Genomic DNA, 144,179 nt, shown 5'->3' on the forward strand with positions numbered 1-144,179 from the left:
TTACAATGTGCTTAAACACCTTGACAGAATTCATTCTTTTCCATTTGAATTTATTTGACTTAAACTTCCTGATATCCAATTCTAATTATGCTTTAGTGCACTGGATTGAATGCCCCTTAATGTCATTTCCCTGGTTAAGATTGTTACACAAACCACCACACGCCAGACACCTGGGACTGAAATGGGCAATTTTAGTGCTAAAATCTTCCATGTCAACAGTCTGAGATAGTTCAAAGGTGCTGCTCCATGGCAGAATAAGCTAAATTGGGACTGCCACAAACAGACACCCTGCCCCACTTGCACCAGCCCTCGTGTTCCTGAGCTCGCTGAGTAAATCATAGAATTATAGAATGCTTTGGGATGGAAGGGACCTTTAAAGGTCATCTAGTCCAACCCCCCTGCAATCGGCAGGGACATCTACAACTAGATCAGGTTGCTCAGAGCCCCATCTAGCCTGGCCTTGAATGTTTCCAAGGATGGGGCATCTACCACCTCTCTCGGCAACCCGTTCCAGTGTTTCACCACCCTCATCGTGAAAAATTTCTTCCTTATATCTAGTCTGAATCTACCCTCTTTTAGTTTATAGCCATTACCCCTTGTCCTGTCGCAGCAGGCTCTGCTAAAAAGTCTGTCCCCATCTTTCTTATAAGCCCCCTTTAAGTATGGAAAAGCCACAATAAGGTCTCCCCGCAGCCTTCTCTTCTCCAGGCTGAACAACCCCAGCTCTTTCAGCCTTTCCTCATAGGAGAGGTGTTCCATCCCTCTGATCATTTTTGTGGCCCTCTTCTGGACCTGCTCCAACAGGTCCATGTCCTTCCTGTGCTGAGGACTCCAGAGCTGGATGCAGTACTCCAGGTGGGGTCTCACCAGAGCAGAGTAGAGGGGCAGAATCACCTCCCTCGACCTGCTGGCCATACTTCTTTTGATGCAGCCCAGGATACAGTTGGCTTTCTGGGCTGTGAGAGCACATTGCTGGTTCATGTCCAGCTTTTCATCTATCAGTACCCCCAAGTCCTTCTCCTCAGGGCTGCTCTCAATCCCTTCATCCCCCAGCCTGTATTGATACCGGGGATTGCCCCAACCCAGGTGCAGGACCTTGCATCAGTTCAGTGAGTTCAGCCCTAAGAAATTCAATACTATAAAAGCAATGGATCGGGTTTTTGTTGGCTTGCTCCCTGAACTGGGTAGTCACATGACTGACTTACCCAGCACTGGGACAGGGAAAGGTAGCTCTGACAGACTGAGTTAGGCTGTGATGAACTCGCACTTTGGGAGAACCACAGTAGATTTGCACCATCTGTGGAGCAGGGTCACACAACACACAGTGATCGGTAGGTTACAGCTGATCTCAAGGAGATCTGAAGATGCAATCCTGAACTTAATGCAAGGCTTCAAAAAATCAACCCAACTCAACCCTCATTGCTCCAACTGGTGATTCCTAAATTAATCTCCAGTACATTCACCACCATGTGCAGGACTTCTGGTGCCATCAGAGTATGGGAGGAGTGGCACTTTATAGATGGAGTCTGAAAACCAAGATGGAAGATCAGACCCAGAATCCATCTTGCAGACAGTATATCCTGAACAACCACCAAAAAGGGCTCCTGTGTCCAAAGTGAACTAATGCAAGACTGATCTGAATAAAGGTGACCCATTTTTTATATTCTTTTAAAATATTATCTTTTCCCCCTTCCTAAATAAAAGGCTGGAATGGTAAATCAGCTAAAAGTGCATCACTTTTTGATAAAAACTATGCAAATCTTTATATATATAAAGGCACCATCTGTAACACTGACAGTTCAGATAAAGACTTTAGTTTTATTTTAAAATATAAGTTCCCAGTATGGAATGTAAATGCAAACATTTGCTTTATTTTTTTTTGTAAGTACTTTGTACTCTGACAGTTAGTTACAAATTGCATGGATAATTTATTGAACTTTTCCCTCCCCACAAATCCAGTCCCCCCTTCTTGAAAAGACCCCTAATATTATATGAGCCTGGCAAGAAATACATGACTTGAGGGGCAGCGGGAAGGAAGATAAAAAACACAGAGAAATGACACAGATTAAAGTAAAATAAATAGCAGGCAGCAGTTCAAATTACAAAAAGTGCTGGGGGTATTAAAAAGGAATCCATCATATGTGCCAGGAAAATGCATGCACTATAGCATTCCTGTGCTGGTCCTTCCCTTCTACCTTGGGGTCACAGTCCATCTTTTTTCCCTTTCAAAGGGAACTGGCTATTACTGATGCGACTAACTCAAACCCTTGCCTATCAAGAAAGCAAAGAGCACAGCAAGCAAGGTGAAACTACACACACTTCAGTTTCTTTCTCTAAAGACTTGCCCATTGCCCCTTCTCTTCCCTTCCCAGCCGTTCAATCCTGCCCCTCTGCTGTACTAGCACAACAGAGTCTACGGTGATGCTGGGCAAGGTAAAAATGTACAAAAATGATAAAATAAATCAGAGAACAAGGTTGTGTTGTTTGTTTTAACCCAGATAATTTCAGAGACCTGGTTTAAACTGCAACCCTGCACATAGTTGTATCAACACAGCTGAAGGGACAGCAGGGAACTTCGCATGCTGCAGAAAAAATGTAGCATATAACTACTCCCAGTGGAGCCATTCAGTCAAATGGTTTGCTGTGCCCATTCTGCCTGGAGAGAACAAACTTTAGGACAGATTCAGTTCAATGTGATTGCATGGCAGTTAGGACCTTGCTCAATGCCAAAGCGTTGTGTGGTGGTTTTTTTTTTCCCTGAGTTAATGTACATAAATGATCTTTTATAACTAGCATATCTAATCTAATTTTGACTTTACAGAACCTAAATGAGGATAAGAGGAAATTATACAGGAAAAATGGAAATCCAAGGAGTCACCTAAAGATCTGAGACACTGTGTCATGAAAATTACTGTGAATTAGATTTATTACATGCTCAATTTATTACATGCTGGAAACAGCAGAAATAATTTTGTGTCTCCCTGAACATCAAAGCGGTTTAGAAATCCTACCCTCTAAAGACCATTTGTGTATAAAACAGCACAAAACTCACCTTTGCCAGGGTCTTCTGTAAACTAAAAATACCGAGCCCAGAGTACTTCACAGGTCTGCAGTCATTCCAGCACTATCAGATGCCTACAACGAATGAGAAGTCCAATGTATATAGGCATCAGAAATCACTTAAAGGTCCAATTCAAAAAGAGGGTGTCATCATACCCTCTACAGACCCTTTTTTTTTTAAAGAAACCACTATTCAGAGAAATAAAGCACTCCTCCCCCTGCCTTTTGGATTTTTTTGAATCTTCTTTGAAGAAGATAAAGAGCCATACAAGAGCCAGCACATAGAGGTCTCAAACACGTCATTAGCTTTTGGTAGGGCATTACAGAATAGTTATTACTTGATTACTTTAGGGCTTACTCTCTGCATCTAAGATATGGCTAGGATTCAACACACGTTTTCATCAGTTTGGCTGGAAAAAGCTAAACACCAGAGAGGTGGCTTGACAAAACTATCAATCAGTCTTTATCTCACAGCCTACAGTTTTGAAAGTCAGTAATACAGATAGATGGTGGCAAAACAAGCCAAATTCCATGGGAAACTCAGACCTGACACAATTTTCACATCATTGTTATGTTACGTCAGTAAGAACAAGCAGTAAAATAGCTTAATATGCACAAAATGAACACTCAGGCTGCAAACAGCTGAAAATTATTGTGGGTAACCCCATGGACTGCAAATAAGTTCTCCAGGCAGATGTTACAACATCCTACATCAATGGTACCCCGATGCAGCAAAACTTTCAGGTTGCTAAACTTATCTGATTAGAAACAGATGCCACCCCTGGGTCAGGATGTATCTCACTTTAAGATGGCAAGTCTAAAATTGAGACATCTTATCTACATTAGGGGTTTTGGTCCCCCTTTGTAATCAAGGGAGAAAGAAAGAGAGCCACAGACTGCTACTCCACATGTCTCAAGTTGGCACCAGAGGTAGAAAGAGCCCAGCCTTTGGTGTGCCCAGCTCTCCACATCCCCCATGGACAAAGGTCTTTTTACTCCAGCAGCACCTCAGAGCAGCCTTCAGACTGGCTTATACATGGAGGAAAGTAACCTCAAAATGGGGGTGTAAGGAACATTTTAGAAACCTGACTCTATCAGAAAGGCAGGACTGCTATTGCTGTCTGTCTTCTCATGAAAGATTTCAGCTGGGGGTGATAGAGATTGTAGAGCACACATCCTCGGGCCTCCCCAGTCCTTCCTGCCCCTCCCAGACTGCATGCCCAGGCTCTGCTGGAAGGAAGTCACTTGCAAATGCTGCCACCAAGAACCTGCCGTAGCAGCATCAACAGCATCAGGGAACCTCAGTGAGGAACAGCCCTCCCTGCATGTCATCGCAGGATTTTCATCAAATCCTACTGACTGCCCCAAATCCCTGCATTGAGCTACACGCTGTGTGCTTTTTTCAGCACTATCCCTCCTCTTTGCTGTACCAAACTCCTTAATTTAATTATTCCTTTCTTTTGCCTTTTCTCCCTCCCAAGCCTCCTGCCTCCCCTGTCAAAGCCTCATCTTGCCTTTGCTTCCTGATCTAATTAGTTCCCAATGAACACCTGGGTTCTGCGTGCCAGACTGACATCTTTTGCAATGCACCAATCTTTTGCTTGCTTGCCTCAATTAGCTTCCATTGTACACCTGGGTACAGCATTAATGTGACATCTGTACAGTTCAGGGAACGTCTGCTCCATTATGGAGCTTTTCCATCATTTCTCGGAGAAAAAGAGATTATTGTGCCCTTAACTGTATCCCTGCCTTAGCTGGAGGGATCGTTCTCTGCCTCCTTGTCTCACATACAGCCACTCAGCCTCTCTGCAGATGTGGAAGCTTGGAAAAAATGGGTCCTCTGTGAGAGACGTGAAATCACAAACCATCAAGGCTTTGGAAATAGTAATTTATTGGAATGCTTGGAGCCAGAATTGCAAAGCTGGGTAGAGCTGTTATAACTGTTGCACCTTGATTGAACTCTGCTGTAATCCCAGCAAAGCATAGCTCTTTGCCCTGTTTGGGCTGGCTATAAAGTTGAGGGGCTCCTCAAGCTGCATAGCAGGACTTTAAAACCTTCATTCGGTTCAGACTGCTCAAGTTGCTTGCAATAAATTGCAGACCAGGATGTTCAGGGGATGGGTCCAGACTTTATCACAGATATTTTACATTTGCATCCATGGAACTGCTGGCCAAATTTGCCCCATGCTCTTCAAAAGGACATTGAAGGACAATGGAAAGGGCATCCTCAGAAGGTGAAACTGCAGACAATGTTGATTATTTTAAATTTAACATTAACAATAATCAAAGGTGTAACAAAATAGTTTGTTCAGTGCAGGTGAGGAGAAGTGAGGGCTAATGCTTCCTAGAACGGATGAAGGCTTTCTCAGCATTTTTCAACAAGTCACTATGTTAGGTTCATAAATTAAATTTTTATAAAATCCAAACTCCTAATAGGCTTTATTTTGGGGATTGGTAGGGAAGAAATTAGCTAGTATAATTCTATTTGACAGACATCAAAGCTACGAACAACATTATTTTTAGTGATGTTATGCTGAAACTGGAAGGTTTATGTTATCACTTTTCATCCATCTGTCCATTCTTCGCAGTATAACTGCTGAAGCTGTTGGCCAGTTTCAACTATATGTGGTGTACCAGGGAGGTCTCTAAGAAATTATATGAATGTATGTTTCATAGAAATGAATCTTTAATCAAGAAGGGAGAACTTAGTAATTTCTATGCTGATTAAAACAGCTGTAGTGTGAGAGCAAGAATCATTAAACAGAGAAGCTGCACCAGAATTTTTTCCCCAAAACCAAAACAAACACTGTCACTATTTGCACTTTAGCAAGCACAAGCAAATTCAGCTGAGCAACTACTCCATTACAGACCAGTCTCTTCATTTCTTCAACACTTCCACTGGTAAAGAACAAGTTGTTCCAGTGCATTATTTTGGGTGTCCAAGAGATGCCCCCTTGGATTCGGTTTGCACTTAGTAGAAAGCAAAGTTAACACTGTAAGAAAGCAAAGGAGTGATGGGTGATCACTGTGTTGCATTAAACACATTTGTCCCAGTCTATCCATCTACCCAGTCTATGATGAGACATCATAGAAATTGCCATGAATTGTGTGTCTCAGGACCTCAGCAACAGATTCACCAAGAATCAGCATTATACACGCTGTCACCGAGTTTCTAAATGGTGACCCCTTTTAGATGTAGCCAAACTTTGAGGTCACGTGAAGTGTCCTAGGCATATTTTCTCCTATTCTTAGGAGAAAAAGATGATTATGCTAAAATAAGACTTCAGGTTTACTGTTGTTGATTAATTTTTCTTGTTGTTGCCATTTTCTTCTATCATCGTGGCTGTTTTATTGCCTCTAATTCACAAAAAACACATCAAGTTTCTTCTTCCACAAAACAGAAATTGAGTGAGTTGCTTATGCAAAACAGGCCTCTTGAGGCCAGAATTTAACCCAAGAGCTCTCTTTGGGTTCTTTGGGTTGCTCTTTTTCTGTCCTTTTTTCTCCATTTGTGACTGATTCTGTGGTATTTTGCTTACCTTTCTTCACATGTGCATGTATCCTAGAAAACAGCTTTAGTTCACCAAATTCAAACTCCAGAGCAGTCTCCTATAACTTTGCTGGCATGCCTGAGGCAAACAGAGAAGCCTAATGGCTTTTAACAGCTATTAAATCCCTTGTTTCCAAGAAGTTTAATCCATCTCATTAAAGGCCTCTGAGTTGTCCCACTGGATTATTTGATTATTAAAATTAAATGACTAAGTGTCAAGCTGAATGGGAGCCAATCTTCTAAACTATCTTCAGCCCACGATGAAATTTCTGCAAAGCATTTCAGCCACTGCCAGGAAGCCCTTAGAAGGCAGAAGGATAATGGAGAAAAAGGACTGGACCTGTTTGGAAAGGGAGAACTCAGCTGTCTTCAGAGGAGGGAAGCACCACATTGCTGCATTCAATTATGTTTGCACTAACAGGGAGAACTCAAGCAATAGTGCTCTTCGGGGACCAGGCACAACAGACAGCAGATGCTTGCAGGCTGCTGTATGGCAAGAGCAGACGCATCCTTATTATTGCTAAGAAGCAATGTGTGACCAGGAATAGCTACATGCTTCCAAAGTGGAGAGACATTCCCCAAGGGCTGGGGAAGGAGGAGCTCTGGGGTCTCCCTTTCCTCCCATAGTACTGCTTAGTGGGTACCTGCATGCCTTGTCACACAGGGAGCCTTCTCCACTTGTATCACAGCTTTTTTGGGGCTCTAAGCAGTGCACAGGAATTGATTTATGTGTATTTAAATGCTAACAAGGCATATCTTCCTTTCGACTATAAGTACTTTAACTATGTTCCTCACCTCTCCGAGTTAAATTCTTCTCTCATCCCATTTCTTTATCAATTCTCCTGTCACCATTTCTTCATTTGGAAGACTCCTGGATTTTTTATTGTGCTTTGTGTTAATTCGGATGATTTCATCACACACAGTCTAACAGTGGCTCAGCTGAAGAGGCAGCACAGTATCACACACAGGCAAGAATGAGCCCTTGGGACAATGGAAAGAGAAGGCTAAACTGGTTTTGTTGCTAGAGAAAACATCACGTGGAAAGTCATTATGAGTAAGAAAGATTTGAAATAGGTATTCTGAGCCACAACACAGGTGTCCTCTCCTCATCCTTTAGGAAGAAACAGAAATAAATAAGCCCTTTTTCTTTGTCCCCTGTGCTGAGCCAGTAAATCATTCCCCCTGGAAATGCATCATTTTTCATGTCTCTTGGACCATGTGACCTGCAGACAGTAATTTCCTTTTGACAGGGGTCTCTTTTACATACTGAGAGACCACACTACATGATTATAGCAGAATCCCAGAACGAGCTCTACTGCCTTCAGGGGGAAACTATTCCTTCCAGAGCAGCCTTTCACGTACAGCATGCTGTGTCACTGGTTTTTTTCCTGCAGCATATATTACTTCCACATACTATAGTTAGTTAATCTGCTGAACAGGACAGCTCCACCAGTTGAAAACATTATTCAGTTGAAAACAAACCTGAACTAAAGTGAGCAGCTCCAGAGCCGGCATGATCGGCAGCAGAGCGCTCTAGCACGGTGCACAGGAGGGTTTCCCGAACCTGGAGAGCCTCAAGGGGAGCTGAGAGATCTGCCAGGAGCCTGCAGCTCATGCGACAGCCACTGATGAGACCTGGGCAGGGCCAGGAGTAACAGCAGCCAAGCCCCACGCACATATAAAGAAAGCCCTTAGGGAGTGACCGGGAGCACCGCGAACAGGGCATGGTGCGGCAGTTTGCGTGGAAGAGTGTGCAGGAAAGGCGCTGAAGCTCTGCCAGATCGACCAGGGAGCAATGGTCTCCACCCGGCAGAAAGCCATGGCCTCGCTAAGCTCTGTACCCACCACGACTGATGCAGCTGCCCAGACAGAGCTCCAGTGGGAACATGCTGCCACCCAAGTGCCAGGCTGCAGGGTGTGCCCTGCTCTTATGCAAGTATTGGATGGCAGCAGTGAGCACACCTGTGGGAGGTGTGCCCAGGTAGAGGAACTCCTCCGCTTAGTGACAGAGCTCCGGGAGGAGGCGAGTAGGCTGAGGAGTATAAGGGAGTGCGAGAGAGAGACAGATTACTGGAATCATACCCTACCTTCCCTCAGACAGGCCCAACAGGCAGACAGGACCCATGACACAGAAGATTCCCTATCCTCTCTCCGCCTGGCTGAACACAGTGACTTAAGGGGTAGGGGGCAATGGCGACAAGTTCCTGCCTGGCACAGCAGGTGCGTCTCCTCCATGACTACCCCACCTTCCAAGGTGCCCTTGCATAACAGGTATGAAGCTCTGCAAGTGGAACCAAACCATGATGGGAACGATGGTACATCTAGCTTGGAGGTGTCACCGAGGTTAAGTCGGCCTACGCCCTGCATCAAAACCACCTCCACAAATAAAAAAAGACGGGTCATTGTCATACGAGACTCTCTCCTGAGGGGAACAGAAGGCCCAATATGCAGACTGGACCCACTTCTTAGGGAAAGCTGCTGCCTCCCTGGGGCCCAGGTTAAAGATGTGAAGAGAAAACTTCCTACCCTGGTATGGCCTTCAGATTATTATCCATTATTGATTTTTCATGTACGCAGTGATGAAGCTGCAACAAGAAGTCCGAGGGCAATCAAGAGAGACTTCAGGGCCTTGGGACGACAGGTTAAGGGATCAGGAGGACAAGTAGCGTTCTCCTCTATCCTTCCAGTTGCAGGGAATGATGAGGGAAGAAACAGGAAGAGTCAACAGATCAATACCTGGCTCCGAGCCTGGTGTCACCAGCAGAATTTCGGGTTTTTTGATCATGGGTCGGTCTATGCAATACCAGGCCTGCTGGCGACAGATGGGGTAACCTGTCTCAAAGGAAGAAAAGGATCCTAGCACAGGAGTTAGCAGAGCTCATTGAAAGAGCTTTAAACTAGATTGGAAGGGGGGAAGGGATAAAACCAAGCTCACTAGAGATCAGCCTGGGGGCGGCACGCCAATGTTTGAGGGACAGTGTGCTAGCGAGGTCCTTCGGTCTGCCGTCTCAGTGGAGGCAGGGGATGGAGACCCATGCAGCAGCAAAGACGCAAGGGTTATGGATGTGTTAGAAACCATGGAAGCACCTGAGAATGGTCATGTAGGAATTAGGGCTTCTCCCCCAACAAGGTGGCGGGATCAATAGCCCAGCTGAAGTGCATCTACACCAATGCACACAGCAGGGGCAACAAACAGGAGGAGTTGGAAGCCATTGTGCAGCAGGAAAACTATGACATAGTTGCCATCACAGAAACATGGTGGGATGACTCCCACAACTGGAGTGCTGCAATGGACGGCTATAAACTCTTCAGAAGGGATAGGCAAGGAAGGAGAGGCGGTGGGGTAGCCTTGTACGTTAGGGAATCTTTTGATTGTCTAGAGCTTAACAATGGTGATGATAGGGTTGAGTGTTTATGGGTAATAATCAGGGGGAAGGCCAACAAGGCAGATATCATGGTGGGAGTCTGTTACAGACCACCCAACCAGGATGAAGAGGCAGACGAAGTATTCTATAAGCAGCTGGGAGAAGTCTCACAATCTCTAGCCCTTGTTCTCGTGGGGGGACTTCAACTTACCAGATGCCTGCTGGAAATACGATACAGCAGAGAGGAAATAGTCTCGGAGGTTCCTGGAGTGTGTGGAAGATAACTTCATGACACAGCTGGTAAGCGAGCCAACGAGGGAAGGCGCGCCACTGGACCTCTTGTTTGTGAACAGAGAAGGCCTGGTGGGTGATGTGACAGCTGGAGGCCATCTTGGGCATAGTGATCATGAAATGATAGAGTTTTTGATTCTTGGAGAAGTAAGGAGGGGGGTCAGCAGAACTGCTACCTTGGACTTCTGGAGGGGAGACTTTGGCCTGTTCAGGAGCCTGGTTGACAGAGTCCCTTGGGAGGCAGTCCTGAAGGGCAAAGGAGTCCAGGAAGGCTGGACATTCTTCAAGAAGGAATTCTTAAAGGCACAGGAGCAGGCCATCCCCATGTGCTGAAAGACGAGCTGGCAGGGAAGAAGACTGTCCTGGCTGAACAGAGAGCTTTGGCTGGAACTCAGGAATAAAAGGAGAGTTTACGATCTTTGGAAGAAGGGGCAGGTAACTCAGGAGGACTACAAGGATGTCGTGAGGTTATGCAGGGAGAAGATTAGAAGGGCCAAAGCCCAAATAGAACTTAATCTGGCTACTGCTGTAAAAGACAACAAAAAAAGTTTCTACAACTATAATTAGCAACAAAAGGAGGGCTAAGGAGAATCTCCATCCTTTAATGGATACGGGGGGAAACATAGTGACAGAGGACAAGGAAAAGCCTGAGGTACTTCATGCCTTCTTTGCCTCAGTCTTTAATATTCAGACTAGTCATCCTCGGGGTACCCAGCCCCCTGAGCGGGAAGACAGGGACGGGGAGCAGAATGAAGTCTCCATAATCCAAGGGGAAATGGTTAGCGACCTGCTATACCACTTAGACACACACAAGTCTATGGGGCCGGATGGGATCCACCCAAGGATACTGAGGGAGCTGGCAGAGGAGCTCACCAAGACACTCTCCATCATTTACCAGCAGTCCTGGTCAACCGGGGAGGTCCCAGATGACTGGAAGTTAGCAAACGTGACGCCCATCTACAAGAAGGGTCGGAAGGAGGATCCGGGGAACTACAGGCCTGTCAGCCTGACCTCGGTGCCAGGGAAGGTCATGGAGCAGATCATCTTGAACTGCCATTATGCAGCAAGTGTGGGACAACCAGGGGATCAGGCCCAGCCAGCATGGGTTTATGAAAGGGAGATCCTGTTTCACTAACCTGGTCTCCTTCTATGACAAGGTGACCTGCTTGGTGGATGAGGGGAAGGCTGTGGATGTTGTCTACCTGGACTTTAGTAAGGCCTTTGACACTGTCTCCCACAGCATTCTCCTGGAGAAGCTGGCTGCTCACGGCTTGGATAAGTGCACTCTCCGCTGGGTTAAAAACTGGCTGAATGGCCGAGCCCAGAGAGTGGTGGTGAATGGAGTCAAATCCAGTTGGCGGCCGGTCACGAGTGGTGTTCCCCAGGGCTCAGTACTGGGGCCGGTCCTGTTCAATATCTTTATCAATGATCAGGATGAGGGGATCGAGTGCACCCTCAGGAAGTTTGCAGACAACACCAAGTTGGGTGGAAGTGTCGATCTGCTGGAGGGTAGGAAGGCCCTACAGAGGGATCTGGACAGGCTGGATCGATGGGCCGAGGCTAACTGTATGAGGTTCAACAAGGCTAAGTGCTGGGTCCTGCCCTTGGGTCACAACAGCCCCATGCAATGCTACAGGCTTGGGGAAGAGTGGCTGGAGAGCTGCCTGGTGGAAAAGGACCTAGGGGTATTGGTCAACAGCTGCCTGAATATGAGCCAGCAGTGTGCCCAGGTGGCCAAGAGGGCCAATGGCATCCTGGCTTGTATCAGGAATAGTGTGGCCAGCAGGACTAGGGAAGTGATGTAATTGGCACTGGTGAGGACGCACCTTGAGTACTGTGTTCAGTTTTGGGCCCCTCACTACAAGAAGGACATGGAGGTGCTGGAGAATGTCCAAGGGCAATGAAGCTGGTGAAGGGTCTAGAGCACAAGTCTTATGAGAAGAGATTGAGGGAGCTGGGGTTGTTTAGCCTGGAGAAGAGGAGGCTGAGGGGAGACCTTATTGCTCTCTACAACTACCTGAAAGGAGGTTGTAGCGAGGTGGGCATCGGTCTCTTCTCCCTAGTAACAAGCGATAGGACAAGAGGAAATGGCCTCAAGCTGTGCCAGGGGAGCTTTAGATTGGATATTAGGAAAAATTTCTTCACCAAAAGGTTTGTCAGGCACTGGAACAGTCTGCCCAGGGAAGTGGTTGAGTCCCCATCCCTGGAGGTATTTAAAAGACGGGTAGATGTGGTGCTTAGGAACATGGTTTAGTGGTGGACTTGGCAGTGCTAGGTTAATGGTTGGACTCGATGATCTTAAGGGTCTTTTCCAACCCAAACGATTCTATGATTCTATTCTATGATTCTAAATATACATGTACAAATATATCTATAGTTTTTACTTCTTTTGGGAAAGGGAGAAAACCCTAACACCCTTAGTTCCATTTGTCAGCATGGCCAGGGTTTGCTTTCATAGCATGTCCCTCCATGGAAGAATGATTAATGAGAACAAAATCACTGTATGCTGAGTTTTAGAAAAGTCTGTCCAAACTGTATGAAAAGCAATTGACTCACTGGAGTGTAGGCTTGACTTGACTGTTATGGACTAAAAGTGTTTTTTCGAAGCTCTTTGTGTTATGCTATCTATTAAATCTTTCATGGTGCCTTTTCTGCAATGTACGATAATGTGAGCTCACACACAGTGAATAATTAGCATCCAATGAACTAAGAATAATGGATACGGAAGCAGTTTCCAAGAGGGGATTTCTCCTCTTTTCTCTCTCAACTTTTCAAGCGAGTATTTGAATAGTTAGAGACAGGAAGGATTACATCCTAAAGGAAATTGATATCAGTCAGTCATCAAAACTAGCTGCTTTTGTGAGCTCTAATCACCGAGGAGTCCAACAGCTTGGTGGATCACGCCACACGGGGAGTTCTGGCCATCTCCTTGCTCTAGCCCCTAGAGTAATGGTGGACTTCCACTTAGTCATCCTGTAGAGAGTTCTCTGAGGGAAATCAAAACAGCCTATGGAAACATGCAGTGCTTGGGGAAAGGACTTCAGCCCCTGGTTTGCAGCCTGGAACCCAGGAAGGACACAGCCTTTGGCTCTCCTTGTCCTTGGAAAAGTTTTATCAGTAGTAGACAACTGCTGTGATGTGGCTGGTGTGACTCTGCGTGATGTCCGAGTTTCCCAAAGGGCACATTTTGTATTTCCTCAGAGTAAATCCATCAGATTGAGCCAGTCACAAACTGAAAGGGTCACCTGCTCTCAGAGTCCTGATTTAAGTTTTGGTGTTGTTTAAACCTAGAAAAACAGGCATAATATTGTGCTCATCCTGAGGCAAGAGAGCAACTGAGACATTTGTCAAAGTCCTGCCTGACTCAGTGAGTGGTGTCAGCACCACAGACACTCAAATTCTGCATAAAAGCCATTTTAAGTACTCAGATTCCTCCTCTTAAAAGCCTTTTAAGCACTCAGTTCCCCCTAACTAAGATCTCACTATTGAAATGAAAGCATTTTTTTTCCTGCATCCAGCACTGCTCCTTCATGTTTCTTTTGTGTCCAATGCTTTAAATGTTCTTTAATTGTCATCACACATGACAGAAGAATATTATCAAAGCAATCAAACTATAGACAAAGGTACTTAGAACATTTACAGCTGCATTCAGCTCTCCAGATGAAGCTCATGACAGCTTGAAGGCACAGCAAGCACCAGGCTCAGATGCCGGCCACAGCAGTTCACTACTCATCCAGGGCAGATGTGGAAAAAAAAAGAAAAAAGGCAAAAAAAAAAAGCTGGACTGTCCTAAATGAACTTAGAGGAAGAAATAGACGCCACATTCTATGGGGCATTTCCTACCCAAACAAAACTAACAGCCTTTCCAGGTTACTAACCTGGAGTTCCTCCTTTTTACTGTCTCATACCAAAGGCTTGCAATGCAGGCAACAGCAGGAAAAAAGCAGTCTTACACCAATACTGACATATAATTGATCTGGGTTCCTAATCACCACTCCACAGGGACCGGCAGTGCTTTAACAGCAAGATGTATTTAATCACAGCATAACACTGACATCAGTTCAAAGGCAGCTTCAGCTGCTCTCATCTTGAAGAGAAAACTTTCTTCCCCAGACTTCAATTAATCCCCACACTGTCTAATTTTTCCACATTTTCAACCTTGTACAGATTCTTTGCACAAAATCCTGTCACTTCCACTTGTTCTTTCTTCTCAGTTTGAATATACAGGTCTTCAGCCAAAAAGGAAATAAGAAAACTCTTATCCAGACTTTTCCTTCCCTGCACTGCAAGTCAAGACCATAGCTGCTTTTTGATTTGCTTTATTTGTCATAATCAACACCAAAAATAACCCCCAGGGCTCGGTCTCCTCAATTTTAGTCCATTACAGAGATTGTCAGTTTTCTGGCTTGTGCAAATCAAGTTCTTCACTATTTTACCTAAGAATTAATTATGATGAACAATTTCTTCAGAATATGCTCCAGGTTTTCCTAAAACTGCATGATTTGCTTTTTAAATATGGGAAACTCTTCAGTCTCCTAATATACAGCTATACTCCTGTATTTTGCAAAAGGAACAGATTTCCTAATTCCCATTTGACTCTAAGTCATTTAAGTAATTTTAGTTATACTTAAATACCTCAGAATTACATGAAGCCTCTGAAAAGCATATTAATTTTTCACTTGTGCTTGAATAGCTTTCAGTATTATATATTGATTAAAAAAAGTCTTAAAATACAGTATTCATCAAAAGCAGACATCATGAGAAAGGAACTTTCTTGCTCATCAAATCTGCCCTCTATGCAAATAATTTCTCTGTTCAAGGAATATTTTCTTTTTCTAAGAAAGATAGTCACCCATTTCTCTCATGATCTTTTCACAGAGCATTTGCAATGAAATGGATCACAAAGTGCACATGCATTATTCTTCTAAACATACGACCAACTATGCAAGGACAGCTGTATTATGTCATGTCTTCGACTGTGACCAGTAACAATCATCAAAAGAAGAATGGGGAGAAGGGTAAGAATATTAATATTTCTCTGTTGTACTCTCTCAGTTTCCAATGACTTGTAGGTTGAGGAAATTCAAGAACTGTGGGTAATACTGTGTTTAACTGACCTTGATGAATGTTTCTTCCATGCATTTATCTAATTGCTATTTAGCATCTACAAAACACTATGATAAGGAGTTCCATAGTTCAATTATGCACTGTGTAAAAAGCACTTCCTTTTATTTGTTTCAAACCTTTCTCTTGCTAATTTCCTTTTGGTACCATCTGTTCGTTAAGAAAGAGAAAAAACAATCCTTTCTTGTTCACTTTTTTCCATATTACTCAGGATTTTCCACAGAATAGCTTAGGATAGAAGGGGCCTCTTGAGACTACCTAGTCCAACCCTCCTGCTCAAGCAGGGTCACCTAGAGCAGGTGTTGTCCAGTTGGGATTTGTACATCTCCACAGATGGAGGCTTCAAAGCTTCTCTGGGCAACCTGTCTCCAAATTTGACCAACCTCACAGTAAAAAAAAAAAAAAAAAAAAAAAGAAAAAAAAAGAAAAAAAAGAAATATTTTCTTGTGTTCAGACTGAATTTCCTGTGTTTCAGTTTGTGCCCACTGCCTCTTGTCCTGTCACTGGGCACTACTGAGAAGAGTCTGACACCACCTTCTTCATTCCCCACCCCCAGGTATTTATACACATCGATAAATTCCCCCCGAGCCTTCTCTTCTCCAGGCTGAACAGTCCCAGCTCTCTCAGCCTCTCCTCATAGGAAAGATGGACAAGTCACTTAATCATCTTTGTGGCCCTTTGTGGACTTGCTTCAATAAGTCTGTATCTTTCTTGTACTGGGGAGCCCAGAACTGGACACAGTACTGCACATTTTAAAGACCTCCGTCACATCCTTCTTCAGCCATCTCTTTTCTAGACTGAAGCTTCCTGGTCCAGCTATTGATCCTGTGTTGGGAGTCATTTTGATCCCTTGCTTACCCTTTTTACTCATCTTCATATTCTCCAGATCCAATATATCCATTTTGGGATGGGACAAACATATCTTCCATAGAATCATAGAATCATAGAATACCAGGTTGGAAGGGACCTCAAGGATCATCTGGTCCAACTTTTCTAGGCAAGAATTTGCACAGTCTAGATGAGATGGCCCAGCACCATGTCCAGCTGAGTCTTAAACGTGTTCAGCGTAGCAGAGTCAACCACTTCCCTGGGGAGATTATTCCAATGATTGACTGTTCTCATTGTGAAAAATTTTCCTCTCGTGTCCAATTGGAATCTCCCTGGGAGTAACTTGTACCCGTTACCCCTTGTCCTCACCATGTGACTCCTTGTAAAAAGGGAGTCTCCATCTTCTTCGTAGCTCCCCTTTAAGTACTGGTACATGGTGATGAGATCACCTCTAAGCCTCCTTTTCTCAGGGCTGAACAAGCCCAGCTCTCTCAGCCTATCCTCATATGGCAGGCTTCCCAGACCCTTGATCATCTTGGTGGCCCTTCTCTGGACCCCCTCCAGCCTGTCCACATCTTTTTTGTATAATGGGGACCAGAACTGTACACAGTATTCCAGGTGTGGCCTGACAAGCGCCGAGTAGAGTGGGATAATGACTTCTTTATCTCTGCTGGTGATGCCCTTGTTGATGCAACCCAGCATCCTATTGGCCTTCTTGGCCGCAGCAGCACACTGTTCACTCATATGGAGCTTCCTGTCCACCAGGACCCCCAGGTCCCTCTCCACAGAGCTGCTCTCCAGCCAGGTGGATCCCAGTCTGGGCTGCACTCCTGGATTATGTTTTCCCAGGTGCAAGACCCTACACTTGTCTTTTTGTTAAACTTCATAAGGTTCCTGTTAGCCCACTCTTCCAGCCTATCCAGATCTTCCTGCAGGGTGGCTCTCCCTTCCAGAGTGTCTACTTCCCCACTCAGTTTGGTGTCATCTGCAAACTTCATCAGGCTACACTTGATCCCGTTATCCAGATCACTTATGAAGATACTGAATAGCGTTGGGCCCAATATCAATCCCTGGGGGACCCCACTTGTGATGGGTTGCCAGTTTGAAAAAGAGCTATTTACCACCACCCTTTGGGTACGGCCCGTCAGCCAATTCCTCACCCACCGCACAGACCACTTGTCTAGGCCATAACACATCAATTTCTCCAGGAGGAGGCCGTGGGGAACCGTATCAAAATCCTTGGAGAAGTCCAGGTAGACAACGTCCACCGCTCGCCCCATGTCAACCGAGCAGGTCACTTTTTATCATAGAAGGCCACCAGATTTGTCAGGCACGATCTGCCCTTGGTGAAGCCGTGTTGGCTTTTCCCAATCAATCATGTGCTTCATTTGACTCGTGATGGCCCACTGGAGGATCTGTTCCATAACTTTCCCAGGGACTGAAGTAAGACTGAGGGGCCTATAATTACCCGGATCCTCCCTTGAGCCCTTCTTGCAGATAGGGATAACATTTGCCTTCCTCCAGTCCTCTGGGACATCCCCCGATCTCCACAACTTCTCGAAGATTATGGAGAGTGTCCCTGCAATGACATCAGCCAGCTCTCTCAACACCCTCGGGTGGATGGCATCAGGGCCCATCGATTTGTAGGGGTCAAGGTCCTGTAATAATTCACATCCTAACTCCTCCTTCACTGATGGTGGGTCTATGTTTGGATCCTCCTGGATTTTCATTCCCAACGCCTGGGACCCAACAGTGTTGGTAAAGACAGAGGTGAAGAAAGTGTTGAGAACCTCTGCCTTTTCAGCATTGTTGGTGACTGATTCACCTCTACTGTTTAACAGTGGGCCTATGTTTTCCTTCTGTTTCTGCTTGCAACTTACATACCTGAAAAACCCTTTCTTGTTATTTTTGACATCTCTGGCCAGTTCCAATTCAAGCTGAGCTTTTGCTTTTCTAACTGCATCTCTGCACACTCTGGCAATGCCCTTGTAGTTCTCAATGGATAATCTTCCACTTCTCCATCTCTGGTACACATCTCTCTTGGTTTTAAGCAGACCCAGGAGCTCGTGGTTGAGCCAAGGGGACCTCTTGCTCTGCTTCCTTCCCTTTCTTTTATAGGGGATAAACTGGTTTTGTGCTTCCAAGAAAGCATTCTTGAAGAACTCCCAGCACTCGCTAGAGCTCCTTTATCCTCCATGGAAGCTTCCCACGGAATCCCTCCCAACTGAGCTCTGAGCGAGCTGAAGTTTGCTCTTCTAAAATCTAGAACCCTTGTCTTGGTGCTAACCTTCAGCATGCTCAGCCGGATCCCGAACTCCACAATATTGTGATCACTGCAGCCAAGGTTGTTACTGACCAAGATGTTACACAGCAGGTTTTTTTGGTTTGTGAATAGCAGGTCCAGCAGTGCCTCCTTCCTGGTTGGCACATCTAACATTTGTAAGAGGAAACAGTCCCCTACGCATTCCAGGAACTTGATGGATGACATGCGAGCTGCTGTATTGTTCTTCCAGCAAATGTCTGGGTAGTTGAAGTCACCCATGAGAACCAGGTTCTGTTGACCAGAAGCTTGCCTTTTAGTGTCCCAAATATTGCTTCATCGGCTTTATCGTCGTGGTTTGGAGGTCGGTAGCAGATGCCCACTGTAAGGTCCTGCTTGGAAACGACCCCTCTGATTTTAACCCAGAGGCATTCAATAGAGCACTCATCACAATCACCGTAGTTGACTTCGATACCTTCGAGGTTTTCCTTAATATAGAGTGCGACTCCTCCACCTCTTTTTCCCTGCCTGTCTTTGCGAAACAGCCTATAACCGTCCATCGCGATTCCCCAGTCATGTGAGTTATCCCACCATGTCTCAGCTACTCCTATGATATCATAACCTTCTGACTGGGCATGGAGCTCCAGGTCCTCCTGTTTGTTTCCCAGACTGTGTGCATTTGTATACATACACTCGAGGTGGTTGCTCCTCTGGTACACATCTTAGGAGACAGCTAAGGAACACCCGTCGCTGCTCTGGTTGGCCTGACTTACTCCCCAGTTGGATGTGGTGGCATGAGCATTTCTGTTTTGGACCTCACTCCAAGCTTTGCTTGCATTCAGTGTGTGGATGGCATGAGGATGTTTTCTGTACATTCTCTGTTCCTTTTCTAACAACTCCTAATGTTCAATTGCTCTTTGACTGCTACTGAGCATGAAAAGATGTTTTCCTAAAACTACATATTAGAACTCCAAGACCTCTTTCCTGAATAAGCTTTTTAACAGATGGGGTTGTATAATGCCAGTTTTTCCTTATGGTATTTATTATTATTATTGCAATCAATTTCAAATGCTTCCCCCATTCATTCTTCCTTCAGTTTTTGCTTTGCTTTCTTAAACAAAAACTGAAAAAAGAATTTACCTTGCAGTAGCATTTTTGCCCCCTTTCAATTATTTTTCCTATGGCAAAACAGAAAAGTGAATGAAGGGGGGGGGGGAAGAGAAGGATAAAAAGGGTAGAAATGTATGTGTAAAGATGGAATATTCAAGTAATGTATTGATCCTACAAGTGATTTTCTTTGTGAGATGGTTACAGCATAGCTTATGGGAATGCCTTCTACACTCACATGCTGGTCTGTGCAATGGCAGAAGAATTCAGACACCTCTATCAACATTGTGTGCACAATTTTAGACATATCTAAAGTAAGCAGTCCAAGGGCTGAAGACTTCTGGCTTGTGAAACAGAGAAGGAAGCAGAACAGCCATGCTTTCACTACCTACTTCTGCTATGTAACTTGCTTTTAAAAGCCATATTGGCTACCATGACCTATGACTAGATGCTTGAAGGGATCTGAAGTAGTTGGATCTCCTTGTACAAGACAGACATGCATAGAGACTGCTTTATTGTAAATATTTGCATCGTTTTCTTTCTTTTCAAATTTCCAGTAAAGTCTTGTTTAACTTCTGACATGCAGATTAGTAGATGCAAAACCCCATGGGATTTGATCAGAAACATCTGTTTGTTCAGGGGTAGAAGAGGTATGTCACACTATGAACGACACAGGACTTGGAGTATTTTAGGATTTCATTCCAAAAGGATGAGAAGCACTCAAAATACACTCGGGGCCAAAGACACAACTATTTTGCGATCAGAAGGATGGAACACCTCTCCTATGAAGAAAGGCTGAGAGAGTTGGGGTTATTCAGCCTGGAGAAGAGAAGGCTGCAGAGAGACCTTATTGCAGCCTTTCAATACTTAAAGGGGGCTTATAAGAAAGATGGAGAGAGACTTTTTAGCAGGGCCAATAGTGATAGGACAAGGGGTAATGGTTTTAAACTAAAAGAGGGTAGATTTGGACTAGATATAAGGAAGAAATTTTTTACAATGAGGGTAGTGAAACACTGGAACAGGTTTCCCAGAGAGGTGGTAGATGCCCCATCCTTGGAAACATTCAAGGCCAGGCTGGATGGGGCTCTGAGCAACCTGATCTAGTTGAAGATGTCTGTACTCATTGCAGGGGAGTTGGACTAGATGACCTTTAAAGGTCCCTTCCAACCCAAAGCATTCTATGATTCTATGATTTGGTTACAGACAAAGCTTGGCTGTCTGTTTTTGCAATCCAACGCACGGCTTCATGGTGTGAAGTCAGAAATTCACAGGGATGCATTACTGCTACCTTAACATTTTTCTGACTGAAGTTTTAGACAAGACATTTCCTTCCAGCTCTATCCTACATAATGGTAAACTATCTGAATATATTAACTGTTTTGTTCTCCACCAGAAGTTATTTGGCGCAGTCTAGCAGGCTGACTTGAAGGATTTCACTGGATGCTTATACAGTTTGGTTTAACAATAGTTAACAGTTCTTCTCACTTTGATTTAGAAAACAAAACCCTCATTTTTTTCTGATATTTTCAGGTTGACCAAAGTTAAAATGCGTGAGTTGAATTATTTCTAGCAGAAGGTATACATTTTCTTCAGAGGGCTTCTCCTGTCTTCTATGCAGCTGTCTAGTGTCCCTTCTCATTTTACAGTTAATTTAACTATCAAGATCCAGCTATGTTATTTACATGTGCCTTTTCATTTGGGCTTGGATTGCTGGTTTCTTCCATAATTATTTGTATTCTAGGAATGCTCAGAGATTCTAGACCTATGGTGAGAATCACTGTGCAAACACAATGATATGATCCTTGCTCAGAAGAGCTTACAAATTTAAAAGGTCAAGAGAAGACAACACAGATGGATGCAACAGATGAAATCAGAACGACTTGGATCCCTGATGCCAGATGTATATAGGATTTAAAGGAGAATGGATAAACTGTTCATACATATGAAATGGCAAACAGCTGGCATGGTATCTATGGAGCACTGGGATCAAGTCTGTCCTTTATTGTGCCAGCAGAAATTCACTGTAACGATTTCAAATTCAAGCAAAGCTCCTTTCTTAAATTATTTAGATTGAAAATAAATAAATAAATAAAAGAAAATGAAAGTAGCCTCCTTCCCACCCTCAATCATGATGGATTTTATGGAATTAAACAAAATAGGAGGGGAATAGTCAATAAAATCCTCAAGAGACATTTGAAAACTGCAGTATCAGTACAAATTCATGTTTAACTTCAGATAATTCATGCAAATGTCTACCTTACAAAAGTTAATAATTTATGCCTCACCTGGCATCTTTCCACTACCAGGACCTGAACACATTTGTTACTTTAAGCTTCACAAAACACCTGAAAGCAGGTAAAGAATAGAAATCACAGCAAGCACATCTGAAGCCTAGCTACCATGGCAATTGGATGCTACATGAAGATTTAGAGCCCAAAGCTGGGCATAATAGAACAGCTAGTTGATTTCCTAGGGCAATGTAATTATCTGCTCTGTGATTTAAGCTTGGTTGATGTGCCTAGTTGTGTGAAATACATTTGACTCTGCTCCAGCTTCTGAGAAGATGGCATTTCCAGAAAGCTGGTACTCTCTGCTGCAACATCATCCACTAATAAATTTAGGTAAAAGCAATCTGTCTTCTTGGGACACCACCATCTCCTATGCTTCTGGGGGGAGACCTCTCATTCTAGTTAAGTTTACGGGCATTTGAATGTGGGAAAAGTATCTCAGTGTTCAGTGATGGGGCTGTACTCCTAATACTTTACTATATGTGAAGCTCTGAACTTCTGCAGAAGTTGGGCTCATGGAAACAACGATCTTTTCAAGGTAACCAGCTGGATGTAAACATGATGGGATTAGCCCTTTCTCTGAACATTCCTGTACCTATGACTCCTCTCAGAAAACAAGTGTGTGACCATACAGTCAAACAAAGCCTAAATGTGATTTGGATGCACACTTAGTCCACATTTCACAGTGAATTCCACTGCTCAGAGAGTAACATAATGTCTGCATGCCAATGACTGGGACCTCCTCTTAGAGAAGGAGATGGCCTAGTGCCTTGAACCTCTCCCCTGCCATCTAGTAGGACCTCAGACTCCCTAAAAATTATCCAAACTTCCCATGACTGGGAGATCCAGTTAGGGATGCCCTCTGTTTGGTCCTTGCAAGGAACATGCCAGTCCTGGAAAACAGAACTGCCATGTGTGTATTTCAGCTTCATATAAATACCTGCATCTAAGTTCCCAGCATGGTCCGTGGAAATCTACTCAGTACAGTCAGTGAAATCTAATAATTTCAGAGTCAGCTCATCCTAAAGTAGGCACATAAAAAAACAATCCAGTATTTACTGGAAGAGCAAAAAAAGCTCTGTCCCTGTCCTGGGGACACAGTGCCCCTGTCACAGGGTACTACACCACCAGCTAGGCAAGATAAGTAGGCACCTCTCTGTACCTGCATGCAGACATGGAGCTTGTTATTCCACTTAAAGTTCAAAGGGAAGTAGTTTGTGAATGGTTTGTTAAAAGCAGAGACTTTCCCCAATTACTTCCCATCTTCTCAGCTAGAAAACTGTTTATATATGACTGTGCCAGAAGAGAAACCTATTAAAAAAAGAAGCCATTTTTCTTTCACAATATGGGTTCTTCAGTCTCTAATCAGCAAGAGATGTTATATTGAACAGACATGGGAGAGAAAAGCCTTTGGTTACAGTTAACTTCACAATCTGATTCCCAGTGAAAGAAGACACACTGAAGAAAGGACTGCACAAAAAGTCTTCCTATTTTATAGATCAAGGACAGATGAAGCAGTTTGTTCGACACTGTGGAACGTGTATCCATATGATTTACCCATTACATATTCCAATTACTGTCTAAGCACCTAGCGAGATAGGGAAAGTGCCATTATCCGACTGTCACTGTGAGTACTACAGGCTGGAGCAAACTGAATGGCTCACCCATGGAAGAACTGATCCCAGAGCTCCCCAGAATCCCCACATTGGCTCAGCCCTCCCTTCACACAGCTTTACTTTCTGTGCACTGTAGTTTATGAATTGAACATCCTCCTCAGAGCAAGTCTGTAAAATCACCATCTTCTGATCCCTCACCATTGATGAGGGGGATGGGGGAAAAATTAGGACAAACACGTTTCTGTCAAGGGAAGGAATTCAAAATGGCTGTTAAATTTTGCACAACATCTAATTGTGGAAAGGTTTTACTCAGAATTTAAGTACCTCCACGTGGTATAGCTTAATCCACTTTGGAAAGGACCATCCCACAAACAGCTTAACTGATTAATGCCTGTGTGTAGATGAGCTATGAATTCCTCTCCAAGCAATGTTCCTGCTGTTTCAGCTTTGAACCCATGCAGGTGAACTGCTTCCCTGCTCAATACTCGAGAAGCAACTGGGGTTAGGTATTTGACCCTCTAAAGTGAAATTTCTTCCCCCCGGCAGAGTCCCTTCTAAATCACGGATGCTTGGAAGGACAGGAGGACACCAATACTGCACTTCAAGTAGCTTCACTATTAACAAAGAATCATCACATCAGCTGAAGAGGTTACAAAAATCTATTTTAACACAATCCACCTGCAATCTGTTTTCAATGACTCCCTTAAGACTCCTTAAATGTACACACTTCAGACACTTCATAATAACCATGGTATTTTACCATCCACTGATGATACTGGGTCTTGTAAGTAAAACCTTTGCTGACTACAAAAGGAAGGCCATTTAGCCATACTATCTCTCTTTGCTGCTACCCCACTCTGCGAGGTGTTAAGATTCCCATTCTCTGTTCCTCCTTCCCTTTTCCAAAGCCATTATTCCCCCAAAGCCTTGCAAAAGTGCTTTTTATTTTAGATTGCACACAAGAAGAACAAAGCCAGGTAAATGTCTATAAGAACAGGAACATTTCTTGCCAAAAGGATATATGCCTTTTATATTAAAGCAAAGAGCCCATCCCTCTCTATCCCACCCCACTTCACCCCACCCCCAATACTATTTTGGCAATTACTGCTTCTTGCCCAAATAAGAAAAAAAAAGATGACTCTGCCACTTTCTGCTCCTGAAGTACTGGCAGTTGAAAACAACCAATGACAGTGTATAGGTAAGAGAGGAAAAAAAAGATGGAACAATTTCTTTCGCTTCCCTCACCCTCAATCCCAACAGAAAGATCACCAGAGATTCCAGAAGAAAATAAAATCAGGATGAAACCAAGATGGATGTTGAAAGGCAAATAAAGCAACCGCAAGCTGGCTTTATAGTACTTCTTATCTCTAGTTATACAAAATACAACTACTAGGTAAAACAAGCCCATGGCAAAATTATTTTCTGACTGTTCTGTTTCTTTTTCTCTGCAATGCTTCCTGGAGAGACTTAACAGGATGACTTTTGACAAGTTATTCTGTGACACAACTGGTACAGCTTGGTCTCTGACCAACTACTGCATCATGCTTTGATACACATGATGGAGCTCACAGCCTCACTCTATGTAGAATTTTGCGTGTGTATGCACTCCCCTCATATGCATACACACAAATACATGTGCAGGGTGAAACTGCTGTCTGACATTCCCTAGGGACCTTCCTCTGACTAGGGATCTACCTTTGTGAAACATGTAGGAATTTCACCTTTAAGATTTGTACCCCTCAAATCAAAATTGGTAGTACTTATTCAAGGGATTCAGAAGTTCTTAGAGACAGACACATAATATACTCACAGTATCGATTACATAGATAGAGCTGTGACAGATAACCTATTAAATTAAATATTCTTATTCCAGTTAGTCAAAGCTTTAGACTAACATATCAAAAAAGAAAACCCTTAATTAAAAACAAAATAGCTTATTCCTCCAGTTTTGTTTTTTTGTTGTTTTACTTTAAATAGATGCTGCTGCACAAAGTGCTAAGAGCCATTAGATTTTACAAAATAAAGTCAGAACTTATTTTGTATATCAGGATTTAAAAAAAAATGTATTGATATGTGGACTTCTAAGAACCATTTTCAACAATATTTGTTATTTAGAAGACAAGACTTAAAGTAATGAATTTACTTACATCTAGTACGTTGTAGCAGTCCTGGTGCTGTCCTGTTCTTCATGCTGTAAGGGTTCATAGGAGCTGGGAACAGAATATGCAGATCATCCCAAAAAACAGTCACTAGTTCAATCAGAAACATATCCAGACAGTTTATCAGCACTCAGCTGGTACGTGTTCTACAAAATTCTTTGGAAAATACACTGAAAAAATATGCAAGGTCACTCAACGAGCAGAAACACAGATGAACTCACTGGTTAGATTATGTTCCACTGACTCAGGCAAGCTTTTCCTTTTCTGTGCCTGAGGTTCTCCATTTATAAAGTGGTCAGTGATTTACAGTGAAGTCAGGGTCTTCCTAAGCCTTATGTATCACACTCAGATTCCATTTGGGTTCACATGCTAACATTTATAACTGACTTAGTGTATAGTTTTAATAGGCTGTTGCATATTCCAGCATATGAACAGGTTATTATATTCATTTTAAACCACAAGACATAGTGAACAACTATGCATTCATTCATAATGTGCTTATAAAAGTTACATTTAACACTTTATAAACCTCTCTGCAAAGTGGAATGTGCTGTAGGATCAGGTTGATGATGTCTTTTGGGTTTTAACAAGGAGTCATCCTTGGCTTGTCTGGTCAACTGGTGCAGAGCGGCTCATGCCCATACTCTTCATAATTAGTCTTGGGCAAGGGGAAGAGGAAGTTTTCTTCAAAAGAACTGGAGGGAAAGTCCTAAAATATATACAGTGGAAAGGACTGGGGATCAGGACTCAAGAAGTCAGCCAAATGAAGTGTGGCTACATCATACAAATCAACAAGTTGTGTGAGTACATAGGATGCCCCTTCAAAACAAATTAAAAAAGACAATTTTTTTGTAGAATTTTCTTTGAATATCTGAAAATTCCATGCTCTCAAAAATATCCTTGTAAGATAACACAAAGTACTGTATGGAGAATGAGTTCACGGGAAATGGAAGCAGTAGAGAAATACGTATTTTTGCCAGATGAAGCAAGACCAAAAAAAACCCACAGGAAAATAATAATGACTACTTCTCCAAAGAAGAGTCAACTAAATATAAGAGGTACTATTGTAGCTCCTCTGTGGCATTGTGTTTTGCTAGCTAACACAAGCACTAAGTAACTAGGGTAATACAGTTCCTCTAAATCACACATACAGGGGAAAAAGAGGGGCTGAACCAATGTTGTGCTTAACTAGCAAATCTGGGTAATATGCTGAAATAACTAAGGGCCCATCACAGCCCTAGTGGATTTTCCTCCATCAAAGCTCTTCTGGTGTTTGCTAGCAAAAGAAGCACAAAGCAAGACTGACTCACAAATATCAGTCAGATTCAGATTCAAATCAGTCCTTCTTATCTTTATAATTGGGAGGGATTTCTTCCTGACTTAAATCATTATTAAAAAAATACAGTAGTATAAGAGCACCCTTTGAAGAGATCCACACATTTATGAAGAGCTAATTACATTGTTGATCATTCAAAACAGATTCATTATGAACTCAACATGTGGCACAAAAGTCATTTTATGAGTGGCCTCATTCCTGCATCAAGCAAACTGAGGAGTGAAAATCCTTGCAAAAAGCCAAGAGTTATGAACATAATCCTCTAGTGTGCCATGTCTCAGCAGGTAAGATTAAAAAGACAAAACAGAACACTTCAAGACTGCAACAACAAAGAGTTTATTAGAGTTAAGAATATATAATCACTGTACAGAAAACATTCAGAGTTGAAGTATGAAATACTGAACTGCTCACTGTGCGTTTCAGTTGTTGAGCCTATTTGTGATGATTTAATTGGCTGCCTACAGCTGGCTACCTTATCAGCACTTAAAAACATTTTTGTAAGCAGGGAAGAAATTATTGTCCTTTCTAAATGATAACATTGCCCAAGGTGGGAAATAAAGGATCATATGAATTACATTTAAAACTTACTCAGGGAAGAAATTATTGTCCTTTCTAAATGATAACATTGCCCAAGGTGGGAAATAAAGGATCATATGAATTACATTTAAAACTTACTCAGGGAACAAAGTTGGTGGGAAGGGAAGAGAGGAGATTGCCATAGTTTTGTGTTTTTTCTGCACCGAGGAACTGTAGCTTCACTGCTGTAACTTTCTACATATTTGTGTTCAGTACAGCAATGATTTCTATTTTTAAATAAGAAAATATATTAACAGGTACAAGAATTTACTATTAAATCCAGCCTCTTCCAGTTATCTTTGGCTTGAGAGGAAGTTGCTTACTTCAACGTTTGAGGCTCAAATGTTTTCACTGGAAAGAAATGCCATAGCATCTGAGCCCCAAGGATGGTATAAACAACCATTTTCCTTTAAAAAATGGTTGCTTTTAAACCTTCAGTGAATGGAGACTCAGAAAGCTTCTCTACCTCCAAAGCTCTCAATTCTCCAGGCTACCAAACCTGCAGCTTTTGCCTTCCAAAACTGTTTGGTGAAGTCCACAAGGGCTTGAGAAAGTCTCTTTCTTGAGCATTTGCTTGTTTCCACCGCAGGTAGGCAAAAGGCTTATTTTCTCCAATACTAAAAGCAAACAAAAACCACATAGCACAGCATTTATTCAACTTGGTTTACTCTCAAAGAACAAAAGTTATGTGTAAATTGAACTCTGTGTTTAAAAACACGGTGAAATACCTAAAGGCAGGCAATTTTCACAACCCTTCAGGAAAACAAACAGCATGGAAACCAACTCTATCTGCCCCTTGACAAATGGTTTCATTCAATCTACACAATCCTGCTGGTAGATGTTCCCTATTTTATTTTGGCATCCAATAGGAGGAAAACAGAAGCCCTGTCCTGAGGGAAAGGAACTACAGCTGCATTCTGGGGTGCAGCAGCACTGGGACCACAACTTAGAGATATCCTAAAGCCACTTAACAGTTACAGCTTAATTTGAGTTTGTTCCTAAACAGAGAGCAGCCAACCATTAGTACAACCCCAAATTGTACACTTACATTTTAGAGGGGACACCCCTCATCTCCCAAGCTTTCACTTTTTAAATCACTGCTTAACATGAGCCCTGAATGCAACTGACTTGACTTGTAAATTTACAAGGGAAATAAAATATGAAATTAGTCACTTCAACTGGAGATTGTTCCCTTCCTCTGCAGAAATAAATACTGCTGCTAAAATGAAAATGACTCTCCAGGGAGAAATGGCTCTCCAGTCTTCATTAGTATCAACTAAAATTAGTATGCACTTTTTCTCTTCTTGAGCACTATTGTACAACACCATTAACTTATTCTAAATGTTAAATTTATTTACTTTTGAGACAACAGTTTTTTGATAACCATTAAGGAGACAAGTACTACATAAAAAGGTCTGTAAAATATCTGATAAGATAAAAGATTAGAGATGCACTAGAAACTAAAGGCTTCATAACACAGCTTTGAACTGAACTCAATTTACAATATTGTTACAAAAGAACAATACCAAGCTGATGCCAAAATATCTAGATTGCTTTATCCAAGAGTTTTACTTACTACAGAATGACATAGAGAATGCTGATACACAACAGTTACTATAATAACCAACCTTATTAAAAAGCTCTTAACTGCAGTAGGCAGCATAGATTCCTTGTAGGCCTATTTTGGAGGCAGTAAGAGAACAAATATCTATCGATAAACAATAAAACATGCTGAAGGGTATTTAAAATGAAAAATTGTGTGGCATTAGGCCAAAATCTGCTGTTTAAGCATGTGTCATAATACCTGTGTAGTGGTTTGTTTGGGTTTTTTTTTTTTTTAGACAACTTATATTACTATTAAGAGCAAGGCCATTGGGAATTCAATGCAGCATTATACATGAACAAATTGAAAGCTTCAATTGGCCATTGTGTAAGATGACCCCTTTACAGCAAATTCAATGACACATTAATTGTTCATTTGTTCAATGATTTACAGACTCTGTGAAGAGCAAATTCTTAAGACTGCCTCAAACAAAAAGGAAAGATAATGATTTTGAATAATGAAGTACTAAATATCACTAAAAAGTGTCCTATCTCACCTGTAACATAAAGAGAATAGACATTAATTACATTTTATTTTGATGGATTTTTTGTAAGTTTTTCAAAAAATATATAAATAGAGCTCAGATTCTTAAGACTTGTCAACTGTTGATTAATTTGTGACTATTCTTTTTGTATCCTTCTCACACATAAGCAGCCAGTATTCTTGCAGGGCCTGCAGGTGTAATTCTTTATAGAACAGGAATGAAGGCAATAATCTCAACTCCAAAACTAGCAGAAGAATCCTACATCACATGGAGCCAAGAGATGCCTTAAGCACTTACAAAGCAACACATGATTGTTTTAATTTTAGGCACCCGATCCCAAAAGTAGAAAGGAAAGCTAAAAGCACATAGGTAGCAAACTCTGCAGCAGCACATGAGGAGAGTTCAGGGCCTCAGGAAAAACAGCCCAAAAGTCTTCATGCTGGAACCCAGCATCAGCCAGCTGGAGAGGTAAAAACCCCAAAATGAGACAACTGGATCAGGCCTGCATTAGTGGCTGTCACATCTGCTTATTGGTATCCAAAGTGCAATACACACTGTGGGCTTGCTTTTTAACTCCCAAAATACAAATGGAAGATGCAATCGGTGCCTGCTGCTCTATGTATCAGCCTGTTGCTTAGAACACCATTCCTGGGAGCTAGAAGCCTGGGGTTCAAATTCTTGGATACTTTTAAATATTCTGAACAAATCTGTCCTGTAATTTTAAAAGCGGTTGTAAGTGCTGAAGAAAGGTCAAGCAAGAACAAGTCTCAATGGAAAAAGGTCACCTAAATCAAACCTGTAAACTCTGACTTACTAATACAGCTTCACAAATGCAATAATAGAGCATTATTATTCATACTAGAGCAAGGGTAAATTTTAATAATAAAAATAGTGGAGAAAATAATCTATTGCCACCCCACACCATTAGCAAGAATCAGATAATGCGTGAGGGTGGATGGGACCTCTGGAGATCATTTAGTCCCACCCTCCTGCTCAAGCAGGATCAAACACAACAGGTTGCTCAGAACATTGTGCTGTTGGATTTTAAGTATCTCCACAGATGGAGACTCCGCCACCTCTCTGGGAAACCTGTCCCAGTGTTTGGTTACTCTCACAGTAAAAAAAAGTTCTTTATGCTTAGATGAAGTTTCCTGTCTTTCAGTTTGTGCCCATTGTCTCTTGTCCTGTCACTGGGCACCACTGAAAAGAGTCTGAACTCCATCTTCTTTACTCCCTTCAATCAGGTATTTATACGCATTGATAAGATCCCCCTGAGCCTTCTCCAGGCTGAACAGTCCCACCTCTCTCACCCTCTTCTCATATGACAGATGCTCCAAGTGCTCGATTGTCTCCATGGCCCTTTGCTAGACTCGCTCCAGCATGTCCATGTCTCCCCTGTACTGGGGAGCCCAAAAGAGGCACCGCACTCCAGATGCATCTCACATAGCACTGGGTAGAGGGGAAGGATCACCTCCCTCCACCTGCCAGCAACACTCTGCCTAATGTGGTCAACGAAGCTGGTGGCCCTTCTTCACCACATGATCACATTGCTGCATCATGTGCAACTTGTCCACCAGAACCTTCAGGGCTTTCTCTGAAAAGCTGCTTCCCACCTCATCACCCGCCCCCCTTTGCCCATGCTTCTGCATGGGGTTAGTCCGTACCAGGTGTGGTACTTGGCACTTCCCTTTGGTGAACTTCATGAGGTTTCTGTGCGGTCATTTCTCCAGCCTGTCAAGGTCCCTGTGAATGGCAGCGCATGCTTCTGGTGCATCACCTACTCCTCCCAGTTTTGCATTGTCTGCAAACTTGCTGAGGGTGCAGTTCATCCCATCACCCAGGTCATTAATGAAGATGTTAAACAATTTTGGCCTCAGTATCAACCCTTGGAGTACACCACTAGTGACTAGCCTCCAGATGGAGTTTGTGCCACTGATCACAACCTTCTAATCCCAGCACACCGGCCAGTTTCCAATCCACATCAGTGTCCATTTCTCTAGTCTATATTGCTCCGCTTTGTTTATGAGGATATTATGGAAGACAGTGTTAAAGCCTTGCGAAAGTCAAGATAAAGAATAACTACAGCTCTCACCCAGTCTACTGAGCTAGTGATTTTATCTTTGGCGGCTATCAGTCTGGCCAGGCATGATTTCCCTTTTGTAAATTCATGCTGACTACTCCCAATCACCTTGAATATATTCTGCAGGTAGAGCAGAAGCCATCTCTCCTAATACCAGAAGTCTCAAGGTTCCAGCCGTCACCATCCTGGGAGTCTCTATTTCCTAACTTGATGAGCACAACATATTCTTGCTCCTCCTTCAATGAAGCTGGAGGTTCAGGCTCTTCTATCTCCAAGGTCTTGAGGAAGATGTGGTCAATCTCTTTCTTGTCAGCCCTGATACTGTGAAGTTTGCTGACCTCCTCCTACAGCTCCTTTACTTGGTGATGTAGACATGCCACCGCTGCACACCTCCTGCAAGCAAGGAGCCCAATCCCCACTGCCCCAGCAAGAGGTCTCAGCCACCCCCTACAGCCCCAAATCTGAAAAACTGCATTCTCCCTCGGGAACTCCATCTGTGTTGAGGCCTCTGACATAGGGGATAGATGCTCACGTAGCTGCTGGGGACCACGTTCTGTGGTATGCTGTCAACACTGCAAAGGATGTGGATGCTGTTATGAGCAGAGTTCCTGACCCCTTCTGTGCACCCTGCTGTGCAAGCTGCTGTGTCTGTTAATGATCAAAATAACTAGCTGGAATGCACAGTTCAGGAAGTCTAGCAAGGGTAGGAAACAAAGGAAGTTTATCCTCACCCATTTACTTTGTGAATGAAAGCTAAGGAAGTTCTGGATCCTTCCCTTAGAACTCCAGCTTTCCAATTTGCAGTTCTTGCTAATACAACCAGTTACATCCCACTTACCATGTTTGCTAAGGTGTTTTAAAGAATTTTCTAGGACCACTAAGAGCTTTCTCTCCAGTCCTGGCAGCAAGAGCACACTTTTAACTTGTTGGAAAATGAACTAAAACATCATAAACAATGAAGTTAAGTCTTGAACTTACCACTTGCAACCTCGCACCTTACTCAGCTTTCAGAGATCACCAACTGAGAAGATATCTCACCTGTGTAAACTTGTGTATCTGCTCCACCACAGCTGCAAAGAGGGCATGGACACTTTCATCAATTAGACTCTGCATATAATGGACAGCTTCTTCATCAGACAGGTCCAAACGAAACTTGTCCTGCACCTGGAATGGGGGCAGAGATGACAAAAATTAATTCATTTCAACAGTTAAAACATATAGCATTCTATCTGAACTATACAGTAGCAATGATTTCACTTATGGAAGTTTAGTAGAGAATCTCTCTTTTACTTCTAAGTTACAGCAGATAACTGGAAATTTACAACATTACATAAAATGCCTATTTTTAACTGTTTCATAAAAATTAATATTTAAATAAGCTAGAAAGAAACAGCCCCCTACATCTCATCCCCCCAACTAGTAATTTCAAAGCTCAAGGCCAGAAAGTCAAGAGAAGTACCTGGACACAAAAGTTTAAACAGAACTAAAATGCTACGAGAAAAAGAGAAAATACTCAACATTCGCTAAACAAGAATGAAATGCCACTTGAGAAAAAACATACAACTTTGCATATTAAATACAAAGTTGGAAGAGTCTGGATGATCCTAACCATTTTTGAAAGTATCTAAACACTTCCTTATTCTAAGCTTACTTTCAGATAAAATTGTCTTTCAGAAACTGTAGAATACAGAATCAGAGGAAGGGGCAAGCAAATCAACCCTGTCAAAACTGACCTTTATATGGCAACTAAGGATTTCATTAACTTTGATTATATCCACCATCCATGTACAGTTGGTTGGAGACACTGCTACCCCTTACGCTGTTTTTTCTTTTGACAGCAACATATTTTAACTATCGTACCAATAATGCATTTTGCTTAGTACTTGCAATTTGTATATGAATTAAAAGCTGAAAGCTCTATAATTAAGAATACAGCAACATCTATACTTTCCTATTTCAGCCTTGGCAAAGCCTTGATCCATGAATATTTACAAAGGTGCAGTGGATGCCTTTCTGTGAATTCCAACTAATTCCATGGCAATTGTTCAGGACTGGTCCAGATAGCAATATCTCACAAGCACCGTTATCACATTCATTTGGTAATACTCAAAAAACCTCTGTACATAGAACTGGCAAGAGCTTAAACCGATCTTGGGGGGGGGAGGGAGAAAAAGATTTTGCTTTACAGGAGCCAAGTAAATTTTGCAGACATGCCTTATCCCTCATAACATTTATGAGAGGCAGATGCATAAATAAGCATTTTGGATGAGTTCAAATAATCTGATGCATGGATCTGAGGAAGTGCTACAGATATCAAAACATCATTTTCTAAGTTTTCTGAAGTGCTGGCTGTGCAGCAAGGTCTACATATAGGAATGGCAAGTGTTCAGATTCTTTCAAAAAAAAAAAAAAAAAAACCACACCACATTTTTTGTATAACAATGCTAACTTTGTGTGCTCAATTTGGAAAATCATTTGTGCTGTTTAAGACCTCCTAGCAAGTCCATGATCTCTCAGAATTAAGGAGTCTAAGATCCCAGTATTCTCTAATCAATCCTATCCCCAAAGTTTAAAACTACTAGTCACCTTGCAAAGTAGCGTTGATCACAATATGAAAAATGCCCAGCAAATTCACATTACTTACAGAAAATTAATTGCTGCCATCTAATCACATGCTTTATTCTCATAAAGATAAATTTCAAATGATGCGAGCTCCTGTGGAGACCATCATATTCATCTACTTCAGTCTCTTACACAACGAGCTAAGTAAAATTGTATCAAACAATTTTTGCATCAAGTATGTAACTTCTAGTTTATCTGTGAGAATCTATTTTACGGAGTCTTTATACTGAGACAGAATGCTTCATATCCTAGGTAAATTGTTTCAATGATTAAATGCCCTATTTAACAATTATGACATATTTCTTAACTGAATTTGTCCAATTTCGATCTCAAACAGTTGAGCTCATTAAAACTTTTTACATTAAAGAACTGTCCATCAGAAATCTTTCTCATATAGACAAATATGAAATGATTTAAGTTGCTTCTTAACCTTCTCCTGGATGTGACTAAGGAGACTGACTGTAAGACAGAATCAAGTCTTTCCTGAACATTTTCCACGCATTCACATTTTTTTAAGCATTGACAAAAATGCGAGCCAAATTATTTCAACAATGTTCTTAATAAGGTTGTATTTATGAGATGATACTACCTTCTCTTCCCATTTTGTATTCTTCCTATGCACCAAGGATACTGCATATGCAACCACCCTCTTTATGACAGCAAAATACTCCGAGATTTCAGTTTAGTATTATTTTGCATTCTTTTCAAAGGCAATATATTCCAGAATAGTGCCCTTCAGCACTACAACAAAAAGCATGTTAGCCTGCCAAGTATGGAAAGATAATGCTGCTTCACTCAAAATACTGTTATAACTCTGTTGCTGATATGTTTAAAGTAAGCATAAACTGAGCTTTTCCTCAACTTCTTACACTGAAAAAGAAGTTGGATCAATATGAAAGAATAGATTAAGCTGAAAAAGTTCAAATTCTTAAGGAAGCAAGTACCAGGGAGAGATTTAGAAGATATTTCAGGCTAATACTATAGAACTTTTATCTTCGTAACAAACACGATGAGAAGGAAGTTTATCATCTCCAACAGACATATTAGAAGTTTGACAGCCAATGAAGGAAGCACACAGTAGAATCCAACTGAATTTAATGGACTATTCACATGCTTGCAATTATGCACAAGTTTAAATACTTCCCCAAATTAGAACACAGACTTCTATTAGATCTATTTTCATGCTCACAGAAAAGGTGATGTAATGAGAATTCAGCAAAATTGCTAACTGCAGTTTCAAAAAAAAGAAAAAGTATCACTGTAATGCTCTTTTACACAACTCTAGTAATCAAGCACTTCAGCGATCTTTTAATTTGTTCATAGAAGAACTTCTCAGAAAGTCTTGCAGTTAGTGATGTCAAGGTGCAGCTTCATTCTATGGAATTAATGACTATTTAAACCCACCTTCCCCAGGAACAGACTGGCACATGGATATATGTGGAAAGAAATTTACCCACAGTTAGACCTTAAAATCAGTTTGCAATTAACAGCAGGATCAAATGCTGCCGAGTACTAGACCTTTGCATGAAAGTTTTTCAGCACTGCAATTAAAACTGACTGCTGCAACCTAGCCGAGAAGAAACACAGCAAGATGACAAATTACCTCTTGAGCGGCAACAGCAGCAACAAGATTAATATACATTGACTTATGGTTCTTATAACAAAACCAATAGTAATTCTTATTTGAAATCTCTGAGTTCCAAAGTAAACCATGTATTCTGAAATCCAACGGTTTCTCACAGAAGCGGTGCAATTAGGAAGAGATTTCTGCATGGTGTAAAAAAAAAAAAAAAAAAGTGAATTTGGGGGGTGTGTGTCACATTCTGATGAACATACTCATTCTACACACTTAAGAAGAATGGCCACCATGAAGGCATCAAAAACATCCCACCTGAATTATTTACTTGGAGTTCTCACTTTGGCATTTAAATTAGGTGCATCTTGTTAGTTTAGTCATTAGCATTTGTCAAAGAGAAAAGAAATAAACTTGATAACTCTGGTTAAACTTCTGCTTTGTTTCCAGAAAGGAAAGTTTTAAACCCCACACTGTATACACACATTGATTTTAAACATCAGGTCTCAACAGCAGAATTTGAAAGTTTATGGATGAAAAGGTTGGATAAAGAACTAGAGAGTCCATGAAGATACTGACATTCAACTTTAAGGTTTTAAGCTGTCCACTTCCTATCCCCCTGCACAGTGGATAGTTTAGTAATAAAGCGTAAAAGAACAGGAATGTGTAGTTATATGAATCTGCATTACTAGAAATTTTGTTATATGTCAGTTAAATGTGAAGTGTCCTGTAAGAAAGCTACTGTCAGTTATGACAGAGCTTAGTTTTCAAAGAAAAATAAAAATCAAAAGCAAAAGGGAAAGAGGCAATAAAGATAAACCACGAGGGACAGTTCAGAAGAAAATATGGGGGGATAGGTGTGAGGGGAGAAGCATTTAAATATAAATTACTTGGAGCCGAACTGATGATGAGAACAGGAAAAAAAAGCTGATCATCACTTGCTGCAGAATCACACGGAGGATGGGAACTTAGCAAGGTAACAAGCCAAAAAAGGAAAAAAAATATATTTTACAGTAAAACCATCGAGAAATATTACTTTGCACCATGATTTTCCCATCTAAAATTACAGGTTTATCAACTACAGTTGAAACAAACTCAAGAGAAAAGCATACAAGAGGAGGAACTGGATACTTAGTAGCTCCCTCACCTTCCAGCGGTGCGCAAAAACAATACAATAACAGATATAGTGGGTTTTTTGGTAGTGTTTTTGTTTGTTTGTTTTCCTGTAACTGATATATATCAAAGGTCTTCACACATTCCATTACTGCTGCCCCATGCAATGAATTTCTCAGTATCTGGAGAGATTGCAGATTAAAGCATTAACTAAAAGATCTTCCTTTTTTTAATGCAAAGATGAACTTATACAGCACCTATTTTTAATATAGTCTAAAGCTGCATTTACATATTTTATTTATAATCTACATTTACATGTTTTATTTATAATTTATAATTTATAATTATGCTTTCTAGAATAGTTTAAACATAAGGATTAAGGTAGTAAGATATGGGAGGGCGGGGGGTGAAATAACAAAACCAGATATCAGTTTTGACTACACTTTTGCTGAAAAAAACCAACCAAACAAAACCACCCCAAAACACAAACACCCTGTGAGACCCCAGTCAAAATTAGAATTAACTTCCTCTCTTCCTCTACCTGCCAAAAACAAACAAAACACCTCAACCCAAAATCAAGTGGTCACTTCATCCATCTATTGCAAAAAAACCCAGGATCTTATAATGACACAGCCTGATCAGAGCAAACACTAACTAGAATCCCACATCTTAAATTCTGAGGTAAGTAAAGGAAGTCCCACACCACAAATGTTGTTATGGGGAAGTAGAACATCACGAGAGATAAGACTGCAGTAGAAATTAAACTATTTCATGGAAAACACTGATATTTCCCACCAAAAAAAAAAAAACCCAAAAAAACCCACCAAACCAAAAAACCCCAAACATCAAAAAACCTGTTTTAAAGATATGAAATTTCAAAACCTGTAAACTTTATGTATATTTACATCTGATGTGACATCTCACTAGAAAAAGGGAAGTTGTAAAGTTAACTGAGGGAAAAAGCATAACATCTACAAGAATCATGGGTAGTGTTAATTGCTGATAAACTCACACTTCATTTTTGCTTGAAGTGTTTTCAAGGAAAACTAAAAAGACTATCATTTTCAAAATGGTATCAAAGAGGTTGTATGAAGTTGATTTCATAGAAAACTTCCAGTCAGGTCCACAGAGCTGCATACAGTATAAAAAACAGGATGGCAATAAAGAGGAAATGAAATACTCAAGAAAACCCTAATCATCATACTAAAAATTGCAGTTAAACGTCTGAGATAATGGCAGGCCTACGTCTTCATTCAGTTGAATGAATCTCTAGATTTACCCTTCTCCCTTTTGGTATTTTGCATTCTTGGAAGCGTGACAGGCTTAGGATTGAGAGATCATAAACAAACCTAGTTGGTAATAGTGCTAGTGCGGGTAAGTGCACTTCATGGCAAAGTTCCAAGATTTTCACTTACGCTTTTTGCTCCTTAACCACAAGACTGCCCTTTCCCTCTCACCAAAGAGCAGATTTGTATGGATTTTTTATTTTTTTTTTGTCCTCAAGTTTGACCTACTGTACAGGCCATAGTTATCCTTATATTAAACTCAGGAATTTTCCTTTTTTACTACCAAGCATCTTCTCACGTAAAATGGATTAGGTACTTAAGGCTCAAGGTTAAGATAGACTCTTTAGAAATTCTTAGGAAACTTTTATAAACTTCAGGGCAGTATCCAAATCCATACTTCATGAACATTTATAGCTGTGTTTCTCATAATTACTGAAGAAGGTAGTAATACATATCACATGTACATATGAGAACCCTTTCTCAACCTTATTTACTTTTCAGACTATTTGCAAGTCAGCCATTCTGAAGACTGCTGGCTGCTCTATTATTTATTCTTCCAGCAACGTTCAGCAGCGTTGCTTATATTTTCTATGACTACTAGCTACATAATTTTATCACTCCAATATGGGATAGCTCATTACAAAGTCAGCTACTTAAATTTAAGAGAAACTTCAGTGTCTTTTTTCATTGGGTCATAAGATGCATAAGATGTAAGCACCCTGACTACTACTAAAACCGCAGATAAAAATAAATTGATAACCAAAAAGAAAACAACAATATTTAGTGGAATTTTCATTATTATTTTTACTATTTTGCCTTATAATTGTTACCAACAGCCAGCATTCAATGTTCATGTAGCAGAAATTAGCATTAAATTCTTGGCTTAACCCTTATCACATTTTATCTTTTTCAGCAAAAGACTTCCTTGCTTTCCCTGCTGCTTGCAGTCCAAACAATTCACTGTACAAACTATTCAGATGCTCTATTTGCATGAACAATTTTATTTCATAGAATCATAGAATGTCCTGAGTTGGAAGGGACCCACAAGGATCATCGAGTCCAACTCCTGTCTCTGCATAGGACAACCCCAAAATTCACACCATATGTCTGAGGGCACTGTCCAAATGCTTCTAAAATGTTGTCAGGCTTGGCGCCATTACTACCTCCTGGGGGAGCCTGTTCCAGTGCTCCACCACCCTCTGGGTGAAGAACCTTTTCCCAATGTCCAACCTAAACCTCCCCTGGCATATCTTCTGGCCGTTCCCTCGGGCCCTATCATTGGTCATCAGGGAGAAGAGATCAGTGCCTCCCCCTCCTCCTTCCCTTGTGAGGAAGCTGTAGACCACGATGAGGTCTCCCCTCAGTCTCCTCTTCTCCAGGCTGAACAGACCAAGTGACTTCATCTGCTCCTCCTATGGCTTCCCCTCTAAACCCTTCACCATCTTCGTGGCTCTCCTCTGGACACTCTCTAGTAGCTTTGTATCCTTTTTGTACCGTGGGGCCCAAAATGGCACACAGTACTCAAGATGAGGCCGCACCAGTGCGGAGTAGAGCGGGACAATCACCTCCCTCGACCGGCTAGCAATACAGTGCTTGATGCACCCCAGGACACACTGTTGGCCCTCCTGGCTGCCAGGACACACTGTTGGCTCACATTCAACTTGCCATCAACTGGAACCCCCAGATCCCTCTCCACGGGGCTGCTCTCCAGCCTCTCGTTCCCCAGTCTGTATGGACATCCAGGGTTGCCACGTCCCAGGTGCAATATCCGGCACTTGCCCTTGTTAAACTTCATACGGTTGGTGATTGCCCAGCTCTCTAATTTGTCCAGATCTCTTTGCAGGGCCTCTCTGCCCTCAAGAGTGTCATCGGCAAACTTTGATAACAAACCTTCAAGTCCTGCATCCAAGTCATTTATGAAGATATTGAAGAGTACTGGCCCCAAGATGGATCCCTGCAGAACCCCGCTAGTGACTGGTCGCCAGCCCGATGTAACCCCATTCACTATAACCCTTTGAGCCCGACCCGTCAGCCAATTGCTCACCCATTGCATTCTGTGTTTATCCAGCTGTATGCTGGACATTTTGCCCAGGAGGATACTGTGAGAGACAGTATCGAAAGCTTTACTGAAGTCCAAAAAGATTATATCGACTGGCTTCCCTTGGTCAACTAGGTGGGTAACCTTGTCATAAAACGAAATCACGTTTGTTAAGCAGGACTTTCCCCTCATGAACCTGTGCTGGCTGGGGCCAATGACTGCGTTGTCTTTCAGGTGTTTTTCAATAACTCCAAGAAAAATCTTCTCCATGATTTTGCCCCATTGACTTATCAGGATCCAGCTGGAGTAGCAAATCCCACACAAGTTCGGGGCTTGTTGGAAGTTTGTCGTTCTTGCAGTCATGGTTCTCTAGCCCAGGGCTCTGGGGGTCCCAGAGCCCATCATCGGTGTTGAAGACCGAGGCAAAGAAAGCATTAAACATCTCTGCTTTGTCTCTTTCCCTGTTTGTGAGGTGACCATGCTCATCAAGTAATGGGCCATTGTTATTTCTCGCCTGCCTTTTTAAATATGTTAATAGCAAAAAGCCCTTTTTATTGTCCTTCACAGTACTGGCCAGCTTCAGCTCCAGTTGAGCTTTGGCCGCGCATATTTCCTCTCTACAGTGGAGAACAGCCTCTCTGTAGTCCTCCCATGTCGCCTGACCTTGCTTCCACTGGTCATACATTTTCTTTTTTCATCTTAGTTCTAGCATAAGATCCCTACTCTGCCAAGCTGGCCTTCTACCTCACCTGCTTGACTTCCGACATTTCGGAATTGCCTGCTCCTGGGCTCTTCAGAGGTGGTGCTTAAAAAGTGACCAGCACTGATGGACCCCAGCACCTTCAAAAGCTTTTTCCCAGGGGACCTTACCAAGTAGTTCCCTGAGCAGCCTCAAGTCAGCTCTCCTCATATCCAGAGTTGAGGTCCTGCTGGCAGTTTTCCTCCTGGTACCATAGATTTTAAACTTGACTGCTTCATGGTCACTGTGGCCAAGGCAGCCACCAATCGCCACTTCACCCACGAGACCCTCTCTGTTAGTAAGCAGCAAATCGAGGAAGGCACCTTTCCTGGTCGGTTCTCTTAGTAAGACTTGTAAGATTTTAAAGACTACTCCAACAATAGCTTTTGTTTTCAAGCCTTTGATTTGAACAAACTGCAGTTTCTAAAAAAGCCTGTGTAGGCTTCTTTTTTTTTTTTTAATAGAAGCCGGTAAAGATGTTAGTGAACATCTCTAAATTGAACTTCCATAAAAATAAGGGTTTCAGCTGCTGCAGTATGCAAAGATGATACTGCTCCAGCTCAGAATTTCATCATAATGGCCAAAAACTTCTAGTCAAACAGACTGCATGATATAAAGCAACAGGAGTGTTCTCATACTCTGTTCATGTTGTGATGTTTATTCCATTTTTTTTTTAAATTAATTAATATACATGCAAAATCAACAGCCTAGAAACAGAAAAGCTGGGTGTGCAGCTGCAGCGTCATTACCCAAATGGACAGAAAGACGAACATCTGCCTAGGCAAAATAAGCTCCACATCAATGTGACACTTTTATAAAGAATAAACCTCCCCAGAGCAGCAAGCAAATATAAATACTGAAACAAACAGACTCTGACCAAGGAAAACTGAGTTTATTTCTCCTATAGAAGTAAACTTCTTCTTGGCATTAATAAATCTCAGAAACATTTCCTAGCTCCACCTTTTAACAAATACTTGCATTTTCAGTCAGGTGAAAAGGGACAGATACCCACTGCCTAAAAAGGCATGTCAAGCACCAAAGTAGAAGTCCTTTCCCTTTCACTAACTTGTGAACTCGACTCTCAATTATCCATTGACTGACTCCTGGGGAGGACAGAGGAGGGGAAAAGAGCACAGGAAATTTTAATACAAACCAGATGAAGAAACTAGCAAAATTAGCTCAGTCTTAGAAAAAAGCTAGCTCAGAAATTCTTTCAGTATCTCAAGTCACACTGTATCTCTGCTTCAGCTTTTCTAGCCATAGAACAAGAATCATTTTACTTCGATATGTTTAATGTAAAAAGAACAAAACATGTCTGCTCTGTTCTTGCTAGTTTCCAAACATTTATACAATTCTTTTTCTTATCAAGGGGGATGAGACCTAGTCAATGTTTGCATAGACTTGAAAACACAGAGGGTGCTCTAAGTGTTACACTCCATAAGAAGAAAATTCTCCACTCGGCTGAATGGTTTGAATTTAGCCTTTTCCTGTGTATACCCAAAGGCACTATCAAAACTGAATAGGGCTACTTTCACAAATAGCAGTTACCTACTGCTTGCTGGAAGCCAGGTATTTGTGTCATCTATGTTCACTATAACCTCACCTATAAACGAAACAGTTGCAGCATCTTTGCAGCACTTTATTTAATCAGTGGGCATCTGAAACACAGCTCAGTCAATTAGGACACTGTCCTTTAATGCCTGCTGAGTTCTTTGTGCACTGGTGAATCACTGATCCCTGATGTCTTCTCATTTAAAGGTCAAATTTGCTATGAAGGACAGACGGAAATCATCTGGCTTTCCTGTAGAAAAATCAAAAGCTTTTTTTGTTAGGAGGTGACAATGCTGAACACATTAGCTACACCTGAAGAATGATGGTCTCTCTCTTCCTTATGCAAAACTGGCTATATAATTGACTCCAGATCTTAGTCATTGCTACTTGAATTTATAGCACTGGCTAATTTAAAAAAGCCCAACAATTAGCAATTAATGTTGCACCTGTACTGGAAATAAAAAAAGAAAGCAAGTAACACTGGCAGGAAAAAAAAAAAAAAAAAAAAAAAGGTGTTTGTGGGGGAAATCTATGCATTGACAAGTCAACATAAAGAGATTTCAGCCCAGCCCTTTTCCTGAAAGCTGAGAAGTGGAAAAGAATAAGCAAAGAATGGAAAATTTAAAGGCAATTACCTCAGAGACCACAGAAAGGGAAGCAAACCGGGGAGAATCTTCTGCTACTTTTCAATTTAATTACATTTTGTGACATTTTTGAGCCAAAGCAGGTTTTCAGAAAAGCCTAAATCAGAAGGTGGCAGTAGGAGATAGTGTCATGAACAATGAGGTGAAGCACACTAGACTGACAGTTTTCTTTATAAATAGTATGGAGAGGACAAAAGGAGATGAAAGGATCAAAAAGACAACTAATTTCAGGCCCTGCAGCTACTTTTTCTTGGTCAAAAATTGACAAACGTTTTATTGTTAAACAAAACACCACAAATTTGAAGAGGGTTCCTATGGTTTTGAGGATGGGGACAATTTTGTGTAGTTGGTAATCACAGATTTCTGGGTTTTTCTATGGGGAAAGTAGTGATTGAAACTGGAGTGAGAAAAGTGAGTCACTAAAACAAGCTTTTCTTACAGTTAAAAAGTACTAGCCTATTTATCTAGTAATGTTGGATATACATGCTGAAAGGAGATAGCTGATTGAAAAAACAGTTTTCCACATACAAAGAGCAGTTGTGAAACTTCAAACAGCTTTTTTTTTTTGTTTTCAGGCCAACGCTAACTCATTTTCAGTCCAATTTTAGGTGTGAGGATGCATCCTTAAGGTCAGTACCGATTTAATTTCTGAAAACAAATGTTACGCAAAGCAAATAAGAAGGTACTGTCAAATTTTTGTGTGCTTTAAATCCACATTGGTCAATGAAGTCATTGGGAGTTTCTGGTTCTTCTCACACTAACAGGAAGAAAATATCCACACTGTACTCTCTCTCCAATAAGTAAAAACAGTTTGTGTAAAGCTTGTTCTCTTTTGAAGAAGAATGTGAAAGTACCTTCACAGATGACAGGAACAGAGCACCCAGCTCTGCTTACACCATCCTGTGCCATAAACCATGTCAAACAGGTGTAATCTATAATTATTTTTACAGAAAGTGGTACATGACACAATCTGCTGTTTCAATTTTGCCTTGACTTGATACGTATTTCTCCCAAGACCTTTCACAACTATTGGACAGAAATGACACCCAAAAAACATACTTTCAGTTAGATTTTAAGCTTGATTATACAATTATATTCTGCCAGTTAGCTCCTTGAGATGTCACATTGTTAGTGGAAGGTAGATGATATTTTGGCAAAAAAAAAAAAAGTCTCCAACTACAAAGATCCTGCCTTTCCTTTCGTTCCTCAGGTTAATAATAACATTCCTTAAGAGTGCTTTCTGCACTCAGATTTTTCTAAAAAGTCTCATTTAGTGTACCAGTCTGCAATTCAAAAAAAAAAAAAAAACCCCAACAAAAAAACCTAATCACCTAATCATCCAATGCCTCACTGAAGAGGACATGTTCCACATAATACTTAATGATCTTTGTTTCCTGATTTGTCTGAATATAAGTCCAAGGATTGCTGATTTCCAACTATCTTTTCAGTCTAACTAGTGAGCGTCCTGTTATAATACACATATACCACAGGAAGTGACAAAAGAGAGCACAAGAAATCAAGCCATACAAAATGACAGCAGTATTCTTTATTTCAATTTATTTTACTTTAGCTATCATTTTCATATGGTATATGCAAATTTTATTTTTATTTAAAATATGTATATGATTATAAAAATTAAACCCTCATTCAGGCTCTAAAAACTCAGTAGATTACTTTCTGAAAGTTTAGAAAATGGGAACACCAAAAATATTTCCCAAGGCGGCTTTAGTTGCTAACATGTTTTTACACCTTACTGTATTTTTCACCAGTGGGCAGATATTTCTTGCAACATAAAGCACCTCCCTGCCTATCAGAAGTGAGGAAGATGCATTATGTCACTCTGTGAAGCTAAGATTAGACTGGAACTTGAGCTACCATTTAACATAACAATGCTTTCACTTTCAGGAATCAAAACTGTGACCATTAAAGCAAAATCTTTCTTTCGAAATAATCCTGAGAATAATTCATGCCTACTTGGTAACAGCAGTATAGCTGCACCTACTGAAAAATTCCAATATCAAAAGATCTCTATGAAGATCTCTATAAACGAATTGTTTGCCAAAATAATTGAAGTATAATACTCCCCTTCAGTAAGCATTCCTTTGTTTAAAAACAAGTGTCCTGGTTTCAGCTGGGATAGAGTTAATTTTTGTCTTGGTAGCCAGTATGGGGCTGTGTTTTGGGTTTAGGATGAGAACAATGTCGATGATGATACACTGATGTTTTGGTTCTTGCTAAGTAGTGCTAAGCTGTCGCTAAATAGGTGCTAAGTGGCACTCACACTAGTCAAGGACTTTTCAGCTTCCCATGCTCTGCCTGGTGTACAAGAAGCTGGGAGGGGGCACAGCCAGGACAGCTGACCCAGGCTGGCCCAAGGGCTATTCCATACCATATGATGTCATGCTCAGTATATAAGCTGGGGGAAGAAGAAGGAAGGGGGGACATTGGGCGTGATGGCGTTTGTCTTCCCGAGTAACCGTTACGCGTGATGGAGCCCTGCTTTCCTGGGGATGGCTGAACACCTGCCTGCTGATGGGAAGTAGTGAATGAATTCCTTGTTTTGTTTTGTTTGCGTGCACGGTTTTTGCTTTGCCTATTTAACTGTTCTAATTTATTTTACTTCAGTTATTAAACTGTTATCTCAACCCATGAGTTTTTCTCCCTTTTACCCTTCTGATTCTCTCCCCTATCCCACTGGTGGGGAGTGAGCGAGTGGCTGCGTGGTGCTTAGTTGCTGGCTGGGGTTAAACCACGACAACAAGAAAATTCTATTTTTTTTTCTACTATGTAGTTTTCCTTGTAGTTTAATCATAAGCTAGTATTCTGATCTATCACCAAATTTGGATAAAGGTAACGTATCTAGTTACCTCTGTGAGACCAAAGCCTCACCGCCTCACCAGCCCCCTAAAGCAAAAATGACAGCTCTACAAAACAGAGTATGAGTATTACTACAGCACCGATAAGGAAAATGCTATGAACTTCCACCTACGCTGTTAAGGAGGATACCTTCTTAAATACAGAAACATTTGTCAATCTCCACCTTTGTCTTCCACAAAAGCAATATCACAGTTGAAATAGCTATTGACTTGACTCACACAAAGGTAATCTAATTTTACAGGTAAGTCTAAAATGGATCTTTAGCTAATTTGAATCTGTTGAAATATATATGGATTTTTCATTTAAAACTTGAAGAAATAAAAATCAACTGAGATGCCGAAAGCATTTATTTAATTTTCCATAAACGAGGTACAGTATTATCTTGTTAAATGACTGAACAAACTTGACACTCAGCCCAAGAATCATAGAATCATTAAGGTTGGAAAAGACCCTTAAGATCATCGAGTCCAACCATTAACCTAGCACTGCCAAGTCCACCACTAAACCATGTCCCTAAGCACCACATCTACCTGTCTTTTAAATACCTCCAGGGATGGGGACTCAACCACTTCCCTGGGCAGCCTGTTCCAATGCCTGACTACCCTTTCGGTGAAGAAGTTTTTCCTAATATCCAACCTAAACCTCCCCTGGCGCAACTTGAGGCCATTTCCTCTTGTCCTATCCCTTGTTACTAGGGAGAAGAGATGACCCCCACCTCACTACAACCTCCTTTCAGGTAGTTGTAGAGAGCAATAAGGTCTCCCCTCAGCCTCCTCTTCTCCAGGCTAAACAACCCCAGCTCCCTCAGCTGCTCCTCATAAGACTTGTGCTCCAGACCCTTCACCAGCTTCGTTGCCCTTCTTTGGACACACTCCAGCACCTCCATGTCCTTCTTGTAGTGAGGGGCCCAAAACTGAACACAGTACTCGAGGTGCGGCCTCACCAATGCCCAGTACAGGGGCACTATCACCTCCCTGGTCCTGCTGGCCACACTATTCCTGATACAAGCCAGGATGCCATTGGCCCTCTTGGCCACCTGAGCACACTGCTGGCTCATGTTCAGGCAGCTGTCAACCAACACCCCCAGGTCCTTTTCCACCAGGCAGCTCTCCAGCCACTCCTCCCCAAGCCTGTAGCATTGCATGGGGTTGTTGTGACCCAAGTGCAGGACCTGGCACTTAGCCTTGTTGAACCTCATACAGTTGGCCCCGGCCCATTGATCCAGCCTGTCCAGGTCCCTCTGTAGGGCCTTCCTACCCTCCAGCAGATCACTATGTTTCCCTCCACATCCAATAAAGGATGGAGATTCTCTTTAGCTCTCCTTTTGTTGCTAATGTATGTACAGAAACACTTTTTGTTGTCTTTTACAGCAGTAGCCAGACTAAGTTCTATTTGGGCTTTGGCCCTTCTAATCTTCTCCCTGCATAACCTCACAACATCCTTGTAAGTCCTTCTGAGTCACCTGCCCCTTCTTCCGAAGGCTGTAAACTCTCCTTTTATTCCTGAGTTCCAGCCAAAGCTCTCTGTTCAGCCAGTCTTCTCCCCCGCCTGCTCGTTTTTCGGCATATGGGGACAGCCTGCTCCTGTGCCTTCGAGACTTCCTTCTTGAATAACATCCAGCCTTCCTGGACTCCTTTGCCCTTCAGGACTGCCTCCCAAGGGACTCTGCCAACCAGGCTCCTAAACAGGCCAAAGTCTGCCCTCTGCAAGTCCAAGGCAGCAGTTCTGCTAACCCCTCTCTTTACTATAATTTCATGATCACTATACCCAAGACAGCCTCCAACCATCACATTACCCACAAGTCCTTCTCTGTTTACAAAGAACCTTCTGTTAGGAAGGTCTCTTCCTTCAAAAGAAGGTCGCTCTACAAAAAATATAGTTAGTCCCATCATCTACAACTCAGAACCACAGAATCATAGAATGCTTTGGGATGGAAGGGACCTTTAAAGGTCATCTAGTCCAGCCCCCCTGCAATGGGCAGGGACATCTACAACTAGATCAGGTTGCTCAGAGCCCCATCTAGCCTGGCCTTGAATGTTTCCAAGGATGGGGCATCTACCACCTCTCTGGGCAACCCATTCCAGTGTTTCACTACACTTATTGTAAAAAAAGTCTTCCTTATATCTAGTCTAAATCTACCCTCTTTTAGTTTAAAACCATTACCCCTTGTCCTATCACAACAGACCCTACTAAAAGGTTTGTCCCCATCTTTCTTGTAGGCCCCCTTTAAGTACTGAAAGACCGCAATAAGGTCTTCCCGCAGCCTTCTCTTCTCCAGGCTGAACAACCCCAGCTCTTTCAGCCTTTCCTCATAGCAGAGGTATTCCATCCCTCTGATCATTTTTGTGTCCCTCCTCTGGACCCGCTCCAACAGGTCCATGTCCTTCCTGTGCTGAGGACTCCAGAGCTGGATGCAGTACTCCAGGTGGGGTCTCACCAGAGCAGAGCAGAGGGGCAGAATCACCTCCCTCGACCTGCTGGCCATACTTCTTTTGATGCAGCCCAGGATACAGTTGGCTTTCTGGGTTGCAAGCGCACATTGCCGGCTCATGTCCAGCTTTTCATCCACCAGTACTCTCAAGCCCTTCTCGGCAGGGCTGCTCTCAATCCCTTCATCCCCCAGCCTGATACCGGGGATTGCCCCGACCCAAGTGTAGGACCTTGCGCTTGGCCTTATTGAACCTCATGAGGTTCACACAGGCCCACCTCTCCAGCCTGTCCAGGTCCCTCTGGATGGCATCCTGTACCTCAGGCGTGTCAACTGCACCACTCAGCTTGCTGTCATCTGCAAACTTGCTGAGGGTGCACTCGATGCCGCTATGTCATTGATGAAGATATTGAACAGCACTGGCCCCAGAACGGACCCCTGAGGGACACCACTCGTCACTGATCTCCATCTGGACATTGAGCCATTGACCACTACCCTCTGGATGTGACCATACAACCAATTCCTCATCCACCAAACAGTCCATATATCAAATCCATATCTCTCCAATTTAGAGAGAAGGATGTTGTGGGGGACCATATCAAAGGCCTTACAGAAGTGCAGATAGATGACATCCGTAGCTCTTCCCTTGTCCACTGATGTAGTCACTCCATCAAAACTTGGTAGTTATTGAATTGTTTTGGTTTTCTACTTGAAGCCTTTATCTCCCATGTTCTACATAAGTAACCTATTCCATCTTCACAGGGAATTTAGAGACAGAGTTTCAAATATTGATATGGAAAAAGAATTAGCTGTCAGTTTCTCAGAAAAACAACCAAGTGGAGGGAGTGCTGTCATCTTTACCACAAAATATAGCACTTCTGGCTAGCCCACCTTTCCTGGAAATGAAATTGAATAGCTACATGAACTCTTTGTATCAATTTGAAACCAAGAAACTCTGAACAGAAATGCTATAATTCTTGCAGGCAAAAGGAAAGATTTAGTTGGAGTCACAATTTAGTTTTCTTTAAGGGAATTGTATTAGAACATGAAATATTCAAGATTCTGAACCTCTGTTTTCCTAGCTTATTGAAAACACTGAAGAACAGCCTATGTCAGAGAAAATCCACTGCTCGAGTAAAAATTACACTGAACTGATTTCCATTGGATACACGAGCTCCACAAAGTCTTTTGTGGAATTAAAACAGATAGCCCTTCACTATAAATCAGGTCATAAAAAAAGCCAACATTTGCCTAAAGTGTAATGAAATCTAGATGAACATTTTTCCAGTATTTTTAATGTCAACTGTTGTTGAAACATCAAATGGAAAAGAATTATTCAGGCTGGTGCAAAGGGACAAAGTTAGAATTATGGCACATGAGTTTGTTTTCACAATAAACAAAAATTTCTTGGTGATGAAGATATATCAGTCTACTACTTTTAAATCTTCAGCAGACTGGTTTTATAAAACCATCCATGACTTGCAGGATTCTAGACTAGATGGAACGATCTTTCATGATATAGTCACTTATCAAAAGTTTCATAAGGTGGGATCACTGTTCTTAGCAGTATGCTAAAATACCACTTGGAACAGAGTGCTAGAGCAGACTGTGCACTACTGCATGGACGATAAAGAGCAATTCTGTATTTATGGACACATGTGCTAAGTGATCTCAAAAGTATGTTCTTCTATCTTTAACTTCAATGATTCTAGAAATTGCTCAAAACTTATAAAATAGGAGCAAGTATTTTCAGGTCAGTTACAATTAAGTCACCACAAGTGACTGAAAATTTCATGATATGATGACTTGGGTTACTGAAAGACAAGGAAAGCTTTCCAGTTACCTTTTTTACAGTCTTGTCAGGTTCAAGAGCAATATCTGGAATGTTGGCATCCACCATGAGGGAAAATAAGTTCAAGATCAAGTTGGAATACCTAAGCAGAAGAGCAAATTAGATAAAACACTTTGTTAACTGTACAAAAGACATTTTGTAAACAACTTCATTTAAGAACACGTCATCATCTTAGCGTGAATCGGTAATGCTTCAGAGGAGATGCATTCATAACGCTTTAGTTGAATATATTTATATTAAAATCATAAGATACCTGATATTAGCAGTGAAAGTTTAACCCTCAAACTGTCAAACTGCCAAAACTGAACAGACTGCTCTGGTTTTGTTATAATTTTCTGAAAATTGTCAGAACATTTATTCAGAGACACATCAAATATAAACTGTGATTTCTTATATTGTAAGATTTAATGCCATTTTCTACCTCTAGTAGGACAAACACATGCTAGGATATTGATTCAATGGTTATTTTTTATTAAAAAGGATATCAGTGATACAGCAGTATTATATAAATTAGCATTCAAACAGCTGAAATCTTCTCAATTACAAGAAATCATTTTTCAAGTTGCTGCAAGGGCTTTTGCCATAAGAAGCTGAATGTAAGTGATTCAAGCAGATCCAAGTCTGCAGTTGCTCAGTTAAGCTGCAATAACATTGGTAGGCATGCTACACTTATGAAGTTCAAATGTAATTTATAACCATTGAAAAAGACAAGACAGGGTATAGTTTCCAGTTTTAATGTGGTATTGGAAATACTTGCAAATCTTTTAAAGAACACCATTTTGCCCTTGCAGGCAATAAGCTCTAAATTGCTTTTTGAAAGGATAATTTTCAAGCTGTTCAACATAAACTGAAATTTCCCTTCTTCTGTAAAGAGATCTAGTCCCCTTTCAAAGACTAAGTACATAACTAACTTCAAAATCCGAAATATTGCTTTTCTAAGAGCACTAGGAGCTTCATAGATGATAGAAAATGAATTCTTAGCAGCAAAGCTTGTTTATTAGCAAGCTGCTGAATATATATAAGCTGACAATTGCAAGGAGTACAAAGTATTTTAACTACACAAAAGGACTGCTTCATAGCCATATTTTACAAAGTAAATACTGCTCAACAAAAAAATCTCTTTAGAAAAGCATAATTCCATCAAAAACTCTTGACACTTCTTTATTATCTGGAGCTAGTACTACCTAACACATTCCAATGTAAGTTTTAACTCTTTATAACACAAACATTTGAAATAAACTGTTTGGACAGAAATCTTCAGTGTCTAATTTGTTACAGCTGTTCTGCTTCACTTTCCCAGGGCAAAGGGCTGGAATCAGGAAAATTACTTTTATCACAGATTAAAAGAAAGAAAAAAGTTACGCTACCATTTTGTTTCAGATCTGGCTAAGAAATCTGGCAGTCAAGTTGCTTTGGTGCCAGGAACAGACACTACAGGTTTTAATGAAAATTTTTTCTACTTGCCTGAAACAAGCAAATCTCACTTTAAACATGCTTAAATCTTACAGCTACATTCTCTCAAGTCTCTTCCTAGGTCATTGGTAGCTCTCCCTTTGAACTGACCCAAGAGTCCAGAGTCTCAGAGTCCCTTTTACTCTTGAATGACAGAGGATAAGAGCTTATGAGCACTACAGGTTACTGGAGTTAAGTGATGGAGGTTTGTAAAAGATTTCAAAGGTCTAGGCATCATTGCTAGATGCCAGTTAAGAGCTGATTCTGTTCCACACAATGAAGTCTTTTGGTTCTTGGTGCTTAAAGTAAAAGCACTGGAAGCATAAGATCATCTGAAGAACCTCATTAAAAAAATTCAAGAAAAGGTAATTGGGGGGGGGGGGGGGGGGGAGGGGAATATGGAGTGGGATGAGACAAAAATTAGGAAAGAACTGCTCACTATACTATCTGCAGGTCTCTGCCCCTCACCCCAACATTTCTTTAACTCGGTAACATCTAGATGGCGGTTTAAAGATGAAAAAGAGCTTATTAAGTAAATTTGTTAGCTGCTTCTAGGACTCTTGTTACATTTCATAGATTTTTTTTTTTTTTTTTTTTTTTTTTTTTTTAGAAAATTTATTCAAAAACCAAGGCTTGAAAAGAGAGGTAAGAGCTTCCTACTTTATAGACAGCTGGCTGTCATCCTTCCCATAGACAACATCCTTGGCAAATATGCCAAGATGTTCACAACTTGTCAACTGACAGCCCAAATTCATCCTAAGACTAGACATTTTGCTGAAATATCAGAGTTAGTAATCTGACCTGTAAAAAAAACCAAACACCTTTGTCAGGCAAGTCAAATCCCTGTCTTTGACATCTACATTACAAAAGCCTCTGGAATGGCTGACCTCCATCCACCACCATAACGAACTAGGAGCTCAGTTTTTCTAGGTTTAAGGAGCTTCAATTAAGCACCTAAACTTGACCCTGAATCCTTCTCACATAAATGCATTCTTTGTTTTCCTCAAAGCCCCATACAAATTAATATTCAAAATAAATGAGCACTCAGCTGCACTGGAGGTTGGTTGATTAAACTTATGGTTTGAACATGAAGTGCTAAAAACATGGAGTTCCTGTAAAAGTTTAAGGAATCCAACAAAATAACTCTATTCCTACATAGAAGAGGCCTCACATATACCAAGAAGCCCACATCAGATGGAAGTTCAAATTCTTGCTGCCATCTTTTCTGAGAACAGCAGCTTTTAAGTGCTTAATATATCATCAATTATGCATTTGATCCTAAGCACTTGATGTAATTTTTTAACATTTACTGGTCCCTTTGCATATAGATGTCTTAAACCAACTGAACATTTAGGCTGTTGACATTGCAATACGTTATCAAATTTGAAGCCACAAACTTCCCTTACAAAGACAGGATAGGAAAGTATAGTTATCTGCAGTCCCAAACTAAAGCCCTGTTTACCTGGTCTAACTCAAGAATTCCTAAATTTAAAATGGGATTGCCTGTTCTGCAATATAACTTGGGTCCCCCCAGGGCTCATTTCTTCAAGACATTATATACACTCCCCAATCCCAACCAGTTTCACCTTTGCTCTTCCCTCTTCACCATCTACCCCCAGCTTTTAGAAGACTATATAGACCCTACACTGCCTAGCTACAACCTTTCCAAAGAATCAGCACTTCCCAAGGCCATCACAGCTTTCCACTTATTGCTTATAGTTTTTTCATTCAGATCTATATGGTCTCCTCTGTCCACTATACCATTGAGAACAAACTAGGAAAAAAACCACTCTGGTCCAGCCAGCTGGATATCCCCATCCATACAGAGCAAGTATCTCAGCCCGAACTACAGCTTTCGTCTCCTGTTACTTCCCAATCCTTTGTCCCTACCTATGCCTACTAACTCAAACTGAACATCAAACTTCTCACATGACTAACACAGGGGAAATGCTTACAATCAACCTAGAACCTCACTCTGGGAAAAACTTTCAAATGTTAACGCTGGATTCTTCTCTGCTGGATCCTGCTGAGGATGCGTAAACTGGGAATTCTTGGATGAAGGGAAATGCTGACACATAACAGGACTTAAACATCTTTAAATAGGCTCAATGCATATAACAAAGGTGTAAAAGGCTGCTACAGCCCAAGTGAGGATGCAAGTTCTGCTGCCAGCCACAATTTGCCCTGCAACACATTCAGAACACAGAGGCTGCTCCTTCATTACAGCACTGTTGACAAACACATGACTGATTATTTTTGCTCAAAAAAAATGGAAAGCATCTCCCCACTCCCTGGAAAAAAAACAAACAAAAAACCCAACAAAAAACTGCACACCAATGATCATATGCCAAACTGCTTCCAACCTAATACAATGAAGAAAACTATTTTTCCATTTATAAGTTTTAAATTGTTTTTGTTTTCACTATACAACACCCATTCCACCAGGAATCCTGAAACACTGAGATACAGCACTTGAAATATGTAGAGAATTGTCTATACCACATTGAAATAAAGAAGAAAGAATAAAACACAAAATGATGGAGATGACAGATTTTGCATTTTGTCTTAGCAATCGGACATTATGATTTCACACTACTTAGCCAGAAGAAGTATCTGTGAACAGGTTTGTATCAACATGCAGAACTGTTAGAACTAAGCCATTCCACATCTAATTATTCTTTTTTCAATAAGCAAGTAATCTTAATAATTTTTAGTTCTAGCTGCTTATAGTTATAGTAATACTAATATTATCCTATGCTATCTTTGTTGAAAGCCTTAAAGATATTTATCCAGAACCATTTAAAAATACTTTCCTATTAAACTGAACTAATATTGGAGAGACTATATTACAACTACAATCCCATACATTAAAAATGAAACCATCTTGATTTACAGTTTAGTTTTATACCCAAACTACTGCTATACTCCACACTTAATGATGATCTTTGCAGCAAATCATTACATAAATTAATGCAATGGATAATCCTTCACTGACACAACAGATCTTTCTATTGAAACAGCTAGGTTTAAACAACAGAAACAACTAAAGTATTTCACAAATAGGAAACACAGTATTACAAAACAGTTTTAAGCAAAATTTAGAACACGGAATATACATTAGCCTTCCTGATTGTTCTCTGAAGTAATGAATATTGTTTGCTGATAACATGCTGCTGAATTGCTTTTAACCCATTAATAATGTCAGTTCATAAACCAACTCCTTACTCCTTCTCCTTTTAACAAGGAGAGAACTACATGTAGCATTTTTATTTTGAATCATTGAATGCCTACTTTTCTTACTACATGTACTTTTCACATATGCTTTTCATATTACTAATTTTTTCCACATATTTGCAGGTTTACATTATGTGATCTTGATATCAAAGTGAAATTCTTTCATCTCCATGGAATACGTACTAAATCAATCACTGGACAGACCAAGAGTGCTTATCTGCATTCTGTTCAAACAGAGCAAAGCTGAGCTACTTGGCTCAGAAAGTTGATGGCGAGTGATATGGTCACTGCAAAATAATGAATCTGATTCCAAGTCTACAGGAGAGATCTGTTGGTCCGTAAATAAATACAGTCTAAAGAGGTTTTAGCTGTCACAGTTCTGGGTATCTACAGAAACTGCTAACATACTTGATTGTCACAAGTAGCTAGTTTTTGTCCCACAGTACCTGAACCCAAATAAGCTTATGTATGCCATCTTCAAGCCAAAGAATTTGATCATCACTAATCTAAACTGAAGGAGAATAAAGCAGAAAATGAGTAATGACTCAGAGTTAAAAAGGAGAGTTAATTGATCATCAGTAATCAGAGAAAAAGTTCCTTAAGGGCAAGAACATATCCAAAAAGCAAGATATAAATTAATACCCGACAGGAGTTATGAAAAAAGCTATTTAGGTTATTCAACAAGCAAAATCGGGGACCTTAACTTGAAGGACAATTACATTCAAGCTCCACATTACACCAATGCTGTGATGTTCTCATTCCTTTGTTTTGTACAAATTCTTGTGTCTACGTTCAGACTTCAAACAAGTTTTGAATTTTCAACAGAAATATTTTCCCCGATTCATTTACTCCTCTCCTCTCCTGCTTTTTGGTGGCTCTAATAAATTTTAGCATCAAAATAATATTGTTACCTGAGGAGATGGAGAAAGGCTGTATAGCACTGCTTACGGAACTCCTGGTACTGTTCACTCTGCGTGCCTCCCATACCTTCCACCATCTCCTTATTCAGCTTCATTGGAGGAGGTAGAGGCTTAGGGTCCCAACCCAAAATGTAACCAAAGTCAATGTGAAATAGTTTACCTGTAGAAGAAGGAAAGGCAAACATAATTACTTATTTCAATACTTCATATAATATCAAATCTTGATGCAAACTTGGAAAAAGAAATCTTTAAGTGCAATCTCTAGAAGATGCTAAGCAGCTCTCAAAAAATACACTTCACTGTTTTCTGTAAGGCTTATAACCGTGTATTTTATACCTTCAGCTGGCAATTTGAAATTATGGGTTTAAAAAAGTAAAGCTGATTTCCAATTCATTAAGAGTACTAACAAACAAGATGAGGGTTTTTTTGCCTTTTTTTTTATTAAAACATATGGAGTATATTCACAAAGACTGAATCAATGTTGAAATTGGTCAGTAGATATTAAATGCACAGTTGTATAACAGATACTACTAATTCTTTGCGCCTTCTTTAGAATTTGTTAGCAAATTGAGATATTAATATACATATTGCATTGCTTTTAGTATCCCATTTGATTGCTGTGGCATCAAATACGTTATTTTAGTTGTACGTTAAGTTTACCAAAGGGAAAATAAGACTCGTGATCCTAAGACAGACCTTTTGAAGCTACTAAATACCGAAGATTTCAAAACTGTTTCAAAATTCTTTGAGTTGTTTGAGTAAGGTTAAAATGTATCAAGTTTTCAAATGTACTGAAGAAACATCACTACAATTCTGTATCTGAAATTGTACTTCAAATGTGCCAAACTCTTTCACTTTTTCAGTACTGAAATGCAAGAGTTACATCACTTGATCACTACCTTTCCCTTCTCAGATCAACTGACTACATTTAAAAATGTTTCTGCAGCATTAACTTGACAAAAACTATATACACCTCTTGCTTCAAATGCACAAGGCAACTTCCCTTCTCTATCAAGAGCTTATATGCAGCCATGTTGTTTACAGTATTGCTCAGACCTTTATTGGAGAGTATTCACTGTATTCCCTTTCAATAGTACTGAACCATATATGAGATGCAATAGGTGACAAAACAAACAACTGAAACACCAGCAACTTCAAAAAATCCTACTAAAACATTTAGATAATCTGAAGATTAAATATTATATAAATACACAAACAAAAATGTTGTCAACAGAAATCAAAATAGCACAATTTATAATTCTTAAGAAGTCAATTTCTAAGAACATTCTTGACTAACTTCTTATGTGGAAAATATTGACCTTATAAAGCAAAAATAAGTCTTTGAAAGTGTTCTGCAAACAAATTTTCAGTTTGAAATGCATAATTTAAACAATGACTTGGGTCATACCAGAGCTGCATTACAAAAAGATGGTAAGAATTCAGATATGCCAAGAAACATTTATATAAAAAAAAAATATATGTAAATGAAATCTGATAAGCAATTTCCTTAGGACAGAGAGAAACCATCTTCCTGAACTCTGCAGTAATGAGGAATCAGGAAGTAAATTAAGAAGTACAAAAAGGTGATGTGTGCTTGACCTGTTAGGTAAGTTAAGTTTTGCATCCAAAGTAAAGCTACCCAGTGACATTAATAAATTTAAGTCTTATATGACTAATTTATAGAAAAGAATGAAATGTAAATACAAGATAGAAGATCTTTTAAACAAGAAGGTAGAAAATTATTAGCATGATTGTTATCTATACAGTCACAGATAGCGCAGAACAGAGTCTTGCTTCAGAATTATGGAACTGAACAGCATTAAAAGACAGATATCTGTTTGCCAAGGGGTATTTTAACCTGCAGCATCTGTATTCATTTTAATATTTTCATAAGCTTAGGTGCTCAGCACTCTTGAAAAAAATGGAACAGCCAATATTTTTCAATTAGTCACCCCTCTTTGACCATTTCATTGAATAATAATGTTCTATCATCAGAGAAGACTGCTTGAGATCTGTCATAAGCACTCTTCAACCCAAGAAACAAATTCCATCACAGTCAATTTTCTAAGGGAGATCACAAGGACGCTTAATAAGCGGGCACAGTATTTGCTAGTTAATAAATGCCACAACCATTACATTTTGCATACCTTATTGTGCTAAAACAACAATTCCCTTCCTTCAATAGTTTTTTCAAATTGTTACAGAAGTTACTTTTAGAGCTCATTTTTGTACACTAAGTTTTTGAAGTAGGCACTTGGATATATACACACCCCCACACCATCAAATTACAAAAAATGTTTAATTAAAAAGTTTGGGGGTTCTGTTTTCTGTTCACTTATTCAAACCTGTGACCTTGAAGAGTCAAGAGACAGCATTTTGAATAAAACAATAAAACTTTTGTGACAGTAATTAATTTTTTTTTTTTTTTTAGTTTATTCTGGAGATAGAGAATAAGAGGCAATAATTAATAATTTAAATTGGTAACAAAGTTGCATCTAAAACATTCAAAAACATTAATAGCTGACTGATATACATTCATATAAATTAATTAGATATCAAATAGTTTACTTACTCATTTTTAGGAATGGAGTATAAAAGAAAGTATAAGATGAGGCTATCCTGCATTAACATTATAGCTTCCCTAGCTGTACTTCAAAATTCAGCAGATTTTTAGGCTGACTCAAAATGGATGTCAAAAGCTTTCATTTAAATACATTAAATATATTTAGTATTTTTCAAATCCATGTACTAAACACAGACTTAACTAATTTTCATTCATGCAGCTCCTCCAAGATCAATTAAGCCAGCATACCATATTACAGAATATGGACAGAAGGCTCCCCTTGGTGCTTGCCTGAAGCCACTACACTAGTAAAGACTGACCAGCCAGCTTGAGGGAGTACTGCAGTTTTAGAGCTTTCTACAGAGAAGCCTGACTTATGTTCTCCTCGAGGACTTAAATACAATTGGAACAAATGAAGAACAAGCCTGCTTTGGACAAATGAAATTAGTTGTATATTTAATACTGAAAATTAGGTGAAGCTTATATCATTATGTTAATAAATAAAGTTAATAAATGTGATGATTTGAAATCTTTTAATACTAAGATAAAAGGTTGCAAGTATCTCAAGTGATCATCCCAAGTGAAATTTGCATCAGGGTACAACACTGAACATCCCACTTTCACGATATTAATGAATGTGATCATTAGACTATCACTCACTATAATCTCTATTACAAAAACAAGGCTGGAGAAAGTTTCCGGTACCTATTTGAGAAGGTGTAGTGCCAGAAAATACTAGATAGTAACAGAAAGAGCAGGATAAAACTAGGAACTTGAACACTCCAGCTCTACATGAAGCAACTATTGTAGATTTAAGGCCAGGTTGGATGGGGCTTTGAGCAACCTGGTCTAGTGAAAGGTGTTTGTGCCCATGGCAGTAGGGTTGGAACTAGATGATCTTTAAGGTCCCTTCCAACCCAAACCATTCTATGATTCTATGATTATGTGAACTTCAAACAAACAAAAAAAATCATCACTTTGATCTAGAAATTACTGTACTGAAGATGTAATTTTAAGAGGACAAACTATTTAATCAGAATTTTTATTCTGTAAGAATTGACTTTCACTGTGAATAGCATATTGTCTCCTAACATAGCTATTGCTTCTGATTCGCATCTGTAAGGACAGAGGCAAAAGCTGCCAGTAACAACTTAGGAATTTTTTTTTGTCAACTTAAATATTTTTTTTTTTTTTTTTTTTTCAAGTGCACAGCTCCTCAAAACACTACTCATTTGAAATTTGTCAGCCTCAAGTATGACAATACTTAAAAAAACCCCTTGTCTAGTAATCATAGCTGAAAAACAGTCTACAGGAGAATCAGCATCTTATTTGGGCAGATGTTGAGTGAGTTTTTTTAGTTCTGGAGTGTCACACAATTAGTGCAGTTTGTATTTGAAAGTTCCTGAAAGTTATGTAATTTGCTTGATAAGAAGCATACCTTCTCAACTAAATTTAGATGATGACTCTCTTAAACCTTTATTTCACAGAATCACAGAATGGTTGAGGTTGGAAGGGACCTCTGGAGGACATCTGGTCCAACCTCCTGGTCGAGCAGGGCCACCTAGAGCCAGCTGCCTTGCCCAGCACCATGTCCAGACAGTTTCTGAATATCTCCAAGGATGGAAACTCCAGGACCTCTCTGGACAACCTGTGCCAGTACTCAGTCACCCTCACCATGAGTAATAATTCATACTCATAGCATGGTATTTATATACAATTATCCTCTATCCTCGCAGCAAATTAGACTGCTTGTAAACTTTGTGTAACACTACTTTTTCTAAAGGCTTTGAACTTCCATGTTTTATAAAACAATTACATTTCCTTCCTTCAATATACAGTGTCAGTGCCATAACACATACACATTGATCTCTTAGACCACCATGTTTTTAACCTCAGCTTCTAATCCATCCTCTTCAGGTTTATTACATCTTAATTTAAAGGGCTCTTAATTATTAGACATGCTTATAAATTAAAGACAAAACTGGACTTTTCATTTTGGTTTATTACTGTTCCTGAATGACTGCTAAATCATATAGGTGAGGGTTTTTTGTTTGACTCATGTTAGAAACTAAAAGAGAAGTTACATAGGACAACAGGTGAAACAGATGTCATCCTCCAAGCCTCTTACATTCCTGTAAGGCTAGATATAAAAGCCTTGGATTACTAATATTTAGACACCGAAACCTATAGACGCCTACTTCGAAATCTGAGTTCCTTATAAAAATGGGGGATTTTAGGCATCTGAGAAAACAAAACATAACAATTCAGGAAACACCTCAAGACCACAGACAAGTATGCATGAACTTGCTCTGTTTCAAGGCTAGGAGCAGGACTATATGTAGACACCTACATATAGTTCAAGATACATGATACACAGCTTTAGGACAAACTTTTCTGATGTTGAAAGTGGCTCACTCCTCAAAGTCTAAAAGATGACATATCACTCTTTCAGGAAGCAGGAAAAATCTCTGCTGGGAAGACTTCAAATAGAGTCTCTCTCACCATAAAAAACAGTGCCCTAATAATCACTCTCCACTCCCTATTTAAGCTATTTTACTGTAAAAAAAGCAAGACATAAAGCATTTACTGACTAGAAGAGGATGAGATGTTTCCAGGAGCATGCAATAATGCAACATGCACACACAAAATTATTTCATTCAAAAGCTAGAAGCTGATACTGTTATGTACTTTTAAGCTTTTTTTTTTTTTTTTTTTTTTTTTTTAAATTTTATGAGGTTGACTACATTTTTCTACTGAACACCTGGTTTTCTAACATATGGAATAAAGAGGAAATGGCATCAAACATGGAAAGTTTCCCTGACAAGCAGTCAGGGCATGAGGAATTTGAAAGTCCATCTGAGTTCCTTCCAGCCTTGAGAGTGATCTTTGATTAAGTGAAACATGGACTTGCGGAGACCAAAAATTGATATCTGATGCTTGCAATAGCCAATAACATCTGACTGCAGCCAGAGAGGCTGATTTGTCCATCACTTTTACTGCTAATGCCTAGATTTTAGTACAGGAGAAAGTTGCCATATAGCAGCACAGAAATTGTTTTATTTCACCAGAGGACTGTTAGGAAAAGCTACTGAAAACCTGCACAGAACTCCGAAATCCTTAAACAAAATATGGAAGGCAAAGCAAGTTAGATGCAATTACTAAAATAAGTCTGGTGGCAATTGTCTTTTAACAGGTAAAAAAGTCTTACAAATTATTCCAAACTTATCTGTTCCCACTTTGGGAAGAGGGGGAAAAACACCCCAACCAATATACAAAAACCCCGAAGCTCTGAATTTCAATATATTTTCTGTAAACTACAACTGCCACTATTATTTTAACCTGGCTCATATAGAAAAAGTACAAATTAGTGACTATTTTAATTGAATGCCTATTTTCAATTTGAAGCAATAGGATAAAAATTTCTCTGATGAAAGAGTGTGGATGGATGGATGGATGGGGTGGTTTCCTGGCTTTCCCAGCAAATTCTGATGCTACCGTCAAAACTTCTCCTTTGCTAACAGAGCACTGCCATGGTGAAAAAAAATTAGAATGCCTAATTTATTGTTGTCCTGGTTTCAGCTGGGATAGAGTTAATTTTTGTCTTGGTAGCCGGTATGGGGCTGTGTTTTGGGTTTAGGATGAGAACGGTGTCGATGATACACTGGTACTTTGGTTCTTGCTAAGTAGTGCTAAGCTGTCTCTAAATAGGTGCTAAGTGGCGCTCACACTGGTCAAGGACTTTTCAGCTTCCCCTGCTCTGCCGGGTGCACAAGAGGCTGGGAGGGGGCACAGCCGGGGGGAGGGCTGACCCAGACTGGCCCAAGGGCTATTCCATACCATATGACATCATGCTCAGTATATATAAGCTGGGGGAAGAAGAAGGAAGGAGGGGGACATGGGGCATGATGGCGTTTGTCTTCCCAAGTAACCATTACGCGTGGTGGAGCCCTGCTTTCCTGGAGATGGCTGAACACCTGCCTGCCAATGGGAAGTAGTGAATGAGTTCCTTGTTTTGCTTTGTTTGCGTGCACGGTTTTTGCTTTGCCTATTTAACTGTTCTAATTTATTTTACTTCAATTATTAAACTGTTCTTATCTCAACCCACGAGTTTTCTCCCTTTTACCCTTCTGATTCTCTCCCCCATCCCACTGGTGGGGAGTGAGCGAGCGGCTGCGTGGTGCTTGGTTGCTTGCTGGGGTTAAACCACGACAATTGTCATCATTTTCATCAGCTACATATCATAACTTTTCTAAGACTACACAAAAATGGAAGAAAGTAGTACAAATTGTTAAGGACTTACTCAGGATACAGATTTTAAACTCAGTATGCAGCAACAGCTGAAAGTAAAGTTTATCATCATCATCCATATAATGGATAAGGGCCCAACTTGTGCTAAGCATTGTAGTTTTTCCCCCTCACACCTCAAGATACCTATAAAAGAAAGTGTTTTAGCAGACCAACAGCTAAAAGTTTATGTTCTCTTTGGTAGGCATCATGGAAATTGAAGTTGCAGAGAAATCTAAAGGCTAACAGTATGTGTTAGTTTAGGCTTTTTTTTAAAAAAAGGATGTTCCTCTATCAAGACATTTAAAAAAGTATTTAAAAATTCTGCTGCATTTTACATACTATAGAAGTTTGCAACATTAATAAACTACATTATCAATGTACTTATCTAAGCACTGATATAGAAGGAGGGTTTGAATCCTATAGTTTTTCCATTTTTTGTCATCTTCAAACCTGCTTTGGGATAGATGGTTTTAACTGAAAAGCACTGAAAGTACAAACACACGGTGTCATCTCGCATAAGGAACTGTTCAGATCTTTACTGTCTTACCTGGCAATCCTTTCTGAGACTAAAGAATAAATCAGATGTCAATTGGTGCACTTCACACTGAAGATAGACCACAGCCCTACCTCTAAGTATTAAATGAGAAGACAGTCCAGTTCTTTCACCTATCTACACACCATGCTAAAAGCAAATGTGGTTTTCAAGTTCTGAGCCCTCAGTCTTTGACCTGCCCTCAGATATTAATAACCTAATTTTATCTACACAGAAATTTGCTGTACTGCTACAGAGCAATTTCAGGTGTAGAGTTCAGATCAAAGTGCCTGTATTTAGGGAACCTACAAAGGCAACTTGGATTTACAGGTAGGTCCCTAAAGGTGATTGAAAGATTAAGCTGGCCAGTCACTAGGGTAAGAATTAGTTGCTCAGACACACACATGCAGTGCTACTCAAGAATGCCATTTGAATGACTCAGGATATCCTAAAATATCTACACATAGCCTGCAAATATGACAGGACCTTTGTGAAACCTTTGTCTATAAAGCAAGTTCATGTTGTTAAGATATTTCAAGTGGGACAGGAGACTTCACTTGTCTATCATAGCTGAAACACTATCTAAGCTTAATGATGACTGTACAAGTCGTCATTAAGACAAAGGCTTAGCAAACATGAAGACATTAATTTCTGGGTGTTACATCAGTAGCTAGATCCCAATTCTACAATCAAAAACAGAGTGCGGAACAAATGAAGAAGAAAGTATTTAAGGGAAGGCATGACATAATTGAAACATACTAGCATGATGCATATTACATGAAAGTTAACTGAACACGCTACATCTCGTTATCACAATACAGCTTCACAACCATCTAGCTCTTCCTTCCAAAGCAACAAAGGGCACATTAGCTGGTAAGACAGATACTGGCATTAATATATAAATCAGTCTGTAATCCTACAACAAGGCCCTGATGTTACTTAAAGCTGAGTATTCAGCTGCAAAACAGTGTCTTGTTATTTACAAGTCACAGTAATATCTGCTGTTATAGATCTGGAAACAAGAAATTAAAGCATACAGCAATTGATAACATATTTCACCTCCAGGAGAAGTAGGAAGTTGAAAGTTCTCAGAGAAAATAAATATTTCTGTAATGCAATACTGACTACATAATATGACATTCAGGTTACAAGCTAAGGCACATTTGTGAAACTGATGCAAGTATTCTTGTAATTTTTAGCATTACTGATAGATGAGGATGTTTTGACTGAAGGTTCCCTATATCTCTTCCCAAAAAAACTCCTACAGCTGCCCTTGAAATATAATGGTACTGCATTTAAAAATCTAAAAATCTAGATTTCTTGTTTAAAACTACTTAAAAAAAAGTCTATTTCTAGAATTAGAGGCACAAAACAGTCATGAAAGACAACAGAAACTATTGCACCCAGATAACAGATGTTCTCATCCTACAGCGCAAAAAGCCCCACATTTCTAACACTGAGTGGGAAACAATTTGTTTTTATGAACTTCAGCATCTATTGCTTAATATTTAAATTATACCATATCTATTATAAGCATAGATGTCTGTATGTTAGAAGATGATGCAACAATTCTATTTGAAGGAGTCCAACACAGATGTGGCTACATCCACCAAACTAAAAGGTAGAGCTGAAAAAGTTAACAATATATATTGCCATATAAATCCAAGAAAAGTATGTGAACCCACAGCTGGTACTCAGCATTCTTTACCCTATTGGAAAGCTTCAACTCATTAAATAAATATCATCAAGAAAGGATGCACATATGGTCATATAATTTTGAAGAAAGGTACTTATAACTTCCATTCTTCAAGAGAAGAATGAAGTTAGCTTTTTCCAACTGAAGTCTAAGGGATTCTCAGGAAGAAGAAACAAGCCTCTGTAGCAAGCCTTTGTTGTATTTGGAACATAAGAATTTCTCTTGATAGCTCAAAAAACCTCTCTCGGTATGTGACAGAGCATAGGTAGCAGATGAAAACAATTTCAGACTCAGAATGTACCGTGGACATGCGCTGCCCTCTGCTGTACTGCTTGAATTCTTCCACTAAGCCAAAAAGTCATTGTGCTGTTACTTTTTAACACAGACAGGTAAGATCCACTTTACTCCAAATCAAAACACTAAAATATTACTACTCTGAGCATGCAAGCAGTACCTGCTATGGAAAGATTTATACCCGTCACCTTAGACAAATGATAGAGACCTCTCAAGACAGATTTTTAAATGCCCATTTGTACATTTTCAAACAGATAAGGAAAAATACACTTACTTTAGTTGTTCCCCCATGTGCTTAGAGCAAGACCTTTTACCCTAATCAAGGCCCAATGGTTAATTTTCTACTCTTTCATACAAAGTATGCTGATTCAAAGTAATATATGCTTCAGCCTTATCTGTAAACTAACAAGCCTTCCACCTGGATGTGTCTCTTTTCCTCAAATGACAGTTTTTATTTATATGTTTCTTATTCAATAAATGTTTCACTTTATAATAAACACTTAACCACAACTCCTAACTCTTCATCAATATGTCAAGAAGGTATTCAAGTTATCAGAACTCCTATCAGAAGCTATAGTTCAGAAGTAAGCAAGCAAAAAAAAAAAAAACCAACCAAAACCAACCAAAACAACTCCAATGCAGCTACACATGAACTCATTTTTCAACTAACACACTTGAATTTCCCTCCATCCCAAGGCATTGATTGTAACAGTTGGAGTAGCTTAATTTTCAAATCTTTCATTTCCTCTAGTAGAGAAATCTTCTATTTATTTAGAATCACTAGAATTATTCACTCTACCTGGTCTGTTATTAATCCATACAGATGGCAACAAAAAATAACATTAAAAAAGTTAAAACAAGTTAGGGAGACTCAAAATGCACATCTGCTATTTTGAACTTTCAAGATACACAAGTTTTGCTGCTAACTAAAGGATGAACTTGATTAAACAGTAACTTTTACTACTTTCTGTCCCCCAGCTGTGAATTTGTAACAAGCAGGACACTCAAGAGTCTATTTCCTTCTTTGTTTTTAGAGAATGCTTAAAAAATATATATAATCTCAACTGGAGCTGAATGGTCCAGCCAGCTCGGTGAGGCTGATGATAAAACACTTGGATTTTTTGCTATACAGTGGTTTGGTTTCATCAAGAACACAAGATTCAAAGAGAATAGAAGATGCTGAAGTGAATCCTGCTCTGACAGGTCTCATGTGACATTCCCACTTCTGGGACATATCATGTAAATTTCTTAGAAAAACATGCAGACCTGGAAAGCTCACAGAACCACTTTGTTTAAAAGAAAGTCAAATCTGAGACAAGAATTGTGGCATGGACATCTCAGTGAAGTCATCAAGATTATACCTAATTCCATATGACTACTGATAATACTTGTCTAAATATCTACTGTATTTGGATTAGCATACATAAAGCAGAATTATTTGACAACTATTAAAATACAATGTGATATTTTAACATTGCCATCAGTTTACTGAAAAAGAACTACACTACCACTTTTTCTTGTCATCCAAATGGAACAAGAAGTTGAACGCAGCCTCACCCCCCAAAAATCCCAATGTTTTCAAAAACAAATTAAAATTTTCTACCTCAAATACAGATGATTTATTATTAAATGCTTTACATCTCCCTGAATTATAAAGACCCCAATTCATGATGCGGAGAAGGCAGAGGTAAGATTATCGCTAGAAAGCAAAGAATATTTAACTTCTAGTCTCCTTTAAGGAGAACAAAAAGAGGGCTGAGGAGAGGAATTGTGTATGAAATGCCAGGCTCAAAACTATTCTTTTCACAGGGATTCTGACAGCAAGTACATGCATAGTGCCCTATCTGCAGTCATCTAAACTAAAATGTCTTAATATCTCATCTGCCTTGTCCTTTATACTTTAGATATGAAGTTACCAACTGTAAGACTAACTTACCACAGCTCTTAACATATGTGTCCATCACCTCTGCACTTATTCCATGAGGGCCAGTCTCACTAGGTGCATGTTTTCTGAAAAAGTTCTGGAGGGGAAGTCATCAACATATTTAGTTATCCCACATGATCTGAAAGGGGATCTTTAGAACTGGTAGAAAAAAAGATTTAAATCAAGACCACAAATGGCCGTTATTACAGTCTTCTAAACTAACAATCACTCCCAAAAAGCCTAGTAAGATCTAATTTCATTTTGTTTAATTTTGTTAACTTTATTTTCCATCTTAATCACCATAGTTTTACACTCAATAGAAACAGATGTGAAGTTCAAATTAAAAAGCAGTTTTCTTTATTAACAGCTTCAGAAAATTAACAATGCATTGAAAAGTTACTAATTAATAACTATGAGTGCAAAATACTTCCACAGAAAACTGTTTATGCCAGATCAGCAAAAACTAGAACAGGAATAACAGTGCATATTTGTAACTACATTTGGGACAAACACTCTTACAAGGTTTATCATCATTATGTGTCACCATATTCCTCAATACAACCAACCACTACTGAGTTTAAAAGGAAAATCTAAGTCACCAAATGGAAATTTCACATTTCCTTTGAAATGTGGACAGTGCCAAAGCAGTCCTTCCCATTACACAGAAGAAAACTGGGTTTTTCTTGACTGAGACAAAAGATGGGTAAATTATATCCAAGCCTAAGTACAAGTTTTTTCCAGTAAGCAAACATAAAGGTAAGCAAGCACTGGAAGAGAAGCTTTGTAGGCATCTGGATGACATAAGTGACTAAAATCCTAATGAAAAAGTGAAGGGAATCTTACAAAAGAAAAGGAGATACTGAAGGAAGGTACCTGCAGGCTATTTAAGAAAGTTTTGCTTGAAAAGCAGCCCTGTTACGTATCAGAGTTTTAAGGACTGGAGAAAGCTTTTATTATCTTTGCTTACAGAGGAACATGCCCTTCTGAGGCATGTTAAAAAAGCTGACACTATAAAGAGTCTGTTAAATGAAATACCCAAGCGAAATGTGGAAGGAAATTTTTAACTGGTTAACAGGGTACTAGAGAGATCTACTTTCAGTGCTCCAAAATTTTACATACTGTATGTTAAAAAAAAAAAAAAAACACCCCCAAAAACAACCAACAATAAAAAAAAAAAAACAAACAAAACAAAAAAAAAACCACAAAAAACAACCCACCAAAAAAAACCACACACACACACAGACTTCAGACCATCCAAAAGCTAAACTGTAGCGTGGAACAGAAATACCTCCAAAACATGAACTGTAATTTCAAGATTGTTGATAGAAGGCAAGTAACATTCAAACATCAAAACATCTATTCTTTCCTGCAGATCTGCATTACCAGCCAGTATTGGATTACTTGCTTTAAATCTTTTCAGAAGTTAAACATTTTTTAATATTTAGATGCAGTGCCCATCTTTATTAAAATAGCTGTGACACCCAAAATGAACATTTACAAGAAGATTAAACCAAACTTTCACAACACCTAAAAAATGTTCATTTAGTTTTTATTTCCTTGGCCTAAAATGCCCAGCTATTTTATCATGCTTCAGCACAGGAAATCTGGGCTCTATAATGTATTTTGCCATTGATCTGTGAAGTAATCTTAGATCACATTCTTTTGGCATCTTGTCTATTCACATTAGCATTCTTCACAGGAAGAATTTCTCCTTATGTCTGTACAGCAACTAAAACAGTGAGGTACCTATTTTAGATTGGAATATGATGTTACAAGTAATTGCAAAATGACAATTTCACAAGCATTTCTAAATATATTATTTTATAAAAAACATATAATGGATTAGAAGATGAATAGTACAATTCCAAGATTACAAAGGATTGCCAAGAAAACACTTTATAAACTGTGTGATTATTGAATGTGTAAATGTAGCTTATCACAATCTTTACAGAACAGAAAACTCAAAAAAATTTATGCAACTTGATGCTGGTCATTGTCTGATTAATAATAAGCATTTTTTATAAATGACAAGCATTTGATATGCTTATTTGTTAAGCAAATGATAATGAGAAATGATAAGCATTTTTTAATCTCCGTGTTTTTAATATATGTACTTTATAGTAGCTGAGAGCTATTTGCTTTGGCTCCCAGTTACTGAGCTATGAACAAATGCAAACTTCAATATCAACTACAAAAAAGGGAAAAAAGGTACTGTGACTAATTGAATCCAACATAAACATGCTGTGTTTTCATTAAAAAACTTATTAGCTACATATCTCATACAGCAATTTGGTATGTTTTTATCTAACTATTTATTTCAACCAACTGTGCTCTGCTACCTAGCTTGTATGCTGTGCTTGAAATTAGCATGTATTTTGTGTGTCACTATTCAATTGTGTGTCCCTACTCAATTCCACAACAGTTACAGAAAGCTAAGTTAAAAAAAAAAAAAAACAACCAAAAAAACTAAAAAAAACCCACACAACCCAAAAATAACTAAAAAAACCCCCAAAACAAAACCACACAGTATCTATACATCCACCATGGCAGGGAAACAGACTTCAGAAATTACATGGACAAACTATTTAGTTGTTCCATCAAAACAAAAAAAAAAAAAAAAAAAAAAAAAAAAATCAATAAAACATACTTTGACAAGGTATCAAGCCAAAACTACTGAACGAATGACAGAAACACTTCAAAACAAAACAGTACAGAAAAGTGTTATGCATCTTCCATTCATAGAATCATAGAATCGTTAAGGTTGGAAAAGACCCTTAAGATCATCAAGTCCAACCATTAACCTAGCACTGCCAAGTCCACCACTAAACCATGTCCCTAAGCACCACATCTACCTGTCTTTTAAATACCTCCAGGGATGGAGACTCAACCACTTCCCTGGGCAGACTGTTCCAATGCCTGACTACCCTTTCGGTGAAGAAGTTTTTCCTAATATCCAACGTAAACCTCCCCTGGCACAGCTTGAGGCCATTTCCTCTTGTCCTGTCACTTGTTACTTGGGAGAAGAGACCGACCCCCACCTCACTACAACCTCCTTTCAGGTAGTTGTAGAGAGCAATAAGGTCTCCCCTCAGCCTCCTCTTCTCCAGGCTAAACAACCCCAGCTCCCTCAGCTGCTCCTCATAAGACTTGTGCTCCAGACCCTTCACCAACTTCGTTGCCCTTCTTTGGACACACTCCAGCACCTCCATGTCCTTCTTGTAGTGAGGGGCCCAAAACGGAACACAGTACTCGAGGTGCGGCCTCACCAGTGCCCAGTACAGGGGCACTATCACCTCCCTGGTCCTGCTGGCCACACTATTCCTGATACAAGCCAGGATGCCATTGGCCCTCTTGGCCACCTGAGCACACTGCTGGCTCATGTTCAGGCAGCTGTCAACCAACACCCCCAGGTCCTTTTCAGCCAGGCAGCTCTCCAGCCACTCCTCCCCCAGCCTGTAGCGTTGCATGGGGTTGTTGTGACCCAAGGGCGGGACCCGGCACTTAGCCTTGTTGAACCTCATACAGTTGGCCTCGGCCCATCGATCTAGCCTGTCCAGATCCCTCTGTAGGGCCTTCCTACCCTCCAGCAGATCGACACTTCCACCCAACTTGGTGTTGTCTGCAAACTTCCTGAGGGTGCACTCGATCCCCTCATCCTGATCATTGATAAAGATATTGAACAGGACCGGCCCCAGTACTGAGCCCTGGGGAACACCACTCGTGACCGGCCGCCAACTGGATTTGACTCCATTCACCATCACTCTCTGGGCTCAGCCATCCAGCCAGTTTTTAACCCAGCGCAGAGTGCACTTATCCAAGCCGTGAGCAGCCAGCTTCTCCAGGAGAATGCTGTGGGAGACCGTGTCAAAGGCCTTGCTAAAGTCCAGGTAGACAACATCCACAGCCTTCCCCTCATCCACTAAGCGGGTCACCTTGTCATAGAAGGAGACCAGGTTAGTGAAGCAGGACCTCCCTTTCATAAACCCATGCTGGCTGAGCCTGATCCCCTGATTGTCCTGCACGTGCCACGTAATGGTACTCAAGATGATATGCATCATTACAGCAAAGCCAAAATTTCAGTATCACAACTAAATATTACACTTAAATAATTAAAGTGGTATTACTTTTAGGACGTGAGATACTTATGTGGTGATTTAAGTATATATATTTTTTTAAAGCAAAACATCTGCTGTAAATGCCCTTATGTTTCAAGCTGTAATTTATCTTCTAACAACAGGTGGAAAAATCAGTTGAGAGACTAAAGGCTTTTGCATGAGATCTAAGCCTGCAATTTATACTGTTTGATCAGAAGATGACTTAAAAATCCCCCATCACATACCTGTATACTTTCCTCAGTAGCAAGAACTTCTGCAGCTGGTACTGACTGAATAAACTGCATAAAGCCTGTGACAGAAGACAGAAAAAAAAAAGAAACTCCAGTGCATGGAACTCCCAAGCTCCTCTGTAACACGTTTATTAAAGGGCAACACTAACAGACACTTTCATTCTACTGCTTCTCATTGGTAAAAAAACATGTTTTGTCCCCATTTTCTGCCTTCAGTCATTTTAAAACAACTAGTCATTAACACCAAATTAGCTTGCAAAAGGTCTGTTGTTCCAAGTTTTCGTAAGAAGAGAAAGATAAATCAATGGCTTTCTAAATATTTATCCAGAACATATCTAAAAGCATAGTGAAGTTTGATTTTGTTTTGTCTTGTTTTTTCCCTGCACTTCATGCAAAGATCTATAAATAGAAGTGTTAAAAATTATTTGTCTGAGATTACACAGCAAGCTAGCAGCAAAGATAACACTACTGATTGTCACTCCAAAATCCAGACCGGGCTTCTTTTATGAAGATATTTGAGTCACCTATGGAATACTGTGGTCACTCAGGTTGTTTACTTCCATGACTTACATTGCAACAATATTTTTCTTACACATTTGAACTCCTTTTTAGAATGCTGTAATAAGCAAAACATCTCATGAAAATAGCGTGTCACAACAGTCTATGAACAGAGGGAGAAGATTCCTCCCAATACTGTATTTTTAGGAAATAAAAGTATTCATACCATGTTTTGTACTAGTTGCCAGCACTTTATAGGGTGTCAGCTTCAAATCCAGATTCTCTTTTCTTAACAGCTGGAAAAAAACAACACACAAAAAAGCAAAGATGAATGCAACAGAAAGCGGCTTCTATTTCCAAAAGGAATGTGTATTGGACATTGATCTCCACTGTTCTTCATTGAAATTAGTAATGAGTGAAAGCCTGTTTGCTTTTTTTTTTTTTTTTTTTTTTTTTTTCAAAAAATCTACACAGGATCATTCCCTGTCTATAAAGAAAAGAAAAAGCCAGCTAAAATCTGAGAACCCTGGAATGTATTAGCAACATAAGCTGCACCAACAGTTTTCAACAGTCTTGCTCTCAACAAGGAGAATCAAGAACATAGGACAAGGATTTGGATTAATAATTCTCACCTTATCCATGAGCGAAATAATCTGAAGAATAAGTTGATCTTGATGTAAATCATCACCATGCTTAGAAATTACAGGATATTTGCCTCTGTCTTCTGTCTTTAAGAATAACTGAGCAGGCATTAAGGCACTCTGGAAAAGGAAACTTATTCTACTAAGCTGTTTCACAGCAATGTTCATATTAACATGTTGCTACAGTGGAGTTCCAAAATATAAATCCTTGTTTACAGCACTGTAAATCAGAAGTGAATTAAGTATCAGGTCATAGGATTCAAGTATCAAATTCAGTTAGAAAAAGGTTTAGAATAGTCCCATTTGAATACCAACAGCATGGCAGCAAGCACCAGAAGTCTCTTCACGTTCCTCAAGTTTGGTAGAAAAGAAGCAATTCTAAAGCTTCTAAAAGCAGTTACTCACTATCTAGGACTCAACAGTTAGAACATGCCATTTCCACTTACCAAAAGTGTGATCTAGGCATGGTTAAAAAAAAAAATTAAAAAAATTAAATATATTTTTTATATATATCTATATCTATATATCTATATATAGATATAGATATATCTTAAGGCTTTCCTCCTTTTTTAGCAAGGAATGTGAAGGATACATTCCTCCCACGTCCCCCCACAGCAGCAGAAGAGGAAAGGACAGGATTCAAATTTTGTTTGTTTGCATGTAATGACAATCAACATAGAAGCACTATGCAAAAGGTCACAACAAAACAAGTTTAAACTGACCAGATCAAAGAGAGACACAATTATAGGGAAAACATCAAAGAAATGCTAGGGGCAAGACATCTTAAACAATTAATTGCTTCCTTAATCTATTTAGTAAAAGCAAAAATGCCTTTTTACATTATTGAGAAAGCCAATTTAATTGTTTGCAATTTCTCTGTATAAAATAGGTTGAAGGGGATCAATTACCCACATGAATGATTTTGTCTATTGCAACTGACCAAGTCACTTCCCTCAAAACAAAACAAAAAAAAAAAAAAAAATCAAGGATACAGTTTAATATTTGAGCTGTTAAATTAGATTTTCACATGCAATAAATGTTTCAAAATTATTAAGTTCCATCAATGAAGGAAAAATGATTTTTTTAAATAGTCTTACAAAAGCTGCCATATGATGTCCAAGAGCACTAAAAATTAGTCATTCTTCCCTCTTTGGGTTTGTTTGGTTTTTATCCCATAGCACAAACTGAGAGATTAAATGGAAATCTGTAACCTTTCAAAATCAGGAGGATCAAAGCCATCTCTGATTTTGAAACAAGTTAAATCTCATATTTTTGGTCCTAAATTTTCTACATTGCTACAGAAAACCAATATGTAGAAGACTATCTGACTTGAGTTTGTCCTGATCAAGTTAAGCTATTATTCTTGATAGGAAATATTTAGTTGCTGTTCCAGCAGTCTTTTTGTCAACATTCTTCCCCCGACCCTTAAATCTTATTCACTCTAAAAGTTGACTCAAGTTTGCAAAAACTTGTTTTCATAACGAGATCTTTCCAGTGTTGCCTCCAACCCGAGGTACAAGAGCATGGAATTGAAGCATACTCCTCAAAGAGACTAACTGGCATATAAAGAAGAAAGCAAAAGCTGGGAAACCAAGAGATGGTATGGTAGAAAATTATGCAAAAACATTCATCTCTGATTTTAAGTATACACATTATATCACAGTCAACAAGCAGCCTGTCAAAGTTTGAAACTACTGGGTATAACAAATTTGTGACCTAGTAGAGATGACGGATCAACACGAGTTGCCACAGCAGCTTGAACATTTTTTAATTGGCAGAGAATGCCTCCTGGACATAGGCCTGACTGGTAAAGCTCATTTTAGCCATCTTAAAATTAGATCACAGTCAACTATATGAGTTGAAAGTAAATTTATAAAGAGGTCCTACATCACTGGACACAGGTAATAGCTTACATTCCAGGCAATAACTTACATTCCAAGTAGTATAGGAAGCAAAATAACCCCAGCCATTTCAACAACATATTAACTGTTTATTAACTAGATTAAGGGCTGGCCATATGATGACAAGCAACTGCTACGGATTGGTTTAAGGACTTGCCAACCACAGGGATACAGGATTTACCTGTCAGCCCACTGCATGAAATGGACCATCTTATTTCTTTCCAGTCTCTACCAATTTAACAGTTTTATTTTGCAATGGAATAGACACATATACCTAGCTGAGATGCAGCACACCTGACTTGATTTGTATGATTTTGATCATAAGTGGTATTCCTGCAGAACACAGTCTAATTAAAGTTCAGAGAAATTCTGAACTAGGAAGCATACCTTCAGCTTGGGGACTTCATAAACTTTATGAACTGTATCAGTCTTATAAAAGCTGCTTTAAAGTTTGCACATTAACTTGAAAACAAAAATTTCACAAAGAAAATAAAGAGTTGTTTAACCACGTTAAGAGCACGTCACAGTTACATTTTGCCTCAACTATGTCAGCCCCTTTAAATCTTTCAACTGATGTTTCTAAGCTTAGGGCTCATAAGATTTGTTTGTATTTCAGCTATTCAGAAGATCTCACTTACCTTGAAGAGTGTGGCTTTTTCAGGGATTATCCCTTTAATTTTCACCTGAGGTTCCAGAGGAAGTGGAATAAGTTCCGTATCTGCTAAATTCATCTTTTTGTTATCTGCTAACAATGCTTGAAGCCTCTCATTCTAAAAGAATGAAAGAATAAAAACTTGTCTTTAAAAAAAAAAAAATTCATAAAACACATACTAGGTATATATGAACAGTAAAAAAAGTCTTTTAACAAAGGATATATTATTAGTAAATATCCAATTTAAATTCTTTACTCTTCCAAAGAATCAAGGTTTCACTCTTAAAATCCAGTGAAATAAAAATTCTCCATTTGCAGCAATCTGAATAAGAAAGCAGATATTCCATCTAGTCTGAGTATAGTCAAGCAATTTTATAAGTGCCAGATATAACAGTCTTACAAAAATTTATTTCTAAATTGCCTACACAAGTAGCAGGATGATTTATTTTCTATACCAGCATCAAATATTAGTCCTGTTTCAGAAACTTCATTCAAGTCTTCAGCTCTGATCCTTTAAATCCCTGAACTCAAGGAAATTCCCTACCACCAATGAACCAAATTGCCAACAGCTTGCATAGATCTGATTTCAGAGCTTGCTCCTACATTCCTACATCTGTAGTTACCAGAAATACAACACTAGTCAGTTTGAGTTCTTTACACTTGGTGTCCTATATAATAAAGGTTGAATATGTAAGAGTCTAGTCTTTTCCCCTACTGAATATAAACAGGCATAAACACAGACACACAACAAGGTAGCCCACTACTGTTGGGAATGCTTCTATTGGTTAATTGCTGCTAGCTAGATTTTAATCCAAAAATCAAAGCCGTGTGTTTCTTAGTTTTACAGAAACATCATGGCAATTATAAAAGAACATTTGACAGAACACTACCAATGTATTGAACAAGCAGGAAATACATTCTTATGAATTGAAAAATCATCCTCCTCTTTTAGTGATTATACCTTTATTACTGATACATAGCACATTCACAAAATTTCATAAAAACAATGCAATGCTTAAGTGTTTCATTTTCCCGCACAAATATATACCACAGATTTACAGAAAAAAGGTGAAAAAAATTATTACACTAAAAAAAATCCATACTTGTCCTGGTTTCAGCTGGGATAAAGCTCATTTTCTTCCTAGTAGCTGGTATAGGGCTGTGTTTTGGATTTAGGATGAGAATAGTGTTGATGATAACACACTGATGTTTTAGTTGTTGCTAAGTAGTGCTTACACTAGTCAAGGACTTTTCAGCTTCCCATGCTCTGCCAGGTGCATAAGAAGCTGGGAGGGGGCACAGCCAGGACAGCTGACCCAGGCTGGCCAAAGGGCTATTCCATACCGCATGACGTCATGCTCAGTATATAAACTGGGGGAGTTGGCCAGGGGGCAGCGATCACTGCTCGGGGACGAGCTGGGCATTGGTCAGCGGGTGGTGAGCAATTGTATAGCCTATCACTTGCTTTGTATATTGTTATTGTATTATTATTATTACTGCTATTACTATTCTATTTTATTTTATTTCAATTATTAAACTGTTCTTATCTCAACCCACGAGCTTTCTCACTTTCACCCTTCCAATTCTCTTCCCCATCCCACCAGGGGGTGGGGGAGTGAGCAAGTGGCTGCGTGGTGCTTAGTTGCTGGCTGGGCTTAAACCACGACAATACTTAAAAATACTGATGTGCGTCAGAGGAAAAGAAAATACATTAATAGAAATTCCTTTGGCATTCCTGCTTCCTCCTCATACCTGTCTGTCAAATTCACTTGAAATATTTTAACTAAGAAGGACAAAGCTTCTTAAAATGCACCTATGATAGAAATCCTTTTCCTCAAGATGCAACAGAGAACTTTCGGAGAAGGCAAAGCTCTGCTAAACACACACCTTATATAAGAATAGTTTTGTTGCTCTTGGAATAAATGAAACCTTACCGCTAGTCAAACTTCATTATCTATCCTGGCATAATTCTCACACCTCAATAACCTCTGCTCCTTTCCCATATCCCCTACAACTTGTTCGCTGTTATATCATCAACTATTCAATTATTCCCATATCTTCCTTTTGCCAAAATATCCTGAGATTTTTCTCAAGGGCCTCTTCTCTCTTTCATCTAAAAACTTTCAGAACACTTTTGAACTTTGACTCATCTAAACCTCTCCTAAGTTTGTTTAAAGTTTGCTAAAATTATTACAGGACAGGCAGACATCTGTTACAAACCTCAGTGCTAAGACTTTTTGTGAAAAGCTAACATTCCTGTTGTCAAATTCTAGCCAGAGATAAGTTTTCCAATCCTTTAGTTACCTTTTTCTTATGATTCCCACTTTCACGCTGCACCGCTTTCATTACATGAACCAGCCGATCTACAAATGTCTGCTGGGCTGCCAACAACGAACGCATAACTTTGACAGACTTATCACCCTAAGTGAATTAAGAGAAAAATAATTACAGAACAAAGAACCAATTTATCTAGAAATTATTCCTTTATTTATTAAAAGCCTTTGGGCTTTTAAGCCTTTTAAGCTTTTAAAAGCCTTTGGGCTTTGAATGAAGATCAATTTCCTGTCAATTTGAAAGGTATTTTCTGTAAAACACAATCAGAATCACTGTAGTTGGCAATCAATTATCTGACCTACCAGTGCACTTCAATTTGCATTAACAATTTCAGCAGTGAACAGTCATGCATGGCAAACCTATTCACACAGCCAAAGTAAGTTAGTAAGGATAAGCACATGGAACATTCTTATGAAGCGTAAGAATCAGATTTGAATAACATCTCTAAAATGGGAATTAATACGAAGCGTGAAATACACTAAAATCAGGAAAGACTGTACATCTGCTATAAATTATAGATTGCAATTTGCGAAAGTGTTTTGTTTTTGATCCCCCCCCCCCCCCCCCCCCCCCACTGGTCCAGCACCCTCTGCTGCTGATACACAGAACAACACTGTTTGTGAATTCAAAAGACAGATCTCTTGTCCTTGCAGTGCAAATTGAGACAAGTGCTTCCAATAAAGAAACAGTAAATAAAATAGTCTGATTACACAAGGCAGAGGATTTTAGAACCAGCATGTTACTAACAGGAACAAGCAATAAAACAGAGGAAAGTTCTCAATACTTGTTCTTTTCTTTTTCGGTAGTTTCTTTACCATAAACTCAAAATTCAAGCAAAAGTGGAAGCTTTTTTTAAAATTTCAATACATATGACATGAAAAACTGTCCTCCTTCTAGACACCTGTGCCTTTTTAAAGAATGACTATCCCAAAATACTATATTTCCTTACACAGAGGCATTACCTTCAGCAAAGCCTGACTAAATCTTCTCATCACATTTAAGTACATTTCATGAGTCTTTGGGTCTCTCTGCTGAGTGTCTTGGTTTTCACACTCCACTATTACATACCTGCAGCATAAAAACAACCCAAGTTATGCTCTACTCTGGTGCTACACAATTTGAGTGAAATACAGCAGCCCTGTATTATAGGCCTGAAACTAAAAATAAAAGTTGATCTTTGAATGAGATATCAACCAACAGGCAAACCCTTCAAAATTGCATAGTCAAATTCCCACTTGGATCAGGAGAGTCTATCAAAGTTTCTGAGGTCTTTCACTTACAGTGAAGTAGCATCACTCAAACAGGACAAGTCAGAAGTCCAAATCATATGAACACTCCAACCAAGTAGTACACATGGGAGGAGTGGGCATTCCACTGTGCTACTACCCTCTACATAACGTAGTGGCTGCAAACTTGCTATTGAAGTATACCTGCAAAAACAAGAAGAATCTCACCCTACCTGTTCCCTATTTTACCGTGAGCAATGGTGGAAGAGACAGTATTGGTCCTGAAGCAGCTCTACAGTCTACATTCCAAAATAAGTTTTCATTTCTAAAATTATGATTCAAGTACAAGATTTAAAAAGTAGAATTTGGAACAGTTATACTGAAAATTTAATTTATGCTAAGCAGCTGTTTGGAAAGCTTTTGTACTTATTTCAATTCACAGCACTAACAAACAAAAAGTAGCTATGCACAGGTGGTCTTCTTTCTGTTGACCAATATATCTCCTAGTATTACCCAGTAAAAACATATAAACCCACTACTAAAAAAGGAAGAAATTAGCAAGTCAGTTGATTTTCAAACACTGCATTTGAATTCAAAAGTGACTCCATACATTCAACAAACACGCTTGGACTTTACATTGACAGCTAGAATTACCCATTCCTTATGCACTTGTACAGAATCTCTTTGCAACTGAATGATTATGGGATAAGATTAGAGGTCTGTCATTTGCAGCTGATCAGATTTGACTAGTTTTATTTATAAATACACAATATACTATATACATTAAAATAAGGTATACGTAACTTATTCCATGAGTGTTATCTCAATGAAACCTATAACTAGAGATTACTTCTAGAACTTTGCAAATATATTGTTCTACACCATTCCCTCACTAAAATGACAAAATTAGATTGCAGTAATACATGTATAAAAATAAGCCCATATTTACAAAGTCTGTGCACCAAAACTTCAAGGAAAACAGGAAGTAATGAACTGAAACATGCCATTTTCATCTTCATTTCTGAAAAAGCCCTAGACAATTTCTCAAAGCTATCTTGAAACAAGGAGTAAGAGTAATACTTCATACTTGGATAGGTGTCTCATATATCCAAAGAAGAAATAGAAAAAAGCAGTAGCATTGACTTCTGTAGCCGCTGTTGAAATATAAGGATAGGATAGCTTTACAATGACAAGTGACTGAGCAAGGAATTTTGATTTTCAAGGGTTATTGTACTTGTTCCATTGATTATTTTAGGTGCATACTGTGTCTGGATAGTTGAAATCAGCAGCCAAGAGGATTTATGGCTACGTCAGCTCAAACACTAGCTGCAACATTTGTATTTTGTCACTGAAAACCTGAGATGTCTGGAAAGAAAACAAAGAATTAATTGACTAGGTTTTTTTGTTTGGGGTTTTTTTATTTTTTTTTAATCCTAAGACAAAAACTCCAGAGTTCCGGATGCTTTGAACTTTCTGTAGACTGAATGTCTGAGATATTGCCAAAATGTAAGTGCACAGTTTCTATCAATGTCACAGAAATAAGCTAAGCTACTAACACTTATCTTAAATGAAGAATATTTGATTAGGTCAAACATTTGGCTTCTACCCACATCAATTAGGCCTGCAATTATTTTAATCATTTAAATTTAACAGCACTTTTTTCTGAAGTCAAACATTATCTTTGGCCACCGCAATAGAAGTATGTACACTAAGGAACTGTAGTTAAGTCATGCACTTATATATTTTAAATTTAAGCTACTGAAAAAGCAATGAAATAATAAAACTTAAAAAGAGTCTCTCTCAGGGTAGGTTAGGATTCTTGTAAGAATTTTATAAGAACCGTTTACAAGGTTCACATCACATATCACACTGTGGTTCCTAATTCACAGCTTATCTGTGGTTAATATTCATAGCACATTAACACATGATAATGTGCATTAGTATTTCTAATTATTAGATACATCTACAAAGGATACAAATGAGAATCCTTTGACTTCAGTTTAGCCATGTAAAAGGCATCTAAGCTCTCTATTTTAAAATACGTGTGTATATACAAGTAAATAGCTGTATGTTGTGTGCATGCATATACATATATACGCTAACATATACACACACACTTTCACAGACTACAGCTCTGTCCACCTCATTTTCTTCAAATGAGATAATTCTATGTGCAAATGCTTACTCAGAAGGCATGCAGATGACTAGTTTAGGCATCTAATTTAATTCTTAAACCACTGAAGTGAGACAAGATCCTTGGGTGAGTAATCTTACCGCTCCACTATCTAGATGAACTATTCACAACTAAAGTTCCCCCTTAAGAAAGCATGCACCTGCAATGACATTTTGTTTGTGCTCACAGCATAACCACAAGTGGAATCTAAAAAATAATTACATTAGCACAAAAAAAAAAAAAAAAATAGTGCTTTATGAACCTTCATAAAGTATACTCTTGATTAATACTAAAATGCATAACCTTACTATTCTAGCCAACACTGTCAAAAGCTATAAACACAAACCAAACAGAAAAGCAGAGCAGAAGATGAACTTTATCTCCTTCCCACTACCATAAACAAATTGAATGATAACTTATAAACTATAGTTAGGCTTTTTTTTTTTTAACACTGTACTTAATGCCCTACAAATCACCTTCCTTTGTCTAACAGTAAAGCACATTTGTACATTTTAAAAACCAGCACCCTGCTTTTACTAATTATTCTGTTCAAATGCATATTGTTTTAAGTCTACTACTTCATCCTGACAGAAATTGAGATTCTCAAGACAGGTCATCTTTTGCTGTGCATCCTTCTGGGCATTATAGCTTTGTTTCCAATTAGACATTGATACAGTATAAATAAATAGTTTCTAACATACCAGTATAAGTAGTTTGCCGACGTAGAATTTTTGCATGCTTGTGAAATCAAGAAAGTGCAAAGGTCTTGCTGGAAGGGATTTAAGAAAAGTAAAATTGAGTTATAAAGAAGTCTAAGCACCTGAGAGAGAGACAAAGTTAAGGAAAAACCCCAAATAATTGCAGGGAGTTTCGAGAGATACATTCCCTTCTAAAATCTGAATCCAATCCAACCTAATATTTAAATCTTATTAGTTTTAATATTACTCCAAATCCAGCAATAACACTACAAGTAAAAAAAGGTCTGCTACTACAGTAATATATTTACCAACATGTCAAAAGTACATGATGTTCTCCAACAATAAACCTTTAAGGTAAAGTTTCTATTTACAATATATTACACTTTCCTCCTATGCAATTATCCCTTGCTGTAAGATTCAACCCTGAAAGGGATTTGCTACCCTGTTTTGCATCCAGAAGATCTAAAACTCATTATGTTAAAATGTACAACATCTTAAAGAAAAAAAAAAAAAAAAAAAACCACCGTAGAGGATACACAGCATTTAGCTGCTTTTTCAAGGTTTAATATTCCAACTAACACAAAATTTGTGTATCTTTACTGATATGCTCAATTTGAGGCTTATTTTCTATGCAGTATTGAGACCCAAAAAGGAAGATTTACAACAGGGAATGGATCTTTAGTTCAAAGACCAATTAACTGCACATCAGATTAAAATCAGACTCCCTCAAACTGCCTTTACCTTTTATCTTTCCCTCCCTCCAGTCCCATTTTTATTACTCTTCTACTTGTAGTATAAATTAAGTATAATTCTTGGCAGATGTAAATCACCACAGTGCCTCACTTAGGTCCAAAAAGATGACACCCACACCAAAGAATACAGCTAAAGGAAGAACAGACTGCAGAGATTAAAACATTTACATAACTCTTTTCCATTAAAAAAACTGCTTTAAAACACCTCAAACACATGCAATTATCAGTATCTAATCAGCACGCGATAGCCTTTGCAGTAATTTTCTCCTTTAAACAGAGTACTTGGATTTTATGAAGAATTCAATGCCCGGTCGCCCAATTTTGTATAGTGTGACCATGTACATAAAACAGATGGCCTGTAAAAAAAATTCAGTTAAGCTATTGCTATTTTCTTAGCATTTAGTTTTTTGAGCACTTGAAGTATTCAGCAAGATACAGTAGAAAGATTCAAATATTCACAAACAAAACCTAAAAGCAGTACTAGGTCACTAAAAAGCCTCAAGTATCAAAAATACAAGGTAAAGCATTTGACTTACATCAAGGTTTTCATTGTCTGCAAGCTCCTTTGTCTTTGAAGTAAAAGATGGTGAGCAAACAGGTGGAACAGGACTCATGATCTGGGAACTACATGAAGGAAAGCATGTAATTGGCATGATTCAAAGTTCTTGCTTGGGGGGCAGGGGGCATGCATGGAAATAGCAATGCATTTCACTTTCACGGCATAATAAATTCAGAAAACTGGAAGAGAAGTATCTTTGAAGATAGTATCTCAACCCTGTTTCAGAACAAACTGCATGAACAGCAACTTTGACAGCTGCAGTTCCTGAAAACAGCAAAAACCTGTGCCTGGATAGCTACACAGTTTATGGCTGTGAAGGACATTAACTTACATCAAACTTAACATTTTGTTTCATCTTATATAAAAAATAAGCAGACAGATAGGAATTTAGCATATCCACGTTTTCAGGATAAGCTTTTTTTTAAAATGTTCTTAAGATGAAATTGCTAATACACAACACCTGCAAGCACTCATCTCTGGAATGCATTTACACATAACAGAGTAGACAAACCCAACACTTGCAAAGCAAAATTATCAGACAGTAAATTTATCTGAAATGAAGTAATCAAACAGGTCTACTAATGCCTAAGTGTCATTGAAGCCTCAAAATACACCATACATCCCAGGACACACACTCTACAGCTTAGCAGCAAGATCAACGAAAAGCAGCAGTCTTGTAATATGAAAAGTATACCCTAGTGACACAAGTGATTAGACTTTGAAACTTAAGACTAAAAATCCTGGAAATTTGTATTAAATATTCACAGGAGACTTCAGTTAACCAAGTTTGTTTGCACCTTGCTTAATACCATATTAATTAGATATTTCAGCCCCTCTTTTGGATTCCTGCAAGAATAAAGCGTGCTCCTCCAGCTCCTTTACATTCACAGGACTCTCCCTACACCTTCTTTTGCAGGAGCAGAAAGAAATTTCTTTCCATTTCAGACTGATTGGACTTTTAGATCCGTATTCTTTGATATAAGTGGAAAGCGGAGCCTCACACAACTTCATTGAAGACATCCTAACTTTTGCAAGGACAGAAGGAAGCAATGACGGTGTTTTTCCTGCTCTCCAGAAGTTGTCTTCCTTTCATGCAGCAAGGTCAAAGGCTACAACTTTGAGATTAAGAATGTTTGCTCTGTAAACTATCTGTAGTCAGGAAATACATTCTGTGAAAGCTCAGGGGGGGTTTTTTGGGGTGGTTTTTTTTTGTTTGTTTGTGGTTTTTTGGGGTTTGTTTTAAATGTCACTGCTTCAGATTATAAAATAGGATGTTGAATATGCAATGGTCCCTAAAAAGGAGAAAGAATTTGAGGGCTTACGATGTTATGTTTCTGCTTTTCTACTGGAAATCTAAGCTTCTTACCTGTCTATTTCTGCACCATTAGTTCCAGATGTTGTCATGCTTTCTGACATTGAACCTTGACTGTCCCTCTTGCTAGATTCCAGTCCATTCTTTATGTCAAAGTTTTCATATTTCAATGCCTGGACTAACTGTAACAGGTACATCAGCAAATCCTCATGGAGAAAAAAATGAAAAAGAATTGAGGGGGTCAGTCAAAGCTGACTAGGACTCCATGTGTTTTCAAAATTCTAATTTATAGAAAAACTTAGTCAGGATTTAGTGACCTATAAAGAAATGGAAATTGGGGTCTCCCTAGCAAGCAACATACAACAGAAAAACTGGTGTAGGATGGAGTTTGACTCCCAAAAGATACCAGGTTATCACACTACTAATTTTTTTGTTACTCAAAGGTAGTAAGTGCTAATTAAGTAAATATTTAGGTGCAATTACTACTTTAAAGTTCCCTTTAGTTAAGCTGCCCTACTTGCTTCCAGCATCCACAAAATAAACCTTTCAGTTTGTGGCTCCCAAGAAGAAAATTCAAGCATAAAATCCAGACCATGGTATTCAGATTCTCTTCTCTTATGCGCTATCATTTTTATCTCCCTTGTGTAGCTGGGGATCCAAAAAAAAAAAAACAAAACTAACCCCACCAAAAAAAACACGTATCTGATCTACTTTAGATTGAAGAATAGAATTTTAATCACTTGCTGTTTATAATAAATTTGTTCCCTCTACTATTCAACTTGCTCTGTTTAGCTGCCTTCAAATGTTTCGTAAAATGTACATTTTTAAAGTCAAAGCAGTATGACCTTGTCTATTGAAGTTGGCTTGCAAAGATTTGAGATATATTTACTTTAAACTCTATTGATTGCCAAGGATTCAAGAGTTATGGTAATACATTAAAAGTATTTTTTTTACTGTCAAAAGAAAATAAAATATATAAATAATTTAAATTTAACAGATTAGCATCTATTAAGTGGGCTCTATTCACAGCTCATCATATTCTAATCAGTATCCAATTAGAAACGTCTTATTTCCACAGATGCTTTTCTACTCACTTTCTTTAGCAAAGGAGTATGATGATATACTGCTTCAATTTACCAGGTGGATTTGTTGGAAATCTTTTAGCAGACTATTTAAGTTCAGAGCACTTCTATGCAGGTTAACATTCAAAATTTATCACTGGTTTCTGGGGAGAACACATGGTTGTTTCACCTTGTTTGACAAAACCAGCTATCACTGGCTATTCATACTGAGACAATTATCAACGAGTGCCACTTAATAATGTGAAGACCTTGCTCCATAAAGAGTTTATAGTAAATAGCATCACAATGAATTTCATTTTTTTTGTTGTTTTCCATCACTATTATTCACTTAAATGCCTTAAAAAGTAGCAAACATTTCCAAGTACTCAATGAGACTAAAAATCCCAAGACCATGACTTTCACATGTACCCACAGACCAATGAATACCTCATCATCAGCCTGCTGAAGCCTGGTGACAGCATAGTGCCGAACTGTTGGGTTGGTGAAGTGAGATGACAGAAGTTCTAGAGCGTCTTCCACATCCATGGGCTTCCACTTGCCCAGTAGCTCCAGTGCTTGCTTTGCCTCTTGTGGTAGGTCCCAGTTGACACATTTTAAGAATTTTGTCAAGGCCTAAATAGAAAGAGAACAGACAATTCATCAGTGAAAAGCCAGGCTAAACAAATGATTTAGAAAAGAACAGAATATAGACTATTTCAGTTGGAAGGTACCTACAGTGATCATCTAGTCCAATTGCCTGACCAATTCAGGGCTGATCAAGTTAAAGCATGTTATTAAGGGCATTCTCCAAATGCCTCTTAAACAGTGACAGGCTTGGGGCATTGACCATCTCTCTAGGAAGCCTGTTCTAGTGTTTGACCACCCTCTCGGTAAAGAAATGCTTCCTAATGCCCAGCTTAAACCTCCCCTGGGGCAGCTTTGAACCATTGCCACCTGTCCTATCACTGGATACCAGGGAGAAGAGTTCAACACCTCCCTCTCCACTTCCCCTCCTCAGGAAGCTGTAAGAGAGCAATGAGGTCACCCCTCAGCCTCCTTTTCTCCAAACTAGAGAAGCACAAAGTCCTTAACCACTTCTCATATGACATTCCTTCCAGCCCTTTCACCAGCTTTGTTGCCTTCCTCTGGACACATTCAAGGACCTTCACATCCTTTTTAAATTGTGGGGCCCAGAGCTGCGCACAGTATTCAAAAGGTGAGGCCGCACCAATGCTGAATACAGTGGGATAATCACCTCTTTTGACTGGCTGATTACGCTGTGTTTGATGCACCCCAGGATGCTGTTTGTCCTCTTGGCTGCCAGGGCACACTGCTGACTCATATTGAGCCTGCTGTTGACCAGCACCCCCAGATCCCTTTCTGCAGGGCTGCTCTCAAGCCACTCCTCTCCCAATTTACAGTTGTGCCTGACGTTACTCCATCCTAGGTGCAGAATCCATCATTTCGACTTGTTAAATTTCATCCCATTAATCATAGCCCAATGCTCCAATCTATCTAGATCCCTCTGCAAGGCCTCTTGTCCCTCAAGAGAGTCAACAGCACCTCCCAGTTTGGTATCATCAGCAAACTTGCTAATGGTGCATTCAACTTGTCCTGGTTTCAGCTGGGATAGAGTTAATCTTTTTTCTTAGTAGCTGGTATAGGGCTGTGTTTTGGGTTTAGGATGAGAATCATGTTGATAACACACTGATGTTTTGGTTCTTGCTAAGTAGTACTAAGCTGTTGCTAAATAGTTGCTAAGTAGTGCTTACACTGGTCAAGGACTTTTCAGCTTCCCCTGCTCTGCCAGGTGCACAAGAAGCTGGGAGGGGGCACAGCCAGGACAGCTGACCTAGACTGGCCAAAGGGCTATTCCATACCATATGACATCATGCTCAGTATATAAGCTGGGGGAGTTGGCCAGGGGGGCAGTGATCGCTGGGACGTGCTGGGCATCAGTCGGCGGGTGGTGAGCAATTGTATCGTGTATCACTTGCTTTGTATTACTACTGTATTATTATTTGTTTTTATTATTATTATTACTATTACTACTGTTCTATTTTTATTTTACTTCAATTATTAAACTATTCTTATCTCAACCCACGAGTTTTCCCCTTTTACCCTTCTGATTCTCTCCCCCATCTCACCAGGGGTTGTGGGAGTGAGCAAGCAGCTGTGTGGTGCTTAGTTGCTGGCTGGGGTTAAACCACAACAAACTCCTCCATCCAGATCATTGATAAATATATTGAACAGAACTGGCCCTAGAATTGAACCCTGAGGAACACCGCTGGTGACCGGGCACCAGCCAGATGTAGCCCCATTCACTACAACCCTTTGAGCTCTGCCCTTCAGTCAGTTCTTCACCCAGCAAACCGCATACCTGCTCATCCCACAGTTGGACAACTTGTCCAGAAGGATGCTGTGAAATTAATGTTTCACATTAAGGTAGAACTAGATTCAGACTATATTTACATAAGCACAGACCTGAGGAACCTTACTGAGGTAAGTGACAATACAATATTGGATTGTTTTAATATGTCCCAAAAAACTGCAGCTGGGTTACTTTCTAAGTAAAAAGTCAATGGTTACTGCTCTGCCACAATTACCGCTATATAAAAAAAATGACCACTGCTGGGGGACTGTTTAGTTATTTAATTTACTTTGGGCTTTTGGTGTGCTACTACTTATTCTGGTAATGCTAACCCTTGTCTAAAAGGGATGAAGAAGCTCCTCTTAAATAATTTTTCCTTGCTGAAGACAAAATTGGTAACACTGGTATTTTAAGCTGACAGACAGTGTTTGTAGAAAGACTGCTGTAGTAATAGTCAGTTCATATGATTTAACAGGGAAAATTACAGTCACCAATTTTTAAATCAGTAACATTGTAGAAAAAGTTAAAATAATCTTGACTAGCTTCTAAGACACTGAAGCTCTGTATCTCTGCAAGGACAGAACATTGTAGAATGAGTGCCAGATGAAGCACCTTTTGCATTAATAAGTCCTCTCAAATCATTCAACTTACCTTCTCCTGATTAGTAAAGTAATATCGGAATTTCCAAACTAGATCGTGTTCCTCATATGTTAGCTGCTTTGTTGGTGGATAACTCACTATGATACACAGTCAGAAAGTGAGTTTAAAAACATGAACAGGCAAAATCAACAAGTTAACACACTACACTGTGACAAAGCACAACACTGACAACACACAAAAATAGCTAGAAAAAAAAAGCTTTCCAACAACACAAATTTCTCATGCTATCATGGTGGTGCTCTTCAGTTACGTGGTTGATTGAACTGGCAGCACAGGCAAACATACACAGTTACTTTAAGACTACCATTAACACCCACATGATATGTGCACAATACACATTCTTATCCCCCCAAAACAGTTTTACAAAAAAATGAGCAAGTACCTTTTGCTGCTTTCTGAGTTGGACTCATCTAACTAACCACTTGTAAGAAACACTTAACAACATTTCTTCATTAATTACTTTCTTTAAACTGAAATGAACTCTATTTTCCTTAAATTGTCACCACATATTAATACCAAACTACCTAATAATAAAATTGAATTTAGCCATTATATGACTGACTTACATTAAGCTGATCTCGCGTAGCTGCATTAGGTTTCAGATCATGATCAGAAGGTCCACTTAAACTTCGAGCAAGCTTGTGATGTTTGCTTTCTACTAAGTTCTCCTAAACACAGAGGGTAAGTCAGTATTTATAAGTATTTAAACTCCAGAGAAAATTACTACTGAAATGAAACCATCTAGCAAAGACTCACAAGTATCTTGAATAATACATGACAATTAAAATTCACATCTAAAACCACAGCATCTTCTGGATTTTTTTTGTTGTTGTTGTTTTAGAAGAAACTCCTTCAATAATGTTGTTGGGGATTTTGAGGTTTTGGTTTGGTTTTTTTACTTCACACAATTTACAAACCCTATCTTGCCTTTTGGTGAATTGCCACAAAATGCAAGCATTTCAGTCAACGCATCTGTGATTTAGACAGCACTCAAACATGCTAGCCACTTTATAAACATTTTTAGGATGTCTGCAGTATGAAGCTTTGTATGCAAGAAAAACTTCTCAAAAAGTTTTCCCACTGTTAATACCATGTTAGCAACAGTAGGAGCCACAGTGTCAATGAGATTTCAGCAGCCAAGGCAGTTTTCAGCATTGTCAGACTTGCTCTTGCAGTGTTAGATTACACAGTGTTCAGTGTTGCCAGTAGAAGCCCACTCACATTAAAGTTCCCAAAGCTGCCAATACCAGTCCCACTGAATTGGCATCCACAATAATGAAAATCTTTTCTAGAACTGTACTTAGGCACTGTCTACATGAAAGACAACATATAAGAGAGCATAGGGAGAAAATATTTTAACAGACAAAGTGACCAAGAGTTACTGCACCTTCCGCTAGATTTCTGTTCTTCAGCTCCCTCTTACCTTATATTCACACCCTCTGACCTCTTTTGCCAACAATCTCCCTTCTCTGCTTTCCTACACCTCAGAAGCAAGCATATTAGGTATGGAAAGGAAGAGATGAACATAAGCATTAAATCAATTCTTATATTTTAATCTAGTAGCAGAAAAAAAAAAAAATACAAAAAGTCAAATCCACTGATATTTCTCAACTGGTCAAATAAATCTTTCCACTGCAATTTTTAAATATTGAAGACAGCAATATAGGCAAGCTTTCATCTCCATTTATGAAAACTTGCAACAAAAATACTATAATACAGATTGTATTACATGGAGCATTGCTTACCACAGACATCTGGGGATCTGGAATCTTAACAATTTCCGAACTTGTTAAAACTGGAGATGACTCATCACCATCCTGAATGACAAAAACTTAAAAGCATATTAAACATCTCAAGTTTTTGGAAAAAAACATGTCATATTAACGTACTGTGAATTAGACTACAGTGAAAGAACGATGCAACTGCACCTTGCTGACTTTTGATAGTTATAAAGGGGAAAGCAGAAAATAAGAAATGGATTCTTCTTGTTAGTTTTTGCCAGATGATAAACAAGGTGGCAAGAGAAATGAAAAGTTCATGCGAGGAGACGCAGCTTGGCAACTCACTACCATGCTGGCACACAGGTGAGCGGAGAAATTTGCCATTATCATTACATATGTCCTCTGGAAGCACAAAGAGAAACCAAATCAGGGTCTGATACAAAGATCGGTGTTCTCCGAACCCCCTTGCTTTCTTACTTTCCTCACAGAGGTGGGAAGCTAGGTGCGGCTGGGTAAGGAAAACGATGTAACGAAACTCAATAACAACAGAGTGTTATTAAGCAGGCATTTTATTGCAGTGCTGGGCAGCACTGGGGATTCTCCACCATAAGTGCTCCACCGATCTGGTAGACTTTCAGAGAATATATGCTATAAAATCCTACATATTCACAGGATTTCTGAGAATTCATCTACATAAACATGAGATTTCCTGGAACTTATTAACATATGCAAATGTCCGATCCACATGCGCAGTCGTCTCCTGTGGTGGTCTTTGGGTGGTCGTCAGGGTCTTCAGATGAAGGCTCATAGTCTTCTTCACTGTGTTTGCTGATTGACCTTCATCCCCTTGCAACTTACTTATCCTCTGTGCATTTGTTCTCCCAAGGCCTAGTTGTGCGAAATGGGATTGTCTGAGATGGGATTATCCTGGAGCCCCCTTATCTTACAACCATTCTAACTACTCTCTAAATCACAAAGGCCTTTCTTTTGTTTAGTTAAGTGACTAAGATATTTAAACATCCTCCCTGCCCCTAGGCTTTAATTCTTTCAAGAGGCATTTTAATACAATGGCTTTGTCTATCTTAGCTTTAACCCTTTCATTCCCCCCTTTCTTTAAACTTTGTAAATTTCTTTACAAAGGTCTTAAGTTTTCATATTTTATCACCTTAGGCAAGGCCCAAACTCTCATAGCCAATTTCTTCAGCTTATACCACAAAAGGCAATTGACAACTGTTAGTATAATAACGAACACCAATAATATCAAGAGTGGGTGGACTAGAACATTCAAAGTTTTCTCTGCAGAGGGTGAGTATCCCAAAGATATCCCACCAATGATGGCCGGTATCATCTTTAATTTGACTAGACAGTCCAACAAGTTTGTCCTTAGTTATTACTGTTTTAATGATGGACTCAGCTAGTGTATTATTTCGTTTCTTTAAATGTTCTCTGAGTTCCTGAGATTGGTTCAAGATGTTGTTTAATTTTTCCAGAGATATGTTTGCACGACTTATATTTAAGCTCTCATAATGCCAAAACATTGCCACTTGTTCTTCTGTATAGGCGAACACATAAAGGGAGTGATTAGGTGATATTCTCCAACTACCGATCAGTTATTAGTCACTAAACACACACGTCTCGCATTAATTTCTACAAACATTTCAAACGCATCAGGAGACAGGATCATCCATTTGCAATTGTTAACAGAATGTTCTAATAAGCATGGTTCATATAATTGAGATTGTTGTCCACATTAAGATACCGTCAGAGGTGGTTTCACAAAGATCTAAATCATATGTTTGTCTCAGGTAGTGGCAAAGATTTTTCAGGAATTCTACTTAATACCTCACCTTGTTCCGCAGCTCGTCTTGCCTCGCGATCAGCCAGTTTATTTCCCACTTCCCTGTCAGTGTTACCTTTCTGATGCCCTTTGCAGTGCATAATCGCCACTGCTGACGGAAGTTGTACAGCATCTAAAAGTCGCAAAATTATATCAGCATGTTTTATACCTTTCCCTTGAGCAGTTAAGAGTCCTCGTTCTTTCCAAATTGCTCCACATGGGCATGGACTACACCAAAGGCATACTTTGAATCTGTTCGCAGTCCTTTGGCAAGCTCCAACGCCCTTCACTAGGGCAATTATTTCAGCTCGTTGTGCAGATGTGCCCTTAGGGAGTGACTTTGCTTCCACCAGGTGGTCTGTGGTGGTCACAGCGCATCCCACCATTCGAATTTCATTCTTTACAAAACTGCTCCCATCAGTATACCACGTGTGGTCATCTTCCTCCAGCGGCTCCTCCTTCAAGTCTGGTCTGCTTGCATCTTTTACCGTGGTTGGTTCTGGGGTCCTGCAGATGGTTTCCTTTCGGTCATTCCCGAGCTGTCTTTGTCCCTTAGAAATCATGAATCCCAGGTATATTACTTCTTTTTTCAAGATCTGGGCTTTCTGTAATGAGACTCGATAACCACTTAGTCCGAGAAAATTTAACAAACTCACAGTCCATTCTTTGCATTCTTCCTTCTTTTCTGTGGCTATCAAAATATCATCCACATATTGCAAAAGAATCCCATTTCCTGGAGGCCTCTCCCAGGTCTCTAATTCCTTGGCTAATTGATTTCTAAAAATGGTGGGGCTATTCTTAAATCCTTGAGGTAACACTGTCCAGGTTAGTTGGGTTTTCCGTCCTGTATCCGGGTTTTCCCATTCAAAGGCAAATAAACTGCGGCTTTCAGGAGCCAAGGTAAGGCAAAAGAATGCATCCTTTAGGTCTAATACAGTAAACCATTCATAGGTTTCCCTTAAACTGGTCAGTAAAGTATATGGGTTTGCCACTACCAGATACAGATCTTCAACTATCTGATTTATTGCCCACAAATCCTGCACTAATCGATAAGTTTTGCCATCAGGCTTTTTGACAGGCAGAATAGGAGTGTTATACTCTGAAGAGCATTCAATTAATAGTCCGAATTTTATAAATTCTTCTATAATGCTCTTCACTCCTTGCCTGTCTTCCAATTTCAGGGGATATTGCTTTACCCTAACAGGCCGTGCTCCCTCTTTGAGTTTAAAGCTTTCTCGACCTGTCCGGTTGCTCCCACAATATTAATATTTTGTTTTACTTATGGGCAATAAAGTCTGATTTAATACTGAAAATGTGGCACCTGTATGTACTAAAAATTCTACAGGTTTCTCTTCTTTCCCTAGCTGAATTTTTACCAAGGGTTCCGCTAGGGAAGATTCCCCTGGTTCCCATCAATTAGCTTCAACGTCAGTAACCACCACTGACTTGCCCAATCTCGGGCAATCCTTTTTCCAATGCCCCGTTTGCTTACAATAAGCACACTGATCCTTCAGGAGGGGTTGATTTCCTTTAGGTGGGGCACTTAAACCGCTTCTCACGGCTCCTCTCCCTCCATTAGCGCTGTTTCCTGATGGGTTCTGAGAGGGTACCCCCCCCCCCCCCCCCCGGTGCGCAAAGCAGCCACTGTAGCATTGGCAATTGTTTTGCCCATTATTCTCTCTTTCTGACTATCTCTATTCCGATATACTTGCCATACAATCATCTCCAGCAATTTCTCTAAATCTCTTGCATCTGTTCCTTGCACTTTCCTTAGCTTTCTCCTGATATCATCCGCCTATTGTCCCAAAAACAATAACAACAACTGACCCTTTCCCTCCTGGGAGGTAGGGTCTAAAGGAGTGTATTTCTGCATTCCTTCATACAATTTGGACCAATTTACTGATTTTTGGGACAGCATTTCTTATTCCATAAGCAATCCATTCCCTATATCACACTAATAGGTCCCGGACTCCTGTCTGGTTAGGGTCCCAACCAGGACTGGTAATCAGAATACGCTTATCAATATTCCCGGCAAAGTCCCAGACAGAATCAGAGCCTGTACCTGTGCTCTGGCCACTCTCACAACCATCTGTTTCACTGACTCGCTAAACACCGCATCCAACATTGCATCCACATCCTCCCAGTCAGGGTCCCAAGTTTTCACAATCAATTCAAATCCTTTAGCTACCTTCTCAGGATCATTCCTATAATTCCCTGCAATAATTTGCCAACCATCTAAATCTGCTAGAGTGAAAGGTACTTGAATCCTGACGGGTCCTCCCATCCCCATTGCCTGCCTTAGTGGAGCCTATATAATAGGTCCCACCTTCGAGTTCTGGCAGTGATGGGGGAAAATCCAATATCATTTTCTTCCCTTTCCCTTGCCTCCGGTCCTTCACTTCCTACGGCACCACCATCTCCTTCTCTATCACCTTCTCTTTCTGGTGGAGGCAAACAATCCTCTAATCTCTCATTCTGTGAACCAACCTTTAAACATCTTTGTCCAACGCTGCAAGCTGAGCAACATCTGTTTAACTTGCCGTTTTGCTTATTTTTCTCTTTTTCTATCGCCAGGACCATAGGGTCCTGGGGTGCTAAATTAATTCCACATTCCTTTTGCCACTCAGGGTGATTCGGCAGAGTAAAAAAAAAACATATCTGCATAAACCACTTCATCCCATTTTCCTTCTCAAGAACAGCATAAGTTGTAACAAAGTAGTATAATTCAGAGTTCCGTTAAAAGGCCATTTTTCTCCATCATCCAACTTATATAATGGCCACCACTGATTGCAATATTTTACCAAAGTTTTACAATTCACACTTCCTCCAGGTGGTCCCCCAATATCTTTCCAGTGAGCCAAAATGCAGCCCAAAGGGCTCTTTTTCAAAACTTCACCCTGTTGGTTTCCCATTTTGGAATTTATAAAACACAAAGGACAGGGACTAAAACTCAGACACTTACACACAACTGACAATTATTATAAACACAACAACAGCAGCTGCTACTCCCAGATGATAAATGTCGACATAAGTTAATCAGAGATATTCGAATACGTGTATATCAGACATATACGTATATCACATACGTGTACGTAAACCAAAAATCAGATACAGATGCACAAACAAATGATCGTACCAACCAGATGATCAATACAAATCGTACGTGCAAATGTATGCCACCCAGCAGGGTTCTCACAAACCACGACTTATGAGCAGCTTCAAATGACCAGTCCCAAAACAAAATAAAATGCCTTTCTTACCAGTGGCCCTTGTCTGTCCCCGCCTGGATCCGACAAATCGTGGAGTCCCTCCAGAGAAGTCTCCAGGGCCGGCCAAGGGAGTCTCCGACTCAGGGGTTCCTGCAGCCGGACAGAGAGGGTCCCATCTGGGGTGCCAAAACCGATACAAAGATCGGTGTTCTCCGAACCCCCTTGCTTTCTAACTTTCCTCACAGAGGTGGGAAGCTAGGTGCGGCTGGGTAAGGAAAACGATGTAACGAAACTCAATAACAACAGAGTGTTATTAAGCAGGCATTTTATTGCAGTGCTGGGCAGCACTGGGGATTCTCCACCATAAGTGCTCCACCGATCTGGTAGACTTTCAGAGAATATATGCTATAAAATCCTACATATTCACAGGATTTCTGAGAATTCATCTACATAAACATGAGATTTCCTGGAACTTATTAACATATGCAAATGTCCGATCCGCATGCGCAGTCGTCTCCCGTGGTGGTCTTCAGATGAAGGCTCGTAGTCTTCTTCACTGTGTTCGCTGACTGACCTTTACTTCTGCGCAAACTCAGTTTGGGGATCACGTATACTATGTCCTTCAAGGTCGGTTTGTTCTAGTCTAATGGTCATCTCGCAACTTTCTTATCCTCATGGCTCTGCATATCTACTCTCCCAAGGCCTAGCTGTCTAAAGAGGAATACTCAGGAGCTTCTTATCTTACAAGTGTCTTAGCTATTCACAAAGATTTGCTTTTGTTTGGTAAAGGGGAGTATTCAGGAGCTTCTATCTATATTCACAGGTATCAATCCCTCCTTTTCTTTTGAGGGCTTGTAGCTTATATGCTACAGTCCTCACTATATAAACTTATTATTTCTTGTACAGTAGTTACAACATTGGATCATTATGCAGGCAAGAATACAAACTACAATAATAAAAATCATTAATAAAAATAATCTCTTCAGCCATAACCAATTAGGTAACCAAGAAGTGAGAATATTCCAAATCTCTTCAAACCCAAAAGAGGTATTATCTTTAGTTACTTCATATAAGATTGTTATTTGCTCATGTATGATTTTTAAATCTTCTGATATCCTTCCAACTTTCATCAATGTATGTACAGCAGCTTGAATTTACTACTGCACATACTCCTCCATGGGAAGCCAACATCATGTCTAGAGCCATCCTGTTTTGTAATGCAACTTTTGAAACCTTGGTAGTTTCTTCTTGTAAAGCTTTTATAGCATCGGATGTGACATTCCTGATTTTCTCAATGACTTCTGATATGTTTACTATTGCTTTTTCCAATTCACTGACTCCTAACGCTGGGATTAATCATCTTACAAAGGAGTGAAAGGTAGTAGACCGAGTAATCAATGGATTATCCATTGCTCTTTTTTGTTTTCCAATTGGGGATTTAATTCCCCCCATTCCATGGGGATGTGTTATTACTTTAATGTCTGAGGACACTACCCCTAACGTACAAGAACCTGTCCACCAGGGAGGCAGTACTTTAAGGGGCTTGGTCTCCACACAGCCAATACCATCCCGTTCCTTTGGGCACTTCCCAAAATTTTCCTCGATATTTGTTGGTTTTTCCGCAATTGTCATTGCATGTACCAATCACATTGCGAATAATTCCCTATGGAGTAGTTTCCTTTTTTGTTCTGAATTCCAGTCAGTAATGCACTTAACCTTGTCTTTCAATTGGGGAGTTTGGATTTTCCAAACTTGTGGATTATTATTCTGAGCTTTAAAATAAAATTTTGGACTGTCCCAAAGATTATTTCAAGTGGTATTGAAAGGAATTGGTAGGCCAATTAGTGTTACATCAGACTGAGTACTATGCTTTGGGAATCTAGCACAAATCCAACATTTGCTTGCATTAATAGCTGAAGCTACTTCCACTACTAATTGCACATGAACATTCTCATACCATGGACTTCCTAGTTTCCTAGTGCCCAAACACTTCTGAACTTATCAATAACACAGAAACTAAAGGTGTCATTTGAAAATGAGCTTGAGATGAGCTGTCTCCTTGGAAGTCCATGGTTTAGGAGCCTTTTTGACTCTTGAGTAATGAATCCAGGGCCCTTTCTTATCTAGTTTTACGGCTGTATATGTTGTCAGTAAAACCTGAAATTGTCCTTTCTACTTTTCTTGCAGGGGTTCTCCGGTCCATGACTTCAGGTATACCCAATCTCTGGGCTGGAACAGATGTACTGGGGAACCAAGATTCAGAGATTTGTTTACAATCACATTCTTTTTCATTTCTTGTATCACTGTCCCTAGGGATATTAGATACTTTTGTAAATCTGTTTCACCTCTGATGTTTAATTCTTCTGGTAATTTAGGAATTTGGTACAGTCTCCCATACAACAGCTCATAAGGGCTTAACCGATGTTTTCCCTTAGGCTGAACTCTAATTTTCAATAGAGCAAGTGGAAGTGCTTGTATCCAAGTCATTGAGGTTTCTTGGCAAATTTTACTCAATTGCAGTTTTAAGGTCCGATTCATGCGTTCTACCCGTCCACTAGATTGTGGGCGATAGGGGGCATGCAGCTCCCATGTTATTTGTAATACTCTACTTACTTGTTGGACAATGTCTGCAACAAAATGTGGCCCCCTATCAGAGGAAATCCCTAAAGGAACACCAAATTGTGGTATTATTTCTTTAAGTAAGATTTTTGACAACTTCCCTGGCCTTATTGGTGCAACATGGGAAGGCTTCAGGCCATCCTGTAAAAGTATCCACCAATACTAACAGGTATTTTAACCCTCTTTTTCTTGGCAGTTCAGTGAAATCTATCTGCCAGTGCTCTCCTGGAGTATTTCCTGGTCTTGTGGATCCAAACTGAATTTTATTCTGTGTCTTTGGAGTATTTCTAAGACATGTTTCACACCTTTCAACTACGGACCTTATAATTTCTACCATATTACAACTCACCACTGACTTTTGTGGATGTTTCAGTAAATTCTCGGTTCCCCAACGAACACTATTATGTTCTTTCTTTACTATTTCATGCATCAAAATTGGGGTTAGAATTACCTGCCCCGCAGGAGTAACAGCCCATCCATTTTTCTGTATCTCAGCTCTTAATGTTTCAATTAAGTTTCTGTCCTGACTGTCATAGTTAGGAGATTCTCCTAATTCTATTTTCTTTTCAGGTATTATTGCCAATATTCCTTTACCCTTTTCTGCAGCCTTACGAGCAGTCAAATCGGCCAATTGATTGCCTCTTTCTTGTGGGGTGCGGCCGGTTTGTTGAGCTTTGCAGTGCATAACAGACACTTCTTTTGGTTTCTGTACACTTTTGAGTAACTTTAGAATCTGCTCCGCATGTTTAATTCTGGTCCCTTGAGATGACAATAGTCCCCTTTCTTTCCAAATTGCTCCGTGTGCGTGTAATACTCCAAATGCATATTTGGAATCGGTCCATACATTCACTCGCTTTCCTTCACTTAACTCTGAAGCTCTAGTTAGCGCAATCAGTTCAGCTTTCTGGGCTGACGTTTTTGATTGGAGAGCTTCTGCTTCTACAACAGTATCCACTATGGTCACGGCATATCCCGACATCCGGATCCCTTCTTTCACAAAGCTGCTCCTGTCCGAATATAGCTCCCAGTCTGGGTTTTCCACAGGGGTATCTTTCAGGTCAGGTCGTCTGGAATACACTTCCTCGATGGTCTGTAAACAATCATGTGTGGGTTCTTCTTCCAGTTGTCGAGATGACAGGAAAACTGCTGGGTTTACTACTGCAGTTGATTTTAAAACAGCATCATCTTGTTCAAGAAGTGCTATCTGGTACTTCAACATCCGGCTCAGAGACAACCAGTGCCCACCTTTTTGGTCCAGGACAGTGAGTACCATGTGTGGTACAAAACCAGTAATTTTCTGTCCCAGTGTCAGTTTCCGGGCTTCTTGAATTAACAGCACAGTAGCGGCTACAGCTCTCAGACAACCTGGCCATCCTTTGCTGGTATGGTCCAATTGCTTGGAGAAATAGGCCACAGTGCATCTGTTGCCTCCTAGCATCTGAGAGAGCTCTCCCAGAGCTATAGCTTGTCGCTCATGAGTTGGATCAGGGAGTCCTAAAGCTGGTGCTTTCATCAGAGTTCTTTTTATTCGTTTGAAAGCATTTCTGGTGCTGTCATCCCATTCCAAACATCCAGGCGGTGAAGTTTTCAGTAGCTCATATAAAGGTTTCACAATAAATCCATAGTCTGCAATCCACAGCCTGCACCACCCCACCATTCCCAGGAAGGTCCGCAGCTCACGTGCATTCTGGGGCTCCGGAAGTTGACAGATAGCTTCCTTTCTTTCTGTGCCCAGTCTTCTTTTTCCTTTCAAAAGTTCAAATCCCAGATACTTGACAGATTCTCGAAGGACTTGAGCCTTTTCTTTTGAAACTCGGTAACCATTCATTCCCAGAAAATTCAAAAGATCAATTGTTAATTGTAAGCGTTCTTCCCGGGTTACAGCTGCAATTAGAATATCATTGACATACTGCAACACAGTCCCTGTCTTGTATCCTTTTTTCCAAGTTTCCAATTCTTTGGCTAATTAATTTCCAAATATTGTAGGACTATTTTTGAATCCCTGTGGCAACACTGTCCAAGTGTACTGTGATTTACAACCAGTTTCCAGATTTTCCCACTCAAAGGCAAATATATTTTGACTTTCTCGATCGAGAGGTATGCAGAAAAAGGCATCTTTCAAATCTATAACTGTGAACCATTCTTGGTTTTCATTTATCATTGTCAGTAAAGTGTATGGGTTTGCAACTACTGGATGAATATCCTGAACAATTTGGTTAATAGCTCTTAAATCTTGGACCAATCGATAACTTTTCCCATCTGCCTTTTTTTACTGGCAAGATGGGGGTGTTGTATTCTGATTCACATTCCCTTAGCAGACCATATTTTAGAAATTTCTCAATAATGGGCTTTAACCCAATTCTAACTTCTAGTTTCAAAGGGTATTGTTTTTGCATTACCGGCTTTGCTCCTGCTTTGAGTTCAATTTTTACCGGTTCAGCGTTCTTAGCTTTACCAGGGACTTCTCCAGCCCATACAAGGGGTATCACTGCATTTTCCACTTCTGCTGGGATGCCAGTTCCTAAAGTTTTATCTTCCTGCAATAGGAACACAGTCGCTTGTACAAGTTTAGATTCAGGAATTAACACATCGACTTCCCCATCTTTAAATCATATTTCCACTTTCAATTTTTCTAGCAAATCTCGCCCTAGTAAAGGTTTCGGAGCTCCCGGTAAATACAGGAATTGATGTGTTACCCATTGTTTTCCAATTTTAAATGTTAAAGGCTTGAAGAATGGCCTAGTTTCAGCATTACCAGTCGCACCAACAACTTTGATTCTCTTATTACTAAATTCAAAACCTTTTTCATTCAAAACCAAATAAGCTGCTCCAGTGTCTACCAGGAATCCTATTTCAGTTTGATCTTCCCCCAGCTGTATTTTAACCAGAGGTTCTGCTGGGGAAGATTCCTCCAGTCCCCTTCATTCCTCAGTGTTAACTGCATTTATTGTTCTCAAAATGGAATCGGTTCCTTCTATTCCCTGTTGGAAAGGGCAGTTTGCTTTCCAGTGTCCCTCCTTTCTACAATAAGCGCATTGATTTCTCCGCACTGTAGGATTAGGAAGTCCTCTAACTCATCCTCTTCCTCGGACTCCATTTCTACCTCCTCGAAATCCTCCTCTACTTACTTGCAATCCTTCTAAAGCTGTCTTTCACCTGATCCCTGTTTCTGAAAGCTATCCGTGCAACTTCCAACAATTTCCCTAAGTCTCTGGCATCTGTGCCCTGCAACTTTTGCAATTTCCTCTGAATATCGTCTGTTGACTGTCCTATAAAGAGGGACACTAACTGATTTTTCCCTTCTTCTGATTCCAGGTCCATAGTGGTGTTTTTGTGCAGTTTCTTTTAGTCTATCTAAAAATTCAGTCGGCTACTCCTCCTTATTCTTCTTAATCTGATACAACTTTGACCAATCTACCACTTCGTGAATAGCATTCCTAACGCCAAACAAAATCAGTTTCTGGTATCGTTTTATTAATTCCCTTTCCGTTCTGTCATTAGGATCCCAATCCGGATCTGTAGAAGGTAAATGTTGCTCCCACCGACCCTGCAATTGTCCCGTAGCAATTTGTCCCTCTATTTGAGTTCTTGCTGTTCTAAAGATCATTTCCCTTTCTGTGCTATCAAACAATATCGACATAATAGCATCAATATCCTACCAATCAGGGTCTGTAGTTCTGATCATTGTATCAAAGGCTTTAGCCACCTTATCAGGATTATCTCTATAATTACCCACTGCCTGCTTCCAATTATTTAAATCAGCAATTGAAAACGGCACCCTCACAATCACTGGTCCTTCATTTCCAACAGCCTGTCTCAATGGAGCTTGCAGCACTGCTCCCTGCCGACTACGAATTCTCTCAGCTACCGGAGTTGCTCCTGTCTTTCTGTCCTCAGAGTTGCCCGCTTCAAGGGGCTCAGGTTTATCATCTGCAATCTCTGTCTCAACCCGGGAGCAACCAACATTTCTGGGTCATCCTCTGGCTCATCCTGAACTAATTTTAAACACCTCTGTCCAATACTACAAGCAGAACAACATCTTTTCAAACCTTTTCCATTGCTCTTACTATCTTTTTCCAAGGCTAGCACCAAAGGATCTGAGGGAGCCAAATTTATCCCGCACTACTTCTGCCATTCAGGGTGTGAACGTAAAGTGAAAAACATATCCGCATACAATACTTCATCCCACTTTCCTTCCCATCTTAAAAATAGCATCAATTGCAACAAAGTATCATAATTCAAAGTTCCATTAACCAGCCACTTTTCTCCATCCTCCAGCTTATACAATGGCCACCACTGATTACAATATTTGATTAGATCAGCTTTCTTTGCAACTCCTCCCAGGGGTCCTGCTATTTGCTTCCAATTGTATATGCACCTGAGAGGAGATTTCTTTAAGACTGTCTTCCCCTTTAGAAGTTCCAGTTCCCATTTTAAAAACAAGGCACAACACAATTTCAACAAAGCTTTTACAACAACAACACACAATTACTAACACTTAGGGCAACAAACACACAAAAGCACCCAATTACAGTCGCAACCATTCAGCATTCAAATTCGCAGATCAAACTCCAGAGAGTAGGTTTCAGGAAGGAGGCCTATCCTTCAGTTTTGATCAAAGGGTACTTTCCCTTTGCCCCAGGGATACAGCCCAACCCTGTGCAGCTTTCGCCAGGACTGACAGGCAGGCAACAGAAAATAATACTGAAAGAATGCCTTTACCTTATTGATGGTCCTTGCTCAGAACTCTTTGGTCCGGGGATCAGAGGTTCTCCCTGAGAATCCTTCGGTGCCGGCTGGAGGTCCTACGATCCCTCAGATCTGTCGAAGTTCAAGAGCAGGGTCCCATCTGGGGTGCCAAAACCTGTTACCGGAAAGCAGCAAAATAATTCACTCTCTAAAACTTAATTTTGGAGTTCTAGAAAGCAGGTATTCTTTATTGCGGCACCGGGCAGCACTGGGGATAATTCCACCATAAGTGCTCCGAAGGCTTGATAGACTTTCAGTAATTATATACTATGAAAATATACATATTCATAGGATTTCTGAGAATTCATCTACATAAACATGAGATTTCCTGGAACTTATTAACATATGCAAATGTCCGATCCGCATGCGCAGTCGTCTCCCGTGGTGGTCTTCAGGTGGTCTTTGGGGGTCTTCAGATGAAGGCTCATAGTCTTCTTCACTGTGTTCGCTGACTGACCTTTACTTCTGCGCAAACTCAGTTCGGGGATCACGTATACTATGTCCTTCAAGGTCGGTTTGTTCTGGTCTAATGGTCATCTCGCAACTTTCTTATCCTCATGGCTCTGCATATCTACTCTCCCAAGGCCTAGCTGTCTAAAGAGGAATACTCAGGAGCTTCTTATCTTACAAGTGTCTTAGCTATTCACAAAGATTTGCTTTTGTTTGGTAAAGGGGAGTATTGAGGAGCTTCTATCTATATTCACAGGTATCACATGCAGCTCTAATTCTCTGTCATACTTGGAGAGCATCACTGTGACCCTGACCATACAAACTTACTAAACCATGCCAATGCCTGAGGATCAACTCTAAATTAGCATTTGAATTTGGTCAGGGGAATGCTTATTAATATAACACAAATATTAGAGTCCATTTAAGAAAGTCAACAAAATTTGCAGTATTTTCTGAACCAGCAAGGCTCTTCTGCACTTTCCTGAAAATCAGTTTCACAACATCAATAAATGAGGAGGTTCTATTTATCTTATTATTTAGTCAAAACATCATTTCAAGTAACATCAATGGGATCCAACTTCTCGCACACAAAAAGTAAACGGGCACCCAATGCTGTAGACACTACTTTTTCTTTCTTTCAAGCCATGAAAAAGGCTTTGATAATCAGACTACTTTTTTAAATAAACTGGATGCAGCAGTGCAATCAATTTATTTATTCAAACAAAGGTTTCACTTGAAACCTGCACAAAACCACATTAATGATAAATACTGGTGTTATTTGCACTTGAAAGTCACACTGAATTTTTGCCTAAACGGAGAATCAGAAGCAATGCTCTCGTTGCTAGCAGACTGCTATCCTTCACACTTTGAATGCTGTATTAAAATTAAGTTAACAGAGAACATGGGAAGAGCCACTGCCACTTCACTTCATTGTAATTGAATATTGAGTCAAAGAATCTCAAATTCTATCAGCTACTGTTTCACAGGCTAGTTCTTTGTAAACACTTGAAAACAAATTTATCAACAAAACTGTGACAAGTAATCTCCACTTCGACTATCAGTCACAGGCAGGTGACAACAGAACCTACTTTCATTAGACTCAATATACTGGATTGGTGATGCTGGATATGTATACTGTACACTGTAATTGGAAGCATGACAAAACTGAAGACAGACACTAATTTATGTACAGTTTCCTACTGCTGCCAGAAAAGGGTCAAGAACTTGTTGAAAAAGCTACTTCATAACAACAAATCCCTCAAACTGCAGTTAGTTATAGCTTTAATATGTACTATTACACATTCAATTACTTCATTTCCACAAGAGCAGCCAATTCATAATTTTGTTCCATGCACTTTTAATATGCTTCAGAAACATCTGTTAAGAGAGATGCATGCTTGAAGTCTGAATCTTGTTTCCCGAACCTTGCACATCTAAAACCATAATGATGACAAAAAAGTTGTGTGTCTAAATCAGGAATAATTAACCTATAATGGTAGGTTTTTGGAGGTGAGGGAGAGAAATAGTTTTTAGGAATGTCTCATTCAACTATAAAAATAAAAGAGCCAAGAGGACACAAAGCCACGATAGCCATGCTCATCAGTTTGCATCTGTGAAAAGTATAGCACATTCTAATATAAGAAGCTAATGGTTAGTGAAATGTTTCAATATTTTGATCATATTCTATTATGCTCTCCAGAAAAATATTTCCTTGATTTCCACAGAAGTAAATAACTATTTTTTTTCATGGAGGAATCTGACACATTGTAGGTTTCATTTCGATTTGTAACACAAGGGAGTTTTGTAATAGTAAGGTCCTCTACAATAGCTGGTTCTAGGATAAGTGTATAGAAGCACTATGAAACAAGCTATTCTAAAGCCAAAAAGACCTGAAAAGGTGGGGAGAAGTCCCATTGTCAACTACAGTCCACAAAAAGAAATGCTAAAGTGCTAACCTAGACATCTGCCTAAGGCAGTTTCACCAAAATATTAAAAAAAAAAAAAAACACCAACAAAAAAACCACACAAAAAACCCAAAAAAACCACACCCACACAAAAGAAAAACCAAACACACATACAACACACATCACCACACCCCACAAACCAACCCCCCCCAACCCAACAAAACCACACAACCCCCCCAAACAAACAAAAAACCCAAAAGAACACAAAAAACAAAACAAATCAACACACCAAAATACACGAACCACACCCCACATTTGCCTCAGACTGTGGGAGGAGACACTAAGTGACAACTGGAACTGCTATTTCCTCCAGAAGCACTACAGAGGCAGCTACCACTATACAGGATATGTGGATAGAGCATGGATATCCACATGCATGATTTTTATATCATGTCTGCAAGACACAGTTCTTACAAGGGCTTAGAATCTATTTTCCATTTTATTAACATTTTGTGTACAGAATTACAGACTTTTTTTAAATTCTCAGAATAGATGCTTCTTTAAGTTAGTGCCTCTGATCTCAACAGGACTCCAGTCTTTTTCTACCTTCTTTCTCTTTCCCATAAAGCTGCATTACTCAGTAACTTTCTGACTTCTTATGAAACTAAACACACTGAAAATTTTAAGAGGCAATTACTGACAAATTTTTTTGAAACCAGATTATAGATATACTGCTTTTTCTATTTCAGTGGGTCTTTCCACAATACGCAGGTCCATAAAAGTACTGATAATGCCCTCCAATGCCACACTGATGTTTAAGCTCATGTTAAGCACTGATGTCTGTTAATCCTTTGTTCCATTAAATTTGAACTCAAAAAAAAAAAAAAAAAACAAAACCAAAAAACACTGAAGGCACTGCTTTAGAGATCTGTTTTGTAAACAGAAAAGATGCAAGACATTCCAATGCAGAAATCTCTTACTTAATTGACTTCAAAAGCATTTTCAGCATGAAAGACTAAACTTTTATATTTCTTCATTTTAGAGAAAATGTTCACCAGCAGAACTCCTGTGCAAAGTTTTAATAAGTTATCTTTTACAAAGTTACCAATCAATACAAGTACATGTCTTCCTGATACAAGACATAATTTTACATACAGCTACTCTGAAAGTACTGCCGGATGACTGAAGGAACCATAAATCAAAAAGTTTTTAATCACTAACTTAAATTCTGTAATCTTGAACTGTATTACATGAATGATTGACTTCTGCAATCTTGTTGCATCTATGCTATTTGATTTGTATGTACATAAACAGTTGTCAGTGACAGCTGTCTGCCACTATCCTGCAGCAGAATATTTCACCTCAGCAGAAAAATCTATCCATTTTAGGTGCAAATGTTGCTTTTTAAAGACGACCATAAAGCCTGCAAGGCACATACCTTTTCGTAGTAAACTATTCCATATTCTTTATCATCACACTTGATGCAACAGAATTCAATCATCAGGTACATAAAATTAGAACATCGTTTTTCCCTCTGAGAAGAGAACCACCACAGATGTGTATCATATATTAAAGTGCATCAATCTTCAGCATTCTCAGTACAGCAATTGCCTACTCTACTTCCTTTGTGCTGTAACTGATTAATTAGATTATCAGTTGTTGTAGCAATTATTCAGTTAATCATTTCATAGCACTACTTAAGACCATATCACCTACTTCCTGACATTCTTACTTCCTTACATTCCTACTTCATGACAAACATCCACATGTAACAGATATTAAAAAAAAAAAAAAATCACATTGTTTTCATCAGTCACTTATAACTGTGAACTAAAGGTCTGCAAAAAGGCATTGAAGAATAACCAGCTGACAGTTGGGTTTTTCATGTGTTGTTTTCTTTTTTGTTTTTCTTTTTTGTTTTTTTTTTTTTGTTTGTTTTGTTTGGTTTGTTTTTTTTGTTTAGTTTTGTTTGTTTTTTAAATCATTATACACAATTATGTATGTCAGAGTCAGAAAACAGAAGACAAAAAAAAAATCACTGTTTCACATAAAACCATGAAAGAGACAAATTAAACTCGGACTACAAGATTAGATTTGCAGCTCATTCACTTTCAGAGGAAGATTTCCTCACGTATGCATTTTTTAAATGCTTTACCTAGAAAAAGTGCTTAGAATTTTAAAATCTACATGGGAAGCAATAAAGAAGTTATACATAACTACCACCAGGAACATATATTTAACAAAAAAATAAACATCCCCTTTAATAATGAGCAACTCAAGTTCGTTTCATGCATTAACGGATTGATTTTCCAGCACAAAGTGGTTCTGCACTTAAGGCACAGCTCTAGGAATCAAGAGCTTTTAGGTTTCTGTATTTTTACAGAAAAGGAAGATAGGAAAAAAAAGGGGATAGACAGAGTTCTCAAAAAAAAAAAAATTCATAAGGGTTTATAAAAACAAAAATTTAAGTTCAAAAATAATCTGATTCCCTGAGGTCTAATTATAAATAGGACAAGAAAAATCTCAGAGCTCAAAGCAGAAAACAAAGGAGTTCTATTGTGCAAGATGAATATAATCAGCTAACAGTTTCGGGGCGATTTTGCTCAATGAGGGTTAACACCTCATTTGGGTATTTACCAGAATATTATTTTTTTTTAATATTCATTCAACTATTACAAGTGTTTTTCCTCAGCATCCAAAATCAAAACCAGTAAAGCCAAGCAGGTCTAAAAACAAGGTACAGCCTATATGTCCGAAAAGCTTCCCATCACAATCTAAAACCTAGAGTTAAGTTAGTCATACCTAGCAGCATCTGTTCCAAGCTATTCCAAATTATTAATAAATTCTCTCTTCTATAATCAAGTTCACTTGAAGCTAACAACTGATAAGACAGCTGTCTATTCTCATCATTGCCAAAGTAAAATCAACTTTGGAAACTTAAATAATTATTTTTCCTTTTATCATATATACTGGTGGTTGAAGAAAAATAGGACAAGTGCTTTGAGTTAGTCTCCTAAGCAAGCAAAGGTTCCATATTAGCAAGATCCCAAAAAACATTACAAATCTGATGTACGATGGCCTACCTCATTGATCATTTCTATTTCTCTAAAGGTCAGTCTGTCCAGCCAGTCCACTTTCACCATATGACCTTGCCGATGAGACTTTGTGAGCTGCATGAAAAAAACACAATAATTTAAATTACTGGGAGCAAGAAAAAGAATATCAAAGTCATAATTTTACAGAGACACTAACATAAACTCAGGTGAAAAAAATAAAGGAACTGGAAAAAATGCTTGTACAAAAACCAAAACCACGTTGCAAGCACACCATTATTGAATTTTTAACACATTAAAAACAGGAACCTATTTTTTAAGTAAAGCCACATAACAAAAATATTTCTTTCTTGTGTTACTAAGTTTCATAGAGTAAAACTTACCAAGTCAAACAAAAAATAAATATTTCAAAAAATATCCAAATTGAATAATTCTGCCCTTGTTAGCCTTACCAAAACAAGTTCTTAGATTAGGACTTATACATCACAAAAGGTCAGCCAAAGACTTACAGCAAGTCGTAGACAGCTTGTTCTCCCTTTCTTTTTAGTCATCTGAAAACTAGTTCAAGTTTCACTCCTACATCTACATATTGCTGTAAAAACAGCAAGGAAGTTGAGTTCTTTAAAGGACTCCCTAACAGTAGAAGAGTGGAAGAGAAGATAAGTAAGATTGAGCCATACTATCTGTAGTTTCAGATGCACTGACACACAACAGTTTATGAAAAATTCAGCAGAAGACCACACAAATATGAACAAGAATCCTCTTTTTGGCTCCTAAGAAATCACAAGTGTTCCTCAAAAAAAATTAGTAATTCTTGCAGTATGCAAGAAGAGATGCTAAGGGACTAGAAGACATCAAGTTCTTTCACGTTTCAAATAAATCAGTATCTGTCTAGAAAATGGCTAGTGAAGAGACCCTCAAAATTATTCCTATTAAGGAAAGGGTTACAACTACTACTTCATCAGCTTTGTTCTGTGGTCAACCAGCGCACCCATGAGCATTTAAATTTGAACAGGACATACAATCACACCAACTGCCATTTCTTGCCCAGCTGACAGCTAGGGGACAAGCAATACACAAAGAGTACTAGGACAGCATATGAACGGAACATATTGTATGTAGGAGAGCACAGGATACACAACAGCCTACTTCTTCCATATAGAACTGGAGATGAGGTTACTACAAAAAAAAAAAAAAGACACAGAAGACTTAAGACTTGCTGGGAGTTGCACAGTTTGTCAGATACCTGAACTAGACTTTCAGTAGCTCACCACTATAGATACAAAAAAAAAAAAAAAAAAAAAAACCCACACCCACAAAACCAACATCACTGTGAAGAAAAAAGGTTAAGAGTTTGCACCAATAGTACTGTTTCATTATTCTCACTCAAATCCCCAGTAAACTGATGTCTTAGCAGTACGGGCACAAGTATTATTTCACACCAAGGATGACCTGGGCTAAATACAAACCCCATCATGATGTACTCTGAAAAGAGCATCAACTTCACGTCCAGGTACAGATCCTGACTGATATGGCGAGTACATACATGAAAAACTCACAAGAAGACAAGCTTCAGAAATTATGCAGAATCAAATAACTTTTTACATCTCTTAGAAGCAATGCTGACATAACAGGCAAATAATTGTCTAGCCTCCAAAAGACTGTAAACAGCCATTAAAACCATTAATGAAATGAAATTTCAGTGTTCTGCAAACTCCCTGCAGGTGTTCTTATATCAGTGGAACTGATCTGTCAAAGATCAGCTGGTAAGCATTTATCCTTGTCTTTTAACACCTTGATCAACTGCCCCTTCATATCCAACAGAGCATCTTACTTGTTCACTTTCCACAAAGTGACTTCTTGCTGTTTAAGACAAGTTCATTGGGTTTTTCTTTCCTCTTACTCACCTCCTCAGAGTTTAATTTGGTGTTATGGTCTAACAAGACTTTGGATACTGGTTCCTACCTCTAAGCAAGAAACAAAGCTCCCAATTAATTTAGTTTTCTTGGAAACAGTTTATATCAGAAAGAGTTGGAATACACTACAGCCCACACCATGGCCTCTCCACCCTCTCAAGATCTGAATTAAATTTTAAGACAGATTACTTATGCAAGCAAGCATGACATTCAGCTCTGAATGCCAATAATTGCTCATTTCACAAATATGTTATCTAATTCAGCTTTTCTGATTATTGGTTCCTACTAAGAGATGAGGTTTAAAATTTTCCACTGAATATTAATCCTCAACTATAGTTATTGGCTCTACCGAAGTAAAGGACTAATCAAAAGCAGTCACAATTTGAAAAGCAGTCAAAAAGCTATTCAGTTGGGAGGAAAATCCTGCCTTTTTTTTTTTAAACTTATTTCCAGATTTGCTAGGAACTGGCCATTTCAAGAAGCACTAAATAGTAAATTAGCCATGAGCATCTGATGCCCTTTGTTCTGAACTCGTTCCATGAAACACAAAAAATCAATCCCATAACAACCATGAGATTGATTGCTTAAAGCAGCTGATTCACCTAACATTTCTTTAGGCTCTAGACCACAGTATAGCTTGACAGAAGTAATAAGATTTTGATGCAAACTTTGGAAGATCACCATGACTTTTAAGAATTAATTAACTCAATTCAGTATATAGTAGGGGCTTTTTTTCATTTGGGGGGGGGACGGGACAGGACACGGGACGCAAAGTATAATCTTTAATAACATTTCAGGATGCTGGATGTAACCAAAGCACAGAAACCCAATCTTTGGATTCTTTCAACTTATCAGCAGGATTGTAAACAGAAGCACAATATAGTAATAGTTTTTTGCTACTTATGTTATATTCTGCAGCCAGTTCATCAAATTCTATCTCAGCAACATTAAAGAGAGAAAACGTGCTAGGACTATACTAAAAGGATAATACAAGACTTGGCCTTTGCCTCATATGTGACTTCATAATATATTTCAAAAAGGCAGAGAACCAGCAGCATGCAGACCAGTTATAACCCAAAAAGCTGTTTCAGGCAGGTTAGACATCATCACTTAATGCATTAACAAATGCCCTACCTAGTTCACAGAAAAAGTCTTCTCATTCTCAGCACTGAAGAAATTCCTTACCCTTACATGTCCTCCATTTTAGCCACCTCTAAATTAGTCCCTACTTTTTTTTTTTTTATCTAACAAAAATATTTTTTCTTACTCAAAGTAACCCTCTTATTTCCACGACCTTAAACCAATGCATCAAAATTTTCATAATACCACATATTCACATCCAGCATTGATACACAGATTTAGGATAGCACTTATCAAAGCCTTGTCAAAAAAAAAAAAAAAAAGTTATTTAGATACCTTGGTCACAAATTCTTATTTCATCGTCTTGTTCACTGCACTAGAGAATAAAGAAAAAAGTTATTCTGTATGTTTTAAAGGAAAATTAATAATCTCTTAAACCTGCAAACCTCCCTTATAGAGTAGAAAAAAAGTCATAATACAGCAACTAGTTAGACCTGCATACAAGACCCAGAAGATCTATAGGCATATATATATACACATGAAGAACCATTCTCTTGGATCAATGTTTAAAGCTTAAAATAAGAGAAGCTAGTGCATTTCCTTCAGGGAAAGAAGCATTCATCATCTGCTACTAAATAAGACACATCCCTTTAGATACTATCTCACTATTGTTATTATCTAATTTCATTCAGTCAGCAGAAGTTGTGAGGGAAATGAAACAAAAAGTACTCTTAAGTTCTTTTTGATAAGTAGAATAAATTAACATACCACTCACGGGAAACATCTTAATGTCATTAATATTTGAGCGTGCTAAGGTATTCCACACTCTTCCCATTAATATTCCTTAGTACAGGAAAAACCTGCATTCACAATGACCCCCAGGATGCAAAGCCATGGCTTCTTCATCAGTAGCAATTTTACAAGCAACGTTCACGTGTTTTGTAAGAGCACAACCATACGGCACCTCGACATGAAATGAGAGACTTGCCATAGTATCAATTATTTAAGGTAAAAGGATGCAACTCCTCCAGCAGCCAGTCATTGATTTTTATACAAGTTCCCTATAATAAGTACCACATACATACACACATACAAACTCAGATGCAAGTTATCTTTTAGATGGAGAAAAGGTCCTTCAGCAAGCTCTTCTCAAAAGTTACTCATTATCTGGAGGACTCTAATTTGGCCTCTGGTATCAGACATCAATCAACAGCGTGACACTTATAAATGATAAGTCTGTCCAATAAACAGAAAAAAACCAAACCAAGAATAACAAAGTCCACACAAGCTCATCTTGTATTTAATTAGTCCTGCTCCTCTTACCTATATTTAAGTATACCTTCACATACAGTAGCATCAGGAGGCATTCAGCAACTGATGAGTAAGTTACAGAAAAACTGAAGCTGATTGTGCTCAAACAATGGCTATTTAGGAATGATACATCACAAGAACCTCATCTGCTGTGTAAACAGCTGTGCAAATGAAAGCTCTCATAGACACACCACCCAGAAACCCTATTCACTTCGCTAGCATCTGACAGTAAAATGTTTTTATAAATGAACACAACAAAGTATCAGTGAATACTAATTTCTGAAAGATGAGAGTGTATCTCCCAAAACAGCCTTCAGAAGAGAAGAATGGTGGCAGTGATATTATTAGCTTTATATTAGCCATTAACTAGAACTCTCAATTGGGATGTGAAAGGGGAATTCCCTTCTCTTCCTCAGAGCCTTTGAGCCCTCATCTCCCATAAGCCAAAAGAACAGGCTAGAACAGACCCAGGTATTTTAAGACTGAAATACTCTACATTATTTGTATTTCTTGAGCTAGGGAGCATAAGGGAGTGAAGAGGAGAAAAAACACTGGTAGGGTATGGCCATGTTTGCATAACAGAACTAACATGAAAGGGAAGGCCTACACTCTAAAACCCTTTCTCAGAGACCCACTGCCTACATCATGTAACCATTTCATGAACTATAAACAAGCCTTGATATTTAGTGCCTGTTTACAGAGCTTCCTTAGGCTAGAGGGGATTTATTCTACTATGATCAAGAAATGGGGCACCACACTGGCAGAAAGCTTTAATGACTTTTTTTTATAATTTCAAGGTGACCTAGACTAATAAAAGAGACACCCTAAATGAAAAATAGTTTATTGCTGTGATAAATCTCTAGATGAGAAAATGGATGTATTTATTGCACTGGACCTATCTTTCACTGGGAGTTGCACAAAGGTGAGGATGAAAACTAGGAGACCAAGATTAAGAAGAAAGTACACTAAGTGGGTTGAGCGATTTGGCAAGCTTGGGATAAGCTTACCTGAAGAATGAGAGATCAGCTAGTAAAACAGTTCAAGAACTAACATCTACTGATCAACTCCAGAAGTAGTTTTGATGGCAAAAATACACTCTGACATCTAGCTGGGAGAAGAAAATACTAATACACACACATATTCATGAGCTTAAATGAACGAAACTTTGGTTAGTTTTTGCAGTTCTACTCAAATTCTTTCTAATGTAGAGGTATGTCATACACATCTGAACACTACACCAGACAGCCTTAAATCTAAAGGATGGCTACTGAAAGAAACTAGACTGTCCTCACAAGTTACTTTTCGGAGCTGCTCTTACTGAACCTGATGGAATTTTGGCTTCAAGCATCTTCAAGGCATGTTCACATTTTCATTCTTTACAAAGAATTAGGATGTTAAGTTGTTACAACAGCATGCTATGTATATTAAAAGGTATTTATAAGTCCCCTTTTAAAAATACTTCAGAAGCAAATGAGTATGATCTAGTTTACTCATTTGCATAAATCCTGTAAAATATCTAAACAATCAATGGAAGATAACTTTCACATGAGAAAACACGAGAAGCCTGTCTTCATTTCACTCCAGTGAAAGTGCAAGCTTTTCACATACATCTTAAAGGTTATTTGCTATTCCATCACCTTTGCCAAGCGGCTCATTTGATCTTCAGAGACTGTGCTGCTGGTTCTCCCAGGAGTTTTGGTGGGCTCCGAACCATCAGCTTCTACGTTGGGCCAGACTTTCAAATCATGCATTCCTTGATGAAACATACTGCAGGGAAAAAAAATGCAGAATCGCTTCAGTAAATTCAAAATAATACAGCTGTCAGGAATCAAAGTACAGCAGCAGCTGCAAGAAAATTAAGTAGCTTCCTTTGCCAAACCTACAAACACGCACTACCACGCATAATTTAACTGAACTGCAAAAGTGCCTTGCACCTTGTGTCCTCTACAGCCTTAATTTTTATTGGCACACAGAGTTTAGAAGAAAATGAGTAAGCCTGAGATAAGTTACTTGGCAAGTAGAAGAAAAATGGGTCATTCCCAAAGTCAGTAGTGTGGTACAAATGCAAACAGAGGACAGAGCTTGACCTTCATATTTTTATTATTTGTAATGAAGCAGAAAGTATTCCTCTTGACTTGCAAATTATAATATTGACTTTAGGTCTGCCAGTCGGGGGGGGGGGGGGGGGGGGGATATCAACTAAAAAAATCTACCTAAGTTTCATTTGAAGGTCAACTGATAAAAAGCAGCCTTCTGAGCTGCCAAATAATAATAAAAAAATACCCCACAATTCTCAACACACCATTTTTTCCATCTATGCTTGAAATTGAATTGGTAATTGAAAATGTGCAGTGAACAGAACTTTGCAGGGTAACCGACCACACCTTTTCTCTGCAAAACCCTGCTTTCCTTGCATATTTGTGCTGATCCACCTATGAAAGATGCCCCAAGAAATCAAGTGCATTAGTTTTGCCAATAAGAGGTGATCACTTAACTCTAACAATTTCAGGTAAATACAACTGGAAGGAATGCTTTAAAAAGTCAACCATTAAAAATAAGAAATACTGACTAGAAGGACCATCTGACCTTGAATTTCCACTAAGTGATGTGTAATACTACTACAAGGGTTTCCATTTACAAGTAAACACAAAATTTTGAAATTATTTGTTGCTTTCTGTCCGTCTACTTCCCCCAAGCCTCACATGCTGGAAAGTAAATTTCATTTATAAATTGTATCTTTTTCCAGGAACTATGCTCTAATGCTTTAAAAACTACCAGCAGTCTTTGGGGCACAGTCCAATTGATCCAGTTAAATTTTCTGCCCTAAGACAATGTCAATCTTTTTGTCAAAGCAATATCTTCAATGACAGAGATACAAGCTCTCTCTACAGTCATTTTCTGCATTCAAGTGTCACTAGAACAGCTTTCCTTATGTTAACCTAAACTTTTCCTGCACTTCAGTTTAGCCTTATTACTTCTTATCCACTGACAAGACAAAAAAAAGGCTATTTCTCCCTATTTTCCAATGCTACCTACATACTAGAAAAGTGTTCCTATGGTCTTTTCTTCAGCCTCACTAGTCTTTACTCCTCCTCCATCATGCCTATTTGCTAGACATTCAATGATATAGACTCCCTTAGACTCCCAGTAGTCAGCAACTTGCTTAAAGTCAGTTATATAGAACTGAATATATCCCAGCCAAGTGGACAAGTATGAAGAAGGAGGATACAACACCGTCCCTGACGCACATACTTGGAGACTGTTCATATATTCAATGTTGTTTGCACGTTTCACAACAGCATCATGATACTGTATCATGCAAAACTTAAGATTCACTCTAAACCCCAAATCTTTTCCTCCGTTTTCCTGGGCAGCTGCTCCCCATTCTGTATTTGACTATGATCAATTGCAAAAAGTACCAGCACCTCATACTTTTCCTTAAACTGCATCCTATTTTTTTCAGTCCCCTTTGCGCTTAGTCAAGATGCTTTTGATGTATTGTCACCTTCCAGCACACTTGTAATCCTTCCCATCTTACTGTTATCATCCACAAATTTACTAAACCCACCCTCTATTCGATCACAGATTATTAATTTTAAAAATTCCTGATTTACTGAGTTACACTTTATTCCTTATAAATAACACTGCATTAACAGCCCAACTGCAAGCCAATTAAATCAATTATCTTAAGTAATCAGTACTGGCATCCACGCATTACAAAAGTATAAATATGAAGTGATTTCAGCATTTCCTATCTTAAAATCCAAGCTTACAGATCTAAAAAAAGCCTAAATTTTGGTGTTATACAAGACAAGACTTTTTTTTTTTTTTACAACACTGTAGCATATATGAAGAAATAGAGTAAATCATTTAGGTATCTGATTTTTCAAACATGGAACTGTTAACCTGGTTTAAAAAAAATTAAAAAAACAAAAAAAAAAACCAAAACCCAAACCTCTTGTAACCACTGCTACCTTACTATTCACAAGTGAGCTTCAAATCTGTACCACAGAAGAAAAAGTAGTATACCCATAGTGAGACCGTTGTTCCTCCCACAGGAACTGCTTTACCGGGTCCATATACATCCCAGATGGTCAGAGCCACCTGTGCATTGCGAGGCAAGTCTGGATACTTCACAGGCAGTTTCAGCCATTCATTCCAGCTGCAGAGAAACACTTCTTATTAGTCATAAAGCTTTAGAATTCAAGTTACTCTGTATTAGTTTATACAACCCAGATTCTCCTTAGAATATGAATTTCTAAAGGCAGATGGACTACTTTCCTCTGGGCTTTAACCATTCAAATACTTGTATTGAGCATGATTAAAAGGCTAGAGACCAAAGGAAAAATACTTTAGCTTGATGACTAAGTACCAAAGGATCAGTCTGTCCAGTAAACAGTATGAAATTATGCTAGTTCAGGCCCCAGAAGTTAAGTAGTGAGCCATGCCCAAACACAAAAGTAACATTTTTATTACTTACCCATTACACAAAAAGGTTGGTTTTGTGCTGTCAGGGCAACACTTAACAACCATACAGAGACTTGAAGAAACATAAGTTATTTGAAGAAGACAACAGAAAACAAATCTTTTCGACACAAATAAAAACCATAGATTTATTTATATAACTTGATGCCCTGGTAATTAAGATGAATATGAAATAAAAGGCAGTCACTTACTTCCATCTAGCACTAAAAGCTTTGTAGGAAGTTCTAACTGGAAGAGCAAGAGGCTTCCCTTCAGCAAACACCTGACAAGTTACATACAAATCAGAGCAAGTTTCTTGATACAGTCCTGAGAACTTCAGCATTAGGATCTTCTAAAAGAGCTTTGTAACTCTTCTGTTGTCTTTTCCCTTCCAGAATGCCGGGGGGGGGGGGGGGGGGGGGGAGAGAGCAAAAATAAGTAAACCAAAATTTATTTTATCCACAGTAAAAATCCTACTCTATGTCCATTGCTTATATTTAGATTACCCAGTACTGAGGCTATCCTCACTTTGCATTACTAGCCAGTAGTGAAATCCAAATATCGGAGAGGAACTCAGGATGTGAAGTGATGAACAAATACAGAATTTATTGCTATACTGATTTGGGGGGGAAGAGAGAATTACTTATTTGTCTTTTCAATGGAGATAACTTCTTCTAGTACAACCTGTAGATTCTCAGACAGCATCAAGTGAGGTACCCTAAGCAGGGCAACAATGAGATGACATATACTGCTAATATTAAAAAAAACCCAAACATCAGATTACATGTGTTCCAAATACTATTTGGAAGAAAAACAAAAAAACCAAACATGGTAAGAAAAGCCTTATTTTTAAGCTGTATGAAATGTGAAACGTATGACTGGCTTTGGATGCCAGTCATCTCTCGAATCAACAACAAATCAAAGCTCAACTAAGTAGACTGTTCAAATCAAACTTGATTAAATCCCTGCAACAATTTGCAGAATGTTAGCGTTAGAGTAAGTTGATAGAATTTCTCAGGCCTCAGCCATACCACAATGAAAACAATCATGCATATTAAATAGCTGACTGTGGATGCACATGTGAAAACAAAAAAGGAATTGTGGTGGTGATGGGAAAACACGCAAGATCAATCTTCCAGCGAACAAAAATCTATCAGTACCACAAAAACACTTCAGAGTAGATGAACAAGTTTCTTGCAAGAAACTAGCATAGTACATTCCAGGATGACATACACTCTGATGCACAAAAAAATCCTAGTTATATTTTTGTTAGGCAGAATGAATTAGCAAAGAGGACACACGCATCTGACTTCAGATATCATCTTCCATTCAGAAGTTAAACAACCCCCGAATAAGCTTCTCCAAGTTAGTTTTCAAAAAAAGTGCAATATACCTTAATGTAGCAACAACAGGTATACTACATTTTACAGCCAGCCACATCCCTCCTACACAAATGTGAACATCCCGTTGCTGTGATGCAGAAAAACCCCAAGCTTAAAAATTAAAAAATGAACCAGCAAATACATCAGCGTATGAAAATACCAGCTTCAACAAGAGTGCTTGCATATATCCAGTTAGGAACATACTTAGATGTTGCAGCACCTGGATCTGCCTACAACAAAGAACCCGACTACAAGTAACTTGCTTTCAAAGGAGCATGCAAACAAATAGGAAAAAGAGCGTCACCAGTTTATCTCCTTCCCTTAACACTGAGGAGTGAGCTGTGACACCAGCAGGTGAAAGGTATACAGAAGGTATACAGAAAGGTATACGGCGGCATACAGAAGCTCCTAATGTCGGCGAGGGGAGACAGAGCCAGCACCGCCGCGTAACCGGGCTCCCGCGGGGAAGCTAGGCTTCGGGACGCAGCGCAGCTCCGGTGAGCGGGCGGGCGGGCGGCTCAGCCTCCCCCAAGCCTGAGGGGACAGGGCCGCTTCCCACACAGCCCCGGCCGCCCACGGCGGGGCAGTGGGACGCTGCAAACCCCGACCCCCCTCACTCACATCTTCAGCTGCACGTTGATGTCCAGGTCGCAGCTGTAAACATAATAAATCTTCTCGGTCTCCCCCATAGCTGCCTCCGGTCCCCGCCCGCCGCCTTAGCGGCGCCCGAGCCCTCCACCACAACAGCCCGCGGGCATGAGGGCCACCTCGCTCTGAGCATACGCCACCGCCGCCATCTTGCTTAAGGGAGGAAGGAGCAGGAACGGCCCTTTACCAAGATGGCGGCTAGCCTAAGTCAGCCGAGTGGGCAGCCCCAAGATGGCTGCGCTCACGTCTCTTTCACCACCATGGCTGCCGCTGGCTGTATGGCACGCAAGATGGCTGCTTCTATGAGAAGCATGGCAAGATGGTCGCTGCCGCAGCTGGGTGCAAGGTGGCTGCCTGTCCCACCTGAGGGCAGAGAGGGCTGGGCCATGCGGTAGCAGCCTCTAGGGTGATGTGCCTGAAGGTGTCACAGCTCTGACTCCTGCTCAGTTTTCCAAGAGTTCACCTAGATTTCACACTATCTCCTCAGACTGCGATTCTCCATGCTGCAGACAGATCCCTCATCTCCAAAACCCTTCTGTGCCCTGGAAGGCGGGTGCTACTTCTGTGAGGCTTATGGACTGTATACCTTATGTTTTTCCAGGGGTAGTCACACACTGGGTAATTTTAGAATTAATGATTCTTGCTTTATGTTACTGACAGCTCTGAAGAAGGCTGAGTAGAAATGGCAGTTGTCTTCTGCCACCGTGCAGCAAACGCTGTGCAGGCCATGGACATTACAGGTTGATCGCTGGTGATTTTATCATGAGTCTCGCCACACTTACTTTGGGAGTATTTTTTGCTCATTTGTTATGTTTTTCCTGAAGCCTCAGCTGTCAATAGCAGTAGGTGATCAGTGATCATCACCTAACAGAAAACAAAATTGTAAAATATAAGTACAGAATGACTTATTCTGTACACAGGCAAACGAAAATCACCCACAACTTACATATTGTAAATAATCGTATGATTTTAAACAATCCTTAGTGTTTCAAGGGTTAATAAGGATTGCAGGCGCTTTTAAGTAACAAAAATATACACGTCATTACTATCCTACACTTATTCTGTCTATGTAGGCAAAGCAGCCGGTGCTGACTAAAGAGGAGGTTTGTGGTTTATGATCCACCACAGCCGCTGAACTTCTCAGTGCTGCTGAACAAAAGTGCTGTTTTGGTGTAGCTTGCTGTACATACAGCAGCGCTAGTCCTGAGGAAGCATCAAGACAGAGGTGCTCTCGCCCAGCATGCGCTGCTCATATTAAAAAAAGATAATTGTCATTTGGAACCAGCACATTCTCCTCCATTTTCACAGCAAGAACTGTTAATGGATGGATGTGGAAGGACATGTTGTCAGCTAGTCCTCTTCTCTTGCAAGTAGTCAGCAATGGGAGAAGAGGCCGAAGCAGGGGAGGAACCCTTCTTTAAGGAAAGAAGGACTATTTCACCTCAATGCTATTTTTTCCCCTCAGGTGCTGTGACCAGGAGGTCTTTTTTTCCTTTTTCTCCAAAACAGCTACGAAATTAGAGAAGACCATGACCCAGAACCATATATCACTAAAATGAAGACTTTGTTTTCCAGCACTGCCAAGCTGGCATGTATCATGAGTGCAAAACGTAATTTAAACATAATAAAATTAACAAATTCCTTTGCACAGATTATGTTAAAATAAATTTTTAAAAAAAAAGTGATCTTTTATCCAGCTTTTTCTATCTTAATTTGTCAGTTTTTGATCACATTTACAGTTTCTACAGCTCTGGCAGCTGCCATTCATTTATTGCCTGCCTTGTAATTTTTGATGGCTTCTGTTTGTTAGTTTGGTTCCAGCCCAGTTTTTTACATAAAATCTCCGCTTTTCATAACAAAGATAAACATATTGCTCTTCTTGGCTGTGGAGAAAAAGTAAAACATAAAACTGTAAAAATTTAAAAGGCAAATAAATCTCACAATTTTAAAGCTAAGGAATGTATATCTCTGTGTGTACACAAATGGCAAGAACATTCATATGCGTGTACCTGTTTTGGTATCATTTTGTCTCTGGAAAAATTGGATCCTTTTTCAATTAATGGAATTAGTAGTATCAGTTAAATAATCTCCCCATTGATTTCACCATTACAGAGACATTTTTAGGTTTTGTTTATTTATCAGAAAAAAAGCTAAGGCATAAAATTACAGAAGACCTCTGAAGTTGGCATTAAAAAAAGTTTTTGAAGTGGTATATTTCCCAACTTTCTCAGATTCCAGTGTGTCTAACTAAATAAGTAAATTAGGTCTGTGGGAGGCAAAAGAGGAGAAAAATGTTTAGGAAAGACATTTTTGACAATAAAATTGTAGAAAGATGCGATTTCAATCAAAAATACTGTCATAGAGGCAGATAGAAAGAGTATTTTTTACCTTGAAGGATCCTAAAGTACTTCAAAAACACAGTGATGAACATACCATACATGTCTGGGAATCATTGCCTACACTACTGACACAGATCTTGCCGGAGCTGACAGATGTCTAAGCGGGTGCAGTGTCTGTACGATATGCCACACTGCTACAACTGAGGTAACGTACTAAAGCTGAACAGGGCCATTTGGTACAGAGCAGATGCAGAGCTAGATAAGGGCATTATCCCATTTACTTTCTGCTGCCACTTCTGTGGATCCTTCAGGGCACTCGGCATTCATTGCAACATCTATACTGCTAAAAACAGCCACTGTAGGCTGTTGCCCCTGAATCAAGTAGTACGTGTGGCTCACATCTACCCTATCTTGACTTGGCCCCTGCAGACTGGTCCATCTGTATCCCAACTGCAATAATATTTGGTCCATCTCTTCTCTAAGCTTCAGTGACCACTCTTGTGGCCAAAAGACATAATTATTTCTGTGTGTGTTTTCCAGCTCAAAGTGCCTGATATAATGTAAGGGTTGTTTTGCAGTCCGCAGGAAGGTTGTTTCCATAGTGTGACATCTAGGGCATGGCATGAAGGCGCGTTGTGGTGGTTGAGTGTTTGTGGCCTACTGAAGTAGGGCAGGATTACTCCAAGCACCAGGTGTCAAACAAGGGATGTCTGTTCTTGTATTGTTGATCTGCAGCACACCCTGCAGCAAACTATCCTAGCAACTCTACTTGGGTTTCTTCTTTAAGGAGACTAATAAGTATATCCCAGAAGGGAGTCCAGGAGTGAACTAGCACACACTTTACAGGCAACTGCATATATGTGATAGCAGGAACAAGTTCTGGAAGCGAACCAGAGTGTCAAGATTGCTGATGCTCCAAATATATTGTGAAGTAAACTCTGACCTTCATCGTGCCAACAGAAAAGGACATCTGTCCCTTCCCTTCAGAAACTGAGAGGGACCTGAGGGACTAATAGGCCTTAATGGTCACCAATCTCCCCTGCTCATGGCCCAGGACCCCATTTTGGGGGGATCTGTGCCCCAGCAGCACCATAGGTATCAGTCTCCTGCTGCACCACAGCCCTGCCTGGCCCAGCCATGGGCTCCACTGAGCCAACTCCCATTCTTGGGCTGATGTCCTGGCCTGGCATCAGCCCATCCCCATGGGGGTGCTTGATGCCCAGGGCTGGGGCTACCCTGGCTGCCCCCCAGCCTGCCCTGCTCTCTGGCTGGGGCAGTGGGACAGGCCCTGGCTTTCTGCCACAGCACTGCCCAACCACACGTTCCTGTAGTGCCTAACATTTACCCGAGTGTTTGGTCTTGAAAAATCAATTTAACTCGACACATGAAAGCATTTACAAACTTTTTGAATAAATGTACACAAAGAGAAATCTATTCCGGTCATAAGTGGTGTTCCCCAGAGCTCAGTTGTGGCAATTAAACACAGACTCCGCATATGAGTTTAGGCGAAGACAAGCGAAGACAAGCGAAGACCCTTTATTTTTACAATCTATCCCTTTTATAATATGATCTAGTGTTCACAAGCAAGCAAAACTTATTTCATTGGTTACTGTCTTGCGTCCATGCGTCTCTTCAGCGTTACTTATTGGTTCTTCAAGTTGGTGCACTCGAATTCCTCTTTCAGGGATGTATCCAGTCTCATCCTTATTTTTCTGCCTCTAAGTTTCACAAACTTGTTTGTAACAAGCCTCAAGGCCACAGCTGCATTCCTGTGAACCTGTTTGTAACAAGCCTCAAGGGCACAGCTGCATCTCATCAAAGTAAAACACAATCATCTCATTTATTCCCACACTCAGTATTGGGGCCAGTTCTGTTTAATATCTTCATTGATGATCTGGCTGAGGGCATTGAGTGCACCCTCAGTAAGTTTGCAGATGACACCAAGTTGGCCAGGAGTGTTGATCTGCTGGAGGGTAGGAAGGCCCTACAGAGGGACCTGGACAGGCTGGATTGATGGGCTGAGGCCAACTGTATGAGGTTCAACAAGGCTAAGTGCCAGGTCCTGCCCTTGGGTCACAACAACCCCATGCAACGCTACAGGCTTGGGGAGGAGTGGCTGGAAAGCTGCCTGGGCGGAAAAGGACCTGGGGGTGCTGGTTGACAGCTGCCTGAACATGAGCCAGCAGTGTGCTCAGGTGGCCAAGAGGGCCAATGGCATCCTGGCTTGTATCAGGAATAGTGTGGCCAGCAGGACTAGGGAAGTGATGGTCCCCCTGTAATTGGCACTGGTGAGGCCGCACCTTGAATATTGTGTTCAGTTTTGGGCCCCTCACTACAAGAAGGACATGGAGGTGCTGGAGTGTGTCCAAAGAAGGGCAACGAAGTTGGTGAAGGGTCTGGAGCACAAGTCTTATGAGGAGCGGCTGAGGGAGCTGGGGTTGTTTAGCCTGGAGAAGAGGAGGCTGAGGGGAGACCTTATTGCTCTCTACAGCTACCTGAAAGGAGGTTGTAGGGAGGTGGGGGTCATCTCTTCTCCCTAGTAACAAGGGATAGGACAAGAGGAAATGGCCTCAAGCTGTGCCAGGGGAGGTTTAGGTTGGATATTAGGAAAAACTTCTTCACCGAAAGGGTGGTCAGGCATTGGAACAGTCTGCCCAGGGAAGTGGTTGAGTCTCCATCCCTGGAGGTATTTAAAAGACAGGTAGATGTGGTGCTTAGGGACATGGTTTAGTGGTGGACTTGGCAGTGCTAGGTTAATGGTTGGACTTGATGATCTTAAAGGTCTTTTCCAACCTAAACAATTCTATGATTCTATGGTTCTATTCTATTTTTTTCTCGTGAAAAGTATAAGAAACTGGCTAGCTACATCTAGATTTAGTTAGTCACTGATATTTTGCCTTTCTTGTAATTGGAAAACCTATAGCAAGCATGGGATTGACACTCTTCATTGCTTTGCTCATGCATTAAAATCCCCCCCATCCCTTTTCTGTTTTGCAGTCTGATAGTTTGTCCGATCCCAGAAGCCTGATGAGGTGAAGCGTGAAGAAAACAGTGGGAGCAGTAGAGAGCTCTGCTGCTGACACGATTCTCTTTGGAGGGAATGGAGCTATTTTTCTTGCTTTGAAGCAAAAGTACCGCTCGCAGTCCACGTTTGATTGATAGCCACAGAGAAATATGTAACCTCTCATTCCTACTAAGAAATATATACCATCTTCCAGAGTGTTAAAGGAGCAGCAGCTGCCTGAGCATTCACACACCATTCAGGGAGTCGCACATGCACCACCTGAGACTTTAACTGCTAGGACCGGAGTCCCTTCGCAGTGGGCAGCTCCATTGAGTTGATGGGTGCCCCTTTTTGATTCCTTGCTCACACACACACTCACCCTCAGGCGCTTTCTCTCCCCTCAGACTCAACCCTAGGTTTCCCCGAAGCAAAGTCTCCGACATGACGTACACCAGGCAAATTTATTGAGTGGTACAGTGGTGAAGAGCAGCTCGAGCTGGGTGCCTCTAGGGAGGGACCCCAAACAAAGAAATTCCTGGGCAATTATACCCTGTCCCGATCCAATGTCAGGGGAGGTTTCGATACGATCCCAAGGACGAGATTAAGATGCAAACGAGGTCAAATGCCGTACAACCCTTTAACTTTATTTTGGTGAACAAAGGGGTGAGGACCGGGTAGGGAGACAGGGGGGAAAAGAGAGAGAGGGGAAAAGAGCAAGAGAGCGGGCGAGAGAAAAGAGAAAGAAAGAGCGTGCTCAGGCAGGTGAGAAGAGGGCCACGTGGGGGAACTAACTACCACCACTCCGAGTCCGGCGTTATCCTGTCGATCAAAGGTCCAGCCGGTCCAGCCTCTGTGTCTTCAGGAGCAGCTTCCGAGGAGTGAACGGGGTAGAAGTCGTCGAAGAGACCCTCAAAAGGCGCACGCGGTCCTTTTATAGGGCCATGCACATGCACAGAATGTGTCTGCGTACGTGCAGTTCGTGCTTCTGCTTTTCGTGCCCTGGTCTCCGCTTTTCGCGCCCTGGTCTCTGCTTTTCGTGCCCTGGTCTCTGTGCAGGCATACATGCAGTTCGTGCTCCTGCCTTTCGCGCCCTGGTCTCTGCGCAGGCGTCCTGTGGCGGTTTTGTCGGGGGCTGGATGTCAAAGCCAGAAGATGGTGGTATAACAGCAATGTCGAGACAATTCTGGTTCCATAACAGTCCTCGACATACCCTTACAGTCTAAGTTCCCCTCCCTTCATGCGACGGTTCGGTCCAACAGTAATATTTGGGTCTGGGATCTTCTTGTTCCTTATTGGATCCTTTCCCTGTCTCCAGGCAGGACATTCCTTTTCTTATCTTGAATAGTTGCAGCTTCTGCCAATGGTTTTGGCTACCTTATCTTTCTGGTTTGCACCGGTTTCAGGGCCTTCCTTCATGTTGCTAAGTAAGAGTTCAGCTTACAGTCAGCATATCTAGGTGAAAGTTCACAGCTTGCAGTCTGAGGCTTCAACAGGTCTTTGGATTCTTATTTGAGCTAAAAAGTGTCTTCTACAACACAGAGGACGGCATTGCTTCCTCATATACCATCTATTTTCTGCTAGTGGGACTACCACGATAAGCAAGAGGACTGACCAGTTCAGATGTTCAGCCACGTCCCATATTCTTGGCAAAGACTTTCAGCAAAGGTAGCTGTGTTGTTAGACTTACTTTGTTTCATCTTTTCTGAATGTGGACATCTGTCCACTAGAAACTGGACTGAGACAACTAAAAACTATACATAACTCTTAGTACATCTCTCAGATGGCAATGACTTTCAGTCACTAATGAACTGGAACAAAACTGAATTGGCAACCACCTTTTTCCCTCTAGTAATATCCCAAGAAAGACTTTACATGGTGGACAGAGAGAAGAGAGAGTTTCTGCTGTTCAGATACTGCAATGACAGGCAGGTCTGCAGGACCACAATGGAGAAGTGGTTAACACAGTGGTTATCTTATTTCCTTTAAAAATGGGTACAAATGGGGTTTAAGAAAAGTATACAACTTTCCTTTCCCAAAATGTATGTTTTATATTTATTTATAGATGCATTAAAAGGTCACTGATTCATATACTGTAGATACTGAATAATTTGAAGTGTTCATAGAATCATAGAATAGTTTGGGTTGGAAGGGACCTTTAAAGGTCTTCTAGTCTAAACCCCCTGCAATGAGCAGGGACATCTTCAACTAGATCAGGTTGCTCAGAGCCCCGTCCAGCCTGACTTTGATTGTTTCCAGTGGTGGGGCATCTCCAACCTCTCTGGGCAGCCTGTTCCAGTGTTTCGCCACCCTCGTAAAAAATTTCTTCCTTATATCTAGCCTGAATCTACTCTCTTTTAGTTTAAAACCATTACCCCTTGTCCTATCGCGACTGGCCCTGCTAAAAAGTTTGTCCCCATCTTTCTTATAAGCCCCCTTGTGGAACGATAGTTAGGTATAAAAAACCCCACATTAATTTGGAGTTAAATTCAAACCTAGTAGTATCATTTGGGTCCAAAAACTGATCCTTCTCACAATTCTAGCCTTGGAACAAAGCTGTACCTGTAATGTGCTCAGAAAACTTTCAGTTCTAGACCATATGGGGCAGAAAGCAAATGTCCAAAGTCTAACAGAGAGTGTTCGGCCAGCAGCATATACCCCTGTAGAGAGCTGAGGCTCTCACAAGGGTGGCCTTGTGGTTGCTCATCCAGATAACACAAAGCCATGCATAAAGCACAATTTGAAAACTCAGAGCACCAATAACTTAGGTTTATGGAATGAGGTTTTATCTAATAAGATTCACTTTCCAGCTGATTTTATATTTTTCCGAAATTAATGACTGTTAGATTTAGAATAGAGTGCTTTGAGGAAGAAGTCATCTAGTCTTCTACATTTCTACTGTGCTTTGCTATTACAGGACTTAGCTCCTAAACACTACATTAAAAGGTACAATATTTTCTGTCTAGTGAGTGTCAGGCCTTTTCTCAGTAAGTGACACTGCCACTGAACAAGCTTTCCAGGTTCTTGTTTCCCCAACCTTCTGTCCAAGCACAACAGCATCATTCTTTGTGCTCAAAGAAACCCAGGACTTGCAGGCATCTCTTCACATGTTCAGTCTCATCTTTTACTATTACCAGCACCAACTGTTTCAGTCTGTCTCATCGAGTTCCACTTTACAAGCAAAAAGGGTTTCAGCTCCACTAAGACCACAAGAAGGTTGTCCCAAAACAGTCCTGGTTAAGAACCACCTTCTTTTTTTTGTCCTATCCGTAAGAGTCTGTTTTCACTGAGCCTGATCCAGACTGGTGCTACATTTCTGCTATTTTCAGGAGTCAAATCGTCACAGTGTCACCTTGCTCCTAGGACAGATGTCATACCAGTCAGTAAGCCCCTCCCTCAGTTGCCATTGATAGAGATATGGTGAAGATGGCCATTCTGGTTGGCCATACAACTCAGAGAGCTCCAGGGAATAGGTAGACATGAACAGGAGTATTATTAAATGCGTTCTTGATAATATTAAAAATTTGTTCTAATCCATTAAAACGAGGTATAATTTTACCTTTTTGTGCTCAGTACCCTCAGGTTTCATTGCATCAGTTGAAGATGAAAGCACTGGGCTTCTTGCAACATTTCATTTCCATTGAAATTACAACAAAGCTGTAGACTTCCCTTTTATTATAGAATCAGCCTCTGCAATAATCCTCTGTGGAGGAGTCCCTGAACTCATTCATCCCTATATAACTTGAACTCAATAAAGTTGCACTAGGGAAGAGTTTGGCCCATTAACTTTAGTTTTCTAATGCTGTTTAGTCAATAAGCCGTATAATATCCAAAACAAAGAAGGGGAAGGAATAATAATAATAGGAAACATGAAATGTCAACATAGCCTGTTCAGAAGGGGAAAAAAAAAAAGCTAAAGCAAAACAAAAATACTGAGTCAGGTCATCAGCTAGAGAAAATCAATGTAACTCCAGTGAAATCAATTAAATGATATTGGATTACACCAGATGAAGATCTGGTATGTAATTTTCAGTTTTTTCCAGTTCCTCCTCCCCTTCCCCCCATCATAAAATTTGTTTAAAAAAAAGTCTGCCAGATTTTGCAAGTTCAGTAGTCTGTTAACTGAGTAAGTAAAGATATAACAAAAACAATAAGTGCTGAAACATGCAGTACATATCTCCACCCAGTCCAATTTTATGCCTAAGGAGACTGGCAGAGTTCCTGCTGTGATTCAAATCTTATGTCAAATTTATAAATTTGTTTTCTCCATTCTCCTCTCCTATCCCCGTGCCCCATCAATCAGAGCTTATACCTGCACAAAAGGCTGATCCATCATTAAGGAGACAGGTTGCAGCCAAATGTAAATTTTCACTTTAAAGAAAAAGGAATAATACTCATGCCACAGGGCAGGGTCACCCTCTGACCCTAGGCAATCTGCCTCTCAGTCTGCAGAACACAGGCTAAAATAATGTGTCCACCGAACAAGCAGTAAACTTTTCTGCTTCTGCCTTTTTGAAGATTCTTGGAGTAGCTGCGTCTGCCGGCTGACACTCTGTCTGTCTTTTAAAATATGAAAATCTCCTCCATATGCATTGAGCTCACATTTCTACTTAGCATTTCAAGAGCCCTAAGGACCTTCAGGGGAAAAAAAACCCCATATTCTGAATTTTCAGTTTTGATGACAATTTACTTTCCCTACAGGATGTGCAGAAACACCTTGAAAAACTTGTCAGCTGCACTAAAGGAAATGTTCCTTGCCATGGGAATGAGGGCATATCACTTTCAACTAACTTAGGGAAAACAAGTTTGACTCTTTTATAAGAGTGGGTCATATTTTCACCTGCACCCCGTGCTTCCACAAAGTAGCTGAACATTTCTTTTAGGTTGTTCCAAATAAGAAGCAACAATAATAGCAACTTAAAAAAACAAAACCAAAACCATGAGTTTTGACCATGTATCTAAAGACAAAATATAGCCCACCCACCCACTCGCCCATCCACCCATCCATCCATCCACTTACAGAGGAGTCCATTTTCAGAGCATCCCAATACAAATAAGGCTTCAGGCCATAAGCAAAAGATTGTTAATTTCTTTAAAACTAGATTGTTATAGTAGGATACATAATTTTACCTTGTCTAGTCTAGCCTCACCTTGCTTTAGAGTCAAGGGAAGGAGACAGTAACATTTAAGAGTAATATAATCACACTTACCTTCAATAATTGTGTGAGGCTGGGATGTACCACTGTTTGCAAACCTGTTTTTCTCCAAAAATTGTAAAAGGAACCTAGATGACCTACTTGTATTAAACACTGCTTTTATAAGCTAATATTAAATGAGGTGGATTCCACCCTTAATTTGAGATTTATGTGTTTTCTCTGTAACCACCAGATCACTAAAGGGCACATTGCAAGTGTTAGTTCTGTAAGCACCAGATACATCCAAAATGTTCGGGGTGCGCTGGGTTTTGCTGCTTCCATGCCACAGATGGGAGTTACTGAGGTACAGGGAATATAAAGTTTGGTGTTTTCTTCTCCAACTGAAGTTAATGACAAAACCATAACTGACCCTAAAGGGCTCAGGAACAAGTTGTATGGGCTAACTGCTCAGAAAACCCAAGGTTACAGAATTCCGTATGAAATCACTGGATTTCAGTATTCTGGATGCTCAGTATTCAGCCTTCATTAGCTCCTGACAGATGAACCACAAGCTGAGTTAGGAACAGGGGAGATAAGCCTTGATTTCTGGGCTTGTTTTCCAGCCACTAGACAGCACTTATCTTTAATGTGAAACTCCTAGTTTTAGAGATTGGACTGATGACAACTGTTTGTTTTGGTTTGGTTTTTTTGATATTACCAGTATCTCTGTGTTCTACATGGGCTAGACAGGACTGCATGAATTCTAACATCATTTAGTATTTCTGCTGCTAATCCTGGTTTAGCCTTGACAAAGACAAATCTGGTATTAAGTAAAGGGAGATGTTGCATAAACACAGTAAATGCTGCCTCTCTTCCTTTCAATGGACTCAGAAATTCACACCAGGGCAGTCAGTTAGAATATGCAATTTACAGTACAGACTATTTAAATGTTTTAAAATGGAAGGGTTCATTACAAATGAACTACTACTTCGGTAGTCTTTTGTCCAGGGTGAGATGCAAATACAGCAGTGACTGATAAAGACAGACATGTAAATGTATATGGATGTTTGCATAAACTGTATTTCTTTTCTGTTGTGGAATGAATTCTGCTCTTAGTTACATTTAAGCATCTGCTGTTGATTTCAGTGTAGTTGTGAGTATGCAGCTGTGGACAGGATAAAGCCATCCATCCACCAATTGACTGATCACACTGCATTTTTTATTATGGATCCCATTTCCATATAGAAGTGAAGCAGGCCTTGATCTCAAGGGCAGGCTATGTGGCATCATTGCTGCAGCCCCATGACACGATATGGGTATATGCCTCACTCTAGTGGGTGCTCATGTTGGGTACAAAGGGACTGAAGTCCCCCATGCCTCTCTGCAAAATACTGAGGGCCAGATGGACACCAACAATCAGAAGTTTGTTATTTTCTTTAAAAAGATATTTAATAAATAGTCTAAGCTCAAAAAGCAAGTTGAAAACTCATAATCAATTTTGTCATTCTTGCTTTTCTTTCTTATTTGTAGGAAAACATTAATCACTTTTCTCCCACCCTCTGATAAGACTAGGCTTTTGCACTCTATTAACCCCAGGGGCTAAAAGATAGACTGTTTTCTAACAAGTGAATTAGTGCTAGATAGCATTACCACAAATGCCAAGTCATTAAACATGTAATTGGAAATTTTTTTTTGCTATCTTAACTTTTCTACATTATAAAGGATCTTTACAAATTAATGACAGAATATGAAGCTCCCCTGAGAGCTATTCGCCCATTAAAAATAGGCATGAAAAACTCCCATCCCCGTCACATGAAGAACTATCCCATCAATTTCCAATTACTTCTGCCACTGACAGTTCACTGGACTGTTAAGTTATATTCTGCACCATGCTGTTTAATGTGGTTAAGTCAGGCAGGTATTTGTTACTCTTCTTTTTTTCTTTCTTCTTCTTATTTCTAATTTTTTTTCCCTGACTGTGAAGCAATTAAGCTATGTCACTAATGAAAAAGCAGAATTTTAGTACTATAAAGGCACAGTTAATTTAAAGATGAATCCCTGGCAATAACTAAATAAATCCTCATAGCACCCTGGTCCAAAAATGTTTCTGGAAGTATATTCAGGACCTCCAATAAAAGTCTTTCCTATGGCACTCTCAGATATTCTGAGGCAAGAAGCCTTAGCTAAAGAACTTACATCTGTGTCAGGTAATGACAATGATAATATTAGTAATAATGGTAATAAGAGGGAGAAGGATTCGCTGTGGAATTGCTGTGATGCAACTAAAAGAAAGGTGAGTACAAAAAATTTCTAACAGGAACTTGGAGGCACTAATGGCCACAAAAAGACAAATCCAAAATGGAGTGGGTACAGAGAAGGGCTATTAAAATGAACAGGGGAATAGCGAACCTATTTTATGTGGAGAGATTAAAAGAGTCTGGGGGTTGTTACAGGTTGTTATTACTGTTTAATTATCTTTCCTCATGAGGGAAATCCCTGGAAGGAGGAAAAGATAGTCAAGTTAAAGAAAAACAATGAAAAATGCAGATAAGTACAGATAAATTGCATAGCTGGGTACAGCTGTCCTCTGGACAGAGAGTGCTAGAAGTATCCACATGCCACTTTGAAGCATCCTCTTTGAACATCACTATATATTCTGGAGTATCTCTTTATCACATACACTCCACATATATAATTTAGTGTGTCCTAATAAGTGTCTTCTTTAGAAGTCCAAACTCCAATAAGTCTCTCAAGCAGATTAATGCTGGGATACTGCTGGATGAGGTGACATTTGTACTGGAAACAGCAACTCATTCCACGCTGGCCAAAAAGCAGATTTACAGGCCTGATGCTTTTTACTGGAACTGTAACATCTGCAGCCTGTTTCATTAGCCAGACTTTTCCCTTCTCCATTTTCAACTCTCTCACTGAAGTCCACTTTGATATTTTCAAAATTTACCTTGGCTCTCTGATTCTGAGGATTTAGTTTAGCTTACTCAACTAAACAGAAAAAATAACCAACACATTAATATGGTGTCCTGGTTTCAGCTGGGATAGAGTTAATTTTCTTCCTAGTAGCTGGTATAGTGCTGTGTTTTGGATTTAGGATGAGAATAATGTTGATAACACACTGATGTTTTAGTTGTTGCTAAGTAGTGCTTACACTAGTCAAGGACTTTTCAGCTTCCCCTGCTCTGCCTGGTGCATAAGAAGCTGGGAGGGGGCACAGCCAGGACAGCTGACCCAGACTGGCCAAAGGGCTATTCCATACCATATGATGTCATGGCCAGTATAAACTGGGGGAGTTGGCCGGGGGGCAGTGATCGCTGCTCAGGGATGGGCTGGGCATTGATCAGCGGGTGGTGAGCAATTGTATAGCATATCACTTGCTTTGTATATTATTATTGTATTATTATTATTTTATTATCATTATTATTATTACTACTACTACTACTATTCTATGTTATTTTACTTCAATTATTAAACTGTTCTTATCTCAACCCCCGAGTTTTCTGACTTTCACCCTTCCAATTCTCTCCTCCATCCCACTGGGGTGGGGGGAGTGAGCGAGCGGCTGTGTGGTGCTTAGTTGCTGGCTGGGGTTAAACCACAACATGTGGTAAAATGCATCTTCTCCTCTTGTTGCTTTTCCTTTCCTTATATGTTGGTCTGACTCCTTTGGCTTCTAAGATCTAAAGGCAGAGGTTTGAGATCAGATATTCCTTCATTTTTTAACCTTGTGCTTATTTACACTGGTGTGATTACAAGGTGGAATATATTGCTAAACCAAGGGGACATAATTTAACACCCCTTTTCAGTGTTCAGAATGATTTACCAAGGGTAATAATTTCAGAGATGAAATGAAGAATTGATGTTTTAAATGCCCATGTTCGGTTCAAGCACCCCTTTGGTGCTCTACAGAGCTGTATACAAATAGTATAATTTTAAAATGAACAGAAAACCTCCTGCTTCAACCTGTAAATTAATAGTTGAAATTTACTCTTGTGCAGACAGATGGTGTCTGGGCCAGTGCACACCTGGCATCTCATCAGGGCTTCTGTGAAATTCAGGCGGGCCACAGGCTTTGTGCTGGGTTTTTGAGCAAGGCTATTGTCACTCTGCAACGAGCAAGTGCAGTCATATGTTTCAAAAAGGGACTTATCCATTAGCATGTGAAAATGTTACTGCTAATTTTACACCTTGAAAACAAATCAGGGTTTCACAGTTTGAAAGCAGAAACCAACCAGCTATAAACCATCAGATTGACTGTGATATCAGAATTGAATAGGTCTATTTGTTCTAACAAACAGTTAGGCCATTAAATCGCAAAGCCTTCCAGTGTTTGTCCAGGTAAATAAGGACACATCCAAATTGATTATCTGTTGTTCGGAGGTAATGATATGTAATAAACTCTCCACTCTGGGTAACGTAACAGAAATGTGCTTTAGTGTGCAGATGTGCAATATCTTCCAGTGTAAGAGCAGGATCTCCCCACTAGTTTAGCTTCAGTCCAGGACTTCATCACGCTCTCCTGCCCCCCACCCCTGGGGGAAAGATGCATTTGCCTGATAAAACAAATGTACATTTTTCTTGCTCGATAACCTTATGCGATGATGCTGCTTCTGCTGATGGGGATTCCTCAGAAATCTGCATGTGGGTACATCTGCAATTCACAGAAAAAGACTTCAGGGACATTAAGGTAGATCCTGTTCTTTTCGATGTCATTATACTAATTTGAAAAAAGAATATCTGTCATCACAGATGTCAGATCCACTAGCTGCCCAGCAATAAATCTTGTGCTCATGTCAAAATGTCTCCAGCAGAATTTCTAGGATGAAACTTCACAGTTCAACATTAGGCAGCAATTTATGATATATGATACAAGCAGCATGAGCAGTATTCTAACAGGAAAAGGAGTAATCTCTAAATTTTGTCAAATGGGAAGCAGTTAAATGTTTCTTGCTTTTCTCAGTTAGGAACTTAACTGACTTTTTTAAACTGTCATATAAGAATTCCTCCCATGCACACATTCTTGGTATCTCCAGAGTTAGACTATGGCTACATGCAGATCTGATTGGAAATCTCCAGTGTGGGGCAGAGGGAATAAGCAGCTGGGACCGAGAACCAGGGACAGAAACATTTTCCAGCAGCAGCAGGACCTTCTTTATGGGATCCTGCTCCATCACTTGTGACAAACACCAAATTGAATGTTTGTGGGGACAAACTCTGAGAGGGTAATAACCCATGCTGAGGCAGTGTGAGAATGATAAATGTTTTATTGTCTTTATTTTTCTCACATCACTTGCCAGTTAGACTTACAAGGTGAAATTAGTAACCTTCTGTGGTGGAATTTGTCTTGCCAAATTTTAGCTGACTAAAGTATTCAGTCAGATAGTGTGCATAAGTAAAATGCTTGAATTTAGACACCTAGGGATGTTTATGCCCAGGTTGGTGTTTAAGCTGTCCTTATAGCCAGTAAGGAGCTAGTCAGCGCTGCTGGTGGCTCCTAGGGAGCTATTGGAGCAGTCCTGGTGCCTGCTGTTGGGTGAGCAGCATTGTCCCCTGGCTCCACCAGCTGCACTGACAGGTCTCCCCTGAACATAAGGAGAGCCTAGGCATGCAAGAACTCAACTCAGAGCTAGTCAGCGCTGCTGGTGGCTCCTAGGGAGCTATTGGAGCAGTCCTGGTGCCTGCTGTTGGGTGAGCAGCATTGTCCCCTGGCTCCACCAGCTGCACTGACAGGTCTCCCCTGAACATAAGGAGAGCCTAGGCATGCAAGAACTCAACTCAGACTATCTGATTTCAGGCCCTTTGAGCTGCTGTTAGTACCTTCCGGCCCTGGGCTGCCGGTCAGGGATAGGGCAGGTCTCCTGAAGGCTCTTTCATGCCTGGGGGAGCTTGACCAATGCTGGAGGTCAATGGCAAGTAACCAAATCGTGGTCCAGGGGCCTCACCTGACCTGCATTGATGAGCTCTGTCTGTAATCAGGGGAGAAGACAGGTGTCTTAAGCAACATTTTCATTTAATCTATCATAAATGCCTATTTTAGGATGATACGAAATCTAATTTCTCCCAAACGATTATTTAATGACTGGCCACAACTTACATAACTAACATTTGGAGCCTTATGCTAGAAAAGAATCACATAGATTTGGTGGAAAGGAGGAGGTCACCTCTACCTGTTTATGGTGTAACTTTGCTGATATCAGGAGAGCAACACTATGAGTACATTTAACCAATGTCCACTGAAACAGAAAGCAAGATAACTAATCAAACAAGCGAACCAGGCATTATCTCTCAGTGATCATATAACAGATGGCAGACAATATGGAAAGGGGAACACACAGAGAGAGATATTAATTTAAGACAGACAGATAGATGGAGAAATACTTTCAAAAGTAATAAATGGCTCAAATTGAAGGCCAATTCTCAAATGCATATTCAGAGATGTATGGGTTGAGCTCTTACTGAAAAAATCTTTTTGTTTTAAAATATAAGGAAACGAAGGATCATGCATTGACATTTATTTTCTATCTATCTGTAAAAGAAAAAAAGGCACATCTACATTTTTCTTGATCCCTTTTTTCTCTGAAGTTGCTAAATATTGCAGTGCTCCTGGTGGAACTGAGACAAGGTGGGTAAAAAGACATGAAGATTTTATTTTCTTTTAAAAAAAAGGAAGACTAATAAATGGAAGTGTGTTTCTTTTTATTTCATTTCAGAAAGTGATGAGACTAGTTAATCTCTAAAAGATACCGAAATCTGAATCCAAAGATCCTCCAACAACACACATGCAAATATATTTCTAACCACTAGATGGTACTTAAAGCACAGAGTATAGTCAGGGTACCTGTGTTAGAGGCTTAGCGAAGTCGAAGTTGGTTTTATTTTCCCCATATCCAGGAGAAAAAAAAAAAGAAAAGAAAAAAAAAGACTAAATCTCTTCTGTGCCTTTTTTGACTTTAAAAGAAAAATGGGCATGGCAAAAGTGTTCCTGATTAGATTGGTACAAAAAGATGATGCATTCTTTCTGGATGAATCAGGAGATATGAGGTTCTGTCACTCTTTAGATATAGACCTGAAATACTAAGATTAAATTTATAGCCTCTTGAATGAGCCACAGGACTCTGTTTACTCATAGCGTAGAATTGGGTGCAGTTCCAGCAGTTCTTCTGTGTGATCAGTTACTTTATCACCTTGATCAGTTTGGAAGATACAATAACTCTCTTTTTTAATACATCCTACTATAGTAGATCCTTTATCAGCCTTCTTTGGATTAAATCACGCTTCTGGGGCAGGAATCCTCTCCCCATCTCTCTCTCTCACATGCATGCAAACACATGCCCACACACCCATAAATGCCCGTGTGTTACTTTTTGTGATTTTTATATTTTCTGGGGGAAAGGCTGGAAGAGATAGGGAGCAGGATCTAGAGAAAAGATAGCTCAATTACAGCTGCTTCTTTTTTCCAGGTCTAGTTTCCAGAAAGGACAATCTATTTCCAAAAGTGACTAGGGGAGAAATTTCCATCTATAGGAACGATATTGCAGTGGATACCTGGAAATTTGAAAATGTACTTTGGCTGCAGATTTTGGACTTTCAGTCCAACTTTGAAGTATTAGGACTCAAAACTGTTATTCAGTCTGTGCTAGGTGACCTCTCCCATTCCATCCCAGGCTCAATATCTTCATAAGTGATCTGGATAATGGGATCAAGTGTAGCCTGATGAAGTTTGCAGATGACACCAAACTGAGTGGGGAAGTAGACACTCTGGAAGGGAGAGCCACCCTGCAGGAAGATATGGATAGGCTGGAAGAGTGGGCTAACATGAACCTTATGAAGTTTAACAAGGACAAGTGCAGGGTCTTGCACCTGGGAAAACATAATGCAGGAGTGCAGCCCAGACTGGGATCCACCTGGCTGGAGAGCAGCTCCGTGGAGAGGGACCTGGGGGTCCTGGTGGACAGGAAGCTCAATATGAGTGAACAGTGTGCTGCTGCGGCCAAGAAGGCCAATAGGATGCTGGGTTGCATCAACAAGGGCATCACCAGCAGAGATAAAGAAGTCATTATCCCACTCTACTCGGCGCTTGTCAGGCCACACCTGGAATACTGTGTACAGTTCTGGTCCCCATTATACAAAAAAGATGTGGACAGGCTGGAGGGGGTCCAGAGAAGGGCCACCAAGATGATCAAGGGTCTGGGAAGCCTGCCATATGAGGATAGGCTGAGAGCTGGGCTTGTTCAGCCTTGAGAAAAGGAGGCTTAGAGGTGATCTCATCACCATGTACCAGTACTTAAAGGGGAGCTACAAAGAAGATGGAGACTGCCTTTTTACAAGGAGTCACATGGTGAGGACAAGGGGTAACGGGTACAAGTTACTGCCAGGGAGATTCCAATTGGACACGAGAGGAAAATTTTTCACAATGAGAACAGTCAATCATTGGAATAATCTCCCCAGGGAAGTGGTTGACTCCGCTATGCTGAACACGTTTAAGACTCAGCTGGACATGGTGCTGGGCCCTCTCGTCTAGATTGTGCTAGAAAGGTTGGACCAGATGATTCTTGAGGTCCCTTCCAACCTGGTATTCTATGATTCTATGATCCATAATTCTATGATCCATGATTCTATGATCTGGTGCTTTGGTTTGGGTTCATTTCCCAAATAAATTTTTAGCGCAAGGAGAAGCACTGGAGAGGTCAGTGAGATTTTCCAGGAAATAGTGAATAACAAATATCTCCCTGTAGTTCCTCCCATTGAACACCCTGCTGTTCAACCGGGAGCATTTCTTCCTGACCTCTTCTGCCTATAAACTGTCCCCGGAGCTATGCAGATCAATACTGTTGCTTAATGTACATGAAAAGGTTAGTCTGATTCATAATCTTTAAAAAAAAATGCCACTAGATCTTTTCTAAAAGTATCTCAGATGATTTGTCTCTGAGGTATTCTGTGCCATTGAGCTCTAAAACCTTCAAATATTTGTTTGGTATCTCTGATTATCCAACAAAAAAAAAGAACAATCCTGCTATATCTTTATACAAACAACCATGAATGACATTAAGGTTGGAAAGGTGCATCTAAAAATGTTATAAAGTGTTAGATCATCCAGAGAGTTAGTAGGGAACGGCTTTGTTACCAAGGCCTAAATTTTCTTTAGGAAAAGGTGATTCTCTGTCTGCTTCTTCATAATTCTTTGCTTGTCAATGACAAAACCAATAGTTTTGGGCCTGATCCAAAGCTCCTTGAGTACAGGACAAGTTCTCCTTGAGGACAAAGTCCATTCATTAGCTCCGTGGCAGCCCCTGTGAGCAGGAACTTTTTTTCACAAAAACAAAGTTTCAGGAATAGCTGTAGCATTGATCTCATCACTGAGATTTGCTCTTGCATAATGGCTTTGCACCAAAGGACTTGGCTTTGGTAATGAGTCCATGTGCGAAACATTTGAATGTGAGTTTTACTCTTCAGTTCCTGAGTTTGACTAACTGCTGGCTGGGAGTTACTTATTTTTGAGAATCAAGGTTGTTCAGAAGTAAACTTCTGGGCAGTTTTTATTTTGTTCTGTGGTGTTTTATAAAGATGCACTACAGCATCTTCAGAAGTCACACACTGGTGGTATCTATTGGCCAGATGTGTCCTATAACATCAAGGGGATTAAGGCGTAGGACCTGATGTAAGCATGCTTGAAAACACTTTGCTCTTTCTTCCAGTTGGTAACTTCTATTTCATTAGTTGCAACTTGCCTCCAAGTCCCTGAAATTCCTTTCAAAAATTTTTTCCAGAACTGCATCGCTCCTAGCTCAGCCATGAAAGTATTTACCATTTCTTCTTCTCAGAGCAAATCCTATCTGTTCCTATCTGTCTGTTGCTCCATCTGTCTGTCTGATCTGCTGCTTCACAGTCTGGATGGAAATACCTTTTGGGTTGTTTCATATACCTCTTGTAACCACTGAAGAGCTTTGCTTGAAGGGGCCAAACTCATCCGTGATGGTGAAACTTCACTGACTTCAAGGAAGATATACAAGGGATGAATTTGATCCACGATCTTCCCTAGGGACCACTCTGGATATCTGTGCATATGAACAGTCAGAGGTGGGGAGGGGAATCAAAAGTAAGGTTTTGCAGACATTGTTCCAGGACAATAGTAAATCATACACTCATTGCTGTACTGCACAGAATACACTAAAGGAGAGCAAGAAAAATGAAGGAACATGCAATTCTGACCACTTCAGCAGTTAGACTTTTGTTAGAATACTCTTAAGCAATTACAAAGCTGCCAGGACTGTATTTAATGAAATATATAAATAACCGTACAAAAATAAAACCCAAGCGACACTTACATCATGCCTACAAGGTGTTATTGTTCTGTTTATTTTTTGCAGATGGACATTTTGTCAGGGAGAAACTTGCCAGGTGCTGTGAGAGAGAGAGGGAAAGAGAGAGAAGGAGGTAGAGGGATGTAGTGAAAAGAAATGTTGATGCTACAGGAAAAATGGCAGCTCTTATATTTCAGAGAGGCAAACACAATACAGCGCACATGTGATAAGGAAGTGTGACTTGAGTTCCCTACTTAAGGCTTCACTGAAATTGCCCAGTACTTACAGGAAAACAGATGACAGAGTAATTAGAGATGGTGCATATAATTTATCATCCATGGTCTTGAACTTCTTGTAGCTGATTTGAATGACCAGATGATTTTTACTAGTAGACTAGCATTTGGGGGGGAAGAGTGGGGGGGAACAGAGCTGAGTACAAAAAGTAACTCTTATTTGCCTAGAATCCTGAATCTTTAACCCCCAAAAGACAAAAAGCATGCCTACAGATGTTCAGGTGAGGGGAATACAGCCAGCCAGCACCTATGGCTCTGCTCCTCTCTCTGAGACAGGTTTTGCACACCAAGAAGCACTTACCCGCACAGGGCACACCCAGGAAAGTATGGGGCTGCTTTTGCTCCTAATGGAAGAAGAGTCCATCTGTCTACGGTTTCATGAGCACACTAAGGCTTTGCCTACAGGCCAGGCACATTCCTGAAGGGCTGTGTCCTCATGGGGTCTTACGGGCTGCTGAATCCTGCCTAGTGGAAAAGCTGGCACAAGGTTTGATCCTGGGCTTTTTTGGCATTAGTGAGACTAGTCAAAAAGTTGCATATAGTCAATATTTTTAACTGCAACTAGCATGGGGCAGGATAACTCAGGGGCAAAGTGATACAGTATATATTTTATATCCTCTTGGTCAAATTATCTCAGAAATATGAATGCATTCACACTGAGTGATATTTTCTGAAATGTTAGTGTGCTACATGGAGGCAGCCAAGGCATGTTTCCTTCTCAGCTACCAGTAATGCAAAGTAACATACCTGTCCACTTGGCAAAACGATTTTTAATGGCATTCAAATCCATCAGGTACTGTCTGGAAATCACATATCCTGCCTCAGCATCCGCTCAACTGTGCCAGTGTTGTGGTGGTTTTCTTCTGTCCTAGGAGGGGGACCAAGTCTGTTACTGCAACTCACTATTCATGGACTCTAGAGATGCACCTGCAGGTGCCATGAGTCTGTGATGACTCCCAGGCACAGGACTTAGTCCTTAGCTTCAGCAAGAGAGGTGTTTTGGTCTAAATGCTGGAGTCCTGGCCTGGGTGCTATTACAAAGGAAGATGATCACCCCAAACTGATATGACCTGTACATGAGGCTTTCCCATCATTTTACATATGCTTCGTGTCCCCTCATGACCTACAAGAGTGTGAACCTACAAAGGAAGAGTTTTTTTTTTAGAGCAGGGGAAAAAGTCCACATTGTTACCTGGGGATGTGCCTCAGTCCCCAGAAGGGGCAAGAAAAGAGTAGTTAAGATGAAATAACAGCTGGATTTTTCTTTCACTCCCTAAAAGCTGTGGCTATAGTTTTCAGAAAGGCTAAAGGAATTAAGTATCCATTTCTTTTTCAAGTGAAAAGTCCAAATCTCTGACCTAAGCCTAGAAGGTAAATGTTTTGCTTGCTGTATTTTAGCCTCAGAACTAATCATGTGTTGGGTTTATCCATGCTCCTTTATTACCTGAACCATCCCATAGTATTCATTATACTAGTAACAGACTCTTATGTTAATTTACAAAAAGAGAAAAACTCAGGGACATCCATAAGCTCCCACACAGAAGCACTGATGAGGAAACAACTTGGCATTGGGTGCACTTTCCGTATTTTCTTCAGACTATCATCTCAGGTGGTGACTGCAAAATGAAAATGCTCCACTGATAAACACTTGTGAATGGTAGGTGAAAGAAGCTCTCATTTCAGGTGCAAATCTGATAGCTTCCCCTGTGGTTTGAGGGAGAGGATTAGTTCCCTTCACCATGCACTTCTCGTACCTTCATCCACCCCCCCACCTTCAGGATCTATATCCAAACCCTCCATCTGAACCAAAAAGCTATATCTGTCCCTTAGTAAAACATCTTTTATTTGCCAACTTGTTTTTCCCACAGACTCCTGCTCCCTTTTGTGTTTGTGCTAATGTTCTGAATGTCTACACTGCATAGCCGATGATTATTTGTGAGACAGAGTGAGTTAATGCAGATTTGCAAGCTGTTCCCATTTGTTAAATGTCAGAAAAACACATGCAAGTCACTGGCTTTAGCACTTAGCTGCCAGCTGGCTCTTCTGAAAGGAGGGGACAAATGACAGTCTATCAAACAGCATGCTTTCAAAGAAAGAGACCTGTTCCAGAACTGCAGCTTCAGAGGCTCTTTTAACAACATAAAACTGAGAGCCAACCTCATTTTTTCCCCCTGGCTGTAATGAACACATAGCTTAGCTACAGCATTCCCCCACCCCCAGTAAAAACAAACTGGAATTACAAAGTTTATGAAGAAAACAAGTGTATTTTTTTTTCTTTCTCTCTCTTTTTTTCCTTCCTTATTTATTTATTTATTTTTTAATTTCTTTTTGGCTCAAAAGTAAGACCAAAACTGTCAAAAGGGAAAGGAGTGGGGTTCTGAGATCAGTCTCAAATCTCAGAAGAAGATTGCTGGAAATTGTGCCAAATGGAAGTGTTTATCCATGGGTAAGTGCCCAGTGTAGATTAACATATTTTAATTATGGTCTCCGGGTTTGCTGCGCTCCCCGAAGAATATATGGTTTAGGCCTCACTGGTGAGCCAAAGTTGTCGGGGGGGGGATTATTTTTGGTTGTGCATGCTGATGGGGAGCTCTGTCTTCACTGTGCCCGGAGAGCCCAGATGTGCCTTTCTCCTCAAGCAGACGCTGCAGGAGTTGCGGCGGTGCCGGTTTCTTTATGCCACCCAGCATGCTCCGACCCTGACCTGGAGGCCACTGCTCCTCTGCTGTGGCTGCCAGTGCGGAGGCCCAGGCGTAGCACTGCTTTCCTGGGTGATGTCTACCAGGACCTCCAACATCACCCACTCATTAGGATGTCTCTGAACAGCTGTCATGTGGTGCTGACTTTTTGTCACAGCTGACAGTGGTGAGATTAAAGCAGGTAGCCGGAGGCTGAAAAACTCTGTGTTTTGTTATGAAGCGCTGAGTCATCTAGTCCCCTGTTATAAATATTAGGTGTCAGATTTGGATTCACACTGAGTCACTCATAGCCTTGGGTAGATCCCATTGCACAAATGGTCCAATTTATTGCAGCAGGACTGTTTGTACACAAGATTGCCATCATTGTCAAGATGTCAAAATCTGGCCTCGTATGTTTAATGCTTCATAATTAACAAGCTGCATTGCTCTAGTGAACATCTTCCAATTATACAATAAGATTTTGAAATGAGTGGTCAGTTCACAAAGTTTTCTCTGGTTTAAACTCAGTGCTGGTTAGGACAGGGCTTTGGGAAGAAAGAGCATTGTGTCGAGCAAGATTCATTTTTTCTGTCTTCCCTTATCTTAGTCTAAGCTGAACATCCAGGTTCCTTCTTATAGGGTAAAGAGAGAGACAAAACTATGAAGAAGGTAATTCATGCTCATAGGTTACAGAAGAAGGGTCCCTACTGCTTACCTCTGTCACTGGAGGGAGCCCAGGTGACTCCAGGTGACTCCAGGTTCAGTGCTACCCAGTGAAATGGGAAAAACTAGGTGAGATGAAACCTTTTCTAATTGCAAACACCGCCTGCAAAGCTCATTGCTCTGTTGCTCACAAATGCATCTCAGGAGCAGTCCCAAAGAAGGACTTTGGTGCCAAATGTAGTCTCAAATTGTCATCCAAACCACACCTCCTTTCAACTGTTTAATCCATGGGAATCATAAACTCTCTGGGTGCCCATGCTTTTACCCTGAAAACATACCCTGGGTACCCTTAAATTTGAACAGTGGGGTGGGTGGCTAACTCCTGCCTAAATCTTGGTGAGATCCAGGAATTAGGTAAAGTTAAGCCTCTGAATCTGGTAGATACAACTTGAACCATCCCTGATGCCTTCAAGTTCAGCACAAGGCCTTACTTCAATCAAGGCCCCTTTCATAGATAAAACAGGTCTAGCTATTTAACCAAAAAGTGAGATATGCCAGGTTCCAGGCTGTCCTCATTCAGATGAATATGAAATAAGGGACTTCAATGGCTCTAAACTTCTCATTATAGTCTCAAACTCTAGACTTTGAGACTGTCTGGGGAAAAAGGCTATAAAAGTTATTGTTCTGCAGCTGGAGAAATCTAACCCTATTTTTAATTTTGAGTGCTCAGGGTCTTCAGAGCTAGGTCCACAGAGATATTCAGAGATATTTAGGCACCCAACTGCTATTTGTCTCGGTGCCTTCATCAAGAGAGATCACAGTCAGCTTGGATGTAAAAAGTATCAGAAAATGAAAGCACCAAGCAGTATCAGCCTGTAG

General features: G+C 39.9%; 1 protein-coding gene across 1 annotated transcript; it reads right to left on the minus strand.

The window, feature by feature from the left end:
• Positions 1-27,359: 27,359 nt before the first annotated feature.
• Positions 27,360-118,963, minus strand: LOC309601922 (phosphatidylinositol 3-kinase catalytic subunit type 3-like). The gene is made up of 24 exons (XM_082335180.1): positions 118,852-118,963; positions 116,414-116,546; positions 115,425-115,693; positions 114,022-114,151; positions 108,108-108,194; positions 106,463-106,558; positions 90,281-90,352; positions 89,098-89,203; positions 88,527-88,612; positions 85,952-86,137; positions 84,498-84,649; positions 83,109-83,196; positions 81,824-81,891; positions 78,686-78,791; positions 77,694-77,810; positions 75,376-75,507; positions 72,828-72,956; positions 72,422-72,491; positions 71,692-71,756; positions 67,365-67,449; positions 56,048-56,216; positions 50,442-50,532; positions 32,766-32,891; positions 27,360-28,177 (listed from the first exon to the last, which is right to left on the minus strand). Exons 1-24 carry the CDS (start codon positions 118,917-118,919, stop codon positions 28,163-28,165), a joined length of 2,646 nt encoding a protein of 881 aa, XP_082191306.1. The 5' UTR covers positions 118,920-118,963; the 3' UTR covers positions 27,360-28,162.
• Positions 118,964-144,179: the final 25,216 nt, after the last annotated feature.

The sequence above is a fragment of the Platalea leucorodia genome, assembly GCF_965183815.1.
Source record: "Platalea leucorodia genome assembly, chromosome: W".
NCBI lineage: Eukaryota > Metazoa > Chordata > Aves > Pelecaniformes > Threskiornithidae > Platalea > Platalea leucorodia.

What these genes read in the sequence shown, in the direction of transcription:
- LOC309601922 (XM_082335180.1), bottom strand. Translation starts at nt 118,919, where the DNA reads ATGGGGGAGACCGAGAAGATTTATTATGTTTACAGCTGCGACCTGGAC. An exon ending in ACTTTACTAATCAGGAGAAG is followed by an intron (nt 86,138 to 88,526) that starts GTAAGTTGAATG and finishes CTTTCTATTTAG; the next exon opens with GCCTTGACAAAATTCTTAAA. An exon ending in TCGGCAAACTACTTATACTG is followed by an intron (nt 78,792 to 81,823) that starts GTATGTTAGAAA and finishes TTTATGCTGCAG; the next exon opens with GTATGTAATAGTGGAGTGTG.